The sequence below is a fragment of the Lissotriton vulgaris genome, chromosome 12 (assembly GCF_964263255.1).
Source record: "Lissotriton vulgaris chromosome 12, aLisVul1.2, whole genome shotgun sequence".
NCBI lineage: Eukaryota > Metazoa > Chordata > Amphibia > Caudata > Salamandridae > Lissotriton > Lissotriton vulgaris.
Window position 1 is genome coordinate 106,386,075 of NC_141700.1, and position 144,179 is coordinate 106,530,253.

Genomic DNA, 144,179 nt, shown 5'->3' on the forward strand with positions numbered 1-144,179 from the left:
CGGCTGCAAAGTCAACAACAGGGGGAGCCGGAAACCGGAAGTCACCGGTCCGGCCCTGCCTGCGGCCTTGAATCGGCCCGAAATCGCGGCGAATTTCGGATGGAGGCACCCGACTGCGATACCGGTAGCGCCTGGGTAGGGCGGATGCACCATCAATCGGGCCGCATATGGAATTGGCTGGCTGCAACCGGTGCTAACAAGGCTGGAAATACACGACGACCCCCCCAGAACACACAAGATCGCGCAGTGGAGGACATAGGCATGCAAGGCACCTGGGATTGTGGTGATGTAGCGGAGTGTGTATTGTGAAACACGCAGGAGGCGCACTGTTGGGGCTTGGGGGATCAGCTCCCTGCGAGAGACAATGACGGGATGGGCTGTGTGAAGAGCTGCACTATACTCACTGAGCAACCGGCAGGAGACAGTCAGGACCATTGAAGGCGGTGGGCCTGAAATGTTGGAGGGCTATAAGCTGCTTGAGTGTACTGCACCGATGATGAGAGTGTGGGGTAACTTTTGCGATGACTTGAGGTCCTGGCGGTGAATGGAGATCGGAGTGGTGTTGGTTCGCGTTCCTCGTCAGGTGATTTTGACTTTTGGAGATGGAAGGTGCCACAATATTCTGACTTGTTATTCCTGAGGGGGTGCCACACGTTCGCAAGTGGGAGAGATTGTGCGCATGGACTTAGTCACCCTCAGACATAAAAGTTTGCATACTACGTCTAATCGCGACAGCAGATAACTGATCCCCAAACGGAGACACGAGCTTGACGCCCCGGTTCCTTAGGGGTGAGAGACACTCACAGGGATGGCGACGAGACTTGACTCCGATAAGGCAGTAACCAGGACATCAAAGGGTGCAGGTGAAATCTAACAAACTCGACAGATACATAATGCCTAAAGGGTCACCGGTGGAGCTTAAGAAGGCTACTGGGTCGGGTGGAGGCGAGCTTGATGCCCTGAGCCAAAGCTGACCGATGTCATGGCTGCAATAAAAGGGGTTCAGGCTTCCCTCGGGGGAAAAATTGAATCTATGGACAATAAACTGGATGCGGTTACGATGGAAGTAAACCTGATACGTGCAGACCTTACCACGGCTAATGAGAAGGTGAAGTCGCTTGATATCAAAACCACTAGTTTGATAGAAGATGTGGCGGAACTGCAGCAGGAAGTGTGTGCTCTTAAGGCCTCTCGCGACTTCACAGACCGTAAACTCGACTAGTACGAGGGGAGAGCTCGGTGCAACAATGTGCGTATCCTTGGGGTTCCCGAAAGATAAGAAAATCCCGCGCCAGACTTGTTCATAGAGGACCTCATCATCAATCATCTCAAACCAAAGGGTCTTAGAAATTTCTTTACCATCGAGAGGGCCCATAAAGTACCAGGAGGGAAGCCTAGGCTGGGAGCACCACCTCGCCTGATAATCGCCAGAGTGCTTAATTTCCGTGACCGGGATGCTATCCTGCAAGCGGCGCGGATGGGGGCTCCACTGCGGTACGAGAACACAACTCTTTCCTTCTTCCCAGACTTCGCTCAGACAGTGCAGAAGTTAAGACAGTTTCCACCCAGTAAAGAAGAAGCTACGGGACAGGGGACTGCGATACGGTATGATGTATCCGGCTCGGCAGAGCGTAGATATTGATGGAAAGGCCTGGTTCGTCGACAATCCGAAGTGGCATCGGACTGGCTTGATAGTAGACCTGCCGCCGAGGCCGAGGGACAAGAACGCGACGAAGGAGAGGAGAGTAGGATTAAGGGCCTGGGTTTGGATACATCTGTGAGACACTTCGAACTATGTGAAGCATTTTGTTTGCCGTCTCTTACTGATCAGGAGAGCTTTTGTTGTTTTTGTATTGAAAGCAGGGCGAAGTAAGTCACTTTGGGGGCCTGGGGGTAGGGGCAGGGCATTGGTTTCCTCCTCACTACTACTTTTAGTTATCTAGTTGGGTGGATATGGGGCGACAGGCACACAGCGAGTTGGGGATGGGCATTCGCCTTATGCAGGGGTGCAGGGAGGGGGGATGGCAATTTGGGGAGGCGGAATGGGTGGGTTTTGCGATGTCATTCATTGTAGGATTTTTTGCATTGTTGGGTATATTTTTGGTTGTATTAGTTTTCTTTTTGCATCAGGTGACAGCATTGCAATTAGATGCTAGCAGTGTGGGGTAGATGTCACGTACTAGTCAGGGATCGGGGGATAAAGGTGTTGAGCTGGAATGTCAATGGTCTGGGTGACAAGATAAAGAGAGGGATGGTGAATCAGCTAATCAGAAGACATGCCCCGGATGTCGCATTGTTACAGGAGACACATCTTGTCAGGAATCGATGCATGGCCCTCCACAAGGGGAGTTATAAACTAGTGGCACATGCTGGGTTTACATCGGGGTCTAGGGGGGTATTGTAACAAAGCATTCCTTTCCGTTGACAGTACAGGCTACTTGTTCGGACCAGAGAGGCAGATATGTAGGTGTCTCGGGCAGCTGGGGGGGAAGAACAGTTACCTTCCTGTCAATATATGTACCATCAGGCCTTCAGTCAGAAACTTTCAAAGATTGGAGTGTCGTTTTTCTGACCGTGCCCCTGGGTCTCCTGGTGCTGGGGAAGATTTTAATGCAGTACTTGATGGGGGGGATAGATTTCCGACACGCATGCATACATCATCGCAAAGGTGGCTCCCGGATTTCCTTGAAACGATGGGGTTGGTTGATAGTTGGAGGGTACGTAACCCGACTCAGAGGCACTTTACTCATGTGTCCGCCGTACACCACAGCATGTCCAGATTGGACTACATATTGATACCGGCGGCTATGGCAGACACAGTTAGAGAAGCACGATACCTTGGCAGGGGCATCTCGGATCATTCCCCGATGTGGTTACAGGTCGAGTTCGGGCAGCCAGCGGTTGGCAGGGTTGCTCCGATTAATGCATGGCACCTGAAAGATCCGGCCACTAAAAAGTGGCCGGGCTTCGGAACGCTATTTTCAGGAGAATGTGGGCTCTGTCGACTCGGCGCAGACACTTAGGGAGGCATATAAAGTGGTGCTGAGGGGTGAGAACCTCTCCTTGGTTGCGGGTAGGAAGAAGCAGCCTCGGGCAGAGGTGACCAGGGTGGAGGCTGATGTGATAAGGTTGGAGGAATGGGTTGCGGAGTCTGCCGCTCAGGGGGACCTTCACCTACTGAAGTTAAAACAAGATGAATACAAGGGCCTCTCCAGGGAAAGAGCAATTCTTTATAACCATGCCACACAAAGTCGAATATACGAACATGGAGACAGGGCCGGTAAACTGATTGCTTGGTTAGAACATGGGGAGCGGGCCTCTAGGTTGGTGCCGGAGCTAGAGGGGTCGGGATCCGACAATCACAGACCCGCAGGCAGTGGCAGATGAATTCTCTGAGTATTTCAAAGACGTGTATGCCTCGATCGGTGGTTTTACAGAGGCCGAGAATGGCAAAATGATTAAAGATATTTGCATGCGGAGATTGTCTGAGGACAATAGAAATTATTTAGACTGCTCTTTCTTATGGAAGATGAAGTTGCGCAGGCGATTAGAGGCATAAAATCTGGGAAGGCAACGGGTCCAAACAGGATACCAACAGAACTGTATAAGTTGAATTCCCATAAAATCGCTCCACATATTCGTGCCATGTTCCTAGAGAGTAGGGAGTCGGGCCAACTCCCATACGATCAACGGGTGGCAAATATTGTGGTCATTCACAAGACAGGCAAGATTAAGACATCTCCTTCCTCGTATAGGCCCATCTGGCTTCTCAATGCCGAGCCCAAGATTTTGGCGAAATTGCTCGCCACCAGATTGGTCAAGGTTATTACAACTTTGATACACCACGATCAATCCGGCTTCATGCCACGTAGCAGCACAGCTCTGAACCTGCGGAGGCTCCACTGGATCCTGGGTGGTTCCCAAAAGATACTGGAGCCAGCAGTATTGGTATCCTTGGATGCAACTATGGCATTTGATAGGGTCGAATGGGCCTATTTATTTGCAGTCTTGGCTAAGTTGGGCTTTGGCCTGGAGTTTATCGGGTGGGTTCGACTGTTGTACGCCATTCCCTTGGCCAGAGTGGTCGTAAATAATTGTAAATCAGCCGATTTTTCCCTTGGGAGAGGCACGAGACAGGGATGCTCGCTGTCCCCACTTCTCTTCACTCTGGCGCTGGAGCCTTTGGCAGCATGGCTCAGGTGGGACCGGTCCCTGTTTTTAACTGAGAGAAAGTTTTCGACTGGAAATAACTTCTGGAGCCCGAGCTGCACATAGCGGCTATTCCGGAGCTGGAGCTGCCCGAGGAAGGTGAGCGCTCCGGGGGTGGCTGGCAGGACGGGCTGGGGCTGCAGAATTATTGAAAGAGCCAGGAAGGGGCACCGATTTTACAGAAGCCCCTCGTGCAGTGAGAGAGTGGGCGATGAACGTATACAACGGAGAAGAAGTGGCGAGAGTGTTGCCTGTGGGATCTGGTGGGTGAAATGCTTATTTTTGAACCCAGTGGCGCTAGTTCTAAGCCGGGCGTTACACAAACGTGTGATCCTGGACACATCGCCTTATCTCCATGTGCTTTAGTCCTCCTAAAGGATGTACTGGGCACAGTGACAGCGGTGTGCATTGCTGCAGAGTCGAGCACATGGGTAGCTGCAACAATGAAACTCTTATTCTAAGCCTCGCCCGGTGCCAGGGTGCCTGATCCAGCCTGAGGGGGGGTATGGGGGGTGAAGACGGATTCTCATCACTTAAAACCCCCACTCTTAAAGGGATTTAGGACTTGTGTAAAGTAAATGTAATGTCCCGTTTCTCACGTATAACATGTTCCATATTGAACCTGGGTCCGGTGCGCCGAGATGCCCTCGAGAGGCTGAGCTGTGATCTGTGAAAGCAGGGTCACGGTGAACACGAATGTCGGCGTCAGTACTGGCCAAATTGTGTGATCCTGTGCAAATCATCTTCATGGCACAGACCTTCAGTTCCTTTATCTGCCGAAATTGAGTGTACATTGCTTAAGGACACGCCAATGCCCAGTATACAGAAGTGCTATACAGTATTCGCAGGGCTATAAAACACTTGCATACATCTGTGCCTGTGGATTGGATGCAGGAGTTTGGGAGGGCTGAAGCTGGGCATCCCGTCCTCCCCCCTCTGACCTGTTTTTCCTTCGCCCTGCCCCATCTCCCAGGTTACAGACCGGCTGGACCACTGTCAGAGGAGGGAGAGGACCGACCCGAGCCATGACGCTGCTGCTGCTGGGAGGTGAGAGGCGCTTCTATTTTAACTCGAGGCGCTGCCGCAGGGCTGTGACACCCCCACCAAGAGGACGGTAATAGCCTGGTCTGGGGCGAGGGCGTAAGTGGGAGAGAGGGGGGCTTGACAAGTGTATGCAGTGCCAGGGTCTGTTCCTTACTTGCCAAGCACAGGCAATTCTTTAACAGTGTTGGGGGGGGGGTTTGGTTCGGTTTGGGACTCTCCAGGGTGATGTATCTGACATGTAGTTAAGATCACTGAAGTGTTTTTTAAGCATGGGGGTTGGTGTTTACTAACTCCTCTCGCTTTGTAATCAGAGAAAGAAAAGTAAAGTGAATAAAAATGTGACAATCTAGCTGGGCACAGGGAGAGTGAAAGGAAAGGCTGTGGGATGTAACTTTCTTTGTAACACACAAAATCATTTAAATACCTGTAACTCAAATGTACACATTCAGCAGTTACAAAAGCAAACATCAATCCCATGTGTTTTGTAAGTCTGAAGTGTGATGCAAAGAAAGTTCTAATAGGTTCTAAACAAATCACAACACTTTACTTGGTGGTGCACACATGATAGATATTCATTTAAACCCAATTTCCTCACATTATCATTTGTGTTCATTATAGTTGATCAGTAAAACTGTCTGTCTGTGCACATTTATTGAGCATTTCAATGGGAAATGTGCTGTTTGTAAATGGCAGTGCGCTACCACACGGCGCTTTAGTTACATTAAAAAAATCACCCCTCATGGCCATTAAAGGTTGGTGGCTTGCAAGAGTTTGTCAGTCTGAAAAGTGAGTCCTGCTTCTAAAAAGTTTGGGATCCACTGTCCTAGTGTCTACCCAAGTGACCTTTGATAATGTATGTAAACATTTAAAGTAGTTTTCACTTCGTAAAATGTTTTGTAATGTTGGAATCATTAGAGTTATTTTAGTTTAAAACAATTGTCTCATTGTTATTTTCAATATTCGCCATCATGGCTTTTTTAATAATAAGTACAACAGTAAAATATTTTCTGGCTTTTTTTACTATCATTCTTTATCCGAATCTAGAAGTAGTGCTGCACCCCCCACCCAATCAGTGATAGTCCGTTGATAAGATACCAGAGTGATATGCTTGCGTTCTTGCATCTGTACATGTACTGTGCACCAGGGCTTTAAGTGGGATTACAAAAAATGAGGGGTCTCTCAAAGGGGCGTGGCAGTGTAATTAGTGTAATGTAGTGTAATGCCGCTACAGGAGAGAGAAAACTGCACACTATTACCAAATCTACTTGAAATGCCTGTTGACTCAACCCCAGATGGATCTTTTCTTTGGGAGTCCGACCTCTCGCCCTGGACACTATTACCAAATCTACTTGAAATGCCTGTTGACTCAACCCCAGATGGATCTTTTCTTTGGGAGTCCGACCTCTCGCCCGTTTGTCCACCGCCGGCCTCTGCCGCAAATATTTGGCTGTTTTTCACTTTTCTCTGGCGCCAGTGAAGCCTGCGCCTATTGGTAGATTAATCAGTCTTTTCGAAGAAATTCGCCCCTGGGCGCATTTCTTAAATGTTTCCCAACCTCGGGGCGCACAGAGGCAGCCGGCTCACGAGCGTGCATGTGCGCAGGCCGCTCTCACAACAGGGTGTGCCAGTACTTGCCTGGATCGGGGGTACGAGATTGCGTGAAGATACAACCTGAGGTGAGCAGTAACCCCCCCCCCCCCCCCATGTCCCCTCCCCCACCCGTCGGAGCTGGGATCGAGAGCCTGCGGGCGTGCGGTCTAAGTGTGTAGTGGGCTAAGTAACTGCTTCTGGAGGCCACACGAGCGCCTCGTTGTGCAGTGAATAAATAGCATATAAAGAGCCCGGGCCTACGTGAGGTGCACTGGTCCTGCCAGCAGGGGGAGTCTGGAGCTGGTGACTGCGGCGGCTGCAGTGAAGGCGGGCCCCTGTGTACCCAGCGCCGGAGGTGGTGAATGCGGCGCGGCCTAGCACCAGTTAATGGTGGCAGAGGCGGATGCAGGCCGGGTGCGGGCGGCGTCCCGTGAGCTGCAGAAAGGTGAATGATATATGGTCAAGCACTCTGCTCAGAGTGTCCGACTATATGCGTATTTGTTATCCCGACATTTATTGGTGTCACGCTAGTGTGTGCAGAGGCCTAGGCCTGTCCTTCAGTGGACAAGGTCCAGGACCTGTACGAGCAGCTAAAAAACATACACCAAGTGTGCCCTCATAGTGGACAGACGGCTACTGCCCCTTTCCAGGGTTTAGCACATAAGTTGATGGTGGCATCATACCATGTTTTATGGCATTATATAGTGGACCAGACCTTTTAATCTGTGGTAAAGATACATGTTGCTTACTGGTCCTCTTATGTCACATTCCGCTGTCATGTGAAACCCAGACCCTTGCACTGACAGCAAGTGCATATGTTAAGTGCTTGTGTAGTATGCAATCAGTACTGCGGTTGGTAGTAGGCCTCGCTGTGTGTAGGAGTCTAAGTACTGAACCCAATGGGACCAGTTTTGGAAGCTCTGGTTTAGCATGGCATACAATGGAGGATAAGGACAGATTTCCAAGACAGTGGGAGTGTATTGTCTGCATTCTTGTGGCTGGAGGGTAGAAAACATGTCACTGAAGAAGGGAGAATGGAAATAAAGCTACTTTTACCAATGTCATCCTGACTTTGTTATCAAGAGACTGCCAATTAGATCTTCCTGAGCTCTACCATTTGGTAGGTGGTCGAGCTGAACCGTATTAGTGCAGTTTCTGTTGTTCAAGCGGAGGAAGTTTCTAGCTCAGGCCTGCAATTTTGTTAGTCCCAACTGCTAGTTCGAAAAGGTGGATAACAGCCAAATTCAGAAACCTCATACTTCATAGTGCCAATATTGTGGGTACCAGAGTTTGGACATATCCCTCATGCTACCCGCTATAAGAAGCACTGATTCTGGGAGGAGCCACGCGTGGAACCAAGATGGCCACGTGAGCTCGTTTCTCCTGGGACCCCAGCCGACTTCGGGTTAATCCTGCTCTCTATCCTGGGCCCTGTGCCACGTATCCTGTGGCGGAAGAGAAGCGACGTTCGGTGCCGCAACTCTCGTCGGAATCCGTGGTCGGGTTCCAGAGATAAGCCGCCCGCCAAAGTGTGGCCTGGTGGTCCCCTAAGCCGGGACCTGGAGTAGCCCCGGTCCCCGGCTGCAAAGTCAACAACAGGGGGAGCCGGAAACCGGAAGTCACCGGTCCGGCCCTGCCTGCGGCCTTGAATCGGCCCGAAATCGCGGCGAATTTCGGATGGAGGCACCCGACTGCGATACCGGTAGCGCCTGGGTAGGGCGGATGCACCATCAATCGGGCCGCATATGGAATTGGCTGGCTGCAACCGGTGCTAACAAGGCTGGAAATACACGACGACCCCCCCAGAACACACAAGATCGCGCAGTGGAGGACATAGGCATGCAAGGCACCTGGGATTGTGGTGATGTAGCGGAGTGTGTATTGTGAAACACGCAGGAGGCGCACTGTTGGGGCTTGGGGGATCAGCTCCCTGCGAGAGACAATGACGGGATGGGCTGTGTGAAGAGCTGCACTATACTCACTGAGCAACCGGCAGGAGACAGTCAGGACCATTGAAGGCGGTGGGCCTGAAATGTTGGAGGGCTATAAGCTGCTTGAGTGTACTGCACCGATGATGAGAGCGTGGGGTAACTTTTGCGATGACTTGAGGTCCTGGCGGTGAATGGAGATCGGAGTGGTGTTGGTTCGCGTTCCTCGTCAGGTGATTTTGACTTTTGGAGATGGAAGGTGCCACAATATTCTGACTTGTTATTCCTGAGGGGGTGCCACACGTTCGCAAGTGGGAGAGATTGTGCGCATGGACTTAGTCACCCTCAGACATAAAAGTTTGCATACTACGTCTAATCGCGACAGCAGATAACTGATCCCCAAACGGAGACACGAGCTTGACGCCCCGGTTCCTTAGGGGTGAGAGACACTCACAGGGATGGCGACGAGACTTGACTCCGATAAGGCAGTAACCAGGACATCAAAGGGTGCAGGTGAAATCTAACAAACTCGACAGATACATAATGCCTAAAGGGTCACCGGTGGAGCTTAAGAAGGCTACTGGGTCGGGTGGAGGCGAGCTTGATGCCCTGAGCCAAAGCTGACCGATGTCATGGCTGCAATAAAAGGGGTTCAGGCTTCCCTCGGGGGAAAAATTGAATCTATGGACAATAAACTGGATGCGGTTACGATGGAAGTAAACCTGATACGTGCAGACCTTACCACGGCTAATGAGAAGGTGAAGTCGCTTGATATCAAAACCACTAGTTTGATAGAAGATGTGGCGGAACTGCAGCAGGAAGTGTGTGCTCTTAAGGCCTCTCGCGACTTCACAGACCGTAAACTCGACTAGTACGAGGGGAGAGCTCGGTGCAACAATGTGCGTATCCTTGGGGTTCCCGAAAGATAAGAAAATCCCGCGCCAGACTTGTTCATAGAGGACCTCATCATCAATCATCTCAAACCAAAGGGTCTTAGAAATTTCTTTACCATCGAGAGGGCCCATAAAGTACCAGGAGGGAAGCCTAGGCTGGGAGCACCACCTCGCCTGATAATCGCCAGAGTGCTTAATTTCCGTGACCGGGATGCTATCCTGCAAGCGGCGCGGATGGGGGCTCCACTGCGGTACGAGAACCCAACTCTTTCCTTCTTCCCAGACTTCGCTCAGACAGTGCAGAAGTTAAGACAGTTTCCACCCAGTAAAGAAGAAGCTACGGGACAGGGGACTGCGATACGGTATGATGTATCCGGCTCGGCAGAGCGTAGATATTGATGGAAAGGCCTGGTTCGTCGACAATCCGAAGTGGCATCGGACTGGCTTGATAGTAGACCTGCCGCCGAGGCCGAGGGACAAGAACGCGACGAAGGAGAGGAGAGTAGGATTAAGGGCCTGGGTTTGGATACATCTGTGAGACACTTGGAACTATGTGATGCATTTTGTTTGCCGTCTCTTACTGATCAGGAGAGCTTTTGTTGTTTTTGTATTGAAAGCAGGGCGAAGTAAGTCACTTTGGGGGCCTGGGGGTAGGGGCAGGGCATTGGTTTCCTCCTCACTACTACTTTTAGTTATCTAGTTGGGTGGATATGGGGCGACAGGCACACAGCGAGTTGGGGATGGGCATTCGCCTTATGCAGGGGTGCAGGGAGGGGGGATGGCAATTTGGGGAGGCGGAATGGGTGGGTTTTGCGATGTCATTCATTGTAGGATTTTTTGCATTGTTGGGTATATTTTTGGTTGTATTAGTTTTCTTTTTGCATCAGGTGACAGCATTGCAATTAGATGCTAGCAGTGTGGGGTAGATGTCACGTACTAGTCAGGGATCGGGGGATAAAGGTGTTGAGCTGGAATGTCAATGGTCTGGGTGACAAGATAAAGAGAGGGATGGTGAATCAGCTAATCAGAAGACATGCCCCGGATGTCGCATTGTTACAGGAGACACATCTTGTCAGGAATCGATGCATGGCCCTCCACAAGGGGAGTTATAAACTAGTGGCACATGCTGGGTTTACATCGGGGTCTAGGGGGGTATTGTAACAAAGCATTCCTTTCCGTTGACAGTACAGGCTACTTGTTCGGACCAGAGAGGCAGATATGTAGGTGTCTCGGGCAGCTGGGGGGGAAGAACAGTTACCTTCCTGTCAATATATGTACCATCAGGCCTTCAGTCAGAAACTTTCAAAGATTGGAGTGTCGTTTTTCTGACCGTGCCCCTGGGTCTCCTGGTGCTGGGGAAGATTTTAATGCAGTACTTGATGGGGGGGATAGATTTCCGACACGCATGCATACATCATCGCAAAGGTGGCTCCCGGATTTCCTTGAAACGCTGGGGTTGGTTGATAGTTGGAGGGTACGTAACCCGACTCAGAGGCACTTTACTCATGTGTCCGCCGTACACCACAGCATGTCCAGATTGGACTACATATTGATACCGGCGGCTATGGCAGACACAGTTAGAGAAGCACGATACCTTGGCAGGGGCATCTCGGATCATTCCCCGATGTGGTTACAGGTCGAGTTCGGGCAGCCAGCGGTTGGCAGGGTTGCTCCGATTAATGCATGGCACCTGAAAGATCCGGCCACTAAAAAGTGGCCGGGCTTCGGAACGCTATTTTCAGGAGAATGTGGGCTCTGTCGACTCGGCGCAGACACTTAGGGAGGCATATAAAGTGGTGCTGAGGGGTGAGAACCTCTCCTTGGTTGCGGGTAGGAAGAAGCAGCCTCGGGCAGAGGTGACCAGGGTGGAGGCTGATGTGATAAGGTTGGAGGAATGGGTTGCGGAGTCTGCCGCTCAGGGGGACCTTCACCTACTGAAGTTAAAACAAGATGAATACAAGGGCCTCTCCAGGGAAAGAGCAATTCTTTATAACCATGCCACACAAAGTCGAATATACGAACATGGAGACAGGGCCGGTAAACTGATTGCTTGGTTAGAACATGGGGAGCGGGCCTCTAGGTTGGTGCCGGAGCTAGAGGGGTCGGGATCCGACAATCACAGACCCGCAGGCAGTGGCAGATGAATTCTCTGAGTATTTCAAAGACGTGTATGCCTCGATCGGTGGTTTTACAGAGGCCGAGAATGGCAAAATGATTAAAGATATTTGCATGCGGAGATTGTCTGAGGACAATAGAAATTATTTAGACTGCTCTTTCTTATGGAAGATGAAGTTGCGCAGGCGATTAGAGGCATAAAATCTGGGAAGGCAACGGGTCCAAACAGGATACCAACAGAACTGTATAAGTTGAATTCCCATAAAATCGCTCCACATATTCGTGCCATGTTCCTAGAGAGTAGGGAGTCGGGCCAACTCCCATACGATCAACGGGTGGCAAATATTGTGGTCATTCACAAGACAGGCAAGATTAAGACATCTCCTTCCTCGTATAGGCCCATCTGGCTTCTCAATGCCGAGCCCAAGATTTTGGCGAAATTGCTCGCCACCAGATTGGTCAAGGTTATTACAACTTTGATACACCACGATCAATCCGGCTTCATGCCACGTAGCAGCACAGCTCTGAACCTGCGGAGGCTCCACTGGATCCTGGGTGGTTCCCAAAAGATACTGGAGCCAGCAGTATTGGTATCCTTGGATGCAACTATGGCATTTGATAGGGTCGAATGGGCCTATTTATTTGCAGTCTTGGCTAAGTTGGGCTTTGGCCTGGAGTTTATCGGGTGGGTTCGACTGTTGTACGCCATTCCCTTGGCCAGAGTGGTCGTAAATAATTGTAAATCAGCCGATTTTTCCCTTGGGAGAGGCACGAGACAGGGATGCTCGCTGTCCCCACTTCTCTTCACTCTGGCGCTGGAGCCTTTGGCAGCATGGCTCAGGTGGGACCGGTCCCTGTTTTTAACTGAGAGAAAGTTTTCGACTGGAAATAACTTCTGGAGCCCGAGCTGCACATAGCGGCTATTCCGGAGCTGGAGCTGCCCGAGGAAGGTGAGCGCTCCGGGGGTGGCTGGCAGGACGGGCTGGGGCTGCAGAATTATTGAAAGAGCCAGGAAGGGGCACCGATTTTACAGAAGCCCCTCGTGCAGTGAGAGAGTGGGCGATGAACGTATACAACGGAGAAGAAGTGGCGAGAGTGTTGCCTGTGGGATCTGGTGGGTGAAATGCTTATTTTTGAACCCAGTGGCGCTAGTTCTAAGCCGGGCGTTACACAAACGTGTGATCCTGGACACATCGCCTTATCTCCATGTGCTTTAGTCCTCCTAAAGGATGTACTGGGCACAGTGACAGCGGTGTGCATTGCTGCAGAGTCGAGCACATGGGTAGCTGCAACAATGAAACTCTTATTCTAAGCCTCGCCCGGTGCCAGGGTGCCTGATCCAGCCTGAGGGGGGGTATGGGGGGTGAAGACGGATTCTCATCACTTAAAACCCCCACTCTTAAAGGGATTTAGGACTTGTGTAAAGTAAATGTAATGTCCCGTTTCTCACGTATAACATGTTCCATATTGAACCTGGGTCCGGTGCGCCGAGATGCCCTCGAGAGGCTGAGCTGTGATCTGTGAAAGCAGGGTCACGGTGAACACGAATGTCGGCGTCAGTACTGGCCAAATTGTGTGATCCTGTGCAAATCATCTTCATGGCACAGACCTTCAGTTCCTTTATCTGCCGAAATTGAGTGTACATTGCTTAAGGACACGCCAATGCCCAGTATACAGAAGTGCTATACAGTATTCGCAGGGCTATAAAACACTTGCATACATCTGTGCCTGTGGATTGGATGCAGGAGTTTGGGAGGGCTGAAGCTGGGCATCCCGTCCTCCCCCCTCTGACCTGTTTTTCCTTCGCCCTGCCCCATCTCCCAGGTTACAGACAGGCTGGACCACTGTCAGAGGAGGGAGAGGACCGACCCGAGCCATGACGCTGCTGCTGCTGGGAGGTGAGAGGCGCTTCTATTTTAACTCGAGGCGCTGCCGCAGGGCTGTGACACCCCCACCAAGAGGACGGTAATAGCCTGGTCTGGGGCGAGGGCGTAAGTGGGAGAGAGGGGGGCTTGACAAGTGTATGCAGTGCCAGGGTCTGTTCCTTACTTGCCAAGCACAGGCAATTCTTTAACAGTGTTGGGGGGGGGGTTTGGTTCGGTTTGGGACTCTCCAGGGTGATGTATCTGACATGTAGTTAAGATCACTGAAGTGTTTTTTAAGCATGGGGGTTGGTGTTTACTAACTCCTCTCGCTTTGTAATCAGAGAAAGAAAAGTAAAGTGAATAAAAATGTGACAATCTAGCTGGGCACAGGGAGAGTGAAAGGAAAGGCTGTGGGATGTAACTTTCTTTGTAACACACAAAATCATTTAAATACCTGTAACTCAAATGTACACATTCAGCAGTTACAAAAGCAAACATCAATCCCATGTGTTTTGTAAGTCTGAAGTGTGATGCAAAGAAAGTTCTAATAGGTTCTAAACAAATCACAACACTTTACTTGGTGGTGCACACATGATAGATATTCATTTAAACCCAATTTCCTCACATTATCATTTGTGTTCATTATAGTTGATCAGTAAAACTGTCTGTCTGTGCACATTTATTGAGCATTTCAATGGGAAATGTGCTGTTTGTAAATGGCAGTGCGCTACCACACGGCGCTTTAGTTACATTAAAAAATCACCCCTCATGGCCATTAAAGGTTGGTGGCTTGCAAGAGTTTGTCAGTCTGAAAAGTGAGTCCTGCTTCTAAAAAGTTTGGGATCCACTGTCCTAGTGTCTACCCAAGTGACCTTTGATAATGTATGTAAACATTTAAAGTAGTTTTCACTTCGTAAAATGTTTTGTAATGTTGGAATCATTAGAGTTATTTTAGTTTAAAACAATTGTCTCATTGTTATTTTCAATATTCGCCATCATGGCTTTTTTAATAATAAGTACAACAGTAAAATATTTTCTGGCTTTTTTTACTATCATTCTTTATCCGAATCTAGAAGTAGTGCTGCACCCCCCACCCAATCAGTGATAGTCCGTTGATAAGATACCAGAGTGATATGCTTGCGTTCTTGCATCTGTACATGTACTGTGCACCAGGGCTTTAAGTGGGATTACAAAAAATGAGGGGTCTCTCAAAGGGGCGTGGCAGTGTAATTAGTGTAATGTAGTGTAATGCCGCTACAGGAGAGAGAAAACTGCACACTATTACCAAATCTACTTGAAATGCCTGTTGACTCAACCCCAGATGGATCTTTTCTTTGGGAGTCCGACCTCTCGCCCTGGACACTATTACCAAATCTACTTGAAATGCCTGTTGACTCAACCCCAGATGGATCTTTTCTTTGGGAGTCCGACCTCTCGCCCGTTTGTCCACCGCCGGCCTCTGCCGCAAATATTTGGCTGTTTTTCACTTTTCTCTGGCGCCAGTGAAGCCTGCGCCTATTGGTAGATTAATCAGTCTTTTCGAAGAAATTCGCCCCTGGGCGCATTTCTTAAATGTTTCCCAACCTCGGGGCGCACAGAGGCAGCCGGCTCACGAGCGTGCATGTGCGCAGGCCGCTCTCACAACAGGGTGTGCCAGTACTTGCCTGGATCGGGGGTACGAGATTGCGTGAAGATACAACCTGAGGTGAGCAGTAACCCCCCCCCCCCCCATGTCCCCTCCCCCACCCGTCGGAGCTGGGATCGAGAGCCTGCGGGCGTGCGGTCTAAGTGTGTAGTGGGCTAAGTAACTGCTTCTGGAGGCCACACGAGCGCCTCGTTGTGCAGTGAATAAATAGCATATAAAGAGCCCGGGCCTACGTGAGGTGCACTGGTCCTGCCAGCAGGGGGAGTCTGGAGCTGGTGACTGCGGCGGCTGCAGTGAAGGCGGGCCCCTGTGTACCCAGCGCCGGAGGTGGTGAATGCGGCGCGGCCTAGCACCAGTTAATGGTGGCAGAGGCGGATGCAGGCCGGGTGCGGGCGGCGTCCCGTGAGCTGCAGAAAGGTGCTAGGGGGCGTGGGTGGCGCCGGAATTCACTGTGTGTGGCTCTTGGAATTATGCTCTGGGGCTCTGTGTGTGTGGGTGTCTGGCTCTCTGTGGGCGTCTGGCTCTGTGTGGGCGTCTGGCTCTGTGTGGGCGTCTGGCTCTGTGTGTGTGTCTGACTCTGTGTGTGTGTGTGTGTGTGTGTGTCTGGCTCTGTGTGTGTGTGTCTGACTGTGTGTGTGTGTCTGACTCTGTGTGCGTGTGTCTGACTCTGTGTGCGTGTGTCTGACTCTGTGTGCGTGTGTCTGACTCTGTGTGCGTGTGTCTGACTCTGTGTGTGTGTGTCTGACTCGGTGTGTGTGTGTCTGACTCTGTGTGTGTGTGTGTCTGACTGTGTGTGTGTGTCTGACTCTGTGTGTGTGTGTCTGACTCTGTGTGTGTGTGTCTGGCTCTGTGTGTGTGTGTGTGGCTCTGTGTGTGTGTCTGGCTCTGTGTGTGTGTCTGGCTCTGTGTATGTGTCTGGCTCTGTGTATGTGTCTGGCTCTGTGTATGTGTGTCCGGCTCTGTGTGTGTGTATTTGTGTGTGGGGCTCTGTGTGTGAGCAATGCCAATAGCTCTAACTTTTCCAAAGGCGAAACCATTGCATTGTAAATGCTTGTGTATATTGTATTATATGATTCTGTACGAATGACAAATCGAACCTCACAATGATGGCAATTCTTGTTCACCTGATGTTATTGTTTCTTTTTCAATAAACAGAATAAAAAATAAAAAAAAGCACTGATTCTGTGTCTGAATGGCAGTGTGAGCGGGACCCTTGAAAGAGAACAACCCCAAACCAGTTCTGATGTTTGAGAGATTTGGTCAACAACCCAAGTTTAGAGAATGAGAGTAAAAGCGTGACTTAAAAAACCCTACTTCGTTCTAATTTCAAGTTCTTCACAATCACAGAAAAGAGTGCTCCAGAGTACCTGAAGGACTGCTGAATGACTAGTGTTGGTGTCTGCCTGACAGCTAGTCTACCAGAGGAATTGGGACATCGCCTTAAATCTGCACTTTCTGCTGGAGGAGCGGAGGGCGTGACTAGTAGCCTGCCTGCCTGATGGGAAAGGGGGAGTCTGCCTGGATCGCTCGTTCAACAAAAGTTCAGGTAACTCATGATCTGAGGAACACCCAGAGAAATTGGACTACACGAGAGAGCAAAGCCAGAAATGCCCCATGACGCAGAGGGTCTGCCGTTCCTTCAAAGTCCAAGAGCGTTTAGTACTTTCCTTAAACTGGACAGACCCTTTTCAGACAAAACATAATACACTTACAAAGTAAAACAATAGCTAAACCTTTTCTTTTATTCTTTAAATAAAATGGGATTCGCATTTTGGCACAGCAAAAAAAGAAACAAATGCAAATGAAAAGGAGGGGTGGTGCCCAGTTAATTTTCAGCGAAGACACAGGAGCCACTAGTAAAATGTAACACGCCTGGATGGGTATGTAAATAAGATCATTCCCTTACCATCCACCCCACCCGCACCCACCAACAAACACAGACGGTCACTTGCCACAATGCCGGGTGCTCCTAAATAAAAGCAAAGATAAATAAATGTTCACATTTTCTCTGCTTCCGATTGCATTCAGTTTTTACTCTCGGAGCTGCTAGCATAGCAAAAATCAGGAAACATCATGTGGGAGAGCAGCAGTCAATAGTCAAGACATTTAAAATATATATATATATATATTTTCATAGGTTGTGAGGCAGTCCAAGGCATGCACAGTGAAGAGTCACACATTAGTAGCTGTCCATACACATCACTGACCAATAAGAAACATAATGGAAATGGCAGCAGGACATTCCAGGACCACTGGTGTACGGCAGCAGATCTCTCTTCAACTGGGTCATGTTCCCCTTAGAGTCCATTGAGGGGAGACTGACTGCATCAATGACCAAACACAGGAAACAACACAGGCAGGCCATGCAAATGAAACAGTGAAAGTGAGACTGAGGGACAGTGGAGAGAAAAGGGGTTCATTCAGAAATAAAGTATTGTTGTATGGAATATGGGAGCCAAGAAACAAGTCATTGAAGAACAGAAGGTGAGAAAGGGGATCTAAAGACTGAAGGAGAAGGGGTGGTATAGAAAGAGATGTAGACAATTAAAGAGAAATACAGGCCAAGAGCCAAACACGCAATAGCATGTAAGAGCAAAAACTAACCAATAGGGGATCTAGCTTATGCAGTGGGATACTCACAGCCACACCCTTCTTCTCTTGGACCCCAATGGTATTTACATCAATTTTGTTTCAGGTACTTGCCTTCGCTGGCAAGTCCTCTCGCTTGGGAAAAGTTGTGGAAATGCTGCGCCCATTAAGATGAGAGATTTGTTACAGATCACTCATGCTACCTCTTTTGCTGGATGGCTTGCACTGGTGTAATCTACGTGGTGAACAAGCACATTGAAGCTTGTTTACCCTAAAAATATAACAAATTAATTCCTGTGAAGCCACTAGACTCCCCCATAAGATTGACCTATGTTTACTTGACAAACTAGGAAATCCAAGACAGGCTTGCAAGACCGTCCTTTAAATGTTGAATGTGTTCAGGATGCACAGACTGGCACCTCTGCTCTCCTGAGAGCATTAGTCTTCACAGATCCGGGTGGACCATAAGTGCATTCCAATTTCCCAACCTTCAAAACGAGGATCGCTGACACAGGTAAGAGGATTTGTGAATCAGTGGACGATACTAGAAGGGTCAACTAACTATAGCAGTGACTCTTGGGGTTGGATCCGAAAGATCGAGACTTCATGGCCAGGCTGCAAAGATTTCTCGACATCACAACAGCCTAACACTATCATGTACAGAGATGAATAAGGCCACAGGCACATGACATGCAGACCCTCTAGCAGACGAGGCTCAGGAAAGTACTGGCAACTTGGTAAGATATGCGGTATAAATAGTATAAGACTCCAAGAAAGGGCTTCTCCTTTCGCAAATCAAGCTTAACTGTGCATTTTTTAATCTGCATCGCTTAAGCACTACGCCAGTGTTTATTGTAAGAGCTCCTTCCCGGCAGGACGAGCAAGCAGTGTCAAAGAAGGTAACATCCAACCGAGCTTTAGGGCCGAATCATTGAATCTTGCATGGTGCAGCAGGCAGTGCAAACACAAAAATCTCATAGGGTACATATTAATTCGGGAAATTAAATTAATCAATGTGCTCTTCTTACGTGAATAGCTTGCTAAGCTTTCTTTGAAGGTTCCCTTAAATGCATGCCGTGCCAAGGCGGCAAGCAGCACAGGAGTTTATGAAAATGTGAAATTGCGCAGGAATTAAGTACGTTCAAGGTTTCCTGAAACCTTACTCCATACAGTGTGGTAGTTTCTACCTTGGAAATAACTACAAATTCATCATCCAAATTTTCCTCTCTTCAACTGATGGTGGATTAAATGATATACAGTGGTACAGAGAGGCTGCCAGTTTCCCAACGCAGTTGGCTCCCTTACTGCTCCTGCACGGATCAGCGCAATCTTCTGCACAGTGGTCACAACATGCAAAGCATCTTTCCCTTCCCCACCCTCCAGACAGATCACATATATAGATAAAAAAAATGTAGATGCCAGCGTCTAATGCAAGTGTCTGAGGCTCACAATGTCAAATTTAATTCAATCCATTCTGGGGTCTTCAACGCCTTCTGAAACCCCAAATGTTCAGCCTTTTCCGAACGCGAGGCACAGAGATCTGGATTTCAAATGATGAATCGTTTGCTTGGAATTGGGGTGAGTGCCATTCCCCACCGTCTCTCTCTCATCCTCATTTTAAGGGTGTAGGAATGGGCCAGTCGATCACAGTGGTTCAAAGAGATTTTTCACAATCATGTAACAGATCTGTTCAGGAACAGTCGCTGCATCCTCTTAACACTTATTTAGCCAAGAGTGAAAAATATCTCCAACTTCTGATGTGCTAGTGAATAATTCCAGACATTAAAGTGCCACGTTTCAGTTTCCTTTCAAACGAAAAACCACGAGATTGGAACCTTACGATTACTGGTTATGCGATTAATATTCAACGTCGCCCATTTCTTTCTTATTGGGGGCGGAATGCGCTCTGTGCAGCTCCTGTGGCAGCATTGGCGGCAGCAGTGCGGACTGCTGGGTTGGAGAAGACCCCGGCTGCAAACTCCTCCTGCGCCTTCTGGAAACTTGCATCGGTCCGGCGGTACATTGAGTGGATCTAGGACAAGGAAATAAGGAAAGGTTTTCAATAAGGCCAGAATCTACTGTGTTAGCCAAGCGTTTTCATAGGCAGGACTCAACAAATAGGACACTGTAAAAAAATACCAGAAAATGGTCATGAGGCTGTCAGAAGAGCAGCGTTTTGTAGATATAAAAGCTTTCTGCAGTCAGAAGTCGTTTATGGGCCAGTGTATGAGATGTCCCCACTGGCGCTCCAGCCCCGCACCCCTTATTTACCTAAAACAAGCAAAGGGATTTACCCATCAGTCTTGAGACCGGCATGAGGCTGACACCAAGCAAGCCTGAATGTCCTTCTGTGGACATAAGCTGGTAGGGAGCATCTGGATGTGTGCCAGTTAGTACGGCTCTGCATGTCGAGCTGATCTGCATCTAGGTGGGCCAAGGAGCATGCATTTAAGGGGTTCATCTTTGATGTATGTTTGTAAGATGCATAGGTATTTTAGTAGCATGAAATTATTAAGAGGCAGTGGAAAGCAGACTAGGATCCAAGATTGTTTAGAAAAGGAAGAGAAGGAGCTACAGAGGTCCTAGAAGGGAAATACAGTGTTTAAAGTGTTGCGATGTAGGGAGACTTGGAAAAGGGGTCTTCAGCTCTTTCCTGAATTGGAAGAGAGTTCGGGGCAGTTCTGAAGTTATACGGTTTTCCAGGTCCTGTGGGCTGAGATGGAAAAGGCCGGTTTCCTTTTATTTATTTCTTACATTTATTTGCCTCCTGTCTGACAATTCCGTGGTTGTGGGGTTGACAAGATCATTACCCCCATTAATGGGATCCTAATCAATGAGTCAATTGGTCCTGAAGAAGAAGTGTGCATGGTGGCAGCGAGGGGAGGGGGTGGGGGGGTTGGTGCCATTAAGTGGTGTTCCATCAAGGTGACGAGGACCTGGCCGAATTCCTTCAGGCCCTTGAGGAGGTGGACTGCTCTTTGAAAGATGCCTTTAAGGGAACCAAGTGAGGTATCCCGCAGGCAGTCAAGCTATTACTGCCTTCTAGAGGTTAGACTACTAGGGCTTTGATGTCTGAAGTCACTCGAAGGAGGTACGGTTTCACTTTCTTTAAAGATTGAGCGGTGCCACCATGCATTGGCGTGGATGAGTCCTCAAGAGCGGGGCTGAGAGAGTATCAGTGATAGTTGTGGGTTAAAGTCATCCTGCTAAATGCTGAATTGGTGACCTGCTGACTCACATTAGGCTTTTGATGAGGTTGAAGAGGGTTTCTTCAGTTTTCGGTATAACAGAGGTGTCTAGAAGGTTGAAGGGTCCGAGGTGGTTGGTGTATGTGTGTTGGATGCATGAGGTGGTGAGGAGTACAGAGATTTCTTCCACGAAGTACGTTTTTTACTCAGGGTGCGGAAATACAAAATCAGGTCAGTGGATGGCTCTGAACGCTATGCACAATGATTTCAAGGCAGTCTTGGAATATAATGGGGAGCCAGACTAACATGTTTATCACAATGGTTGGAACTTTGGGTGGCAATGTAGCTGCGTCGATTTGAACTGCAGTCTGCACACTAGGTGGCTGGTATGCATAGGTTAAGTCGAATTGCATAATCGAGGCAGTACAGAAGAGTGACCATTATGGCTAGGACGTTTTCGGGGTAGGTTGGAAACAAAACTGGCTGAAAGACAGGTCTTAGCTGTGCTCACTGTAAAGCCTTGCTGGGCTAAGGACAGCATAAAGTGCAAGCCATCAGAAAGGCGCCCTGTTATGGGGGACCAATCTCCTACTGAATGTACCAAGCGAAGATCCAGGACCAGAATGTCCAGGGTTAAGCTTTGATTTCAGGAACACAAGAATAGCATCTGTTGCACCAACCTGACTCCTAAGGATATAACACATTTTGCTGATAAACAGGAAGCGGACACTTGAGGTATGCTGTCATTGAAAACTTTGGCCAAAGAGTGATGCCAACACGACCAATCGTATACTATCATCCGCGTGAAGAACATTGGATTGTCACCACCAAAACACATGAGGTAGGATTAAATGATTCTGTAGACGGGATTCAACTGACCAACCAATGATTAACCTCCTTTCTGACTACACCTTTCGATGCATTCTATCATATTAGGTCATGAGTAGGAATACACCTTCTGTGAGCTCAGGATAGAACTGTAAGAAAAAGTTCTCTCACTTTAAGACCAAGTCATTTAGGGATAACATTTTCTGTACACATGCTAGTCAACTCCCGATTGGTGTACTTACATGATGCCAAAGTCTGGTAGGGCACGTTCCCAAAGCACACGGCCAACAATCTATAACATGGGCTTCCTTCCTGTACACTTTTACAATAGTGAGATTCAAATATTTGGCTGCTTAGGAAGGTCACATAGTCCACATGAACTAGAACACACCACTAATTGTGACTATTTACACATGTTCACGTTACCTCTACTTCGTACATAATATGACTGGTATATTTTAAAGATGTGTCATTTACTTTGACGGGTTTCCAAACCACAAGTCCCACAGCCTGTAGCATTTTTTTGTTCACTGTACTTTTACATCAGCTGACAGTCACATGTTCTACCAGTTAGCCCATACTGCCTGCGGTCTCAACATACGCTACAGTACTTTTCTCCACAAACTTATTTTCCCATGCGTACAACGTACAACAAAAAAAAATCAGTTTGAAAAAAAGGATGTGAACATCAGAAGACTGTACTTTGGGTCACAGTTTAAACCAAGCCACCTGAGGCAAACACTGCCTGCCAGGTCTGCAATGCATTGTAAGCTCCAAAGGATGTGTTCAAAGTTCTTCAGATTTTATTTTGTATTTTTATTTTAAATGGAGCTAGCTCCCACAATTCTAAGCCATAAGGCAAGACGAGATGAGTCTTTGATTGAGCTTAGGTAAGCTGAGAACTTTGCGCACTGTCACCTAACAGTATTCCATTATAAACACTATTTGTGAATAGATTAGAGTCAGGATTTGCACTAGGCTCGGTTGACTGATTTGCAAAACCACATGACTTCATATGTTGCCGATATGACTTACAATTTTTGTTGCAAAATAGAATGTTAAATTAAATTATATAAACAAACATATGGAATTGAGTTTTTGTGTCTATATTTATAAGAGAAAATTTGAAACATACAAAACAGTGGTGACATTTGCTCTGATTGTATGTGGTGCATATATGAAAGCAATGATTTTCTTTAAGTAACTTGTTCATCTCTTGGGATGACAAAGGTGACATTGTGGAATTACCACTATTTTTCTTACAAGCTCAATCACTTGATTGCTAACTTTTTTTTTTTTTAAAGGTCACTCTCAACATATCATAGATTAGCTACCGCAAATGTGACCTGATTACAGGTGCTCTGTTTCCTAACCATTTTCTCCAGTGATTGTTCACACATTTTGTGAGTTTTATGGATTTCAGAGTATATGGGCACACACTTCTGCACAGTCGGTGCTTGGACTAACAATGTAAGGGAAAACGTTAGATATACAGGGGAATTTTATTAATCTGTTTTTTTATCCAAATTCTGCACTAGAAGATAAACTATTTTTTAAAAACATTCTGGACCATCAGTTTCTCATTCAGACTTTGGTTAAAGATTTTCTAATAATAAAAAAGTGGTAAATGTGTATCACTATATAATTTGATTGAGTTACTTTAGTCTTCCATCTTGAGTGGAATCTTCCACTAGATAGATGAAGCTGTGTTGGATAAAGTTGGTCCAACACTTTTGAGATGAGTTCACTACTACTGAGGTTATCATTATTCTGGGAGCATATGTCACTCCTCTCGATAAACTCTCACCCAAGCATCTCACCCCCTTATGTTTGATGAGAAATTACTGCATTGGTTACAGAGGCAAATACAGAAAAGAAAAAAGTGAAAAATAATGAGCACACTACAAGTCAGCAAGACAATACAAACCATAAGGAGAATATATATATATGTCAACTTAAATTTGCATACAAGGTTGTTCTTTTGTAATGCTGACCTGCCACCTCTAAGGCAATGCCATCGACCGATGCTCATGCAGTTGGGTTTGTGGGCCAGCTGTGTTCCGAGAGCGCAGGATTACACAGACCTATGTTCTCTTAGTATATCCGCTCTAGCTTTTGCCTCTCTGGAAGACAATCATACCATTTAGGAACCCTTTCTCAATTTTTAAGCCTTCCCCATGGCCGAGCCAAGTGTACCTCATGTGGGGCCCGCAGCACTGGCTTTGCCCCAATTTTCTTTTCAAATCTGTTTTCTAAAAGTTTTTAATCTTACATCGCAGTGTATAAGCATTAATCAAAGTTCAACATAAAATGCAGTTGGCTTCATAAGTTCACACATGTTCAGTACTGGTATCATCACTTTGCTTCATATTTCCCTAACGTTATGTGGTCAATTATGCCTCAATGCCAACCGTTCACTGTGATAATAGCTTCGCCCCAATTTTAAACAGGCTAACAGTCGAACCCCTCCTTGTGAAGCTTTCGATAATCAGCAGAAAGCGTGAGTCGTCATGTATGGAAAAGTACTCACCCGCTTCAGCATGATGATTCCCAGGACCGCAGTGGCAGTAAAGGACATGGCCACAAGGAGCATTATGACTGCAACCCCTGTGTTGGTTTTGAAGACACTGAGGGTCGCTATCCAGCCACTGCAACAGAAGAAAAGCACATTCAGAAAGAGGGTTTTCAAGGGGCTTTTCCCACCATGATGTCAGATTGAAATGCTCAAAGTGCTTTAACGGGGGTGGAAAGGGTGTGGGGGGCAACATTACGCGGAAGTTGTGCTGGTGGCGCCTAAACCAGTAAGCAGAGCCAGTTTTTTAAAATTATTAAAGTATTATCACTTAAAACAATTAGCAGATCAAGTGCTTACAAGGTACGTCATTTTGCATTACATCACCAATATTTCCAATCCAGTTCTCTATTGTCCCTTCCTCCTCGTTCCAATATGTTTTGATAAATTCCATTGTATGTATGGCAACTGTTAGGTAGTTGAGGTACTGCAAGGTTTACGGCCTACTTCAGCAATGGGCGATACCAGGCAGTTTGGCAAAAACTGGCAGAAGTTCCTTCACCAACCATGCACACTCCAGCCTCATTTAGAGGTAGGTCCGAGGGTGAGGCATCAAAGGCGCTCGTCCAACAATCATGTCTGCTGACTTTTCTCTCCTACTTATGTTATCCATGTACCATGGCGGTCCGAGACAGGAAAAGTGCAAACATATTTCCCATGCAATGCTACATGTATCTTCAACACATCAGGGACACTTTTTTTTGTTTTATTTGCTTTTGCTTGGGGCAGCTCTTGGAAGAACAAGGAAAGGGCTGGCAGGTTCAACTTGTTGCAGTGGACAAGGCCCCCTTTTTTTAACCAAAGCGGATTTCGCAACCTTTTTTGGAGAAAAAAACTTCTGCAGACAGTAGGAAACACGAGTGTTGGTTGGCTAGTTGTAGGTTACAGTACTGCTTCTAGGAAGTCTGCATCCTAGAGTAAATGTTGCCAGTTCTCCATACCTGGGGTACTTGCCTTTGCATGATTATACTTTGGTTTGGCAGGTTTTTAATCAGTGTCCTCACAGAGAAACAGTGTATGCACACACAAGATGGGGATTTCCTTGCAGGTTCTGTTTGTTTATGTGGATAAGACAATGTTAGGATCCTTTGTTCCTGACACTGCAGCTGCATTGTGAGTTGGTGGATGTCCAATCTTTCCCTGCACAGCCGGTTCCCATCCTCCTGTTCTACAGAACCCTCCTCCCTGAAATGCTGTGTTGTGAAGCTATCAACTAGCACTTTGGATGATTTGTAAAATAAATATTGTCCCCCTTGGTAGAAGGTTTTCGCACTTCATCTGTACACGTATATGTTGATTAAAGACCTGGTCTTGCAGGTGGCTGTATTCCCGAAGTGAATGGGCCTTGCGAGTAAATTTGCGTCTGTGACCTGCCCAGGGGAAGGTGGATATTGAAGTCACCAGTATGATCCTGCTGATTGAAGCACTGCATGCAATGCGCTCCTAAGGGACAATTTGTCAAGAAACCTAGACCTCTTTGCACTCCAGCTGATCAGAAGCATTGAGAGGACAAGGAACTGCAGAAATGTTTCTACAAAGACATCTGGCTATATCCATACCAAAAGTGACAAAGATCTTTGGTGTTCAACCAATGTCTCCAGTGTGGTGAGCACTCTTGTCTGCTGCTGGTTGCAATGGTTCCACAAAAATTTCAAACTTCTCTAGCCCTTGCGGTCCTGGAGGCAAACCAGATTTAAACCACAGGGGTATCCAAACCCTAAATCTCCGTTGGAAATAGTTGAACATGTGTGTTCATTAAGTGCCCCTCAAGTTTGGTAGCAATCTGAACCTCTGTAGATTACGGCATAGGTGTGGAATTGTAAGAGCACACAGAAATAACAGGAGAGTGTCCACTGCTCCCAGAGAGGAGGCATTCTGTGTCCGGATTAATTGTTCAATATCACAATGCTACCTTTTTGGAGGAAAATCTCAAGTCTAAGTGGCAGCTTTAGAATTGTTCTCCTGTTTGTGAACAGCTTGAAGAAACATGCTTAGAGTTCAGTACTCAAATCTACTGTCTGCTCCAGGTAGACAAGTCTGTAACGGCTACTTTGCCTCTAAAATTGCTATTTTTAACAACACCTATAACACGTAAAGACATATGTAACAGCCAATCTTTAAGATTTGATAATAGAAGGAAAAAGAATAGAACTGGGGTGAGCACAGCTGACCATACCATAAGGCTGGGTGTGCTGAGAACCTCTTGGCCAGAGCCCTACAGAAAAATGGTAAAGTGATTGCATCTTTTCGGATAGCTTTTTCCCATCTGCCCTGTGGTTGCAGGCGATCCTAACCAGTCAGAAAGGAAAGACAAAGAATGTAACAGAGTGTTCATGGGCATTTGTAATTAAAGACCTGTCATAAATGGGGCAGCACCAGCATTAACATGCTCCAAAAGTACATTTTTAACATTTCCTAGGAAACTAGAAAAATGGAATAGACAGTTGTGATCAAGTCACTGCAGGAGAGGGGGATTAATATATTTAACCCCCACTTTAGGGAAAAATAAACATTAATTGAAATTATAAGCTATCTCAAAGTGATGATTGGATTAAGGAACTCTAGATGTATGCATATAAGTAATATCTACCTAAATTTATGATTGTCACAACAAAAATACAAAAAAATTCCAAATCTACTGGTTCAAAGTTAAGATGTCCAAGTTGTTTTAAATATCAAACATAGGCTGGGCCAGTAACAAGGAAGATGGTACCATAGGCCATAACCCTACTACAGAAGTGAACATTTCTTTTCCTCAATTCAAATTGTTTCATCTGGCAATATTGACTAGTAAGGTAACTACATTTTATGCTGCAGAAGACAAATACTAAACTTATGTTCTAGAAACCATGTTGCTGATTTGTGTCTATTGAAAAGATGCTTTATGAGAGCGGTTTACCTTAAAAAAAAAATGTTTTAAAAATCTGCCAATTGCCCTGTAAAGAACTTTGTGTGCAAACTAATAGGGACACTTTATTTGTGGTTTACTGACCATGTTTCAATATATTGGTATATTTGGTTAGAGTGTTGCATCTCAATAGTGTACTAATTATTTTAATAATTCTGAAATTATAATGTTTGAGGTATTTTTGTGCAAACTGATTTTGGTTCCTTTGGGATAAAACAAAAAAAACCAAATGTGCCTAGCATTTCACTAAAATGAGAACGCCGTACTACAAATCATCAGTTTCGGTAAATATCAAGCTCCAGTCCAATATGGAAGGATCAGCACCAAGAAACATGGCAAACAACCAAGGCTCTTAAAGTAAAAAAGCAATGTTGTCAAGGCGAAATGTATGTTACCCAAAGTCTTCATTCTTTTGACTCTGCTTAATCTAGGACATACCTGAAGCCCCATCCTGGGATGCCAATTGCCTGCAAGACATATACAATGTCCTGCACGAAGAAGATGAAGAAGAAAACGAAGAAATTAAACGAACTGTCACTCCTAGGTAGAAAAAAAAAAAAAATAGAATATGTAGAATTTAATACTTTCAATGAACAATAAAGCACGCATATATTTAGCAGAGCAAAACGATGAGAATATCCCCATGCTTTACCACCTAACTTCTACATTGCATAGCATACCACTCGGCCACAGACATACTTAAAGGCACTGTTCTATGCATTTTTAAATCAGACTTTGAGATTAATCTCGGATCCCACATTTATTTAACATTTAAAGTAGAGACCACATGCATCCCTTTTATGTTTTTCCTTCTTTTATTACCCTATATCCTTTTCATTATCCAGTTTCCTTACCAATTTCTTCCTCTATAAAAAGATGCTCATAATTCCATTCCCTATCACTATCCTTTAAGTACATTTTTCTCATAAGTGACACCATTCTGTTAGTATTACCCTTACCATTATCTCTTTTTTCTTACCTGCACCTTATTTAAATAGTTTCCTGATTTCTTTAACCACCCAAAGAGCTTTTTACATATAGTGTAACTCAAGAGAGAAAACAACATGTCACACATAGAACACAGTCTCACATGGTGAAAGACCTGTACACAATCTTGCTACATTACTCAGGTTTTAACAAACCTATTAACCAGTTATCCTTAGGTATACTGATAGATACCCAATACCGTTATAAAACAAAAAGTAGAATGGATGGAAATACTTCACTGTACACATGAAATACTGCAGCGCCACTCTTCCCATAAGCAAAGAAACAGTGGGGGTATGTATTATTGCAAGCTAGTCCAACCACCCGGTAGGCAGATGGCTCTTTATATAGTGGACCAAAACGAAATACATGGTGTAAAGAGTACAGACAAACCTAATTGGTTTACAGAAGCAAAAATGAGCACACTAAATGCTTCCTTTTGTGGTAGTGTGGGCGAACAGTTTAGGCTTATTAGAGGGTAGTGCTAAGTATTTGTTGTACTCCGAGGCAATAAGTGAGACACACTGAAAAATAAATCCAGGACCAATTTAGAAAAATAAGCTGCATTTTTATACACATTTTGATACAAGAACTTAGCTATCATATAAATACTTTTTTTTATAAATCTTTTTATTAATTTTAAAAAGGTAATAACAATAAGAACGTATCAGATGCAATGCAATTATATACATACAAGCATCATATCGTGGAAAAGTCAGGATAGGAGTGACATAAGACACAGTATACCTGGACTCAACACTCCTAAACAATCAGGATTATGAAATGAACAGGGTTCACTCTATCGAAGGGTGCTGGCCCTCGGTCCCGCTGGTCACAAAATCACTTTATACTTAGATCATGAACAGGATACATTGCAGCCCTTGTATGTAGAAGATACACCAGATCAAACAATAACGCTCGCATTAGCACCATAATACTGAAAAAGGGGGTCAGGATGATTAAAAATATAAGAAAATAAAAATAAAATAAACAAAAAAAACGCAAAGCGCGAAACACCCCACCCTGCACCCCTGCATGCAGCTAACGCCAAATCCCAACTAGCAGTGTGCCTGTCGCCCCATCTAAACTATAACCCATAAAAGGAATGGAGGAGGGCCTTCGTACAGGCTCCTGGCCTCTCCCCTCCCGCTAACTCTAAGCCTCCCCAAGTAAGGATATTCAACGGTTCCACAATCAAGCTAAGATCGGGGGATTCATTACTCGCCTACTTCGCCTCCCGGTATCAACATTATATAGTGAGTCCCACACAGCCACAACTCGAACTAAAGTCTTGAAGGATAAGCCAGTTTCAGCCCAGGCCAGTTCGATCAGGTACACGAGTGTTCTCCACCCAAACAGTCGCCATCTTGGAAGAGTGCTGAACACAGGAGCGAGCCGGAAACATCACGGACATTCAATCACATTGTCACTGGGTCCCATTCGCTCTGTCAAGAACTCCAAACATTGTTTCCAGTCACGTTTAACTGAGTTCGAAAAAAGCAAGAGGGGTACCTTGTCAAACCATTCCAGAGTCCTTACATGAGCCCTCCGATGTATTTTACAGCGCGATTTTCTCTCCGTCAATGTCAATACTGAACATGCAAACACAACAGGGACGCCCGACACATAGCCATTAGCTGATTTGCGGATCAGAGTCTCTCTCCCCTCTCGCTGCACAGGATTGTTGGCGTCGATTAAACCAGTTGCTGTGGACGCCGCCACTTTTACACTGTCATGAAAGTGAACACAAGCCTCTTTCATATGCCCCATATCGAAAATAACAGCATCCAATTTAAGTTCCAGTGCTTGGGCTCTCTGGTTCAGGGAAAGGTGAAGACCACCGACAGACGCCATTAGAGCTGCGAGCGTGGGTTCAATCCTGGCCAACACTGAGTGTTTCCCCTCGTTGGTGGCATACTGGTCTGATATCGAAAACCCCTTGGGTAGGATATGTCGTCCCAAGATATCCGTATGACTTTCCCTGGACCCCTTGGAGGGTTGGGTTCGAATCCTATGCAGTTCGATACTGGGTGTCATGTCATACATTTCCACCATGGTCAGTCCCTCGGGCCTTTAGGGATAGACCAACTAGAGTTAAAGATGAGGACATCCGCTCAAATCACGTACAGGATAGTTCAGGGTCGTCGTCAGGATGTGGCCGCAGCCGCCGGGTCACCTTCCCGACTATTTCCAAGGCGTTCACGGCGCTGGCTCCGTTAATTAATATCCAACTGGCATCCGCAGTGTCTGTGGGGTGTTCCTTCACAGCGCCAATCTGTTCGAACGTTCAATGCAAAGATCGGACAAAAACTTCACTTCCGTTCCGGAAGACCGGCCCCTCCCAAACTCCTGTGTCCGATGTTGTTCAACTAGGTGCCGGCTAGATTTCTACTCGAGGCCCCGGCTTCAGGGCTGATGTAGGCCGCAAACTTCAAGACGATGTTTCTCCGTTCTCGAAGCTGACAGAACTTTCGGGAGCTCACGGTGCGGCGCACTTTTGATTCGTCTACACGGGAGCGTTGCATAGGCACAGGATATCTAGCAGGATCTTGTAGCAGGATGAGGAGGTCTAGGGAGCCGGGAGCCTAAGCGGCCATCTTGGTCGCCAGCTTGGCTCCTCGCCCTATAAATACTTTTTTAAATATTGATTTTTTACAGGTAAGTAAAATGTTCACTTAAAAGCATCTTTATGCAGCAATGCTTTCCTATTGGGAAAAAAGGCATAATTTGAATACAGTTATTTACAGTTGGTTTCTTGGGGAATGAATGAATGAATGAATGAATGAATGAATGAATGAATGAATGTGGAATTTGTATTGCGCGACTTTGCCCGGAGGCATCAAGGCGCATAGGATGGAAAACAGCTGAGTGAGATGTGAACACAGATGAAGGGTTACAGGTAGGCTTCTGCGAAGAGCTAAGTTTTTAGACCTTTACAGAACAAGTCTAGGGACGCCAGGCCCTTGAGTTCTGCAGGAAGCAAGTTCCAGAGTTTCGGGGCCAGGGAAGAAAAAGCCTTACCTCCCCATCTGGCCCTGGTGGTTCGAGGAACAGACAGAAGGTTTTTATTGGCGGAGCGCAGGGCCCTGCCCGGGGTGTAGAAGGACACAAGAGACCTGATGTCTTCTGCACCAGATCCGTGAAGAGCACAGAAAGTAAGAACTAGAACCTTGAAATTAATCCTGGACTGCACAGGAAGCCAGTGAAGGTTCTTTCTAATCAAGGATCCTGAGGACCGCCTGGGAGCATCAACAACAAACCTTGCTGCTGCATTCAGGAAAACTTGTAAGCGATGGACCAGTCTTATGCTAATGCCCAGATATAGGGCGTTACAATAGTCCAGACGAGGGGAGATGAGAGCCACCGAGACTTGTTTACGTGCTTTCGGGGAGAGATAGTGTGTACGTTTTCTCAGAATCCTTAGGACACCACAGCAAGTAGAAACAGTCCTGTTAACTTGCTTATCGAAGGAGAGTGTGGTATCGAGAAGAACACCCAGATTACGGGCAACAGGGGAGGGCTTGGGGCATGTTCCAAGGGCAGTGGGCCACCAGTCGGCCGACCAGACATCTTGTTTACCTCCAAAGATGAGGACCTCAGTCTTTTCCCCATTTAATTTGAGGATATTAGATGTCATCCAGCCTGCCACTGCTTGCATACAGTTCCTGAAATTAGAGGCCATGTTCACCACAGATTGCGAGAGGGAGACCATGATCTGGGTGTCGTCAGCGTACGACAAAACTTCCAATTCAAAGGATCTTACAAGCCTAGCAAGTGGGGCCACATATATGTTGAAAAGGATAGGGCTCAAAGATGAGCCCTGAGGGACCCCACATTGCAGAGGCTTGGCAGAGGAGAGGAAGTCGCCCAGTTTTACCCTTTGTTCACGCTGACTAAGAAAGGAAGTTAAAAGGCTCAGAGCGGACCCATCCACTCCCATCTCACTAAGACGTGTGGCCAGAATGGTGGGAGACAGGGTGTCAAAGGCAGCTGTAAGGTCGAGCAGGATCAGAAGAGTCGTCTGACCACTGTCGACCTTAGCGCGGATGTTATTGACTACCACTGTGAGCGCTGATTCTGTGCTGTGTGCCTTCCGAAAGCCATGCTGAGAAGGATCTAGCAGGTTGGAATTATCAAGGAAGGCACTGAGATGGTGATTGAGATGGGCCTCGAGCATCTTAGCAGGAGCAGGGAGAAGGGAAATAGGGCGGAAGTTCTTTAATATCCCAGGGTCCATGGTGGCCTTCTTCAAGAGGAGCTTGACAATGGCCATTTTCCAGGGTGCGGGGAAAGCACCATTGGAGATTGCCAGATTCATTACTTCAAGAAGCGGGGGAAGCAAGACCTCTCTGCAGTTTTTCAGAATTTTTAAAGGGCAGGGGTCCAGGGGGGATTCAGATTTAAGTCTGTCGAGGAGCTTATTAAGAGCTTCGAAGGTGAGGGGAGGAAAATTGGATAGGTTTCCGCGAGGAACAGAAGTTGGCTCCTGCCAGAGGGATAGAGCGGGGGTACGATTGAGGGCTTCTAAGGTAGTATAGATGTCCACAATTTTGGTATGAAAAAATGTGGGAATCTGATCGCAGAGCTCTTGAAATGCAACAATGGGATCAGGGTATTGAGCAGAGGATAAAGAGTCTACAATTTTAAATAATTCGCTGGGAGAGCTGAGGGAGGTAGTAAGTTTAGTAAAATATGACTGTTTTTCGGCCAGGACTGCGGTCTTATATTCTTTAATAAGGTCTTTGTGTTTAGTCCTTTCGTCGGGGTCAAGATGGGTTCTCCAGGCCCTTTCTTGCCTTCTACACCCCTGCCTGAGCAGTCTGAGCGAGTGTGAGTACCAGGGGGCCGACGGTCGTTTCCTGGCGCAATAGTAATGCTTAGCCGGGGTGAAGATGTTAACAGCCTTCGAGATGGTAGTGGCAAGCTCAGAGGCAGCAACATGAATATCAGAATTGGAAGAGAACTTAAAGTTGGGGATAAGAGGACCAAGGGAATCGTTATTCATGCCTCTATAGTTCCTTTTCGAAGCCCAGTTATTCTTGTCCTTTAGAGGTACATGGGGTAGACAAAATGTAAAATCTATAGGGACTGCCATATGATCTGACCAGGAGAGAGGAAGGGGAAGGTCTGCTTTCAACCTAGAATCATTGGTAAATACTCCATCCAAAGTGTGGCCGGCAGAATGGGTAGGACTTCCCACTATTTGTAGGAGCCCACAGGAGGCCAGCGGGTACACCAAGGATGTAGTGTCGGCCGAGATGGAGTTTTCCAGATGGAAATTAAAATCACAAAGAATGGTGAAATCAGGCATCAATGAAGGGTTCCAGTATTTCCAGGAGCTCGGCTGTGAAAGCTGACCTGGAACCGGGGGGCCTATAGATAAGGATGCCTGCAAAGGATACCGTAGGAGAGGGGCTAAGAGAGAAATGTAAAGCCTGGAAGGAATTCTGAGGAGATGGAAGACACTCGATGTGGCAGTTTACTGAGGTTTTGTGTAGAATGCCAATTCCCCCCCCTTACGTCCCTCTCTGTCCAGTCTCGCTAAGGCATATCCATCAGGGATGGCATTGACCAGTTCGGGTCCAGAGGATTCGGAACCCCAAGTTTCGGTGACAAAGGCCCATAAGGGCTTCCTCTCCGAAATGAAGTCTCGGAAAGCAATGTTGTTTTTGACAAGGGAACGAGCATTAATTAGAAAACCCGTCTCCCTAGAGGAAACGGGCGGGTGTTGCTCCTTTGTCACAGTCGGGGCGCATAGGGGTGTGAGTGGGGGAGTGGTTCTCGTATCCCTAAAGCACCAGCACCCGAGACCGTCCTGAAGTCTCTCAGGCACATGCTTATGATGACAGGATTGCCAGGATGGCTTGAGTGCTTTGAGAGTGCATAGGGAATAGATAGGGCTTACTGCGAGAGGGGTGTTCACTAGGTCAGCCTCCCTAGCCCCTGGCACCTCCTTGACACTGACGGGCGCAGACAGGCAGGACTATGGAACGACTCCCGCACAGGTCCGGCACATCCGCTGATCGCGTCCGCTGCGCGGAGACATGTCCGTCTCCTTCTATGCGCAACTTGAGCGCGTCAAAGCGCTTGCACACACTCAATATGGCCGCCGTGAATCTTTACCCGGGACCAACTCCTCAGCGTCAATACTCGGCTGAGAGTGGCCCAGGCAGCGAAGAGGGGGGAGAGGTATGAGCAGTTAAAAGCTTTTTAAATCAAGCAGATTAACAAGTGAGTTAAAAATCACGAAAATAACAGGACAGCAAGACCTCCCGGCTTCCGCCTCGGGAGGGACACGAACACACAGACTAATCGAGCGCAGGGCTCAGAAGTGCCCCTTTTATGCGCAACTAGAGCGCGTCAAAGTGCTTGCACACACTCAATATGGCCGCCGTGAATCTTTACCCAGGACCAACTCCTCAGCGTCAATACTCGGCTGAGAGTGGCCCAGGCAGCGAAGAGGAGGGAGAGGTATTGAGCAGTTAAAAGCTTTTTAAATCAAGCAGATTAACAAGTGAGTTAAAATTCACGAAAATAACAGGACAGCAAAACCTCCCGGCTTCCGCCTCAGGAGGGACACGAACACACAGCCTACTGCTCGAGACTTAGGGTGGTAGGGGGCTAAGGTCCAAAATACCACCAGAAGTTACTCATTACCTGCAGTGGGATGTCTGAGTGTAGAGGTGCTGGTCTGGTTGGAAGCTTTGCGCGCTACACCGGTGGAAAGAAGGGGCCAACTAGACACAGGCTGCAGAGGTCAGACTTGGGTACAAGTCCAGAAGCTCCCCACCGGGTTCTCGGGTCACAGAAGTCCTGGGAGCACGGAGGCACAGCCAGTTTGTCAGTACCCAGCCTGGGGAGCTCAGGAGCAGAGTAGATAGGTTGGCTGGGCTCTGTGCATCCAAAGTCCTCGCGGTTGTTGGTCTTGCTGGTTGCAGGTGCAGAAATCAGGATAGCCGGGCTACTCCGAAAATGGGTCTCTGTGGTGCAGACGCCCCTACACAGCTGCTCGGTCTCGGTGCTGTTAGAGTTCAGACTAGACTTAAAGAGGTCTTGGTTGATGCAAGGGGTCCAGTAACCCAGGTATTGGAGCTGTGCAGCTCCTGTCAATCCTGGTGTCCTCTCACTCAGTGGGGGCACAGATCTGACCTTCAGGAGCACAGGTGCCTCTTCCTGGGGAGATGCTGCGTTGGAGTGGCTGGGAAGCGGCAACATGGTAAACTGGACTCCGTTTCTTCGGTGCCTACGTACTGCAGGGGAGTAGCTCCTCTACCCCAAGGGAGATTGCTGGCAATTTGCGATGGGTTGGCAGTCTGCTGGGGTTCTTGGTAGTTGCTCCGCTTCAAGACAAGTCACTTGGTCATGATTTTCAAGACTGGCGGAGGCAGGCAGAATTTGGCACTAAAAGCCCACAGTAGTCTTAAGTTCATGTTGACTCGCAGCTCGTTGTCCTCTTCTTCTGGATCAGTCGAATCGGAGTTCCTGGCATCAGGGGTGCCTCCTAAATACTCAATTTAGATGCATTAGGGGAGAGTGACATGCAGTATCCAATGGGCTACTTACCTTTACGGCGACTACACACCGTATAAGACCACTTCCTGTGGGAAGTGGGCATAACCCTGACACAATGAGCCTAATTCCACCAAAAACCAAGATGGTGAAATTCTCGTTTTTGTGTTCACATCAAGTAGCCCACCTTAGGGATGTGAACTAGCCTGATGGGAGCACACCTCCTGATGAACGAATTATCCCGCCTGTCCTATGTCAAATGGACCTGGGGCAGGGGGTGGCATTTCCGTAGACGGGGGAAGTCTTGGTCGCATATGAAAGGTGGCAGAGGCCTTTTGAAGCCTTCTGCCTCGATATGCTGATAAATTAGCCATCCCGCTTGGAGGAGATAGCAACACCTCTGGCCGGAGCAGGCATTATTTCTGCACTCAGAGTGTGAGCTTTCACCTGTAGGCGGTCAGAAACCAGTCTGTGGGGGCAGGCTGGTCAACACTAATCAGCAGCCAGTACACTAGTAGTTGGTAGGTTTTTAGGGGCACCTCTACTGTGCCCTTTAGGTGCATGTATTAATAAATCCATCACTGGAATCGGTGTGGGCTTATTAATATGATATGTTTGATACCAAACATCTTTGGTTTCTGTCAAGTCATCATGTAGCTGAGGAGCATGTACAGGCGTATCATCAGCTCAAATACCAGTTCCGAGCACATCTCTGAAGCTCATGCAGAGGTTCTCACAGGCACTACATTACAAATGTGCACTCCAACTAACCAGGCCCACAATATACATACATTGAAATACCTGGATGTATGCAATAAGACGTTAACACCTACATGTCTGGTCATTTCTCAAAAGGGTAATCTCAGGATAAGCGTATTCGTTCACAACTTCTATGTTTCACGGCTGTTTATCCTTCAAACTCCCTTTCGAAAATTAACCTTTTTAGGGGTTGAACTTATTTATCCTGAGGTTATTCTGGCAACGTATAGGTATACTTGTGTTAAATGATTATCTAGACTTTCTGACGGAATCAGATGTACGAGTATCATAAGTTAACTTGATGCTAACCGTTTTTTTTGTCCTGAATCTTCTTTTGCCTCCTCCCATACCCCGTCTAGTTATCTGTTTAACTTGTATCTTGACACTGAATGCCATGAGCAAGGTGCGCAAGGGTCTGTGGTGGGCATGAAACACACAATGACAGGAGGAATGCTTGCAAATAGACTAACCATTGGCACTTTGGGGTGGATTGTTCCCATGAGGAGTAGACACTGTACTGATTTGAATAAGGCAGATCTTTGTCATGAGTGGCACCATGGGTGAAAAACAATGAGTTGGAATGCTGGCGGGTGCGGGTGCCAGTGCTTAGACTTTTTGCAAGCATTTCTCCGTCCCCTTTTGTGTGTATTATGTGCGAGTTGGATATTTAACAAGAAGGTGCATGAATGGTACCAGCCAACGCATTTTTAATCTGAATACATTGAATGCAGTCACTATCTGCGAAACTGTGGGGCCTGGGAAACTTGGCAATGACAGAAAATAACCTGTTGGATTGTAAGAACGAATTCATGTCCCTGGTATGCCAAACGTGTATTTCCCAATATTAAGGAGTTACTTAAAAAGGAATGCACCCACCCTCACCCACACTTTAGAAAGCATACTTCATCATCGGATTTGCTTCCTCGTCAGCATGAATGATGCTAAGTGGACTCATCCTTTAGCTCTTGCAGTCTTTGGAGAGCTTTTGGTAAAGTTAATACAGGGGTATTTTAATTCTGTAAATGGTTGCTGTCTGTGCAACTGTTAAAGTTGTATTCAGGTAGATTAAATTGATATACTTTTATTCATGGCCAGACTGGACTTTTATTAAAGATTTCTCCTAACCTTTACAAAATTAAAACCAAAAACTAGAAGCGGAAGTAACTTAGTGCACATTACCTGACTCGGCATCTAAAAATAGTTAACGTCTCAGTCCTCACAAGTGTGCAGACACATTAATGGGCTTTCATTAGGACTAATGGCACCCTAAATACTTGCACTAACACCACTAATACTTATTCCCATGTTTAGTTTTTCATGGTAGTTACATGCTCACGTGTTCTTTTTGTGTGCCTATGACCTCGACAGAGAGGGGATACATTAATTCCTCTATATCCCCAGTTAGTTAATATGTACAGCATTTGAAAAGATACAAAATACATGTCAAGGAAGTCTACAATAAGACACCCAGGTGGAAGTACAAAAACGGGTTATACAGACATGTACGTTCTCTAGCTTATGTGGGGAGAAGTGGCTAATCTTGACAGTAATCATACGAACAGGTGGTCCCTGAAAAATCACTAAGGGCATGATTACGATGTCAGTTGGAGTTGTCTCTGACCGACACCTTTGCGGTTTCGGGACCCACCAACCTCCGGTCGGCGGTTCTGATGCCGCAATTACAATGCGACCAAACATGGTGCAGTTGCATACTCATTTTTTAATGGGAGCTTGTGCTGCAGCCATAAACCGGCCAGAGAACAAGCTCCCATAGAGAAATGGGAGATTCTGTTCATTACTGCACCTCAAAGAGGCCGCAAGGAGAAGGGGGCCCTGCTAGGGGCCAACAAACTCGCTTTCAGACAGGCTTTCCATGTCAAAAAGCCTGGCATGGAGAGCCTGTTGGAAACCGAGCATCGTAATCCCGATGGCGGAAATGCAGTCATATGGGATTACGTTGTAGTCTCCGACTGGCCGACAGGCTGCTGGAATCCAGCTGGAATGACCGACCAGTTTCACTTTCAACCACCTAGATTGCTATTAGGAGGTCGTAAGTGAGGTCGGACAGGTAAAAAATGCTGGATATATAGGTTACAAGAAAATCCCAAATATCTGTGTAAAGAAAGAAAAGAGGTGAATACATGTGTCACTAGCCACTCCAAGACCTCAGTGGCTAGGTGGAGGATGGAAGTGAGTGCCCTCTTGTAGTTTCAGGTGGAACACTGAAGAAGTGTCCTTGTGAAGGACCATGAGGAACAATCTCATTCACCAGGAAGAGGCATTTGAGCTCTGTAGAGATGAAGTACAATTTCTTACACCAGAAACTGCGTTCTGGTGAGCGAAAAAGGAATCTCCACCAAAATAGCAAATGGTGAAGGTAGTCCGATGGCTGAAATTGCAAAAGACGTTCCAAGATGCAGGTGGGCCTAGAATAGTGTCCAATAAATTAGAAGTACTTGGAGGTTATTTTGTCTGAAGGTCTCTTCTTTTACCCCACAGAAGCTCGAGTTGGCTATGTTCTTCTTTCTTTCCCTGCCTACCACGAGTTTCTACATCACTGCCAGATACCATTATGCATAAGACCAGCTAACGGGCGTCTTGCCTTATGCTTCATAATGAACAATAATGGGGGTTCAGCGTGAGACCGTCAGACACGTCTGCAGAGAAGCTTTCCCTATACGCAGATGATGTTCTGCTATTTGTTACACAACCGGCGACCACCATACCGGCATTATTCTCGGAACTAGAGCGATAAGGATATCACGCGGGCTACCAGATGAACTGGCATAAATCCATCTTATACGATCCCCAACGAAGGGAGGGGGGACCAAGACGTCAGAGGGGTTTACTTATCTCGGGGTATTCATCACGACGGATAGGGTGCTCTCATTTGAGAGGAACATTCAGCATATACTACGAAACATTAGCGATGATGCAGCACGATGGAAACTGCTTCCCCTCACGCTCCTCGGTCGGGCGGCAATGTTTAAAATGATTACGCTGCCCAGGTTTCTGTATGAATTCCAGAATGAATACTTTCCCTTACAGAGCGGGGTGTTCAAGACCATACATGCGGAACTCCGATCGTTTCCCTGGTTGGGAAAGCAGCCTAGAGTGGCGCTCTCGACGCTGCAAAGGCATCAGTATAATGGGGGGGGGATCTCCCTGCCCGACTTGGAGGCCTACTACTGGGCAAAGCACTTGATAGCCATTAATGAGTGGATGCATCCCCCGGCCATCCACCCCACCTTTGCACTAGAAAGGCACACATTGGATACACACACGTACTTACATTATCTATACGGAGGCAAGGGGAGGGCAAAACTACTGCCCACAACGAGGCTTACAGTAGAGATATGGCTGAGGGCGACGAAAGCGATAGGGTGGTAACGGAAACCGACAAAACAAACCCCACTGTGGAAGTGCGCCTGGCTACGGGAACTCAATAAGTTAAAGGGATTCAGAGGCTGGGATGATATAGGCCTGTCGACTCTGGGGGATGCCATGAAGATGGGAGTGCTACAGTTGTTTCCCTCACTGCGCAAGGAATATGGACTACACCACACACAATACTTTAAATACATGCAATTCAGACACGCGTGGAGGGCAGAGGGGGCATTGACAGAGGCACTTCCAGATTCGACCGCTGCTGATCTTTCTGGTGCTGGCCTTAGTTGTGGCCAAGACATGTGGCCAGGAAGTGGGGGGCACCAGACACACCACGAATAGAGGAGTGGAGGAGAGGGATGGACTTTTACATGGCTGCCGAAAGAGTTACGTACAGGGCAAGGGGGTGCCCCAAGAAATTTGGCAGGGTATGGGGCAAATGGAGACGCTAATACGGGCTAGATGGAGGATTATGAGTCACAAAGGGGCGTGAGCCCTCTTGTTCCAAAGGTGCAGATCGAGATGTGGGGACTGAGGATGATCTATAGTAGGGCATGGACTGAAGTCTCTCCTGAACCATTGAACTTTGTGGCATATGTATTGGATCTAAAGAAGGGAAGAGAGGATGAGGGGGCGGGGGGGATGGGCGTGTAGATCGACATTGACATGCTTGATGTTTGTAATTATGATGCAAAAGCCAATAAAAATGTTTAAAAAAAAATAATGAACAATAATCTCCAAGTATTTGAAGCTCCTGGGAAAATAGGAAAACTGTGATAAGCACAACAGCTTACAGAACAGAAGAGGAAACATCCTTGAGTCCTGTTGATTATGATCAAATGTATAATTACCTGAAAAGTACGGAACGCTTGCAACTGAGAAGTAGTCACAATGGGCCGGTTATTCGGGCACAGATTAAGAAGCATATGCTAAACAGATATAATGGCCAAGTCTACAATAAACAGGTAAGCACTTACTCAGTGCTGTTCACACCCTAAGAGTCACAATGCTGTCCGAGTATTGATGAACCATCCACAATTCCCTGAGCACAAGTCTTTGCTCCTTCTGGCATTAATCTTCATTGAGATGCATCAGAAAGTCTTATGGGTCCAATGAGCAAAATCAAGCTACAGGCTGTGCACTTCCAAGATGTGGGTGCCTTCGAGATAAGGGACGGGGTTACCCTATTGAACCTGATAAATGACACTGCGAAGCAGCATGTGGTTCAGAGTGCTGAAAGATACACAGGAAAATAGTAGACAAGAGAAGCATGTTGATGCAGATGTATGTACATCCGCAGGTACTGATTGCGCACACTTTGTTTATTGATTATTGCTAAATGGTAGTCTAAAGGGCTGCGACAATGTGGCAGACATTTATTGGTCACTTGAGTCAAATGTATGCATAAATCATCTTTATGCATTGGCAGAGCTGTGAGAACTAATTCAAACTGCTGGCAGTCAGGATTAAGTGGTAGAAAAGTGAGTCTGGGTACAGGATTACCAGGTTCTGTGCGTCAGCAATGAGGTGAACTGGCAGCAGTCTCTAATATCACAGAAGCAATCTGCCAACACACAAGAGGCAGTACCAGATAGACATCAGCACACATATGTATGAATGCACATTTCGACACAGCCAGGCCAATGCACCCCTGTCCTGCAGCACCCATGCTTTTCATGCAGTCGGATCCATACATTCTCAAAGCACCATATTCTAGCCATGCGTCACTGTTCGGCCATTCCAATACAAGGGATAGCACACCTAAATAGTAACGGGTCACAGTCCTTTCTCAGCTAGTACAGAGAAGCTAATAAAAATGGACCTTAAACAGGAAACCCATATTAAAATGCTAGACATAAACTTGTGTCCAAGTCTAGATAATTTGAGGGCAAAGGGGTTAGTTTAACGCAGTCTCTGATGTTTGGGGATACTTACCGGATGGCCTTGTACAATGGTCTGTACCAGCAAAGAAAGGAGCAAGGCGTGAACAGGAGAGCCCAGAGGATAGAAAGGCCAAAGTCTGATCCAACAGAAGATTCCACGCAGAACCACGCCATAGTGGCTATGAAATTCATCAGCAGTGTTCCTGTGCTAACTGCAGGGGTACAAAAAGAAGAGCAGTTTGTTAGAGAGAAAGAAAACGTCAAAGAGAATTCCAGTATCTGTTGCTTTGAAGGCTATGGGTGACGTGTCGCGGGCCATACTCACAAAGCCAGAGGTAGTACATGGTATTCATAGTCTTCTGACACTCTAATGGAATCTCCAGTGGGATGTCCTGATAGAAGCAAGGCTGCATTGGACAGAAGGACGGCAATGGGGGCCAGTTGTTCTGCCTCGCTGCAAATCAGAAGGAACGCTTAACATGAAAATCATGGCTTAGTCGTCATTCTACCATTAACTATTATTAAAATACACATCCAGACACTTCCAGTATTACTACTGTGGCAGGAGACACTTCAAATTACTACTGGGAAACTACCATGAGCCTATTTTCTCTCTCTCTCTCTCTCTCTTTCTCTATTGCCCTGAGGAAGCCTTTTTATGGTGAAATGTGTTGGCTTTGTGTTTGTATTGTAGATGAAAACCCTAAATAAAAGAAAAACTACCATTTTGACAAGGACCCAAGATTCATGATTTGTGCCGATTGTTAATTTATACTCCGATGTGTTTGTTACCTTCCTTTTCTGTGTGTTCTCTCTCTCTCTCCTCTCCTCTCTTGCACCCACCCACCTTGTCAGCAGTAGATTGCCAACCTTATCAATGTGGGCACAGATTGGAGATGAGGTGGTGAATACCCTTAAACATATCCTTTTGTGGGAGGCACAGACTCACAAGACATTCCAGCCATGAAACTACAGTTTCACACCTTCATTTAGCCCCTTTATGTAGGATTTGCAAAAGGTGGCAAAATTAGTCGTGCTAGAACCCAAAACCTGATGTAACAAGATCCCGAACAGTCAGACAGACTATTACAAGTGTTCTGATACAATTGAGAATGTTGTCATAGACCCCCACTATGCAGTATTTAGTCTGCATGCGTTTTAGTCAATGAAATACTAAATTATGGTTGTCATTTAGTTCCATGTCATAAAGACCCCTTATTTCTAGTCTTACAGTTTAACTTCACAGCTTAAAGCACTTGGGAAACAAATCGGTTGTTTCCACAGAACCAACTGTGAACATGAATTTTAATGGAAAAGCCCAGGACTCTCTAAACATATGGAGGTAAGTGCAACCCTAGCCGATACCCAGGCCAGGGTATCTTGGGCTGCCGCTGTAGGGCACATACATAGCTCTAAGTTACCCTGGTTAACGAAAGTGGGTACTGTGCACAAGTTAACTGCCTATTAATTCACCTTTGCCTAAAAGCCAACTGATAAAATGCCCTATACCTGAGAACAAGGCTATTCTACAGGTATGCTCATAGGGACTGGCTTGTGAAGTTGTCCACCGCATTAAACATCAGTCATTTTTATCCCGGTAGCAGACAGCACTGCCAGTGGTAGTTCGGGTGAAAGCAGAACCACCTTCCTGAGACTGGGACACATATGGACTTTTGTCCGGTCGGATAGAAGTCCAGCAAAAAATTATACAAGTGGATGGCTAGGACACAGGACGACCTGTCAGCGCAGAGCTATTACGAGGACCAGTGATATGTACAAAATGGGTATCATAGACACACACTTGTTCCCATTGTTTTTAGAATGAAAACAAAGAAATTGATGCAACTACAATATTGTTATTGTAAAGGCAGAATCTACTTGCATGTGTTTTAAAATGGAAAGATTTGCTTTAAAATAAGACTTTTATAATGTAACATGTGTAAGTTGTTCAATGAAGCAACGTTAGAAAATAAATGTAAGCTCTGACAAAGGCATTTCCCCAAATGCTGATTCAGGATATTATGCCTAAACAGTGACCTTCTTTACTTATCTAAAATCTCTCAATCTCACCTTAGGACACTTGTGTGTTATTTTTCCTTTACATTAAATGTTAGGCCCGGACTTCTTTCATTTCTATGGAGCAAAAAGTCTCTACATTTTTTTATATCCAATCAAAAAGCAGTTGTAGGTAGATTTTTTAGTACCCATATTTTTGCAGTTTGGAATATAACAAGTGTTACTGCTAGAAAAACAATACCCTCAAATTTCAGTGGAACGGATTCAGATGATCCCAGCAATACCAGAACATACCTTGCCAATACGCTTCAACTGGTTGGCAAGTTACAATAATAAACGGCGAGATCAGACCACAGGAGTATACTTGTATGCCCAATTGAGACCTGGGTAGTGAATATGTGTAAAAGAAGCAATGTCTCAACAGGTAATAGTTATTAGATTAATAAGCAAACAAGCACATTTAGTTGCAAAAAAGAAAGGAACAGGGAGACTCCAAGGTAAAAGTATGTGCCAGGGGCACTATATATTCAAAAAAACATGTAATGGGACAAACAGAAGAAACAATAGTATCAGCATGTGTGCACGACTTCTAGGTGCAGATTCCTTACCTTTGAATAGATGCCCAAGCAATACCTCTGTGGAGGTGGGTCTGCAAATGCAAATAAACAAAAAGGTCCTGCAGGACTGAATGAGCAAAATGCCCAACATGAAGGACCTGACAAAGTTTTATGAATGTGTGCAATGATGCCCACGTCGCTGCCTGGCAGCAGTCCAGGAGACGCAGTGGTCCCAGCTTGGTCTCTGGTAGAGTTAGCCTGCAAGCCCTAAGGGGGCTGTTCCTTGGCCAATATGTAGCAGATCGTAATGCACAGGACAATCCATCGTGAGATGATCTTCTTATGTACAGCTTTCCTTTTTTTGCTCCCACATAGCCCACAAATAGCTGATCGTCCATTCTGAACTATCTTCTGTGGTCAAGGTAGAACAACGCTCTGTATGGGTCCAGGCAATGAAGTCTCTCCTCTTCTCTGGAGGGTTGAGGTGTAGCAAAGAAAGTAGGCAGGGTGATGTTCTGGCCTACATGGAATGGAGTCACAACCTTTGGAAGAAAGGAGACATGCGTTCGGAAAACCAGCTTGTTAGGGGCACAGGAGTGTGCACATAGAGCGTTTGCAGTTCGTTGACCCTCTTAGCCAATGTTATGGCCACTAAAAAGGCAGTTGTGATGCCAAAAGCCTATGAGGGCAATTGTGCAGAGGCTCAAATGGTGCACACACGAGAAAGGTAAGGACTAGGTTGAGCTCCCACTGAGGCATGATAAAGGGTGCAGGTGGAAACATATGCTACAGACATATGCTACAGTCCTTTAAGGAGCCTAGCCACAGCAGGTGACAGAGGGAAGGCTGATCTGCCAACCGCAAGAATGCTGAGATGGCAGACAGAAAACCATAACTGTGTCCAAAGCAGAGCCCTGCTGGGCCAAACAATTCAAAGAAGAGAACTCGTGAGAGAGGTACAGATTGGGGGTCAACATTGTGGGAAGCCCATCATGACACAAATTTCTCCTAACGGCTGGCAGATACCGACTTGGTGGAGGGATGCCTGTCTGCCAGAATAACATTGCAGACTTCATGAGGAATGTCGAAAGCTGTCAACTGTCACCTCTCAATCTCAACGCAGGCAGGTGTAGGGTGCGTAGCTTAGAGTGTAGAACCCTGCCCTGTTGCGGAGATGGAAGATCCTCCCAAACAAGCAACCTGACTGCAGGTCGTATGGTCATGCTCAACAGCTCAGGATACCAGTCTCTCTGTGCCCAATTCAGGGACACAAGAATGACTTGGACCCTGTCATTCCCGATCTTCTTGAGAACTCTGGGCAGGAGTGGTATTGGAGGAAAACATCCAGGAGGCTGGAGCTCCAATTGAAACGAAAAGAGTCTCCAAGCGAGAGATGTACTGGAAACTCCAGCACACAGAACTGCTGACATTGTGCATTCTCAGCAGTGGCAAACAGATCTATCCATGGCTCGCCCCACTGCTAAAAGAGGCCTTGCACCACAGCAAAGCCTCTTGACAAAGGGCCCACGACCCCACTGACCTTTTTGTTGCAGTACCATATGGCGGTGATGATGTCTGAACACGTGCACCGGCCTTCCCTTGATCGAAAGAAAAAAGGCCTTTAAAGACAGCGAATCGTGGGGCGTGGCCAAGATGGCGGGGTGAGCGGACGCTTCTTCCAGCAGCTCCTCCGGCCCGACTAGGCCCGAGCCCTTTATAGACAGCTTCTCTCCCCCCGCTGGAGCTCAGCGGCCGAGAGAAGGGTGGTGGAGACCTTGGTGCATGCACAGGTGTTAAAATTTGGTCCCGAGCGCCTTTGCAGGAGCCTACTCGGACGATGGCGATTTGACTGCGGAGCACCACCGAGCCGAGGCGAAGCGGATCGCCAGATGAAAGGCCTGGACGGGCCCCGGCACTAGAGCTCTGGTTGATTAGTGTGGCGTCTGCTTGCCTACTCGCACCGGCTCTGTGCCTTTGAAGCTCGTGTGCCGGATGACCAGCCCGAGAGGGATGCCGCGAGGAGAGTCGGTTGCTGCCTGAGCATAGTGACACTCGAGACCGCGGCTGTGGCCTGGTACGCTGCGTGCTTCCCGGCCCCGTATCAAGTTTGGAAAGGAGCACGGAACAGAGAGGCAAGGCACTCGGCCCTCCTACGGCTCGAAGGGGTCCGGAGGGGATTCATTGTTGTGGCCTTGAATCTGTGCGCGATCCGGGCAGTGACCATCGGAATCGGAGGGTCTGCTTGGCTACGCCCAGCCGCCATTTTGTCCCCATAGAGGCGATGGCGAGGACTTCCTAAAAGTAGCGACCTGGATTACTTCACGCACCCCCGGCCCCGAGCAGAGCGCCCGGCACCGGTGTGGTTCCGTTGGAGGTGCCGCGGACCGGGAGGTCCTTGGATTGGTCAGCGTTTTGGACATTGGTTGGAGGTGTAGGACGGTCGACACAGTGGCGCCCGGCCGCCATTTTGTTCTCGGAAGCACGGAACGCATAGCGGCCCTGCTACATCGGACTCTCCCCTCGCTGATGCCTTGCCCATAGGTGGGGATTCAGCGACACCGGGACCTGCTGTCTGTGGCCCGGCATCGCCTCTTCCGTTGAGTGGCGTGCTGTGACCCACGGTGTGCAAATGTCGGGGAACCGGGGAGCGAAGAAAGGTGACCGCACGCTCAGCAGGGCCAAGCAGCAACGTGATAGGGCTCAACCGTCCCCGAGCTCTTCCAGAAACTCAGGAGAACCGGCTGGGGGAGAGCCCCCAGTCACGAGATCCTTCATGGAGGCCCTGTTTAGCTCACTCAAAGCGGACTTTCAGACGCTAAAGCAAGAAGTGGCCAGCGAGGTGCGCGAGGTTCGCAAAGAGGTGGAGGGCCTTGGTGAGCGGATGGAAACGGTGGAGGCAGCGGCTCAACGGAGGAATGAGGAGATTGTTCACCTACAGCAGGATGTACTCCGCCTCAGGGAACAGCATGTGGACCTCCAAGCGCACAATGAAGACTTGGAGAACAGGTCGAGACGAAATAACATTCGGGTCCGGGGGGTTCCGTCCGCTGAAGAGGGAACTGATGTTACTCGCTACCTGAGAGACATGTTCAGAGAGATCCTGGGTGAGCCCGCGGACTTCCCGATCCGGATTGATAGGGCCCATAGGGTCGGCCGTCAGCGACAATCGACGGCGCCTCCTACGGATATTCTGGCCTACCTTCCGGATTTCCTAGTGAAGGAACGTATAATGGCGGAGACCCGCAAGAAGCAGCCGCTGACCTTCCGTGAACGGCCCGTTTCAAGACCTGTCTGCCATCACGCTGCAAAAACGCAGAGCCTTCAAGATCGCAACGGACTTTCTAAGGGAGAATGAAACACCGTACTCTTGGGGACATCCCTTTCGCCTTATCTTTCGCTGGAATGGCGTACTGCACCAATTGCGCTCCTTGCAGGACGTCTGTGGGGTCCTGGGTCTCACAGCTACGGAGGAGGGTGAAGCAACACCGGGCCGGAGACGCCCTGAGCGAGGAGGACGACGGCGGACGGCGAGGCGGAGGTCGGCGGCAAGCGCCGGGAGACCGGACTCACCCACCATCAGAGCGGAAATGGCCAACGCGTTGAGAGAAGCAGCCAGGGACTCTGCTGCCACGAACGGTGTGGCCTTGATGGCGTAGAAACGCTGCGGGGGGAGATGGACACAGCTTCTGAGATGACAGGTTTGGGGCTGGAGGGGGGTTGAGGGGGAGGCGGGAAGAACGAGTGGCCGGACGTCCACTTTTTGTACTTTCCAAGGACTTGTCCGTTTTGGGACATGACTGGGACAATGGGTTGTTCGGGTTTGAGTAAGGGGTTGGCCAGTTGCCACGGGGTTGGTTCGAGGGAAGTTGGGAACAGTTGGGGGGTGGAGGGGACATCGTCCAGTGTCTTATATGTTATTGCATTGTCTTACTTTACCTCTTCTGCGCTGCCGTAACGTTCCCCACCCCCCCCGATTGGGCGCCCACGGCCCAGCACACACTGCCCTTCAGGAATATGACGACACTGAAAGTAGTAACCCTTAATGTTAAGGGATTGAACAATCCGGTTAAACGGAGGGCAATCTTGTCACTGTTGGAGGGGACACATGCAGACATAGGTCTCCTGCAGGAGACCCACTTGTTAGCACAGGATTGTCATAGGATGCGCTCTCGCAAGTTTCCCACACAGTTTTTCTCCTCTACTGCATCTAAGAAAGCGGGGGTGGCCATATTGATAGCAAGTTCCTTCAGGGGAGAGGTGCTGTACAAATTCGCAGAACAAAAGGGAAGGCTGCTGGCGTACCGCCTTAAGCTGGGAGATGTGACGTTCACTACTGGCTCTTTGTATGGCCCGAACGACCACCAGGAGAGCTTTCTAGACTCAGCGCTGGTGGACGTAACTGCCTCCCCAGACAGACATGTCATTCTAGGGGGTGATTTCAACATAGTTTTTGATTCCACACTTGATAGATCCACGCAGAGATACCCGCAAACTGGGGAACTTTCACAGGCAGGAAAGGCTCGACTCGCTGATCTGAACCTACATGACCTTTGGCGCACACTACACCCCACGAGTAGGGACTATTCTTACTATTCACATGCACACCGGACGTATGCACGGTTGGACCACTTGTTGGTCAGCAGACCGATGTGTGCCGCCGCTACGGCGGCGGACATTGGGGTCCTCTCATTATCTGATCACGCACCGGTCGTGGGCACTTTTGCGCTTCCACCGGCCCCCCCCCTCTTGCGGTGTTTGGCGACTTAGGGACACCCTCTTACATAAAAAAACTGTTGTGAAACACATTGAGGAGTCGATCCGGGAGTATCAAACACATAACGATAACTCAGACACCTCGCTAGCGACACAGTGGGCGGCGTTGAAGGCGGTCCTAAGGGGAGAGTTCATTTCTATCTCCTCGGCGGAGAACAGGGAGAGACAGCGCAAGAGGGAGGAACTGACTTCCAAAGTCAGAGAACTGGAGCATGTACATCGCCGTACGGGGGCTCCTAGGGTATGGAAACAATTGAAGGCTGCTAGGAAACTCTTATCGGCGTTAGACATGGACAGGGCAGAATACGCGGCGCTGCGCCTGAAACACGCGTTTTACACGGGGGGATAGATGTGGCAAACTCTTGGCGAATAGACTTCGTATGGCGCACCAGCGTAACCTGGTTAAGGAACTGCTCGATTCTGATGGGGTGGCAGTCTCTGACGACGCGGCCGTGGCGGAGGTGTTCCGTAGGTTCTATGAAGACCTTTATACAGGGGAGCCCCCTCTGTCGCAAGATACTGCAGACTATCTGGAGTCAGTGGCCCTTCCGGCCCTGGACCCTGCACAGGCGGAGCACTTGGAACGCAGTATTCATGTAGAGGAAGTGATATCCGCTATATCTAGGCTCAAACATGGGAAGGCCCCGGGCCCGGACGGTTATACGTCCTTGTTTTATAAAACCTTTTGCCCGGTTGTGGCTCCTATCCTTACCCGCCTATTCAACTCCTTCTCTACACCGGGAGCCATACCGCCGGACCTATTAAGAGCAACGGTCTCAGTGATTCCGAAACCAGGGAAGGACCGGACCCTCTGCGGCTCGTACAGGCCTATATCCCTCCTGAATGTGGACCTAAAACTGTATACAGGGATTCTGGCGTCTAGACTGGCCTTGCATCTGCCGGGCCTAGTTGAGGCTGATCAGGCTGGATTTGTCCCAGGCCGACAAACAGTCGATAACACTAAGAGAGTGGTGCACGTCTTGGAAAAGGCCTCACGGATTCAGGGTGAGAGAATGTTGCTGGCGGTGGACGCTGAGAAAGCATTTGATCGCGTTCATTGGCCCTATCTTGAACAGGTACTCCGGAAAATGGGTATTGGAGAGAAATTCTGCTCGATGGTTTTTAATTGTTACAAGTCCCCTTCGGCTACAGTTAGAGTTAATGGTTGCAGCTCACGCAGCTTTGAGATAGAAAGGGGTACTAGACAGGGGTGTCCGCTTTCCCCCCTCCTCTTCGCTCTTTATATGGAGCCGTTTGCCCAGAGGATTCGCCAGAACCCGGATGCGATTGGGGTTAAGATGGGACGGTATGTCCATACGATAAGTCTCTATGCAGACGACGTCCTATTGACCTTGGATGACCCGAGGCGGGCCCTCCCGGCATGCGTTCAGGAACTGGATGCTTTTTCGAAAGTGGCGGGCTTTAAGATTAACATGGGCAAGTCAGCGGCCCTAGATGTGTCCCTGACTGCGGATACGAGATGAGATCTGCAAAGGCTTTTTCCCATACAGTGGTCGTCATCCCTGGTGCCTTACCTGGGGATTCTGTTGGCACCGACGTTGCCGGCGATGGTAGCGGCCAATTATGCCTCTCTAGGCAGGAAAATCAGGGAGGAGCTGGCCCGCTGGGGTAAAGGAGTGTTGTCCTGGCTCGGCAGGATAGCTGCGGTCAAGAGGACGGTCCTGCCCCAGATCTTGTATCTCTTTCGAGCCTTACCGCTCCAACCACCTACGGGATGGATCAGGCAGACGCAAGCAGATGTTGCACGTTTCATCTGGCAGGGTCGCAAGCCGAGAATGAAGAGGGTTCTCTCCACACTGGCCCCGGAGGCGGGAGGCCTTGGCGTCCCAGATCTCCGGAAATACTTTCAGGCAGCGCAGTTGCGCTACTTGGTGGAATGGAGCAAATGGGAATCTGACAAGCACTGGCTCTTTCAGGACCAGGCGGTGGCGGGGCGTCCCCTACAGAAAGTTCCATTCTTGCGACGGATTCATCGCCCTCCCAACTTGTATGCTTCCTATGTCACACGAGTCCCCTTGAGGGTGTGGGACACTGTTAGTGAAGTTCACGATCTCACCACATTCCCCTCGCCTTTCACGCCGATACTGGCGAACCCTGATTTCTCCCCAGGTCTAGAACCGGGCGCTTTTTCGCACTGGAGGGCAGCGGGTTGCCGCGCGCTCTTCCAGATGTATGACTCGGAGGGGGTGGTCTTTTTTCAGCATTTAAAGCAGGAATTCCAATTGACTGAGACAGATAGGTTGAGATACATGCAGGTCAGGCATTGGGCGCTTCAACCGCAGGTGCGAGACACTGCAGATCGTCAGATGAAGCCGTACGAGCGGTGGTTAATAACTCGCACCTCTGATGCTAAGCTGATCACGGACCTCTATAAATTCCTGCAACCCCCCCCCCCCCATTTCATTTTTATAACCCGGGTAGGGAACGCTGGAATAAGGAGCTGGGAAGGACGCTCAGCCACAAGGAGTGGGATCAGATTGCATACCGTGCGATACACTCTGCATACCACACAGGACTCACAGAAACACTCACAAAGGTGACCACGTATTGGTATTATACCCCGGAGCGGCTACATGAAATGAATAGGAATATTGGGAAAGAATGTTGGAGGGAATGTGGACACACAGGGACTCTCACGCATGTGCTCTGGGACTGCCCCCTGTTGAAAGAGTACTGGAAGGAGATCATTGATGAGATAGATACTCACTTTGAGATAGAATTGCCACGCTTCCCGGCGTATGTTCTGTTGGGCCTCCCGAATGGGCTAATTTACCCGCTGAAGTCCCGCAGAGGCCGGCAAATAGCAATAGCACTGGGATCGGCGATTCAGAACATATTGATTCATTGGCGCACTACCACGGTCCCCTCCACCACGGGCTGGCTACACAGACTCTGGCATGTTCTAGGCATGGAAAAACTCTCGCTTATGGTGGCGGGGGACGTTGAGCAATTTGATGAATTGTGGCAACCCTTTCATGCGCTCTGGACCACGGAATTCAGAGAACTTACCTGTCCGAGGTACCTTAGACTCCTGAGACTTACACCTCCTATGGACCCGACCAACTAAGTAGACATGGGATGGGGGCTCATGGGGTGGGGGGGTGGGGTGGGGCAGCAGGATGCATCATTGCTTAGCGCTGGACGGGGGGAGGTTGGGAGGGAGTTGGGGGGAGTTGGGGTGTTTGGGGGGAGGGTTCTTTGCTTTTCTTCCTTTAACTTTCCAGCCTTCCTGACAGTGGCAAACATGTTTAGCTTTCTCTCAACGAAACCTCATTTGCAATAGCCACCGTCCATCATCATGCTTTAATTACTTTCACCTTGATATTTGATTTGTAATGTGTGTACCCCTCCCTCCCTTGTTCCCTTTCCTCCTATGTTTTTGCCTTAATAAAATGCTTTAAACCTAAAGAAAGCGAATCGCTTGACGCTTTAACAGGTTTATGTGAAGCTCAAACTCCAGTGGAGACCAGAGTCATTTAATCTTCACCTGTCCAGATTGCCACCACAGTCCAGAAGTGACACATCTGTCACTACAGTCCGCTATGGTTGGAGAGGGGTCTGCCATTGACCCACTTGTGGTTTGTTAGCCACCACTGCAGGTCTTTTGCAGTCCCTCTGAGATCTGGACAATGTTGCAGAGATTTCCCGGATGCTGAGCCCCCTGGGCCTTCAGGTTTCACTGCAGAACCGACATATGCCAGCGGGCACGTGTCACAAGCAGGATGCAGGAGGCCACGAGCCCAACAGCCACAGTGCCAGTGTGAGTCTCAACCAAAATCCAGAATAGATACTGAAACATCTGTCTCATAGCCTCAATAGCCTGGATTCACTGATCGGGAGAACATGCCCAAAACTGCACTGTATCCAAAACAGTTCCTATTAAAGGGAGCGTCCAAGTGAAACAGATGTGACTTTGGCATGTTGATAATTAAACCTGAGTACAGGAGGTTCACGGTAGTGTGAAGGTGGGTGGCATATGTTTGCGGTGAGCCCGCCTTCAACAACCAGTAGTCTAGGTAGGGGAAGACTGAAATCCCAGACCTCCACAGATGAGCTGCGACCACTGCCACTACCTTGGTGAACACCTGAGGGGCTCTGGTAAGGCTGAAAGGTTCGCACATCAAACTGAAACTGCTCTTGGCCCACCGTGAACAGCAGATGGCATCTGTGGGACGACAAAATGAGGATGTGGAAATAAGCGTCCTGCGAGTCCAACTCTACCATCCAGTCTCCCGGATCTAGGGCAGACAAAACTCAAGCGAGCATGAGCAGTTAAAATTTTTCCTTCAAGAAGAGGTTGAGAAGGCGCAGAGCTAGGATAGGATTAAGTCCTCTGTCCTTCTGTGGAACGAGGAAGTATCGCAAATACCAACTACGACCTACCTTTTGATGCAGGCACCCTCTCCATGGCTCTCTTCACCAAGAAAGCCTGCACTTCTCGCAAAGCAAAGAAGAGATGGTACTCTGTCAGCCAAACATAAGTGGGTGGCATGGGCGATTGGTGTTCACAAAGGGAAGGTAGTAGTCAATTTGGACCGTCTGTAGTACCCAATGGTCTGATGTTATTGACCGCCACTGTGGGAGGAGATGGCATATCTTGTTTGCCACTTGGTGCTCATGATGGGCAGACTAAAGACGCTTGGAGTTAGTGGCGGATAGTGGGAGGGGGGTGTGGACTGACATGACTGCTGGCAGCCTGTCCCTCGTGGTCTCTGTGAACCACGCCATCGGCCCCGAAAAGGCTGGAAAGTCGGTTGGCCGCAGTTGTTTGGAAGGGTATGGACTTGGTTGGAGATCCCTTCGGTATCCACGAAAGGTGGATTGAGGTTAACAAGGGGCCACAGACCAGTCCAAGGACCTGGCTGTAGCTCTGCAGTCTTTGAAGTTCTCTAGCACTGTATCTGCCTTGTCTCCAAAGAGCAAGAGCAATCAAATGGTATGCCAATGAGGGAAGCCCGGACATGCCCTGAAAAAACAGATGTTCTCAGCCAGGCATGGAATCTTAAGGCCACAGACTATTAAATCAATCTACCTAGCGAGTCGGTCATGTCAAGTCCACATCTGATGGGGAACTTTGCTGCATATCTCTTCCTTCTGCAAAAGTCTGAGAGAGTATGGTCAGGGCCTCCTCAGGGACTATAGGCAGCACTTATGCAACCAAATCCCCTAGTGTATGGGAATAACGGCCCAATAGGCATGCAGTGTTCACCGACCACAGTGCCAGGCTGGTGAAAGAACATTCTGCCTGAAGGTGTCCAGCCTCTTGGATTCCCTGCCCAGTGGGGTGGTAGGGATGATACTCCGAAACAGGTCCCAGGATGCTCGTTTCAGGTTCAGGGAGGACCAGGCATGGCAGTTTGGGCTGGACTGTCCCATGAGGAGCAGGGTCAAGACTGATTTGCATATGGCTGAGTCCAGACTGGGGTGGCATGGTGAGCAAAAGAACGATAGATTCAACACAGATTGCTTGACTGGGGGTGAGTGGTTAAAAAGTTTCAGCACTCCGTTCATCATCTTCTTGTGTTTGCCGTGGTAGGGAATGCGCCAGGGTGAACGTGGGATGAGGAGGCTTGAACCATCAAGCTTTCCAGGGAAAGAAGCTTGGATACCCAAGAGCAGGGCGATGGCGGCAGGCAATTGTCCTATTCACAGGAGCCCCTTTGCAGGGCTTGGGCCAGACACAATGTAGGACGTCCGTAAGGGCTTCATTCAATGGGAGAAGGGGTGACTCCCGGCAGAAGCACCTCTGACAAGACGTTAGTCTTGACTGCCACGGGGGGGGGTAGATTAAGGGGTAGGACCTCAACTGCACTGCCTACCACCATAACAAACAGTAGCCAAAGTAGGAGGGGAGACCAGGCCAGTGTCAGGTGAGGTAATCAATCCACTGGCCTCACCCAGTTATTCATACCAGTTGTCCTCATTAATTGGATCTTCTCCAAAGGAGCCATAAACCACTCCCAAATGTCTCCCTCACCAGGCATATCCATCAAATAAGGCACTGGCTCCACTCTGGAAAGGATGTATTCAGCCGGCGCTGGATGTGGCGCCAGACGAAGCCCACCCGGCTCTGTTTCCGAGTCAGAGACGATGATGGGGATGGCGGCACCTCAGGTGTTGGCACTGGAGCCGGCGCCAAGGAAGGCTTGTGGGTCTTCCCCGATGCCTTAGAGTACGACGAGGAACGTCAGGAGGCTACGAGAGGAACAGGATATCGAGCTTTTGGTGTTGACAGACATTGGGCGGCGAGAAGCTTGAGGGATCGCTTCCTCTGTGCCTTCAGGTGTATAGCAAGCCAGTTTTCAAAGTTGTTTCCTTGCTCCAGGCACCAGAAACACACCAAGTGAGGGTCTGTCACCGACATTTGCCGGTGACAGGCCCCACATGGTTTTAAACTACCCGGTTTCTCGGGTGGCATCCTCACACCTAGAAATGAAATCTCACAAAAAAAGTTCAACAAAAAGTTTTTAAAAAGCCAGTAAAAAAAATTGAGGGGTAACTCAATTCGGATCAGTACTATCTGGTATGGAAAGGAAAAAACTGATGTCAGCATGTCGAGGTGGCGTCTATATAGGTACAACCCCCGTCACTTCCGGTGCGGATGACGACGTGGAGTTGAACAACGTTACCTAACGGTATGCAGGAGGTCTGGTCAAAAATCTTTCTCATCCAGTCGGACGCCTGGATATGTTCAAAGGTAAGGAATCTGCAGCTAGAAGTCTCTATCTGGATTTTATTTACTAGCTCTCAGCTCCTGCACTTACTTAAAGGCAGAATGTTGTGCTTTTATCCCAGTGGTAAGCTAAGATGGGAATCCCGTCTGAAATACCTTTGTTCTCACACTCACAAAAACATGCAGATGTCTTGAATATGTAGGAAACTGAAGCAGTGTGAAGCAAACCAAAAAGAAACACCATCAGACATGTTCATGTCCGACAATGCAATCTCAAAGGATCTGTGGCACAGTAATAACAGACCATTGTAATGCCCATCTTGATGATACTCAATTCATAAAGAGTTAAAACTCTCCAATCCACAAACCTGTGATGTGAAAGATGCATAGAGATCACTTTACCGTAATGTACTGACTGAAAAATGAAATTTCCCATGTGCCTCCTAGTTGAGCAGCACCCAGCATATTCAACAGGGACTTTTGCTCTCTCGTATTCATGCTACGCAGCATAGCAACCATCTTTTTACAAGCTACTCCAGGCAGAGAACAAGAGTGCTAAATATATCAGGCAACATAAGACTCAGTATTGCAACTAGCTGATCATTCGTCCAGCATCTGCGCCGGCTATCACAAGCAGTTGGCACAGTCTAACAATTAAGCTATGTGCATATCACACTCAATACTGATGATCCACCAAAAACATTTAGAATTCACACCTCAGTCTGCGATAGAGTCCTTGTAACGGGCCGTTAGTATACCTCAAGTCGGACAGCACAGCAAGGCCACACTTTGGGCACAGCATGTGCTACAGAACTCTCTACAACATTTATATAACTAAGCTGACTCCCTCTCGGGACGCCCGTTACCACACAATGGAATATCAATGTTAGTTGACAGAAGATGGCATCATACTTGCTGTATTTCCAAGGCTCGCGTTTCGCAGCTCCCGCTCCCGTCGGTCGAGCTCTTCCGCTTTCCGGTTCAACTCTTCCTGCTGTCGCAGAAGATCAGCAGTAGCTGCTGCTGCTGTCTCCTAAGCGATAAGAAAACAGGGACAATGGAGGAAAAAATCAAAAGAAGCTTCTACAATTCAAGAGAGCCCAGTGATACAAGTAGAGGTCTGCTACATCAGATATGAATCACCCCATTTGCCCCAGCAATGCATACGTTAGAGAGTACCCTTATTAAACATCAGTTGCACATGCCTCATTCATGCCACAATGCCAGGTTTTTAGAAGATCAGTATATACAATTCAACAACGCATTGCCCATATTCTGCCCACAGATGGCTAACTCACCAAAAAGCAAATATGCAGCACAAAAGTGACCCCTATGCGAACTAGCCAGCAAATGGGACAATTGGATGGTGTGCACCCGATGCTGCATAATTGACCTCTATAAATCCCACTGATGACTAACTCACAGAAAGGGAGTATGCAGGATCTGACACCGACCACATTCACCCAATGATGGCTAGCTCCCAGAAGACCTGCTCCACTGATGTATGGTTCACACAAGACAAGTATATAGCATTGATGCAGTTCGCACAATCACTTTGCTGATTGCCAGCTCGCAGAAGCCAAGCACTAATGATGGATAGGTCACAGAAGGAAAGCAGGCAGCATTAGCTGCATGACCACTTTGATGTCACCCACAACTGTAAGCCAGACGGATATAGGTATACAAGACATGGTAGGACCACATCTATTTGGAGTATGCTTCTATCCCCTTGCCTCTCCAGACACTTAACAGCAGAACTGCACACCGTCTAACACAAGTGAAATTAAAATGGCGGGCTGATTCAGTGTTCAATAGCGAGATCATAAGCGCTTCACAACAATGCCGCCTCATGAGCTCAGAATGCAGGGCTTTACAAAAGCCTTTATCTCATTCTTTTGCTTCATATATAAATGACGTGGGAAATTAAGGGAGCTAGGAAGGCTCAGAGAAATTGCCTGGAACTCCCCTTTAGTGGAACACAACAGCATCAATTAAAGAGCACAGGTAGTGAAAACATCACTCTGCTGTAAGTATCTTGGGACATCGGACATGCAGAAGAACTTCAGATTACGAGCCCACTCAAGTGTTGGCCTCTACCCACCAGAACACCAATGAGTACTTAACATTCACCCAGCTTTCTCGTTTTATCCATATAAATGTACCACTCTCCGTGTCCTTTGTTGTCAACCAAGTTCCCACTTCATCCGCCCCACACATTTTTTTCATAGCAATTCCCATCCATCCCTACTTTCAGATCCATCCACTCTACAACCTCTTATCTTCTTGTTCCCTATGCTCAGTGTCAGTCATGACCATCTTGCACTTTCCTGATCACTCGGCCAGAACGCACTCCACCTCAACAGTTAACCGACCACAAGAGCAACGTAATTGCTGGACTTTCTGCAACCACATGCACACATATACCTGAGAACCATAAGACCCATAGTTCTTGGGTTCTGTAGGGCTGGTCTTCTTAGGTGGCAGTGCGGCTGGAGGTGCAGGCTGCGGCACGCCAGCTGCTGGGAATGGTGGATTCATCACTGGTTGTGCTGGTGGCACCCCTGTGGATGGATGGTACGGGGGAGGCATCTGCAAAGAGAAGCGACATGATGTGGTTGTGAAAGAGATACTCCAATTTCCTCTGTCCAGGCAGCAGATCACACACTTTGAAGTGGATAAGGGGCTACCTATGAAAAGTGAAAATTCGGTTGTCACACTACAGCATAGAAGCAGCCCCCAATTCTAAGACAGCCCTTAAAACTATCTAGGCCCTTACGAGAGTTCATCAAGCTTTGGTTCAACTATAAATGCTCAGACCCTCTAGGCTTTTCTCAATTTTGAGAAGGCCACAAAAAGGCACTATTTGGCAATTTCAATTGTTCTGTTCATTTTCTGAAATAGTATTAATATGTTTTGAGTCTTAAGTTTGTGAACAAACCCCTTTTTAGGTTTCGCCTAGCGGAAGCTGCGCTCTGCGCAGCTTTTCCGCGCAGGCGAAATCCTGTTGAGAACCGTAGGGTGCTTTGGTTCGGCCCTCGTCGTTGATTGGCTGGCTCCGTAAACGGAGCCTTGCCATTGGACGAGGGGCCTGTCCGTCAATGCCGGACCAGACACGGGGGCGTTCCCGACATTCTTTGGCTTTTGCCGACGTCACGGGACGCCGGGAACGCCCCCGTGTCTGGTCCGGCATTGCCGGCACCTCCCTTGCTCCCCCTCCCGCTTGTTTTCCCTGGGCTCTGCGCTGATCCGGTGCCGTTGTGCGTCTTCCCGTTTCCTGCGGTCGTCGTGTGTTCTGTGGCGGTGAGTCGTTCCTTCTCGTGGCAGGCGGGCCTCGGGTCTAGCGATGGTTCGGTTTGGGGCACGTTTGCCACTTGGCGCGTGGTCGCGCGATTGCATTGCCCTTTGTGTTGGTGCACAGGGTCAGGGGAGGCAGCGGCGCTGTGTAGAGGGAATTCCGCCGATTGAGGTCGTTGCCGATGGGAGCGAGGAGAGCGGGCCGGGACTGGGGTGTGGGATGCAAAGACGCTGCGGTTCCTTGCACAGTGGTCTCTCCGGTCAGGGTGCGCTGTTTGGAGGGCTGTTTTGGATCGTGGATTGTTGTGAGGGCATGCTGGGTGGAGTTGGGGAGGCCTGCCGGGCGTGTATAGTGTGCAGTCCTTTCCAGTCAGCAGGTATATGATTGGGACAACATGGGTGGAATGAGCATCATGACGCGGTCTCAGATGCCCGCCCTTTGTTTAATGAATTCCTTATACTGTCTTAGATGAGTTACTCCATGGATACTTAATGCATGCAAGTGTTTCTGAATTAAACAGATATGGGTAAATTAGAGATACGAGTCTTTATTCAAATCAGTTTTTGTGTATCTTTTCCTTCTTTATCCTGGTCATGGAGCCGCAGCTTCTTTACTCTAGTAACAGGGCCATTGCCCCGGGCCTGATTACAAATATATGTAAACCTACTACAGTAGTTGTAAAAGAAAATTTAAAGTAAATTAACAATTTTTAGGGAGAACTCAAAATATTCCCGGAGTACATGGTGTACATCCACGCAAGTGTAAATGCTTAGAAAGGATGCAGTTTTACGTTTTTGTCCTCTAGGAGTAACCGTTTTTCTTGCATCCCAACCAATTTTGTGTATTTTACACCCCTTTCCAACTCTAGGTTTACTTCTACTCTTGTGAGGGAGCGTCCCTTTCTCAAGTATGTGAATGCTAACAAAGCCGTACGGTTGGAACGCCCACTTCCTTCCCCGGAAAGCAGAATAACCCTTCCTGAAATCGTACTTTTTAGGTGTAACATTAGATGTGGTAAAACGGTGGATGAGTGCAAATTCTTGTTTTGTGAACTAAAAATGCTACTGTGCACATTGCACATCAAACCGTTGGAATAAATACACAGAGCCATGTGGTTTCTTTGTTCACAGCCTGACGTGCCTTGTATGTGAACGTTCCCCCGTGTGCTCGGCAGCAAAAACAATCTGTATCAGGTGTTCCAAAGCGCAGGCTGATTGTTTAAAGTCGAATTCGAATGCACTTGTTCTATGAGGTAACAAATGTATTGAAAAATAGGAACCCTCGTTTGTTCCTTATGAGTCTGCACATTTTTGCCGTCAGTTCTGAGTAGTTTTGTTTTTGAAAGGCCAGCAGCTGCTGCAGCAGTTGTTGTTCTGTTCTTGTGGTTGCTCCTCAGAGTTATGAAATGTTTCATTTCCCATCAGAGGAGAGTTTATATATTTTCAGCAGAGAAGCAGGCCAGCATGAAAGGGCACCGCCAGCAGATAAGGTAGTGCAAGCACTACCAATAGAAAGTGAGGTGACTGTGCACGCGGTGTCTGTGCACTGTCTGTTTTGGGAAATTCATCTGGTGTTTTTGTGAAGGTCATTGTGCGCTACATCCTGGCCCTCATCGAGGTTGGATACAAACGTCTACTTCAAATTTATTTCAAGCTCGTGCTTATTTTATTATGCTCGTATATTTTAGTTTACATAGACGTCTGTGGTGAATTGTTACTCGGCCACGTGCATTGTTTTTGAAGTTGGTTTATGCCATTGCGTGTAAATTCACAAAAGTCTCTTCATACTTTGTATACCAAGTGACTCAATTTTACCTATAACAGATTCATATTCATTAAAAAATTAATTAAAGTGCTTAGTGTCCATATTTCTTAACTGCCCTACTAAAGTGCGAAGTGATGATAAAGTGCTCACTGCATATTAAAGTACAGCTATTTCTAATTATCACCAGCTGCTGAAGCCTCATAACAGCAACATTTCATGCTGAAAAAATGTGTAAAGTCACATAAATCAAATATAATCGCCACGCCCTTTACACGGGACTTGATGCTTTCTTGCTGTATTCCCCGTTTGCACCGCATGTGCAGGACTATTTCTGCTGTCGGCCTTCGTGAGTCGAGTCGCCCCCAAATTCACTCGGCTGGTTCCGTCGGTTTGTTTTGCTTGCTGGACTGGTGTTCCTTTCTGAAGTGGCGTTGTTTATGTGCTGTGCCTGTGTCCGAGGAGGTGGCGTGACCAGGAATGGGTTGGACAGAGAAGTGCTGTCACACGAGAGTGATTAGGCCTTCTTTTTTGGAGGGAAGTGATCTGTGAAAACCTTAGAGTTCGTTTTCTTGAGGGATGAGTGGTCGAGGGCTGGGCGGGCTGCTGCATTCCTCGGCTTTGTCAACTCTGGAACAGGCAAACAATTCTCGTGCAGCTTGAGGAGGTGGAGCCGCACTTGTCACTCTGGGTAGTAGTGGGGCGCATACTGTTGAGTTTGTCCTGGATGTGGCGAACAGCCTGCAGATGTCTCTGACCCCGGAGCGGACTGCGGAGGAGCGGAGGCTCCGGGTCCCCGAGGTGCCACCTTGTGGGCAGAGCGTGGCAGGGTGGGTATGGGGAGAGCTCCTGCACGTGTGGTGTGCATACAGGGTTGTTTTGAGTGCACTTTCTCTTTTGGCAGCTGGCCACAACTGAGTGGGCTCTCGTGTTTTTTGACCTGTCTCAATCAAACATGCAGCCTTCATCGTTCGTGCCCATTATTTATCATGCATATTAAATCACTGTACTTAGAGTTAAGAAAAATATGTGATCTCAGACAAGTATGAGTTATGATAGACAGTTCAGATGCTGGCGCAGCTCTTTACATTTATTAACCCTTGTACAATCGAAGCCCTAATGGAGAGGCATTTTTTGTGAGCGGAATTTAAGCGTTGTGGGCCTCCACTTTTTAGGCAAGTTGGTGCATATATCTTTGGAAACTATTATTCGATGACACAACACAGCTATCTGTGCTTATACAAAGTGTTCTTTGGCGACTAAACAAAGTGCTTGCTCTGCGCATTCAGTATCCTGCAGGCACAATTGTTTGTGGGCACAGCTCCATGCGGCTGTATCCCCGTGAAGACACAGTTTACTGCCATATAACTCTATACAGGCTCGAGTTCTTGCCAATAGATTTCCACGTGAACACTTGAACACAAACTCCACGTGTAATCAAACCTATAGTTTGGCAAACATACATGCACAATAAACTCTCTTCAGACACACCTCCCTGCTAGACGGGCATTTGCGGTGCGGTGGGTCTCGCGGTTGTGAGGGTTTGAGCTGTTGGCATTGAGGGTGGCGGTGCCTTTATTAGCTAGCCTTCGCCAGTCACTCTCCTTGTCCCTCAGTGTGCCCCTGTTGCCTGCTTGTGCCATGTGGGTGTGTGTGGAGGGCTCTGTGTGGCTGTGTGTGTGGGGAGGTTTGTGTGGCTGTGTGTGTGGGGAGCTTTGTGTGGCTGTGTGTGTGGGGAGCTTTGTGTGGCTGTGTGTGTGGGGAGCTTTGTGCGGCTGTGTGTGTGGGGAGCTTTGTGCGGCTGTGTGTGTGGGGAGCTTTGTGTGGCTGTGTGTGTGGGGGGGGCTCTGTGTGTGTCATTTGCGAGAGATAAAGCTAGTGGCATTGTAAATGACAATGCCATGTATTTATGTTAAAAAATACATAAATAAAAATAATGTCAAGAGCAATGCCAATAGCTCTAACTTTAACAAAGGCGAAACCATTGCATTGTAAATGCTTGTTTAGACATGTTAAGCAAAAAACAAATGGAAAGTTTATTATTTGAGCTTTTGCAGCTCCTGTGCCTAGTGCATGAAGGGCAAGGAGCTGAGGTTGGACGGACCTGCTGAGGGAGTGTGTATTGCTGATCATTTACACACAAGGTGACGCCCTCCTCCAACCACGCCCCTAAACGATAACCACTTCCTTGTTTGAACAGTCAAGGTGCTTGCCGATTGGACCACACAAGGTCAAGTTGCCTAGATTATTAGGCACTGCTCTGTTCCCTACGCCGATGGGCCTACAAAGACACCTTGCCTCAATTTATAACATACCGATATAGCTTAAAAAAAAAATTTAAAAAAAATAAATAAATAAATAAATAAATGATAGCCCAGTGCCCTCCGATTTAAAACCCAGTGACAGGAAAAAAAAACTCAGATTACTTTTATGGCTGGTTTATTCGCCCTGTACAAACAAAGTCAAATGAAAGACTCATGACTGAGGTTGGTGGCAGACATTGAAACTGTTCACAGTGCATGTACATAGGAAAGAACTAAAGAGAGAAAGAAGGTCAATGAAAAAGGAGTAAACATCAATCTCTAAAGCATATGTATATCATTTGATATTGTAAGTACAAAGGCAGAAAAGTCGGATATTGGCTTCCACAACTGTCCCAGTTTTCAGGATCTGTTCACCACCGAAAGTATACACTTCCTGGTGGGAAAAGGAGCCAGATGTTTACCCATGAGAATGCCAACTCTCCTTGGCTTTTCTTATTTCAATAATGATGCCTCTCCGTGATCGCTGCATCAGTTAATTTCGGACACTCATTGTAGAATTGCCAATACACATTAAAAAAGTCAAGTAGAAAATCGGTTTTCCATCAAACGTATGCTTTTCAAGCTGCGCCCTAAATCTTCGCTCTGGCTTCAGCCTTTTAAATAGGCATTTCTTGTACAGGTTGACGATCAGCTCGCTCTCCTATGGTCATCGCAAGGGAATCTGGATGCATTCTCAGGTGACAAGGTTCATGCAGTATGTTCAACCCACTCTGTTAACAGATTATATTTTGGTAACCAAAGTGCTGTGGAGGTCTCAAAACAGGTATGAAACTTACAGAAATGGGTGGGTACTTCCTCAAAGTATCATACAGAATACAGCTGGATATTTAAGGGCCTAGTCCTACGTCAGTCATTTATTGTCTTATTGTCATTGCCAGATATCAGAACATCTCTGGAATCAGGAAATTGCTCCAATAATGGGTGAGAGGCGAGGAGCGATGCCATGTTTCTTCCCACTCTTCCGGATTGAAGAGTCCATGTAGCTTTGAGAGTCTTTAGTCCGAACCTGGTGAAGACGGACGAAGCTGCCAAAAATCATGCTGCTTGTGCTACGCCTTTCGCTTTACAGCAGGAGGATATGTGATTGTGCATTAACAAACCACTACAGCTCCTTCTGGCTTTCCTACCAATAGTGTGGAGGCCACAGAATGACTGGAGAGTGCTATGCACTCAATAGTTAGCTTGTGCCAACACCAGCCGCTTTTGGTGACACAAAGCAGGCTTATGCAGGTTAATGGATGCCCTTGGGCGGCATCACCACAACCAAAAGAGAGCTATGGTGAAGGCGAGTGCCGGAGGCTTCTATTGTTTCGGATCGCCAGAACAAGATATTCAAGGTCTTCAGCAGGTGAATAACAGGGAGCATAAGCGCTCACCGCTAGGATTAATTTCTCGCTTGTCACCTGAGCCAGGCTAGTGAGGAGTGGAGCATCCACCCTACCACCAAATTCCTGGGCAGATTTGGTGTTTGGGGCACAACGTATCCCATAGTATAGGATTTCTTCTCCTTGACCCTGAAATTGCTTTGACGCCATCACTTCTATGAGCGCATCTTCTACCGTTAACTGCTCAAGAGAAAACTGCAGTGATAGAACATGTTAAAAAACACAGTACAATACAAAACCCCTGCAAAACAAAAGTCATGTTCCAACCAAACCGTTCTCTGGATCGTCCAAAAAAAATTATTTATCTACCCTTCAGCGTGGACATCTCTCTCTAGAGGACATGAAAGTGATTAACAAAAGCCTCAGCGCGTAGCGCTAAATACAAAGATAACATCAAAACAAAAAGAAAACTGCTTTATGTATTTGCCTTAACTGAATCCGAGGAGTTCGGGCTTGCCACAAAGGATAAAATGGAAAATAATTAACATAAGTATTTTCCCAACTACTAAAACAGACGTCCCATTCATAATTCATTAAAAACATTGTCTACTTGAACACAAAAGAGGCACTCACGGCAGAAATATCCTCCTCAGGCAATTTTAAGTACATGCACCAGGTTTGCATTTTATTTCAAGACACAAACCTCATCTTTATGGGTTTTTGCAAGCCCCCATAAGGTTGGAGGCTCTTTTCCTGAAGGTGCACCAGTCTGCAGAGGAGGTATTATCCGACCTAGATTCATTCAACCATTGCCGTGTGCAGGACACAAGGAGCGCCCTTATAGAAGCAAGCCTCGAAAAATCTACTCGCCCACTTGCTACGGCGAGTCATTTGGGCCTATTGGTCTGTTCGGGTGAGGGAACTTTAGCTGGAAAGGAACAGATGTTCTATTCATTCAGAAAGTTAATGAGCATTAAAGATGCCTCTAAATCTTGTTTTTATCTTGACACATTTGATGACCGTTTAAAGAGAGAAGTCAAAAGTTAGCTTGTGTCTTTTTACAAATTGCTGCTTATCTTATCCTGGAGATTGGTGTTTACTTTTCTTTCTCTGACTGCAGTTAGAGGATTTTGTCATGTGAACGGTCTGAAATTCACTGGGAAGCAAAAGGCTGTAGGATGTCAGTTTTTTTCTAACAAACATTTAAATGTATTTTTCTAGTTGGATACCAGAGCGTTTTACAGAGAATACAAAACAACATATACAAGGAATAAACATATATATATATATATATATATATATATACATACATACATATACATACACAAACACACAATAGCTGGTGTAGTAGATGGACGATATACTTCGGGGATAGCGATGGAATAATTTTCAAATGAACAGTACAAATATAAAAAAATATATCAGGAACTAAGAAAGCAATTTTTTTGTAAATCCGAAGAGTGATGGAAACAAAATTGTAAATAGGAGCAAAACAATTCATAACGCTTTCTTTGGTGATGTGCAAATGATAAATATTTGCAGAAACTCAATTTCGAAACATTGTGCGCTATATAGTTTTATCAATAAAACTGCACGTCGGTGGCAAATTCTGTGGCCATTTTATTGGAAAATGTGCGGACTGCAAATTACTTTGTGCTCCAACTTCATGCTTTAGTTATATATTTATTCAAAGTGAAAGTTTTCAAACATGAACTGAGAAACTTTCCTGCCCCCGTCCTTATGAAAATGGGGTTAGTGAACTAAGAGGCAAGTCAGGGGTCATGCGCATCATATATGTGGCTAGATTTGTATTAAATATGCACATGTGCGGCAGACATGCTTAACTTACATATTTGAAGGTGTTCTCATATGTGATAACGAAGAAAAAGGTGACTCTGTGAAATAAAATGTTCGCCCAGGATCACACAATTTGAGACCAGTTTATGGGTCAAGAGCATTACACTTAGGTCAAGTAGATTCTTTAAGTCAGTAGATATGCAGGTCTGACAACATGTTTATAAGTGTTCGAGGCCTGAGAAGTATTCCTCTTGTAAATTTTGACCATTCATCGAAACGCTAATCTAAACGTAATAAACACTTTAACTTCAATCTTCATGACTAAGGCAAATCCAAGGTAGCTCCTTCAAAAGGGACTCTCCATCAAGGGCTAATGTTGGGCTCCTGTGAAGGATGCTAGAATGGCATGTTCAAACCAGCATTTGTATTTACACCACTTTGATCCCGAACAACACATTACTATTTTGGTTTGATATTTGTAGAGTTCTTAAGCAATAAGGAATACCAATACTTTTTACAAAGATTATTATTTTAAGGAGCACTTCATTTTATTCATGAATAACTCACTCGTCTACGCAAATTCTCTTAGCAGAGTTTTGTTATTACAGTATTACATAGAGAGGGGTCTCTTGTCATGCTGCTATCCTCAGTGAGTAACAAAGGACTCCTGGCTAGGAGCAGTCAGGATTTGGCAACGGCAGCTTGGAGAGTTAGGACTCTAGTGAGAAAGCCTCCAGTTGGGCAGAGAAACAGTCTTCTATGACAATAGATTCCCTATAATGAACACAGGATGGAATGACAAATGCAAAATGAAGAAAATTTATATTTTCTTTGCTATATATACGCACATTATTGATGAATAGGCAATGTGAGATTAACTTAAGGGCAGTGGGAGTTAAAATTAGGAAAATGTAAGGTAAGGGTTAGACAGGTAGTTTTATAAGTCCAGACCATGCTATTGCCACTGTATTAGTGAGTCTTCGGAATAAAGCTGGAACCAGTGATGGGAATAGGTGTGATGCAGTGTATCATCTTCACAGTTGGGTCATTGCTGTATTCAAAGTAAAGCTCATCGAAAAGTTTGTCGGCATGCAGTCTTCCTTTTTGGTGCATTTGTCTGTTTTTTCATTTTTTGTTCTCATATAGATTCAGTTGAAATCGAGGCATAAGTAGCATAAATGTCAGCCATAATGCATAAGAGGGAAGAAACTAACCCACCAGTGCAGAATAAGAACAATCGAGGTAAGGTAGAGGAGTGCAATGAATAGATAGAAATGAAGATTGTGCCTACCTCAAACCAACCCGACTAACTCTCAAAGTTTAACGCGCATTGCAAAATGGATGAAGAGGCAGTCAGTGGGCAGGCGACAGAGAAAAGGAGTGATAGGGCAAATGTGTGCAAAAGCCAGAGGGAAGGAGAGAAAAAAGGAAAGATAAGACACAAGAATTGTTACAGCAATAGGTAAATGACAGAGCCAACATGGGAAGCGACCGGTCATCAATAGAAAGGAGAAAGAAAGACTTGTGACCAGTAAAGTATAAAAGGGTGGCTACAGTGGAGTATAAAGGGGGAAGGAAGAAGAGTTCTCTGTGGTGTAGTAGCCAGATAAAGTGAGGGTTAAGGGTCTAAACGAATTCTAAAGGGAAACGTTTTGAAGGGGAAGAAAAGGGACATGGGTGCAGTGCTGGAGAACAATGAGTGAGCAACAGTGGTGGGGGAAAAAGTCACTGGGCTCCAACATACATTTTCTGGAGGGGTTACTCATCGGGGTAGCCACTGCATTGGTTAAATCATTTCAGACTTTGAGGGATGAAAGAATGTGGGTGTTATCCACCTACTACAACGCATGTCTATCACTTGATCCATAGTGCAAGTACAGAACCAGCACAGAACCAGCAGGGGAATATTCAAAGCTCCAGGGAGAAGTGGTCTTGGAACCCCTGCAATTGAACATAAATTCCTTCAGAAAGTTTGTTCAGGGTTATTGGATAGAGATTGCTGATGCACTCTTGTTTTTTAACATTAATCCTCTCAGAAACCGATCTTGTGCAGAAAAGTCCTCCTTCCTGAACACCTTTGGGCTTGCATGGTTCTGTGCTCCCAGATGGACCGAACAGCCCTGGCCCGGGATAAGTATGAAGAGTGTATTCAGGACAGGTAGAGAGGCTGAGAGGGAGAGCATTATCGGCTTGTCAAAGATGATACCACTACCTTTTTTGGTTGGGGATTTTCCAAAGGCGGCCATAGACTGATGGGCTAGATGTACAAAGCAAATACCAGAAAAGTAGGAATGGGTAGTGGTCGAAGAACCAACAACTCTGCAGCTCACTGAGTGGTGCTGGAGGATATGAATGGGTTCCTGGTCATTGGCATGCGCTGTATTTTCATCCTAAAGCTTTTTGGAGCAAAGTAGATTGCTGCATTGCTGGGTCTGCTCAGAATCAGTGAGCCACCAGTACCCGCAATAAAAAGGAACGTCAACGCCAGCGAGGTGAATATTGCTAAGTGAAAGAAGACAGGTGGGGTTTCAGGACCTTGAAGGTTCAAAATAGAGCAGACAAGAAAGGGCAAATGAGTGACTCTGGAATCTAATCTAGGGCAATATGGAGACACCCCAGCAAATGTAGGGTGAGAGAACACGGGGTCAAGGGCTGACCATAAAGAAGGAATTAGTCTCACCGGTTCAGGATAGTCATGAAGATGCCACTGTGCAAATGTCGATTTACAAAAGGGGGGTGGTGATGAACAGAGTGTCTGAATTGAGCAGACCACTCTTACCCAGTCCAAAGATCAGGGCTTGATCCATCACCGTTATTTATCTCACTGCCCCATCCCAGCTCAGAACCTGGCTATATGCAAATCAGTCTGTCCCTGGCCCAGTGCATCATGGGAACAGGGCAGACTAAACTACCAAGCTAATTCTTTACCAGAAAGGAGACAAGCTACCGGGGACCGGTTTCTGGCATTTCAGCCTCTTCGGCCCGGCTTGCTTGAATCCTGATGGAGCAGTGAGAAAGGGACTCATGTCTGAGTATACCCTGCCACACCTATAGTGGCCAAAATCGATTTACAAAAGGGGGTGGTGATGAACAGAGTGTCTGAATTGAGCAGACCACTCTTACCCAGTCCAAAGATCAGGGCTTGATCCATCACCGTTATTTATCTCACTGCCCCATCCCAGCTCAGAACCTGGCTATATGCAAATCAGTCTGTCCCTGGCCCAGTGCATCATGGGAACAGGGCAGACTAAACTACCAAGCCAATTCTTTACCAGAAAGGAGACAAGCTACCGGGTGAGAGCTTTCTGCTTAATTCAGAGACTCTGTCCCTCACCACCCCTTGTTGTAAATATTTTTGTCCACCTTAAGCGTGGAAGGGTATTCTCAGATGTGAGACCCTTGCTCATTGCACCATCAGGATTCAAGCAAACCGGACCGAAGACGGCTGTAATGCCAGAAACCGGTCCCCGGGAGCTTGTTTCCTTCCCAGTGTAAGAATTGGCTTTTGTAGTTTGGTTTGCCCTGTTCCCATCATGCACTGGGACAGGACCAGACTAATTTGCATACAGCCAGGTTCTGAAACTGGGAGGGTGCAGTGAGCTAAAAAACGGTGTTGGATCTAGCCCTGATCTCTTGACTGGGTGAGAGCTTTCTGCTTAATTCAGAGACTCTGTCCCTCACCACCCCTTGTTGTAAATATTTTTGTCCACCCTAAGCGTAGAAGGGTATTCTCAGATGTGAGACCCTTGCTCATTGCACCATCAGGATTCAAGCAAACCGGGCCGAAGACGGCTGTAATGCCAGAAACCGGTCCCCGGGAGCTTGTTTCCTTTCCAGTGTAAGAATTGGCTTTTATAGTTTGGTTTGCCCTGTTCCCATCATGCACTGGGACAGGAACAGACTAATTTGCATACAGCCAGGTTCTGAAACTGGGATGGTGCAGTGAGCTAAAAAACGGTGTTGGATCTAGCCCTGATCTCTTGACTGGGTGAGAGCTTTCTGCTTAATTCAGAGACTCTGTCCCTCACCACCCCTTGTTGTAAATATTTTTGTCCACCCTAAGCGTGGAAGGGTATTCTCAGATGTGAGACCCTTGCTCATTGCACCATCAGGATTCAAGCAAACCGGACCGAAGACGGCTGTAATGCCAGAAACCGGTCCCCGGGAGCTTGTTTCCTTCCCAGTCTAAGAATTGGCTTTTGTAGTTTGGTTTGCCCTGTTCCCATCATGCACTGGGACAGGAACAGACTAATTTGCATACAGCCAGGTTCTGAAACTGGGAGGGTGCAGTGAGCTAAAAAACGGTGTTGGATCTAGCCCTGATCTCTTGACTGGGTGAGAGCTTTCTGCTTAATTTAGAGACTCTGTCCCTCACCACCCCTTGTTGTAAATATTTTTGTCCACCCTAAGCGTGGAAGGGTATTCTCAGATGTGAGACCCTTGCTCATTGCACCATCAGGATTCAAGCAAACCGGGCCGAAGACGGCTGTAATGCCAGAAACCGGTCCCCGGGAGCTTGTTTCCTTCCCAGTGTAAGAATTGGCTTCTGTAGTTTGGTTTGCCCTGTTCCCATCATGCACTGGGACAGGAACAGACTAATTTGCATACAGCCAGGTTCTGAAACTGGGATGGTGCAGTGAGCTAAAAAACGGTGTTGGATCTAGCCCTGATCTCTTGACTGGGTGAGAGCTTTCTGCTTAATTCAGAGACTCTGTCCCTCACCACCCCTTGTTGTAAATACTGTGCAAATGTGGCAGGGGATATCAACAGTTTGGAACTCATTCTTTTAGGTGCAGGACAGAGTAAGACGGGCAGCATTAGAGTTGTCTAATAAAACAGGTTATGAAGAGTAGACGGCACAGTATCAGTGGTCACAAATTGTAGGTTTGGATGATCCATTGTGCATCACAGAAGCAGGAAGACTGGACTAAAGCAGGCCTAATGTTGGCCCTGGACTGAGCTTAACCACATGGCTGCTAGGCGTTTTCCCGTCCTGTGCTGCACATTATTGTTTTACATTGTTTTATGACGAGCTGGCCTTGTCATCAGCGCACGGCAGGTAAGCGCCATGACGAGCCCAGCTCGTCATTAGCTTCGAAGGGGTTAATGCAGTGGCATTGTTGCAATAAGATCTCAATAATGAGAGCAAAGATTAATCTGCCATTGGATGCGGATGGTCGGTAAAAAGGCACGAGCTGGCTCAATTATGGAGACCAGGATGAATACTTTAATATAGAAGCTTATTTAAGGCTGGCCAGAATAGAATATATGAAAGGTACAGGAAGGGTGACAGAAATCTAGGTTAGGGTGTTTATGTTACATACCAAAATCTGGTTGAACAAGGTGCTGTCCTGAAAAAGAGGTTAACAGGGGAAGTTCTGTATTTGCAGGTGCACAAGGATTGTCATCTCAGTCTTAATGGATCACCATTAGGGCTCTGGGGGAAATTTGTTACATAGCTCTGCTATCCCTGTAGCTTTAAAAGACACAAGATATGTGAGCCATTAGTGCAGATTCAGGACAGGTTACTCACCTCGTCGTCTCTCTCTTCTGGTAAGGAAATTATTATTGGTGGCTGCTTAGCCAATCATGAACGCCATTGGCACTGAGGGTGAAATGGTACTAGTTCATCATCCACTGGCATCAAAAACTATGTGGAGGACTGTGTGAGGACTATGAAAAGACAAATCAAGTTTAAGGGAGGGGGACACAGCAACAGCCTTATGACTGCTTCATGTGGTCAAACTGCTTAATAAGGCGCTGATTTTGTTCCTTGCGGCAACTGGATTCTGTTAAATAAGTTAAACCCATATTTCAGCGTCAGAACACCTTAGGGTAGCCTCTGTGCTCTATAAATCCAATTAACATAACATAACATTTAAGCACAATAAGCTTAAAATGTGAATGATAGGTGCCCACTCTGAAAATTCCTAGAACTAACAAACGCAAGATGATTGCAGCAAAGTTAACAGCAGCTTTGTTACACATACACGAAAATTAAGAGGGACTGTTTGATTTTGTTGGCTGTGTTGTTTTTTGGTGGGTCAGGCATGATAGCGTGGAGGTTGCAGAGGCCTGCATTTCGCCTCGACAGCCCACAATTACCATTACAATATAATGAACTGGCAGCAGGAGACTTGAATTAACAAAGGTGTTTCTTACCCCTCTGTCGTCGAAAGGGTTGTAAACATCCAGGGTCGCATACTGGTTGCTGGGCTTGTGCTCCGTCACGGCTGGATCCTAAGAAAGTCAAAAGGAATCCATGTCAATACATACAGAAAGCACAGTGTGCACATAAACCTTCCTCGGGAGTGAATACTGTTTCCCTAAGAAAAGAAAGACAATACACCCAACCCAATAAAGTGCAGCTACACAAGACACCTATTCTATACTTCAATGTCCTCTATGTAGGACTGGTTTAAAATAGAATTATTTTAATAAACTGCAGTTTGTCAGAGAATTACGAAGCCTCTGAAGGTGGTGGCCATTTAACAGGTCAGCAGCCTTACCTAGGTAGGCTTTTGTCCTCTCAAGATAGCTCCCCACTCAGATATCGGATGACTTTCCTTATTTGGAGAATAGGAATACCTTTTTAGGTTTCTCCTGCACAGGGCTTGCACCGTGCTTGTGAAATCTATTATTTTTAATATAAACATAAAATGGGATTACATCCCGCTACCTGGCTTTTCATTGGTTCCTGTGAGTGCCACTTACTTTTCCTACATTTATATTGGCTGTAGCTTATTTCCTGCACTTACTGATGCTTGTTCCTCGTCTGCTTTGGTGAACTATTTTTTTCATAAAGTTTTGCCTCTTTTTGCTTTTTCGTCACATTGCATGCATGAAGCACATTTATATAGCAACTTATCACCCGGAAGATTAAGTGATTTGCCCAGAATCATAAGATGTTGAGCCGTAGAGACTTGAACTGGGATCCCCAGCTCTTAAGTCAGCAGCTCTGCCCGCTGCACCACATCCTCTCCACTCCCTTGTTACTTGTCAGGAAGATCCTTCCTTCTTTGGAAAATGATTGATAAAAACAGCTTTTTATTCATCACACAGGTAAAACCAATGCATTACCAATGCTCGTTACTTTGAAGCGTAACTTGAGGATATTCAGGATTCACAAGGTCTGACAGAACACCATTCCTGTTGAAAACGAATACGGAGATCTATGCCCACAGGATACTGGTAATCTTTTTAGGGGAAGAGCATACATTTTTCTTTCCATCTCACTGGGTTTTGAAATGCATAGCTGCCAAGTTGGCCGTACAATTCACAACATCTTCAGCCCACCCCATCCCCTTAGCCGAATGCATAGCTGCCAAGTTGGCCGTACAATGCACAACCTCTTCCCTTAGCCAAAAGGTCTGTCTGCATGCCAAAAAAGCCCTGGAACCCTTCATAAATGCAAAAAGAGAAACTTCATGCCACAGAAGAAAGAAGCCAGAGTAGGCTGAATGAGACATATGACCGTAGACCACTGAGCCACAATGGCCAAGAGCCGACAAGCTGGTTTTCACGCCTGAAGCGATATCCATGCAGCAGTAAATTCAAAGCATGTAGTATCACAGTTGGCCAGCGGACAGTCTCTCTTTCAGGAAGCCTCCCTCGAGTGTGCAGACGCTTGATGAATAAATTATGGAGCAGGACTGAGAAGGGAGTACAGGGATCAATTTGGTAATTAGCAGGCTGCACTTCAGATACAAACTGCATGAGGCTGACTCAGGCAATGCAGGAAGAAAGGACTTGGTGGAGGCAGGAGGGACGGGAAGCAATTCCTTGCAGGTTTGCTTCGCAGACTGGGCAAATCGACAGGATGCGAAGGGCTTGGGAGGGAATATTTTGCTAAAAACGCGGCGCCATCAAACGGTTATGTCCAGCGTTTGCAGGAGAAAGCATTAGCGAGAAGGCACCATATTCAGGGTACAACCCCCGGTATGAAGTGCAGCAGAAACCCATCACTAGAAGGGGCTACAGAGATCTCTGGGTAAGCGCTTCGGGCTGCCCAACACCAGTACTACAGAGACATTAAGCCAACACCCTTACTCCAGGATAAGAAAGGATTGATGGTCTATCCAAACATTAAAATCTGCCATTTTGTAGGGGCAACCCTTGCCATTCCTGAACGATGATACATTTAGATATTTTTCCACCGCCTCTCCGATGTCACCCACCTCTAGCTCTGTTGACAACTAAATAAAACCAGACTCAGACAGGCAAGAGCCGGAGCATGGTGCACAGGGGTTCTGGATGCAAATAATCTCTTAAAAGAGGAGCGAGGGAAAAGTCCTGTAACTCGGTGCCCCTAAGTCTAGCCACATTACAATCAGGGCCACTGGAATTATGAGATTGTGCTGCTGCAGCGGTTTTCGCATAATTGTATATTTGCCGCATAACCCATCATTTGCCACATAATCTTCAGATTTTAACAAAAAAATGTATTTCTAGCTCCAATTGTTCAAAAAGTTAGCATAACACAGTGACACATGTTTTCGAACAGTGAAAGAACCCTTGCAAAGGTTGACTGGTCACCTTTCTATAGCCTGTTGCTATATTTGGGTGTTAAACTGGTACTAATGAGGTTCAACTAATGCCCAGACAGAGTTAACAAGTTTCAAAATGACAGAATCATGAAATAATACTATCACAAGATGCACCGCACAATGCCACATAATGTGCAGTTTCTTTCCGCATGATTTGCCCCTCTCCCGCTGCATGATTCCAGTGGCCCTGATCATGATGCATGAGGCGAATCACACCTTCAGCTGACGCAGCGCCAGCACTGCAGTGCCTCCTATTGCATCACCCCTGGCAAAGACCCAGTGAGCCTGCAAGAAAAGAAACACCGTGCACATCTCCGGATACTTATGCAGACGTCATCAAAGTGCATTTAAATACATTCAGCCATGGGGGAGGTGGGGCAGCACTTATCCCTTCCAGCCTAACTCTGTAGCTATCCGGTGGTCATTTCAGTGTGCACGGTAGCCATCTCCGCCTTTCTCCAGGCCTTTCACTAAAACCAAAAAAACACAGCCTCAGTGAAGTGTTCTCTTGAACATGCCCAGCTGATGAGCCTATCAAACCTAGAAATGGGGACTGGGATGTTGGTGGCATGGGCACTACTTTGTACTGGCCCCAATAGTTCATATTTAAGGGTTAAACTGGCAGGATAGCATTAACAAATGTGCAGGTTGACCCACTTTATTAAGCCTGTCTGGCTCCCTCTGATGTCCAGGCAGAGTTGCTTAAACATATGTTGCTCTCTTTCTTCCTATAAAGACCAGTCTCATCAAATTCACTACAAAGAAGTCAATGCGACTTTCTAGGCGCAAGACACACACACTTAAATCACTTCTTGTTCGATTAAATCGGTCTCAGAAAGTTGAATGGATCAGTTAATACTATTATTTATTGAATTGCTACAATGTTCACACACCTGCCCAGGTATAATTTTAGTAGCAAAAAAACAAAAACACAATTAAAATGATTGGTTTGTACTAAATTTCCTTTCTGCTTTTTAAATCTTTAGCTAACCATAAACTCAATATAAATAAATGGCCAGTTCGAGAAGTTATGGGATCAATATGTGCACATTCTTGCAGCTATATGTGTGCTCAATCCTGTATGTTGAAGTACAAACCGCTACCACAGTACAACAGGATGACTGGTAATATAGTGAAAAGCGTCCCAAATACAAGCGCCCAGGTACAGACTGTGAACAGTTTTTCCTCTTGCGCCAAGTCTATTTTTTGTGACTCGGAAAGCAAAATGGTCTAATTCCCACGTCAGATAGGCTTAACGACTTGAAAGGTCATCATGGAGTTCATTTTGGATTAAATGATTTAGATTACAAGAACCCTTTAGGTCCAATGTCGAAACAATATCCCCTACAATATTAACATAAATGTCCAGCGAAAATGCATCCTTTTTGGGCCATACTCATTATTGGGCTCAATGGCGGCATCCAGGGTGGCTGGTGCAGTTTCCAAGGGCTTGGAGTATTTTGTCATTTCCGGTCATCCCTTCAGTTGTTCCGCGCATCGGCCACACTGTTCCAGCAGGGTAGAGCTGCACGTGTGAAATGGCTCCAGCCGCTACAGTTTAAGATGGCTCCCATGGGCAGAAGCGTAGCATCCACTCCAGGGGATGCTAGGGCGAGCTACATTTGTAGACACTGTTCTTTAACACACTGTAAGATACAGTAGGTAAAATACTATTTCCTCAGTGGCTCTGTGCCTACAATAACTTAACTATATAGGTTTTGAGCTTGGAACATGACTCTGGAGGAAGGGAAGAGGCATACCATAAGTACCATGACATTTACATTTACATTTGACATACTGTACCGAGCACTAAGCCTACGACCAACTGCCTTGGTCAGTATTCAATAAAAAAGTAACATTTTAAAAAAGAAAGTGGGAGTTTTAGTTCGATTGAGTTTCAGTGTGTCTGATTTTAGGGACAGTATTTGTTCATTTCCACTCTAGTACACATGCTTCAATGACAGGTCAGGGCATTTAATTTGTCGCCGATCTCCGTAAATACCCAACAGGCGCCAACTCTAGTTTCAGCAGAGCTGGAAGATGCCAGATTTTCACACATCAAATATGTTAATCTAAGTTGAAATTCTTCACATCATCAGTGGATATTCCCAAAATTTTTGGTGGAGCTGCCCCTTCAGCACATACGCCGCATGGAGCTGCCATCAATCCTAGTTTAATGACAAGCACCAGTATGGAGAAGGCTTTCTCTGGGCGAAGCACTGCTGAGCAAGGTAGAGGGTTGGACAAATATTTACCTTGCCAAAGTGATGGTCCACAAGTGGAAAACCTTTCCAGCAGCCACTGATAGCTATTCTGTGATAGTTAGCCCATGTGCTACATGGACCACTGGAGGACACCATCCTTTCCATCGCTTGACAGATCTTATTCAACTTCTCCGCAATAATACTCTTTATTTACTTACAGTGCCACACGCAGACCTAAAATGGTTGGGTTGCAACCCTGCCCCGGTGCTCCAAAGGCTGTCTAGAGAGGCAGTCCTTTCCCGTCTTATTTTGGTGTGGTCACTGGATGTCGATAAGACACATCTACAATATCTCCTCTAGAAAGTAATTTAAAGTAGTATTTGACACACACATACGAATCGTTGGAATCCAAATTTTTGCAAAAATATAGAAGGCCAGTAAAAAAAAAAAAAAAAAAAGATTCCTTTTGGAAAAGGGGGGGGGGGATATCCCAGTGTCAAGGTTTTCCTCAATGTATAGTTCATATATTTTTGTTCTTGACCCAAACAATATGTTGGGAGACAAGAATTCCACATCCTTATACATTATGGTTAGGACGCCCAGTTTTCTGTTTTGAAGATTTTTAAATATACATAAGGACAGAATGCACCAGCTCCCAGTGTATATATATATTTTTTTTATTGAAAAATACAGAAATGTTGACTTTATTTGAATGTCTTTCCATGCTCTCAGCCATGACTACCCAGACAATAGTTGGGGATTTTATGCACACGGACGAAAACCTGACGTTTCTGTTACCCCTACTTTGTTTCAGGTTGGTTCCATTCTAACCCTACTTGCAACATAGGGCGTGCAGCAATGGTTCTCCTGAATGAGACTCTAAACAATTGTAATATTTGAGTTTCTGTTGTATGGAGAATGAGTAATGTACATTTGCCAAGATTATATAGAAAGGGTCTGGTCCAGTTAGGATGCACCATTTAAGCCAGCACCCAACACACCCCTCCACACTAATGAGAGTGACAGATGCAAGCCATCCCCCCTCCTCCCCCGCACACCTCCACAAATTTGATCTTTCCTCCTTACAAACACATTCTCTGACCATCTGGATGCTTATGATAAAAACAAACGGTACAAGGTAATTCTCTATCACCAATCCCAGAATGCATCTCCGAAATGTCACAAAAATAGTTTTAGGACTTTTGGTTTTTGTAGACCCTCCTAGCCCCCTTCCTTTGTAGGATACCAAAGAGATTTAAACAAAGAATAAGGCTTAAGGAGCTGAATTTGTACACAGGTGACAATCCTAAAATGCTACATTTTCAGGTACTTTTGATGTTTTTGTATACTGCTACTTAGAATTGTAGACTATACTAATTCCAACCTTTTATCTACAATAAAAAATTATTAAATACAATACGATCAAAAAAGATTTTTAAAAAGTCAAAAATATGAATACCATAATAAAATCTGGAAGACTATAGATAAAGAGAACCCACTGGAATTCAATATAACAGATTATAAACAACTAGAAAGACATCGGACATTCTTGTTCAATTCAGAAACTTTTTTTAAAAAATTGAGGCAAACTATCAGAGTCTGACTTTGCCAGAAGCTGTGGTCCAAATCTCTTATCCTTCTCCGGACTAGAAGCGGAGAAAATTAATCACAGGATCACATCACAAAAGAGAGAGAAAATAAATACACACTACTTACACATGATTAGGCAGCTCGTCCTCCCTGCCTCTGCAGTACTAGTTTCTCCTCAATCATATCAGTTGACCCTCACACGCCTGTCCTGAAATGGACACGTCCAATCCTCCCCCTCCACTATTTATGGTTCAAGCACAGCAGCTCACATTTTACAAGTATAAGGATCCTCCCTTCTCTCATATGAAGACTTTAGGGCCAGAGGGCCACAAGAAAAACTGAAATTGGCAAACCTAAAATCTAGATTTGTTATGACTTGTAGTGAAAAGCTAACTATATAAAACAAATTTGTCCTGCCTGAGCCAAAACTGCGTACAACCAGTTTTGCATTCATCTCATCTCCGGAGGCCCAATACGCATTCCTCACTAAAATTACCCACCCTGTTGGCCACAGGACAATAGCCCATCCTCCAGGCCAAGGAAAGAAGGGAGTGCTGCGGTCACCGACTCGCTGTTTAGCCAAGAATAGTCACTTGGGTGGGGCGGAGGCAGCCATCATGACAAAGGACAGCCTTCATACTATCTCATGACTTGGAAATGTGAAAGGGGTCTGACAAGATTTGCTCCCATTTATCCACAGGGCTGTCCTCAACCCTCTGGCTCAAGTCCTAGCAGGATGGAAACTGGTCTTAAACATGATCTATGCAAACACAGAAGTGGTTTAGGGACAATCAGAACCCCTTCAAATGGAACAATAGGTTAGCCCTTTTGGATTTAGATCTTCTGGGAACATTTACAGAAAAGAAAAGAGGAGGTGCTGCAAAATGATTTGGGCACAGGGTAATATTTGTAGACACTGGATAGTATACAATCCTAGTACTTTGCCACACCCTCTGCAGAACATTCCTGATCCTGGGAAGACTACATCTGAAGAAGGCCTCCCCAGAAGACTCAAGGACGCCCAACTCCTGCTGGCACCCGGGGACTAAAATGCTGTCCAATGGAAGATTTCCTGCTTGCCTTCTTCAGTGACATAAATGGCAGAGGGACTCCTAACACCAAGAGGGCACACCTGACCACAGAGTACTGGACCCTGCAGGAACCTTTGTTGCAGAGAGACAGGTTTCTCAGAACCCTATCCCGAGGACCCTGTTGCCACAAGAATGACAAGGAGGGATTTTCCCCACAATAGAGAGAAAAGTGAGACTAAGTCCACCTATCCAGCAACGAAGCAACCTAGTCAGCGAGGAAGTCCAGTGTTGCCCTACTTGGAGGTCTTGGAACCAAAACCAACTGTTTCATCAGGAGCTCAACAGCAACATATCAGCCTCGAGGGACATTCACATGCATCTGCTTTTGACCTTGCTCTGTTGGAGGATTCGGACTTCCAAAAAGTAACCAAGATCAGAAGGTAAGAACTTTGATAAGAATTACACCTTTGGTGTATCCGAATTCCTTTTCATCGTGGTCTGCTTGAAATATCACCTATGCCACAATCAAATGCAAACTGATATTTTTAAATGACAATTTACCTTTTCTCATCGCCAGTTCCCCTTCTCCTATTTTAGCCACATTGATTAAAATATTATTTTTTTCTAAATTGCTTTAGGAATTTCATTGTGTTTTTCCCCACATTAAAAATTGTTGATAGAGCTGCAAACATTGCCTGCTACTGGTGGCATAGTTATCAAGGACTAGGAAGAGTTTCACGGAGACTTATATTGATACCGAAACAGAGTGTGTTCATTAAGTCCGAAGGATTTCCCTTTCCCAAAATAATAGAGCACTTTCTGACACCGACTTTTTGCCTCAAGGGTTTGCAGCCAAGTTACCCAGATGATATTATGAACGTTTCAGGTGGGGGTATTGGGCACAAGGGCCCACTTCCGGTACTTTTATCTGTAGTAACAGGTGTGATGACTGGGAACTGAATGTGGCAGCATTCAGTTGTAATGTTTGAGAGTTGTGTGTGTGTCTGCTCTTTGTGATTACTGTAACAAAAGATGGAAACAAGTCAAGGGTAAGTCAAGTCAAAAGGTAAGTGTAATGTTCTCTCTTGCCACAAAACATTCCCAATAACTCCAATATATTGCTGAATGTAATCCATCATTCCATGTACATCAGCATAATATGCTATTGCCACTTACGAAAGAACCAAAGTTCCGAACAAGGCAAGCAAGTTAAAAAAAAAAAAAATCATCTACATTGATAAATATATTTTAGTTCCTCATCTTGGATCCCCTTGATTGCAAAAGAGCGAATTATGCATTTGCAATGATAAACGTAATAAAAATTCTGAATGGCTGAATCGTTCCATTAAAAACAAGTTTAAACAAGAGTCAGTCATAAGCTTTGCAGTACTCCTATACAATCCTTAAATGTTCGCTAGCCAGCAGACTGACTTCAAAATCACCCAAAAAAAATCTGAACGCATTATGCATTTGATAATCTCGTGTCCCATGACTGCTCGCATCCTGCTTGAGTAGCCAGCGATCTGCAGAAAGAATAAAGCTATTCAGCCACGTCAGACAGATAGTAATGGAGATTTGCACTCTCATTGCTTTCTTCCTCATTTCATAACGCAAGCAAAACACAAAAATCTTGCCACACAAAAACTCTAAATACTATAAATGCCTACGCAGCAGGATTAGATTTGGAGTACGTAATACAGATATCTTCTGCTTGATTTACAAGCTCCTGGATGCGACAAAGATTTCCTCAAGGAAATATTCCACCTCTGCGCAAACATTGACAATTCTATTTATAACTCCACCATGATTCCGCGAGACATCGATCTTCCTGGTCAGACCGCCTTCATTCATCACATGCCACCTCTTGAACGCACAATACCTGAACTAGAAAAAAGCAAAAAACTTCAACCTTTCCAAAAATCAGATTATGGGTTTGGAGAAGCAAGGTCTCACTACACTAGCAACTTTGATCTAACCAACAGTTAACATCAGCGCCGCACTTCTCATCTCTCTGCACTCCACCCTCAGAAACAACAAATGTTGATACAATGGCCCAATAAAGACCCATGAAACCACGCATGTGTTTTTGGCGAGTTCTTTTTCTGTCAATCAAGCATACAAACATTCCATAAAACGAATAACCCATCACAAACTTTTACACTCCACTTCTTAGATGCCACAAACATGACATACAAACCTACCTACTACAACACTATTAAAAAATAAAAAATAAAATCAGTACCATCACTAAAGTGTTAAAATACTGCACCAACAGAGATTAAGAACAAACACATGCACCACTAAAGGATATTTAATTGGCAAGCAAAATAGCCAAATTCAGACTTCATGCCGAAAGCAAAGCACGAGCTTGCCACCAAATCGCTTCATGGAACATCCTCAAGCAGACCTGTTTAAAATTACTCGCCTTCGGATATGTCACTGATATTCCGGCAACTCTCAAAGCCACCAAGAAAGAAGACCACATTGTACTCAACTGTTTGAAATACCGCACCAGAGAACCAGTGAGAGCCCCCTGTCACCCAAGGCATCTTCCATAGAAGAGCAAAACTCAAAGAGATTCTACCACCAGTGACAAAAACAGATCCTGGACCCCAGCGACCTCTGGCATAAAAATCCAAACATCTACCCATCTTCGGCAAAGTACCACAGGGACCAATCTCTTTCTGGTAAGCTTCGAACTGTGTACGGAGGGTTTTTGGGTCTTACTGGCTGATAACAGCATGGATATTCATCAGTATGATGTCAATTACTGAATTAAACAGCTACCTCATTCTCATACAGAAGTGGATGTCAAGTGTTTTCCTAAAATGGAACCTACCAAAAACGGAATTACAAACAGAAACTGACAGGCTCAAACCCAAAAATATTTATCCAACATGAAATTTAGCAGATTCAAACCTCAACTTTAGTGAATGCCAAAAAGACTGGATTCACACTGGACACAAACTTTACTCCACCTAAAACACTCTGCCAAGAAAATCTAGACCGCATAAGACCAACCTGTTCCAGAAACCAAATCATTACTTCTCGGATGCACACTTGAGACTTATTGGGCATGCCCTGGTCTTCTCCCACCTGGATGGTGCAATGTCCTTTCTAACAGTATTGTTAGCTGCAGAATGTTCCTTTGAAATGTAAAGTACCTGCCACCATGAAACTCAATGAAACGCGAAAACTGATCGCGTCATAAACCTACCATGAAAAGTCGGGGCTGGTTGACCGCTACATTCCTTCATCTTCAAAACTAGATGCACCACCATACAAAGTTATATAAATTAACACCCAAACACATCTGGTTGAGAAACAAGAGACTTTTGGTGGCCAAGACAAGGAGTCAAGAACTGCTTGTGACACGAAATGCAATCAGGCAGAAAAAAAACACAGAAGTCAAACCATATCCCACTATGTATCACAGATTTAGAATAACATCTTGCTGTGCATGAATCCTCACCCCAACAGTCCAAACAAATCTCACGAGTCACCCCTTCAAGGAGCACTTCAACTTCCAGCAATACAGACGGAACCAGCTCTACCAACGCTGGGCCTGAAAAGACGGCTCCTTACTCACCTTCCACTTACTATTGGACGTGATTACAAACAATTTCCTCACCTGGACCCATTTCCATGAGAAGTAGTTCTGCTGATTCCCAACTAGGTTTGTGTAACAGAAATACCAATAAATACCCACATATGTACCACAGAAAAAGCCAGTGTACCCTCAAAAAGCCAGTGTACCCCGTTTAGTGTGTTGTCAGATTATCTGGAAAAAGAAAGTCCACAACTAAGTTAAAGCCTGATGTTGCGTAAAAATGCTCAGAGAATATTATTTACAATAAAGGACTCCCACCTCTTATCTCTGGGCTATGCTGCCACTGAATATACCCCTATAAGCCAATACACTATCCTGCTTAAGACAAGCTCAAATTTACTTTGTACAAAATAGAGACCTTAAAGGAACTGTGGTAGTCCTTTCATTATAAAGGCAAGGTCTGGTCTAGAAGAGATCAACTAATTGTGGCGTTTGATCTATGTCACTGTGGATCAGTATACTTTTCACACTCAAGTTGCGCCTTTCAAAATGGCAGTAAGAGGGAGCAGTGGATCCGCGCAAGGCATCTTCTTTCAGAACAATGCACCACTGTAAGATGATCACTGACGATTATGAACTTTATGTCCCACTGTGGCCATGCTGGATTCTCGCCAAGACATTCAGACTACAAAATGTGACCACTCACAAGCAGACATGCAAAAGAAACAAGCCTCCTATATTGTCGTGGGGGAGAGCTCTCTATTGAGTCCATTTACTTGAATTAGGTTTCCAACATCGGCTGAATTTCTCAATTTATCGTGAAATTCCTAGCTCCAGATCACCATTCGAGATATCATTTGATTTCACGAACAAGGGATCTCAAACCATATAGTCTCATGAAACTGACAAACAAAACTAAATAGGAAGAACACATTGCAGATGACAGACTCAGTTTATACCAGTAAGAAAAGGACATGCTCTCTTTGGCTACCCCTTGTGGAGGCTAGGTTTGTTACAGCAACACATCATTCTTAAATATGTATACAATTTAAAAAAAATCAATGTTCCTCTTACAGTGATAGAGGGAGTATTTTTCCAGAAACGTTCCTGAATACCACTTATCGACCAGATGGAAATGTGCAAGAGAGAAATAAAATGCTTGCAAGCCTCCGCCCTCCGAGGATCACAAGGATACACTTGTGATTATGCTGTCCATTCTGGTGTGGGCAAGCCATCATGACACATCCAAAATAAACTTTAATCATTGCCTTGAGAAAATATTCCCCAAAGTGCTGGGCATTCTGGGCATTGATGTCATATGAAGACATAACTGATAGTATAAAACGGTGCAAAGGTTTGATTGGCCTGTATGCAGTATCTCACTACACAACTTCTCATTACTGGTCATTCCACAAACTCAGTTTCCACTTTCTCTCCCTTCCAGATTTTTACCTACTGTTCATGGGAGTATATCTAAAATATGTAAAGATGGATCATTTCATCCACTAACAAACATGAGCTAAAAACTAGCCGTCAGGCAAACCAGGAAAGCATAAATAATGACCAAGGCCTTAAAGTTTTGATGTCTTTGATGGTGATGGGCCATCGCCACTTCACAGAAGAAAGACCCTTACAAACTGGGTGAGGAATTCTCCTAACCCAAGAGCTACAAAGCTTTCAAGAAGGCTACATAGAAATGTGAAGAGTGGACAGGCCTAGAGCAGAAGCATGGACTTAGAAGACTTTATTAGTTGAACAGTCGGTATCTGCAGTAAACCCAGGCCTTCTGGTGCTTTTCTTCATGGAAGGGATAGAACATGGTGCCTGTGGTTCTCCATCAGCCATCCACATTTATGTTACGGTTTGGCCCTGGGTAATAAATATTCACGTAGTCCCGCTACGTTTACAGGAGAGGGTCTGATCCTTTCAAATACCAGCCTCTTACGAGGGCACAGTCACACCCCTTTATTTTCTTCGCAGGCAGTGCTTTGAGGGCCTCTTCATCCTTTATAGGTCCTGGAGCTGAAGGATGAGATTCAGGAACCCTCAATCCCCAAGCACATCTGTGATGATGCTATAAAATGGAAAGAGTTATTAATCCGGTCTGTGACCAGACTGCTGACTTCTCCTAGAAGTCATGTTGGAATAGATATACATTTTACTTTATCAGAACAAATTGTTTATTAGAGGAAGGTGCTTGTACGCCTCCTTTCAATGACGAGCAATGGTATCTTCCACTGAGTGAGGTGCAAAGGAGGAGGGCCAACTGCAGATGTGTTCTTCCGCTGGGCACACAAGACTCCAATTTCATAGCGGTGTTCGTTTGACTGCTACGTGCCACTTAGTAAACGGATCTACGCAACTGTTCTGCCAGGGACAGTAATCCCATTCAGTGCAGCAGGTTTTAATCAGCACTTAACTGGTTTTCAGATGGAAACAATTCTGTTTCAATGTTTAATCAGGAACAGAGCAGTATCATTGAACTCAGGCGAGCACTAGTGTCGCTGAGAAGAAACTGTCAAACAAAGAAAAGATCTTAAGATTTTTTTTTTTTAAAAGCTCTTTAGCACAAGTAATGGACAGCAATTCACAGTAATTGGTAATTATTGTTTCCCAAAAGGGCACTTATGTGTGCACAGCATAGAGGCATAGAGTAAGCGTTATCAGAACAAGTTGTATCCTCTCCAAGATGAACATGTGCTATCCTTTCCAAGAACTGCTGTGGTGGTGGTGCTGCCAACTTACCGATGCTTCAAGCCTGGAGGTTTTCACTATCCAGGTCTTGATTTCATCCTCAACCAACGACCATAATCGCTGGGCGTCCAATGACCTCCAAGAGCTGGAGCCCAGCCATGGACACGCCTGCTTGCCTTCATGGACTAGTGTGACAGGGAGAAGATGCCCATGGCTGTGAAAACCCAAATGACTGTTTCCAGACTTTAGCCAAGCTATTCCAAAGGACGTCACATCTACGATAACATGAAGGTAGAACTCTCAAAGCTCAATCTTCGATATGGGCGGTGCATGATGTGAGCCAGTGGTTACAGATGAGGCCTACCTGCACTTATTTTTGGAGACCGGCCCTTCTTTTTGGGGACCGGCACTTATTTTTGGGGACCGGCACTTATTTTGCTTCTTCAGACTTTCACCTTTGGAGAGTGAAAAAACACACGCGGGGGAAAGGAGGGACAGGAAGACTGAATAGCAGTGGACTAGGAAGCAAGCAGGAGCCTGGAAGAGGGAGATAAAGTGCTAAAGTGTTTGGTGGTGGATTATAAAGACATGAGGTTGAATCAAGACTACGCAGTCACGGTACTAAACATGCCAACATTCAATAGTGTCGGCTGCGGGCTTCTGAGCAAAACTAAATTCCAACAGTTATTTTTCTACAAATTAAGCACTGTATAAGAGATGGTTTTTCTGCTGCTCGCAGTTCAAGGCTGGTATTGAAATAGACCTAGTGAGGCCCTCTCCTTCACTGAAGACATTGCATACATGGATTTCACTTCTCCTGGCCCTTCCACAACCTTATTTCATCCTACGCTACTGACATTTTCCGAGGTTTATGTAACTTTGGTTTACTCTGCCACATCGGACTATGATTGCTTGAAGCCTGGGAAGAAGAGATCCAGGGTGAGCAGTACAGAATGGGTGGGTAGAGTGGAGCCACCATTAGTAGTAGCCGGACACAGGCAAGTGGCAGTGGTCGCGGATGAACTATCAAAATCCTTCCTGCACGCATTTTTTGAACGACTGAAAATACAATTTAAAAAAATACTTATATCTTGTTATATCTATTCTGGGGTTTAACAGGGGAGAGCCCAGGGGTCAGCTGTCCTCACTCTCTCATTGCATAAGAAAGCCCGAAAGAACCAGAGCTGGCGAATATATCAACGGGCTATTTCTCGCCTTGTGAGACACAGGTGGTGGAGAGACAGGGACATTGTACACAATGAGGGGGAAAAATGAGGAACAGGGTAAGAACAGCAGAGGGACGAAGTGAGAATGGTGGAACAAAATGGAAACGCAATAAGTGAAGATGGGAGAAGAGACTAGAAAACTTTAAAGGGTAAAAGCCTGAGAGAGAAGCTAGCAGTGATCATTTTATAGAAAGAAGATGAAATACAGGAAGATAAAGCGAAAGGTGGAGAAGCAGAAAGTAAGAAGGGCAATGTCTGATGCTGGAGAGGGAAGACAAAGTAGCAGACATGGAATAAGGCCAAACATTAAGCACTGAGGATAAAAGACTGAAGAGAGAGGAACATATGGTGGTGAGCTGGGGTTTGCAGAGTAGATAAGGAGGGTTGGATGGTGAGGTCAAAAAGTGGAAGCGAGTGAGAGCAATAAAGAGAATTAAGAGATAGAAAAAGACTTGTGAATGAGCCGAATGAGACAGCGAAAAGAGAGTGAGAGTGAGAGAAATAGGAACAAGGAGAAAGCCTCATTATAAGTCTCCTGGTAGAATGATGGTGTAATACTGCAACCGGTAAAGCATTATTGCTGGTTTCAATTATTACAGTAATCACCATTAGAGGTTTTACCGCATCCTGAAAGTTTTCTTTTTCCAGCTCAGAAGGAGACAAAATGTGGAATTACGAATTTGCGCACACATTTCTGAATGTTTCACCGCTTTCTCCGAGTGAGACACTGAACTAGAGAAGTACACATAGACAGAGCGACGTAGGCATGGAGATATATCAATACAGATCACGCAGTCAGACAAGAAATATGTCTCGGTGGCAAGTGAAATATTACATTCGGTGAAGGGTGCATGCTTTCTTAGGTAACCACTGCTCTCCGCAGGACCTCTATGCATCAATGTGATAGCACATCGCCCATAATGCGCACTTTTAGGGATGTGAAGAGCTCCTTTAGTAAGTAAGCAACCATAATATTTATGAACGAAACATTTTGCCCCTTCACGTCATCTCTGCCACATTTTTCTTTTTTTTCTTTTACTTTGTTAATTGGAAAGGTTTCTTTTTTTTTTTTACTTTGTTAATTGGAACCGTTACAGAATGAAGAAGGGTACTAAATGTGTTTATTTTTTATGCGAGAATGAAGCCTTTTCTCCATATGAAGTAGAAATACTGATAAGTTTTGAGCAACATTGATCATGTCTACTGAGTCACTTAAATCGATGTACAGGGAAACGTGTAGTGGCAACTCTACATTCCTCGGTCTAGCTAGGTACACTAAGTAAAGCCAGACCTATAGACATTGCCAATGCTTGTTTAAGTATTTATTTTAAGTCCTAGTTCACGTGAGGCCTTTGCACTAACTGTTCTCAGGCTGTAGCATCAGGACAACGCCCTCTTCACTTGCAAAGCTTTATGCAGCCACTTAAGCAGCTTGTCTCGGTTTTCAAACCGCTGCCAGTGACTTTCATTTTCATGTAATCACTTCGGGATCGGTTGCGCCAATCAGAGTCCGGATTGGCAGCGCGTGCTCTGGCCCGGCCGCAAAGCATTGTGGGAAATGCGGCCTCTGATTAGGGCTATTGACTCAAGCTCGGATAGGTGTGGCCGTGGGGATCCCTAACATGTACCACGTTTGTGACACATTCCCATAACTGGCAAAGCCTCGACACGGGCCCCTGATATCAGATTCCGAGCCCGGCTGCTAAAAATCAAGGGCGTCTTTCTTCTTTTCAGCTTCCGACTCTCAGACTTTAGCCCCTCTCAATCTAAGACAAACAATGACGATTTTTTATTTATTTAATTTAACGGCCGCTGAGCACGAATGGGTCTTTGCGCAGCAAAAGCCGGAAGAAAGGCTCTTCCTAACGTAATTAGCGCTTAGGAATGGAAGAGTCAATTAAGAGGTCGTTCTACCTATAAGCAGGGCCACTAGAATTATGCGGCAAGTGGGCCGAATTATGCGGCAGAGTTGATTAAGTTATGCAGCAAACAAATGAAAATTGAGGCCTAATGGGGCACATGTGATAGTAATACTTCATTATTTTAACACTGGGAGAAGATATAACCGCCTTAAAAGCAAGCAAATGAAAGGTGACAGACAACTTTTGCGGAGGGCCATCTACTGCACGGGAACAAGTGTCACCATATTTTTAGCAGATATGAGCCATTTGAGTTCAAAACAAAAAATATATTTTCTGGTAAAATCTGCAGATTATTCAGCAAATGATAGATTATATGGCAAATCCATAATTATGTGGAAAACGCTGCTGCTGAAGAATAACATAATTCCAGTTGCCTTGCCTGTTAGACTTTTTGTGAGCTGTGCTGCCAGGACTCAGTTAAAATGCATCTCAACTTTTTAAGCACCTATGAATTCCTGTTATTGCACCTTGGGAGTAGGAGCAAAGCCAGTCCCATGGACAGAGACACAACTGGCACTAGTGACTGGGGGGAAGTTCAAATCCAAACTCTTCTCCAGTATTCTAACGAGGAGGGAGGAGCATATAAGCAACATTCCAAACGGTTAACAAGCAACCATCTCTACACACACCTTCCTCCCCTTAACGACACCCCCCAAAAATACTTACAATAACAAAAAAAAGAATGGCTAACTACTATAGAATGTGTTATAGGTCTAACCTAAACCACTACACAAGCCTTCATCTTCTGTGATGCCTTCACAAGACGTCGCACTCTACAGTTTTCCAAATTCTTCCTCTTGGACCTTGGCGAACCACCCATCGGAGCATTTAAAGCTTCAGTGCCAACGTCAGTCAAGATCCTTTCTCTTTCCGATTCACACTCTTATTTACTGACCGCCACCATAACTGAGTCAATGGCTGCCTCTCTAACCACTAAAGAAAAGGTCACTTGGCCAACCTACTCACATGCCACAATTTTCCACCACTACGTTTGGTAGGGTTGATTAGAAAGTACTTTCTATCTCATTTACGAACTGTCACTGCCAAGTTAACACTCACCCAATCCCTCATCTGAAGATGTCATTTTCTCGCTCTGTGCTAACAATAGTAATACTGCACTTTTAGTATATTTTCTCTGATCACTATCTGGCTAAAGATACAGCTGATTTCCAACACAAATTGCTTTCTATAAAGGCTACTCTCATGCTCTTGATTACAAAGAGGTTGCACCTAGTTAGTGTAAGTGCGACCTGATGAGCACAAATCATTTTCTTAATCTCTTCCTCCTAACCCTACTTACCAATGTTGGCTAGTTGTAACACAACCATGAATCCCTAAGAAATCTCCCAACCGTACCGTTACCTAAGGTATGGTAAAGAGAAGTGATGGAATGAGACATCTCATTGTGTGTGAAATAGTTTCCACAGGACCAGACTTGAGGTGGGGACCACTGTTGCTAAAGAAGCATTTAGGGAGAACTTCTTCAATTATCCCTTTACTGAAGAATCCCAAGTCATGGAATTCTGAGGCTTTTTGACATGTAAGGTTTGCTGTGAGCCACCTGCCACTGCTCAGCTAAAATGTACCTCAACTGTAAACTCCTAACACTATCTCCTGCGAATTGTCAAAACATGAGGCTAAGTCAAGAGTGATACATTCAATCAATCTTGCTTTTTAGCCACCAGCAAGCAGCATGCTGGGTTTTGAAGTTTGCTTTTAACATTGTAAAGGTTAAATTCTCATCACAAGCAAAGTGCTAATAGCTAATAAAACAAAAATATTAGAAGGCATAACATGTCATGGGGCCACGTTGCAGGGTTAAAGGCACTCATACCCAGGTTATGTGTTTCCCACTGTCTCATATCAAAAGGAAATCCATAATGCCTGCACTGCAAAGGCTCCGGAATATTAATGACCAACATATGTGTAGCATTTATTCTCCTGCAATCCCCTTGCCATCCTGGCTTTCTTTCCAGCATTGGAGTGGCTCTAATTACCACCTGACCAGGGCACTGACTAGGGCCTTCCCTGAGCTGGGATCTGTGTTTCTGACTTACCTGCATGGTAGGTTTCCTGCTGCCTCCTGAATAAGGTTGTATGTGTTCTTGCCTGAACTGTAGGGTCTCCCATTACTGACTGACCAGACCAAGGACCCCACTTCAGTTAAAATATTAGGATCTGGTACCAATGGTCCAAAATTGCATCTGCTCTGCAGTATCTTCTATTACTCGCTCCACCTGAATCATCACTGTAGATCTTACAGTACAGAAGGCACGACAACAGGAAGCAGGGGTTAAAGAAGGCACCTAAGCATGTTGTGCCTGCAGTAAAAGATAATGAATTAAGAAAATTGTGCTCGCAGACTAAATAACACGCACCGTGTAACAACCGAAGTAAAGGGGACAGTCACCATGGGAGGTGATAAATGAAGAGGAGGCAGTACTAAGGGGGGACTAGCAAGCCTATTTACGAATCAGAAGCCAGCATTTAGGACAGAAAATGACACAAGTCAATGGCAATTATGGGCGGAGTGGGAGGGACTTCTATTCGCTACTCAACTACAAGTCTGGCTCTAGGCTCGACCTAAAAAGAAAATTTAAAAAATTTAAAGCATGGTAGTGTTGTCATGAGGCAGGAGTCACAGACTCAATCTCATTGAAGCCACGTCTAATTACACAAACGCTTTACCATTCAGTAGCCTTCTGATCTGTTCAGGTCCAGTTGAATACCATAACGCTAAGAGTAGTGACTGGGGAATATGGCATCAGCTAGCTAGCTCTTATCTGATTGGAATCTAAAATGTCCACAAACGTTGTTCATCATACAGTCTGCGGTATAAACAAGCACTGCAAAGATTCTGAAAGCGACGTAGTGCACTCCAAAACTCCTAAATAGAACAGCAAAGTAGCACTATGGGGTCTTCTAAAGTTTCTTCACCGCAACTACATTATGAATTGTCTTTTTGCTTCCTGACCAGTGCTTGTGCCAGCTGAATTGCTCAAATCTGCTAGTGATCATAGGCCCACCTTATTGCCTCTGCTGGGGCTCCTTCTACCTCCTGTCCAAGTATCATACTCACATAAACTACACAGTACAAACTTTGTATCTACTAGAGCCCAATTCATAAAGCAGTTATCTGTGAGTAGGTGTGATCCAACCGATCACACAGAACCAGCTCACCAACAAAAGAATTGCATGTTCTAACAAAAAACATCAAAGAACTACTACCAGGCTTGGAATAGCCACCTAAGTGACGCCGGTAGCCTTTATCTGGAACATGCACATTCCAAATTATATCATATTGATACCAAACAACCCATAAGCGATTTCTACGAGTTCTTGCCCAGGGATCAAGCCCCGTTTATAAACAGTAAAAGATCAGGGCCAAGGAATTACTACATCTACCGCAATTCACTAACTAGGACTGACTTTTTCACTTGTTCTATAGAGTCTCCCCTACAGCAATGTCTTTAGTTTCTAACCTCATCAGTAACTTGCAATCTCAAACTGAGTGAGAAAAAGTATTTTTCTCACTCAAGGCTGTCAGCATTAGAGCTCTTTGAACGTTAACCAAAGAACTTCTGAGCCTCCCTGTTTGCTAAAAAAACTCAAAACTCACTTTTCAAGGAGGCCTAATGCACACAACTACACCATACCAGCACCATCTTCTCTGTGTTGTGTTAAATATTAAGGTTGAAATCCACGGTCTGACCAGGTTGATGAAGGACGCTGAAGATTGCCACCGAACTGATAGTCGCCCACGATCTTGTTGATTAACAAAACATCCAAATTCACCTCCGTAATATGCCTTTGGCAGTCAGCATGAGAAACTGGTTGCTAAGTGACATACTAGCACAAAACAACACAGTTATTTATAAATAATAAACCCAACATTTACTGGCAGCTCTAGACTCATGCTTACGTCATACTCTTGTTTCCAGTTGCCCTTAGTAGTGTGGGATGTCTCTTCGCAAGTCTGACATAACAATGGTATACAAGCCACATTTCATTGCCAAACTAACAAAGGACACTTCACACAGTTATACCACAGTCTAACCTCTCATCCTGCTTGGTACCTCATACATTGATTTATTGAACTGTTTCACTCATCCTGTTCTACCGCGATCACAGAACCTTAAGTGTGTCTGAGCGTCCACATTGTGATTTGTCACCCTGCACGACCCGCACCATTTGACCCCACACAGTAGCAGACCACTTCGCCGTGAACAGCCATGCTGCCTGATCCTTACCCTGTCTGCCTCTACCCTACCATCTATCACACTTCTGGTCTTCAATTTTTAGGCACTGACTTTTCGACCAGCCCCTCCACCCCAATCTCCATTCAACATCACATCTACTGTTTTCCAGTGTAAAATAGCATCCATTTAATCCATTATCCAGTTAGACATCAAATATTTGACCTAATTGCCCTATGCAGGGTTCTCCAACATTTTCTATAACAAGAGCTACTTATATTCTGGACACTGGAGGACGGACTAACAAGATAGCCGCACTATGGTGAGGCTCCGTCAGCCCTGGAGAAACTATTAAAAAATCCTGAACCCGTGAGGGACTCTCGCTGTACTCTGCCCCACAACATGGTGGAGGGTAGGTGGGAGCGGTGTTACCCTTCAGTAACGATCCGGAGACAGCAGCGGACCAGCTGGGCGCCCTGCAAATTTGTGGCCTGTGCGGAGCGGCGCTGCTGGCCGAGCCGAGAGCAGGGAGAGTCCGCCGACGACTACGGAGATCGAGGGGCCGCACAAGTGGACTTGTTGTGGCGACCCCAGCACATACCTGCAGGCGACCGAGAGAGGTGACGGAGCCACTATGGGGATCGCGCGACTGAGGGCATCTGCAGGCTGCGTGCAGCCTGGGGAGCCCTTCTGAGAGACGCTGCGCGCGGCCGGAGCCCCTGACCCTCTACGATAACTACGCCATCCTGATGAGCCCTGGCTTGCATCTTATCCCCGAAGTTTACAAGGGAGCCAGGTACTGTGTGAACCCGGTGGGTCTGGGAGACACATGCGGGCTCCGCTGACCTACAAGCAAACGACAGCACGGGGAGCCGCGCAAGCCTGGAAGCGAGCTGAATTCACGCCAGGCCAGGGATCACGGCCTACAGTGACGAACGCTGTGGTGGATCGCACAAGTGCCCCTAACCGCGGCCTGCTAGGGCGAGAGGACGTCCTGCGTGCCCCGTGGGGCTGAAGACTGCAGAGATACGTGGTGATGATGACCTGCAAGGAGGTAGCACCCACCCCGCGTCGCAGAGCTGTGAGCCGGCGGCCCAACATCACGCCTCACCTGGTGCAATGCGGTGAGCCTCACCCGAACAGGGCTCCCCCGGGGCGAACCCGGCTTCCCGGGTGGGGTGTCCCTGAGCGCTTTGTGGATGGTGAGGAGCGCAGCCCAGCCCCAGATTCAAACCCCATCTCGCTCTGCGCTCCACCTGCCTGGCAGGAATTGCAACGCTATACGCAATTAGCGGCCGGGCATCACAGGCGAATAAAAAGCTATTTTGTCTGCATTCCTGGGTCCCCTTCTGCACGCCACTACCGTGCAGAAGCAGCTGCCACGCCCACTAGGACACACACTTCCAAGGGAGTTCCCTTTTCCTCCTATGGTGGGGAATATTTTTCTTACAGAGTTACCTTTCTTCCTCTGTTGTGGGAATGTTAAAGCTGTTGCTTACTGGCAGCCAAGTGACCCACACTAGATTCGTTGCTGCACAGAAAGCCACACAGGTTCTTTTCGTTTTACCGGGAGGGTTTAAGAGGGTGGGGTCTGTACACAGCAAGTTGGGGTCGCCATTGTGGGGGGCTAGTTGGGGTTTCATAGAGGCCATTGCTCGGATTTCAATGGGTATTAGACTACTCATGTACAGACAACACCAAGACATAGAAGCAAGTCTTCTGGACATCTGCCTCTTCTGGACACTTGCAGATGGCAGGTGACAATCGCCGAACTAACACTACTACGCAAGTGGGACTCGTAATTTGGGATGTCAGCTGGCTGGGGGAGCCCAGAAAAAAACTACACCTATTGGCCTACCTGGATAGGCATCATGTAGGCATAGCTATGTTGCAGGAAACTCATACCCTCCCTACACAACAGCCTCAGTTTGCGGCTAGGTGGGCCTCCCAAAGATACTTTTCTTCCTATTCCGCCTACTCGAGAGGCACAGCTATTTTAATTAAATGTACGGTGCCTTACAACGAAGAGAACTCCATACTTGACCCGCAAGGGGGGTTCTGTGGGACCTGGGGCAGGATGACATCAGCATCAGTCACACTAGTATGCAGCTATGGGCCCAATGTGGACGATAAAGATTATTTTATTAAACTTAGGGCTCATATAGTGAGCATAGACTAGACCCACCTCCTATGTGGGGAGATTTTAACCCAACACTACTCCCATCATGCCCTGAACGCTGAGATAGTAAAGTTCAGGATCAGGTGCTTCAAACCCACCCTGGGCAAACAGCACTATAAGGGTGCTCCACTTTATCTGTGGCTATTTCCCACCCCATGCCAAATGGATGAGCGGACTCTTAAGTCTTGTGAAAAAGGGGAGGCTGGGTTGAAGGGGATGATCATGAACAGGTCTAAAAATGTGGGCATGATAACCATTTTCATTACGGCTAATTGGCCCGCTAGGGAAAGCATCAAGGCTATCCACCTAGTGATCAAGTTTATTTTTAATTTTAATTTATTTGAGTTCTATATAGGGCTGGCTAGACCCGGAAGTATCAGAGCGCTTTACAAAGGGTTCCACAAAGTTACAAAATTACATCAGTTACCAGTTACATCAGTTTCTATAAAAACGTTTCAAGGGCGTAAAGACAAGATAAATGGAGCTTAGAAGAGAGGTGGTAGGGTATAGGGGTAGGAGGGAAATAGGGTGGAGGGACGAGGTAGAGTCTGCCCAAAGACCGGCTGGGTAGGTGCCCGCCGAGGGGGAAGTCCACAGCCCATCTCCTTTATAGCTATCAGGTAGCTCCACCGGGCATCGGCCAAATAGCTAGGTCTCAACGGAAAAACATTTAAAAAGCATAGGGGACGAAAAATGGACCATAGAAGGAGAAAGGGGGTAGGGTAAAGGGGTGGGAGGGAGAAAGCGAAGGCAAGACGAAGAATGTCTGCTCAAAGTCCGGCTGGGTAGCTGACGGCCAAGGGGGCCATCTCCTCTATAGCTATTAGGTAGCTCCATCGGGCATCGGCCAAAATACTAGGTCTAGCGCTTAACATAAGGAAACATTGTGTTACAAATTACAAAATTGATCACATTAATTACAAAGTGTTTACAAATTCAATACAGGAGTTATTAGCGACCATGAAAAACAAGATCCACAGAAAAGAGAGGGGGAAAAAAGAAAAAGGCCTGGGAGAGCAGGGAGTCCACGGGAGGGAGTCAGCAGTGGAGAAAGATACGAGACATACGTCCGAGGTCCGTCTGGGTAGGTGTTGGTCATAGCGGTGTGCCAGAGCCTGCCTCCCCTATAGCTGTCTGGGCAGCTCCACCGGGAATCGGTCATACATTTTGGACTCCGCCGTATAAAGGTGAGAATCAGGAAGGGACCAAAAGTCTAGAGTCCAGAGACAGACTGGTGGAGCTGGCGAGGGTGGTAGGATAGGAAGGGGAGTGTAGCTTGGCAGCCATCTTAAGGTCAGGCAAAACGAGTCTGTTGATCTCCAAGACTCTGTGGGTGGTTTGTCTCTAGATCTTAGGATTGTTTCCTCAGCTAAGCCCATCGGACCCCCTTGTCAGATGGGCCATCTTCCCATACCGGTGAAAATACATTGGAGGGCGCCATTTTAGAGTCAGGCTCCAAGTGTTCTGCTTAGAAAGTAAGTGCCACATTTACTGGGGGTTAAATTAGTCGCCAGCAAGATCTCAAACCAGAGTTAAGGTCGTGAAAGGCTGTTTTATGATTGTGATTGCAGAGAAGTTAGACAGGACTTCCTCACAAAGGGTTAAGGCACCATGAGTAGTCCTACTTTACTTTCCATGATCAGGTTCACTTCTGAAAAACAGTTGCAAGGCTGGTCTTACCTCTTCTTTTTGGACTTCATATTATACACTAAAATTCCAGGCCTGTGTGAGAGATAGAATCTTAGTGGGGGAACACAACGCAGCCCACAAAAAGCAGCAATCCCGTAGTTTACTCGTATTAGTCCCTCCTTATCTTTGACTATGGTTATGCCAAGATACCGGACCTTGTCCTCGCACCACTGTAGCGGGTAGTCCATCGGAAAGGAAGTGGTGCACCGAGTGAGAGGCATCACCTGTGACTTGCCCCAGTTTATGGTAATTACCGCGAAGGCCCCAAATGTTGTTCTTTCGCGGATCATGGCGTTCAATCCTTCTTCAGGATTACGCACATAGAGAGTGATGTCATCCGTGTACAGCGAAATTAAGACTGGCCTTGTGGGGTAGTCCAGCGCGTATCTCGTGTGGTGCTGCCAGAGCATGGTGGCCAGGGGCTCCTTTGCTATTGTAAATAGCAGGGGTGATGGGGGACACCCCTACCGCGTGCCTCTGGAAATGCCAAAGGCCGGGGAATGCTCTCCATTCAGGAGCAGGGTGGCACAGGGGCGATGGTACAGCAACTTGATCCACAAAAGGAACCAGGGAAGGAACCCCATAAGCGTCAATACTGCGGATAGATAATCCCATTCCAGGGAATCGGACGCCTTGGTGGCGTCAAGAAATACCGTCGCTGCCTGATCTTCCTGGCCAATCTAATACATAATAGCGAACAGTATCCGAATGTTTTGCGAGGTGGATCGAGCAGGTATGAAGCCCGCTTGGTCTGGCCTGATTAGATTGCCCATCAATAGCGTAAGCCTGTTGGCCAACACCTTTGCCAATATCTTGACATCGCAGTTTATTAGGGACAGCGGCCTATTAGAGTCTGTAGAGATGGGGGTGTTCCCCGGCTTCAACAGCGAAACCAACATCGCCTCTCGCATGGAGGGTGGAAGTGTCCCCGCTAGGCGGCCTCTTCATATACCCATTTGAGGAAGGGGGCAAGCGTATCTATGTAGGTCTTATAAAATTCTGTAGTTAGGCCATCCTTCTCGGCACCTTCCCGCTCCTTATCTGCATGATGGCCCCTCGTATTTCCTCTACCTCAATGTCGGCCGCTAGGAATTCCAGCTGACCCTTACTGAGCCAGGCGGGTTCTATCTGCTGTAAATATTGCACTGTCTCGCCTTGCCCAGTCGCACAAGACGTGTACAGCGATTTGGTAGGGAGTCATAAAAACAGCCATTATGGCCAGAGTATCCGTGTGTACCTCACTCTTCCCATCGCGGATGGCTAAGACATGGTTCGCAGCTTTTGGCGGTCTAATCGTTTCTGCAGGCGCTTTGCTGGGGCGTTCCCCTTCACCATACCGACATGCTATTTGCTGCGAAACAGGCACTCCCTTTCTGCTTTGGCTTGATAGTCCGTAAGTAACTCACGGACCTTGGCCAGTGTGGGGCCCTCGTATGTTGCGTGTGTTTGTTTCCTGCTGCTGAATCTGGCATTCTAGTGTAGCGAGAGTTGCACGGATGTCTTTAAGAATGCCCCCCGTTTTGGCTATACAAAGTCCCCGTCCAGTAACCTTTGGCGCCTCCCAAACGGTGACCAGGGTTGAGCCCCACTCTTTTTAATCTATATGTGGCTCCCCTTGCACAAACAATAAGGAACTGTGGTTTCACCCCAATATCCTACGCCGACGATACCCAAATCGTGGTGTCAATTAGTAGGGATGTTGAAGACACAGCAGAAAAATTTCAACACTGCATGGTACAGATCAGCCAATAGATGAGAATGAACTGCCTAAAACTTAACGGGGACAAGAGTGGGGTTATGATACTTGGAGGGGACACAAATATATGGTCCCCCTCATGGTGGCCAAAAGATCTGGGAAGGTGCCCCGAATCATCAGAAAAGGTGAAAAACCTGGGAATCACTCTAGACACCAATCTCTCATTCGATGCCCAAGCCAGTAAGCTGGCATCATCACTTTGGTACATCCTAAAAATGATCAAAAAAATTCTACCTTACCTACCGCATGATTCGCGCAAGACAGTGGTGACAGCATTGGCCTTATCCAGACTGGACTACGGGAACGGCCTATATGCCGGAGCCAGGAAGAAAATCCTACTCAAACTTCAACGCCTGCAGAATGCAGCAGCGAGGTTGATACTTGGAATACCAAAGTTTGACACAGTCAGCCACAAACTAAAAAACCTGCATTGGCTACCAATTACAAAAAGGATACAATTTAAATCACTATGCCTAGCATACAAGGCAATCAACGGAACCGGATCACAATTTCTAAAATCCCATCTAAAACACTATGAGCCAAATAGACTTCTCAGATCCGGCCAAAAGAAACTCATCAAGGTCCCGAGATTCAGGAGAGCCAACTGGGGCGGAAGAAGCTTCTTGGTACACACAGCAAGAATCTGGAACCAACTACCACTAGACATAAACATCAGCCCATCCTTGAAATCCTTTAGAAAGGAAGTTAAAACTTGGCTTTTCTCTGCACAGCTCTAATCAACATCTTCAAGAGCCAGTGGTACATCTCAGCGCCAAGACGCCTTCGGGCACTCGCGTGCTCTACAAATAGATGAATCAAATCTAAACATTTACATTCACCAGTTGCGAGGCCCAGTAGTAACCATGAATGTCGGGCACCGCTAGGCCTCCCTCGAAGACCCCCTTTTGGAGCTTACACAGAGTGATCTGTGGGCCAGCTCCACTCTATAGTAGGGCACGGAGTTCTGAGTCCCGCTTTCGGAATAAGTAGGTAGGCACCTTGTACGGTGAGTTTGTAACATGTATAGTAGATGTGAAAGAGCCATCATTTTGAACAATGCTGCAACGTCAGAGGAAGGGTGGGCCAGTGTTCTGCATCAGTTATGAGTCTATCTAACTGCCGCCCTAAATTCTGGTTGTAGTACTCGCCTGGGTCTCAGGTGATGTATATCCCTAAGTATTTGAAACCTCTCTCCTGCATGGGTACTGTACACCTCTTTGACATATATTAAACCTCCAGCCAGAACCTCACTATAATGCCCTCTTGTGGTATAGGTTCATTTTTGTTTTGGACCTTTCCCACTATCAATAAATCCACATTTAGACAGGCGTCATTCCTGACAATCATCTGACCCATGACTATGCCAATCTCTGCTATTACCCCCTCCCCTCCATGGAAGGAGCATACACAAAATTATTATTTAGGCCATGGTCACAAGACCAATTTTGAATATAAATTAGGATGAAACGTAGGTTGGAGGGAGTGGGGTGAACTTATCCACTTGTGAGATGTATGCAATTCAATAATTTTCAAGATTAGACCACACTACTAATGTCATTATCAAATCTCTGGTGTTTTGTCTGGAAGAGCCATGTCTTGAGGTTCCTTAGGAAGTCCATGAGGGAGTGGAAGGTTCTGGGGTGTTTGGGAGGTGCCCCAGGTCTTGGCTGCGACTGGTCTTCTACCCCAACTCTCTACACTACCCTGTCTACCCACACCGAAAGGAAAGGGTTGTACATTTGTCATGCTCTCTTAAATCTCCACTGACATGCATGGTTTCTCCACCTCCGATCCCCGGGCCAATTTAAAACTCATAATCGTGAAAAGGATTGGCCTGTTCTCGTTCCCCTTTGCATCCCATTCCCGTCCATCCCTCACGCTGCCACCGCCTCTCACCTGAAAAGGGTTATCCAGCTCACTGGGATCGCTGAAGGGGTTCATGTCTCTCTGAGCCATGGTGGCCCCTGTCACCAGCTCCCCTGGTTTTGCCCCAGGCGCTTTTCGCTTTCCGCTGTCCTAAGCTCCCCCTGCTTGTCTCCCGGCTCTCCCTGACTCCACTCCCCCTCCGCCCCAGTCACGAGGGTCCATTAGGACCCGCCCGCCCATGCCAATCACACCTGCCAAATGGACATCCAATCATAACGCAGAGTATCCCAAGCGAAGGGCGGGGTTGCTATCTAGACCGAGGCTTGTAACGCAGGCAAGCAGAGGTGAAAGCTGTTCTGCGCATGCTCTATTCAAGGATGCCGGAAGTACAGGACTTTTTTTTAATACCGTATTTTGACAGCGGCTCTGCGCTAATAATTGAAATAGAAGAGAGGCTAGGTGTTGGTCACGTGATTAGCGTTTGAGTGGGTAATGCTTGATAAATAACATTTATTACTGGTCTGAAAAATTAATCGTTAGCGGCTGTTCAACTGAGCAAATTTTAAACGATTCAATTATGTTTTTCAGGGCTTGTTTGTGGTCCAGCAACACACTGCAAGAACGTAACTTGATGCCACTAGGAGCTCAAGCCAAGCTACTTCTAACCCCACTTACCATTCTAACCCCCTTATTTATTTATGCGTTTTTATATAGCGCAAAGTTTACCTGATGGTGTCAGTGCGTTTTACAGTAGAACCAATTACATTACATTTGGGAATTTCTTGGCCCTTTGCCTCATAATTTACCCCGTCATCATGTTTTTTTTTAATTTGTAGATTTATATAGCGCAAACTGGTCCCGAAGGTATTGGAGCGCTTTACATGAGCACCAGTTATGCAACACAAGGACACATTCATTTTTAGCTCGAGCCTAGAGCAACGCATGCACTGTTTGCTCGACTTTTAGTATGGGGGTTTTCAAAGTGCTACCCCATGCTTTGGCTGGCATAGCGCTTGCGTTCACGCAAGCGTTCACGCACGCAGCCGCCACCTGTCTTTCACGGGTCATTAAGCGTGTGGACGCTGCAGCTGCTTTCACTTTTGCAGCTGGGCGCCCACTCGCTCCGCCCTGTCCGTGTCCATGTTGAAGACCGCTTGTTTCATTAGCACTGAACCTTTTTGTTTCACCCTTGGTCAGCCAGCGTGTGCTTATTGATTCACTTCAACAATTGAATCTGTCTTTCAGGTATTCACTTTCCACATTTAGACTTCACAGCTGAGATAAAGTCAGATGTACAGTGTTCAATCTGTGCCCATGTCTCTGTGTGAGAGTAGAGTGTGGAGGGCTGTCTTTGTTTAAAAACGCCATTTGTATGTCTACTCTCTTTAGATTTATTTATGTGCAGAATACGAACATACTAGGTCACATAATAAAAATTTATATTATAGGGAGGGAGGAGCTTCGCCGGCGATCAAGATGGCCGCGTGAGCTCGGAGCTCCGAAGACCTCCCGGTCCTCCGTAATAATCCTGCTATCTATCCTGTCCCACGTTGGTGGGAATCGACTGCTGAGTGGGTCCTGATGCGGCGCCCGCTTTCGGAATGAAAATCAGACATTCCTGGACTTAGTTAGCTCGACGAGGCCCGGAGGCTCCTCCCGTGTCATTGCACATCATTGAGGGGTACAGCGGTGCTTCTGCACGGGCGCTTCTTTGTCTGAGCTTAGTTCCACCGGGGAGCAACTCTGATATCTGCATGCCCCGCTACTCGGCCAACGTAACGGACCCTGGTTTTATCATCGTGTGTGTGGCGCGCCTACCAAGAGGATTCTTACCCCTGCTGGCCGTCTGACCCGAGGTACCAACATGGCGGGCAAAGGAGACCTGGACAGAGGCAAGTCCCAGCGGGTCACCAAAAAACCGTCCCAGTCCCAGTCTACTATCCCGGAACGCTTTTCCCAGTCAAGAAGCTCGCCGGCGCAGGCGGGCTGCACTACTGACTCGAAACGGGATGGATCACCGGACGATTCTGCCATAACGCTTCGGGACGTTCTGGGTGCGATCACGGGAGTGCAGACGGAGATGCATGCACTCCGGGAGGAACTGTCCAGTAAGGTCGACTCCCTGAAGATCGATATGAACCTCATCAGGACGGACCTCGGGAAAACCAATGACCGGGTGAAGTCGTTGGATCTCAAGACGACTAGCCTGGTCACTGATGTGTCCGATATCCAGACGGAGGTACGTGGCCTGAAATTGGCGAACGGAATGCTGGCGCGCCGACTGGACGAGTTCGAAGGCCGTGCGCGGCGCCAGAACATCCGCATTACTGGGGTACCGGAGAAGGCCGAGGAGGACTCGGCTGAACTTTTCGTGGAGGAGCTGGTGCTTAAGAACTTAGCGCCGGGGGGCCTGAGTAAGTTCTTCTCGGTGGAACGGGCACACAGGATACCGGGGGGACCACCCAAGTCTGGCACTTTCCCTCGCCCTATCATCGCACGGCTCTTTAACTTCAGGGACAGAGACGCTATCCTGCAGGCGTCAAGAGCCGCGGGTCCTTTGCGATTCCAGAACTCAGACGTGAACTTTTTTCCGGATTTCACCCAGGCGGTACAAAAACAGCGTCAGAGCTTTACCGGGGTGAAACGAAGACTGAGAGAACTGGGCCTGCGGTACTCCATGCTCTACCCTGCCAAGCTCCGCATCGAGCGGGACCACCGGACTTTGTTTTTTGACTATCCAGACGAGGTGGGGCACTGGCTGGATACCCTGCCACAGGAGCGACGCGAACCGGCTGACCAGACGGAGGATTCCACCGGGGGCGCGGAAGCGCAGGAATGAATATTTGTTGTTTGACGTTCTGTGAGCTGGATAGCCGTATGGGACTTTCACTTCAGACACTGCTGCTATGGTTTGACTCGTTTTGTCAATAATATGGGGGATGACGGGGGGTGATAGGATGTCTCCTTTCTCCTCTGTGGGCTTTTTGTAGGTTAGTTAAGGGGCGACAGGCACACTGCTAGTTGGGGTGGATTTTAGTCTTATGCAGGGGTGCAGGGTGGTGGGTAGTTGGGGTGTGTTTTTTCTACTTCTTTTCTTGTCTTATTCCTTGTCCTGGCTGAGGTCTTATTGTACTACTATGTTATTGCTGTGGGCGCCATTGCGGGCATGGGTGGGGGGGAGGGGGCGGAACGTCCCTGATGATGGGGGGTAGAACTCTTAACTTGTTAAGCTGGAATGTAAACGGGTTGGGGGACCGTATTAAAAGGGGTGTGGTGTTGCAAATGCTCAAACGTTGTTCACCAGATGTGGTTTTCCTGCAGGAGACCCACCTAGTGGGGCACACTTGTAAAGCTCTGACCAGACGTGGTTTCAAAATGGTGGCACACTCAGGGTTCTCTTCGGGATCACGAGGGGTGGGCATCATGGTGCGCATGTCCCTCCCGCTGGAGGTGGAGTCGGTGCTTGCGGATGAGAGGGGCAGATATGTTGCTGTGGTGGGCAAATGGGAGGGCTGCACGCTAGTTTTAGTTTCGGTTTATGTTCCCCGGGGCTACAAGAGACTACTTTCAGGGATCTAGCTGGCGCCATTTTGGGTCTCCCTGAGGGGCTGCTGCTTGTGGGTGGTGACTTTAATTTTGTCATTTCCGGGGACCTGGACCGCTTCCCATCCAGAGATCTGCGTCCTTCCCAGTCCTGGCTGTCTGACTTCTTAGATTCCATGGGGATGGTTGACTGCTGGCGTCTGTTGCACCCCTCCCAGAGACAGTACACGTTCCTCTCCGGCGCCCATGGTAGCCTTTCTAGACTGGATTACGTCCTCACTCCGGCTGCCCAGGCGCAGTCCGTGTCCACTGCGCGTCTCCTGGCTAGGGGCATTTCGGATCACTCCCCGGTTTGGGTCTCCTTTGACTTTCGAACCCCCGTGTCCTCGCGGGTGGCTCCCATCAACCCTTGGTATTTTCGCGACCCGAAGACCAGGTCGCTCCTGGCTAAAGCTATGGATCGGTACTTCGTCGAGAATACAGGATCGGTTGCCTCGTCTGTTTCCCTTTGGGAGGCCTTCAAAACTGTGCTTCGCGGCGAGGCCTTCTCCCTGATTGCGGAGGTCCGCCGGCGGCGGGACGAGGACGTAGTTCGATTGGAATCTGACATTGCTGCACTAAACTCCCAGCTGGAGCTGGGCCCGTCTCCCGAGCTACTCCACGCTCTCTCCCTCAAACAGTCTGAGCTTCGGGCGACCGCCACTGACGCGGCGAAAGCCCTGAGCAGGGAACAGCAAGGCAGAATTTATGACGCGGGTGACAAGGCTGGCAAGCTCCTGGCGTGGCTAGATAGAAGGGAACTCGCGTCTCGGGTGGTCCCGGAGCTGACCAGTGCGGAGGGCCTGTCCCTCACGGACCCGGCGGCTATAGTTGGGTCCTTCGCGGACTACTTTGGGGAGGTTTACGCCTCGGCGGACCCTCTCCCGGAGTCTGCGTCGGCATCCTTCCTGGAGGACATTGAGCTTCCCTGCCTCTCGGACCTCGAGCGCGACGATATGGATAGGGACCTAACGGTGGATGAGACGGCCTTGGCTATTAAATCATTACGCTCGGGCAAAGCGCCGGGGCCAAACGGCATCCCGGTTGAGCTCTACAAACTCAGGGCCGACGCACTTGCGACACCTCTGTTAAACATGTTCCTTGAGGCCCGCGAGGTGGGAGAACTCCCCCCCGACCAGCGGCTGGCCACCATTGTGGTGATACATAAGGAGGGGAAGCCTCGCGATCTTTGTCGATCCTACCGACCTATCTCCCTCTTAAACGCCGAACCCAAAATTCTGGCCAAACTATTGGCTAATCGGTTGGTGGGAGTGATCTCGGACCTGGTACACCCGGACCAGTCCGGTTTCATCCCGCATCGGAATACGGCGCTCAATCTGAGACGGCTTCACGCAGTAATGGCGCGTGTCCATCTGCTCCGAGAACCCGCTGTCCTCGCCTCCCTCGACGCCACTATGGCATTTGACTCGTTGGAGTGGAACTACCTGTGGGCAGTTCTGGCCAAGTTGGGGTTTGGCCCCGCTTTCATCGGCTGGGTCCGGCTGCTGTACTCCGCTCCAATGGCCAATGTGACGGTCAATGGTCGGTTGTCTGCCTCCTTTGCGCTGCACAGGGGCACTAGGCAAGGCTGCCCGCTTTCCCCGCTCCTATTTGCCTTAGCGCTTGAGCCACTGGCGGCCTGGATTAGAACGCACCCCGATATCTCTGGGATACCGTGGTCCCCGGGTTTCGAGGACCGGATATCGCTCTATGCGGACGACATCCTTCTGTACCTCTCCTCTCCATGCCACTCGCTCATAATGGCCTTTGAACTCTTGCGGACCTTCGGGACCCACTCGGGCCTGGCGATCAATTGGTCTAAATCCTCATTGTACGTACTGTCCGGAGACACGCCGCGCCTCCCCCGTGGGTGCTCAATTCAGGTGGCCCAGCAGGGCTTTCGGTACTTGGGCATCTACGTGTCGCGGGACTCCCGAGCCCGGTACTCGCACAACCTCCTCCCGCCATTGGAGCGATTGCGCCGGGACGTCGAAGGCTGGAAGAAGTTGCCGATCTCCCTGATGGGTAGAGCCGCGCTTTTTAAGATGATGGCGCTGCCTCGCTTCTTATATGCCCTGCAGAATACACAGGATCCCGTACCGGCGAAATACTTTACTGATATCGAATCACTGCAGCGGGCGTTGCTGTGGGATGGTAGGCCGAGAATCTCGTTGGCTAAGTTGACTATACCAAGTTATGACGGGGGCATTGCCCTACCTGACGTGAGGCGCTACTATTGGGCGTCCCAGCTGGCGGCAATCAATCATGGCCTCTATGGCCCGGCGGTCAACCCGGGCTATGCTATGGATCGGTGGCTAGTGGGAGATGGGAATTATTATAGAGCGTTGTACTCCGGGTCCCTGGATCGGAAACTGACAGGTCCCACTATGACGATGGTGCGTATATGGCGCACAATTACTAAAACTCTGGGCTGGCATAATAAGGTTACTATGGCCACCCCGCTGTTTGATTCGGATATACTGGGGAAGCTGTGGCATACTAAGGGCTTCGACAGGTGGGACACCATCGGGATTTCCAAGGTGGGGGACATGGTGGCCAGAGGACGGGTCAAGTCGTTTGAAGTGCTGCAGTCTGAACACCAACTGGCGGCGACGGAATTCTTCCGACACGCCCAGCTTAGTCATGCCCTCTCTCCCTATGTAGTGGAAGGGGAGCCTATCCCTGAATCATCCCCCCTGGAGGATCGGGTGCTGGACGGCCATATGCCGGACAGCGCTATCTCCCTAACGTATAAAAAACTTATTAATGTACGAGTGGACTTGCTGGTGCGACTGAGAGAGCTGTGGGTGCATGACGGTATAGAGGTGGATGACGAGGAGTGGCAATCGGCGATCTCCTCCCCTAGGGAGGTGGCAATATCTGCACGGCTCCGCCTGGTGCAGCTGAAGATACTGCACAGAGTGTATGTCACCGGCCCAAGACTTCTACGTATGGGGCTTTCTATGGACGGCATGTGCCGGCGGGGGTGTGGTATGCTTGGGACCTTCCTGCACATCATATGGGAGTGTCCGGATGTGGCCCGTTATTGGAAACGTGTGCATGAGGTTATGGAAGAAGTGACTGGTGTGGCCCTGCCGGCAGAGGCCCGGAGATGCCTCCTTAACATCTGGGGCCCGACCGACTACAATGTCGCACAGACCCGCTGGGTCACCCTGGGCAATATGGTGGCTAAGAGAGACATTGCCCAGAAAAGGGGTGTGCCTGCCCCTCCCTCGCTCAGCCTATGGGAAACTAACATGGACTGGTGCATGCTGCGTGAAAAGACGGTGTATGTAGCCAGGGGTAAACCTAAAATGTGGAGATCTGTTTGGGGTGCCTGGAACACTCATAGAGGTGATATTTGCGACCCCCCCGTTGAACTTGATCCCGAGATCCAGCTTTCCCCGTAGCGCCCCCTGCCTGTGGCTCCAGATTGTATATCCTGCGGTACTACTTCCCGCATGCCTCATTGTTGTCATTGTCAGTGTGTTACCTTGGGTGTGCAGCCCCCGACCTCCTGCCGCCACGCAAGTCCGCTGAATCTGTATTGTCCTCAGCCTACCCTCTCTTCCCCTCTTTTTCTCCTGTGCCTCTTGCACACTTTTTTTTCTTGGCCTTCTGGCCCCCCTTTTATCTTATGGTTTATTAGTTTCAGCTTTGATGTTATTTTAAAAATTAAACCTGATTGCTCCTGCTTCCGATATGGTACATGACCTATCCTATTGCATTAATGCTGCCTGGCCTCCGGGATGTATGGCTGAATAGCGGTGTACTTTTTTCCTATAAATAAAGGTTTTCCCAAAAAAAAAAAAAAAAAAAAAAATTTATATTATAGCTTCTAATATGCCTCCGCATGAATGTGGGTTGAGAGAAAGCAGGGATTTCTTAAGACTTTATTTAGAATTTATGGCAAGTAGAGCTATTTATACTTGTAAATTCTGATTGTGAATGTTAACACACGAGTGTTTTGTGCGTAAGTTTCCATACATGGGAATTTCTATGAATAAATCAGAATGCCCATCAGTGCCCATATACGGTAAAGCACAGTGGCAAACTAGAAAAGTCTGCTTACAAAAAAAAATGACTGCACGGTACAGATTTTGCACATTGGTCGCAATGGCGAAAAATCACAGACCTGAAAGCAGTCACCCGTGGAACATAAGTAGTCATAACCCACAGCCAGGGGTTGTTCCTCTGTAAATGCAGCTAACAAGCTAGCATGGCCCAGAGGCATAGTCCCCTGACATGTGCCACGACCTGAACAGGAAGTGTGGGTGGAAATAAACCATAGTATCAAACGTGGTGGAACATTACGAACAGCAGAACAATGGCTCCACCTTATAACTCATCTTGCTGGGCATGGAGCTGCAAGCAGTGGCTGAGGTGCAAATGTAGTAGGATGAGAAAATATGTATGATGGAGTCCAAGATCACAAGGGTGCACATGGCAGCTCCATCGTCCGTGTTAGGTCTTGGCACACATTTTCAACAAGGTCTTGAGCAAGCTAGGCCACATCATGTCACCCCAGATGCTACATGGATCGGCATCGCTTTATCTACAGCCAAGCTGGCCAAAAATCATTCAGTTCAAAGTCTCTGTGCCCTGTCTCTCTCTCCGTATGTTCTTGTTTTTATGTCTGAGTACCACTATTCTGGTCTTCCCATTCATGTGACCCCATGATGTTACCTGCATCTACGTATGCCTGTCTTTCTGTATCCATAACTCCTGTTTTCCTGTCCGGTGTCCATGTCTCGGTCTACCCACCCTGCCTCTATGTCCATGTCCCCCTGAATCCTTGGCTCATGTTCCCTTTCTTGCCCCGTATTGTACCACCTCATTGAGCATCGTGTATACCAGTAGCAGACCCACTTGGACCAAGGATATTTTTCACAGGTTTGGTTGCAAACCAAGTAAGCCTAATTTGCATGTTATTTGCACACACATGCAGGGCCAAACAGTGCCTTTGCACATGAATACGATCAATGTGTGTGTTACGAATATGTAAAAACATGTTACTGTGCTTGGTTTTAATTTTCCTATTATCCTTCTCAAGACAGTCATTGTATAGTTCTGATTCCCTTTTCTAGGTGTCCAATTCCTTGGTGTAAATACATTCTAGACGATTTGTTTTCATTATTTTGAAGCTTTTTATTACACAGTTATTCACAAATAACATATCTGCAAGACATCCTTTCCATTATACGGGTAATAAAAACCTTTTTAATTGAAGTCCAACACCTGTTACTCCCCACATAAGGCCTGCCAGACAGGGGCTTTATCCAAGGATAAAAATGTGCATATGCTTTATGAAGTTTTACATTCTTCACAGACTATTTCACCTCTTGTGAGACTTGGTGCTCTTGAAAGAAATGTAGATTTTAGAGATGCCCTTTAGTCCCTTTTAAAAACAATGTATTATTTTAGTGTGTTAAAAATAAAAATAAACAAGCATTGGCATAGCCAATAGGTCTCGTTTTTGGGACCTTATAAGTATTTAGTTATGCAGCACAAAATCCTTGGTGCAACAACATTAACTGGTGCATGGCTAAACACGTATAAGGTCCGAAAGGCGAGACCTATTGGCTATGCCAATGCTTGTTTTGGAAGGCACGGGGAGATTACGTGATTTGCCCAGAATCACAGGATGTGGAGTTGACCCCGAGGCTTGAACCTTGGTTTCCCAGCTCCAAAGTCGGCAGTCTGGCTGTAAAACCACATCCTCTCCCCGAGAGTGGTGTTTTTGTTCCAAGTAGGCACTACAACATCCTGTTCTTTTCAATAAATATGTTGAACGAATATATTGGATTAAATGTCTTGGGTATGGAGTACCATTTTGTCAAGGTGACCCCACATAGCACTCGACATGGGGTAGGTACTAACATAAATATCTTTATTATTCTGAGCTGCAGCATGGCATCTGCGTACATAATGTAGTTATGGAAACAATTCATCCAATTGTTCCAGTTTTATGCAAAAACGCTACATGCACGAAATAAGGAAAAATGGGCCATTATTGTAATTGTTATAACATTTTTATAGTACTTACTACCCCTGACGAGGCAGTCAAAATGCTTTTCAGCAAGTAGCACTCTACTCCCGAAACCAAAAAGGAGTAGTGGTGACTTAGTATTGGGGTATATGAAATAGATTTGAGCGGTGGACTTGAGTTTGTTATTTGGATTGAAAAATGATAACGTAGGGATAGAAGAGAGAAGGGTTTGCATTTATATAGCGCTTGCTATCCCTGATGAGGCGTTGAAGCACTTTTCAGCGAGTAGCATCCTACTCTGGAACCCAAAAAGGATTAGAGGTGAATTAGTATAGGAAAATAGGACATTGATTTGAGTGATGGGCATGTAAGTGTTATTTGGATTGAAAAAGGATAGTGGAGGGGTAGAAGGGTTTGCATTAATATAGTGCTTGTTACCCATGATGAGGCATCAAACTGGTTTTTGGTGAGTGGCACGCTACTCTGGAATCTAAAAACAGCACTAGGGGTAAATTTACATAGGAAAAATATGAAATTAATTTGAGCTGTGGACATTTGAGTCTGTTAGTTGGAGTGACAAGGATATTGTGGGGATAGAAGAGGAAAGGGTCTTGAAAGTGTTTATTTGGAGATCATAGCAGTAGGAGGAGGTTTAGGATGAGTAAAGGGAAGGTGGAGGGGAGATCTGAATAGTAAAAGCGGTTTGAGATGATGCAAGGAGGGGTAGAAAAGGGGCGAGTCTAGAAAGGGTTATTTTTGGGGTCATAGTAGAAGAATGGGGTTTGGGATGAGTCAGAGAGTGTAGGTAGAGGATATATTGAGAGAGGTATAGGGTGAGAAAAAGGGTAGTACATTGGAGAGAGTAGTAGAATGAGGTTTGGGATGAGTCGGAGAATGGAGGTATAGGATATATTGAGAGAGGTTTAGGGTGATATCTAGGGTAGTGCATGTCATCTCTGAAAGTAGAAACACCCCTCAAACTCCTGCCCCACCCCCAGTAAGGTAAGAGCAATGTTCAAGGCTGAGAGCCCTCACTTTCAACATTAGGAAGGTAGAAAAAACAACACAATTGACAGTAGACAGGTTAATCTCTGTTCAGTAAAATGAATTACACAGAGTGTATTTTTCTGCTGTGCAGGTGGGTTCATATTAGATTTTAATAAGAAGCAATGTAAAAACAGCATTAGAAAGTTGATCAGTTGGCATTGAGGGAGAGCTTTGGAGATATTGAACATTGATCCTTACCAGCTGTGTAATTCTCACTTAAAACCATGCAGACAATCTCCAGAGCCACTGGCTGTCACCAGAAAAGGAGACTTTTCTTCTTCAAGACTGGAATTATGCCAGGGTTTGTCGTTTGTCGTAGTATTGGATTCACAATTTTGAATGTGTTACTGAAAGTGTGAGGAAGTAATTTTGGCTGTAAGGGTGGCCGGTGGTCTTGATGTATGTGGTTACATGGTCAAGAAGATTCAGTTTCATGATAGAGTGTTGGCTAGGTGTACATTGCAAAACAGAGTGATAACCTAGCGTCAGCCTGAGCAGATGGGAATTATGATGAATTACAACTCGCAAGAACACGTCCTTCTAGTGTCTAACTGTGATGAGGAAATAGACATAGTCCGTGATATCTAAGATGTTTTTAGAATAAAACTAGGATTACTAAAGTGGTTTGGGCACAAAGTATTCCTTAAGAAGAGTGCTCTGCAAAGTGTGCACAGGGTTGGAAAAGTCCCTAACACGATGATCCACTCAAGGATGAGTTACAGAAGCTGCTAAAACAGGGTGTTAGGGAGGAAATTGCGTCCTTTGAGTGGGTCGCTCCAGTTGTATCAGAACCTAAGGAAGGAGGGAAAAAAAGAAGTATGTGTGTTGACCTTCAAGACTCGAACAAACACCTTTGAGTGGACGATCAGGTACGCACTAATATATCACAGGTTCTGAAGGGGGAACGTCCTTTACAAATGAACTTTTACAACTAAGCACCGTTACGAAGCAGGTTTAACAACGAAAGTCATTACAACAACTTTCGCTGGAGGGCGCTCTAGGATAGGTAATAGTTTAATTTACTATCCAACACCTTCCCTACTATCCACGGGGACTGGAGTTGGAATAGTAAATTAAACTATTCACTATCCAGCGCCCCCCAACGCAAGTCATTGTAACGACTTGCGTTGTAAAACCTGCGTCGTAACGGTACGCGTTGTAAAAGCACGCGTTGTACTGTCATACATCCCATGTTACCTCCTTTGTCATGTCCCCAGGAGCATACAGGGTAATTCGTATGCTCTTTGGTTTATCATCTGCTGCTACATGTTTCCAAAAGGTGATAAGATGGTGTTTGAGGCAATACCTCATGTCTTCTTTTTTCAAGGCCATATCCTGGTGCCAGGAAAAACAGGGACGATCAAGATAGGATTTTGTGATTTGTTATGCAAAGACTACAGCATTTTGGCATTGGGCAAAACATGAAAAATGGAGTTCAGAGTAACCTCTTTGATTCATTTGGGCCACACCATATCTGGTGACGGGATTAGTCCAAAATGAGAATTGGAAAAGGCATTGTGGGATGCACCCGCAAATGAGAATCAGGATCAAGTATGATCGTTCCTTGGTTTAGTAGAATTGTGCTCGAAATTTAATGGCAACTTTGTGAGTGTGATACAGCCATTAAGACTATTGCTCAAAGGAGTCAAATTCAAGTGGTTAGAGGGGTGTGGGAAAGCCTTCAAGTCTGTCAAAGTCTGCATCGGTGCTCCAACTACTCTTGGGCACTTTGATATGTGTAAGAAGAACATTGTGTCTACTGAATCCAGGCATTATGGTTGTGATTTCATGCTTTCACAGATAGTAGATGGGGAAGATATAGGGGTAGCATTCACTTCAAGTTCAGTTATAGGGGCTGAAGAATACTACTCTGAAAATTGAACAAGAGGCAGTGGCAGTAGCGTGGGCAATTCACCACTTCAAATCTTTCTTTTCATTAGAGGTTTACCGTCTACAGTGAGATCAGACCATCAGTCTCTTGTTCATATATATTCTTGTAAGAGTAGTAAAAATTCAACCCTGAGGATGAGATGGTGTTTGGAGGGTTTGTTAGATAGAAAATGTATGTAGATAACATATCAGGATGTAACAATCACGCTGCTGACTTTCTGGCATGCTTGCTAATTGAGAATATTGAGTAGGTTGTAGAATCTTTGGTAGTTAACTAGGTGAGAGAAAATACTGTAAACACAGAGAAGTGACTACAAGACAGGGGCAGTGATGAGGTATTCAAGGTGATCAGTGAGTTTGTTATCAAGGGGTGGGATGAAATTGTAAGCCTTCCTAGTTTCCTGAAAGGATACTGGAATGTACTTGAAGAACTGTGCCTCTTTGATGGGAAGCTCTTAAAAGGCATTCATTGAGAGAATGGGTAATGTCTGGCCCATGACGGACACTTGGGACTGAGCCTAATGAAGGCCAGGGTGCGAGAACTTTACCAGGATGTCTCCGGGCACAAGATTTGTGCTTAATAAATTCCTCATTCATTCATACAGGCAGTCTGTTCAGGATTGACAAACCAAAGAGGTTGTGAAAGACTGATGACTGTTTGCTGAAAGCAACAACTGCAAGACAACTCATTTTGCTGCTCTGGCTCCAGTTGAAGTTCCCCTTGAACCCAGTACAACATTGGATTGTGAGATTATTGGTCCATTCAAGCTCTTAATTCAAAGGGAACTTTATGTGATAATTCTTGTTGATTATACCTCTCGATGGGTGGTGACATTGTGCGAGCAATTGAGGTTTTGAAGAATTCATTTGCTTCTGAAGGAATTCCTAAATTAATTGTCACTGACAATGGTGTCCAGTTGGTTTCTCAAGAGATATGAGAGTTTCTGAGTTGGATGTCCCTTGAGCACCTTAAAACAGCTCTTTCCTCCCATCAAGCTAATGGTTTAGTGGAGTGTATGAGCTTGGTGGTTCAGACAGCAGTTGACACCAAGATTCCTCTCAAAGATGTGTTGCATGAAACGTGGAAGGCTCATTGCAAATCCCCCAATGGAGTGGCCTTAAAATCTCCTTTCTTCACCTTGAAAGGTAGCATGCCTTATTCCAAATGTAATTCTGCTTGGTTAGCAACATGGAAAAGAAATGGGGGGCGTTGGTTTAGATGGGAGCGTTATCACTGCTAAAAGGACGGAACACAAGAAGCGATACAGGGCTAGATTTGATGTTAAGTATTGTGTGAAGCGTGTGTTGTGGAACATGGATGATTCTGCTGCTTTTGAAAAGATCAAAGGTTCATTATGAAGAGTGAGATTAATTTCAAGGGTCCATTTTCCATTAGTTAAGTGAAAAGGAATGTTTTGGATTCCTGGGATGTGTGGAACATGTCCAGATTGGTCAGATCGAAATCAATTCTGTGTTCCAATTTTGGCACTGAGGAAGTCACACATTCTCATGTTGCTAAAGAAGGTCTCCACACTGACCTTTCTATGTTAAATGCCTCTGCACTGAGGAGTGCTTCCTTTGTTTTCCTGCCTATTGTTTCTTGCTCTGTGTTGGGTGGCGGGTGTTATGACCAATCTCCCAGCAAGCTTCAAGCGTGATCTTTCTTTATCACCTAGTTAGCACAAAACCTGTGCATACCACACTTTACTGGACTGTTGCGAATTGGTGGTTTCTTCTGTTGCATCATAAAAGACAATAAATGTCTGAGCTGCGACCGACTTGTGATTGGGGCACAGTCCCATCACAAGACCTAGTGGCCCTGGTTATTTGAAGTGACATTTTTAGTGTGGGCATGAAAATCAACAATGCCCTTAGCCTGAGTTCAAAACCAAAATGGGCTACAAATTCACAAACTTGTTCTCCATTGGATTGGGGGAGGATGTGACCTAATGGTTAGAGCGCTAGACCTCTAAGCTGGGGAACTAGGTTTGAGTCTCGGCATGGATGCTCAACATCCTGTGATTCTGCGCAAATCACTAAATCGCCCGTGCCTAACAAAAATTAATCTGTTGCTCTGTAATGCAACTGGTGCTCATGTAAAGTGCTCTTATACCTTCTGGTCTTAGTCACACTATATAAATCTCCCAAAAATAAAATAAATTCAAAAATGGGGACCCATTGTCTGTTTTGACCACAGAGGATATGCCAAAGGTGTCAAAGATCTTATCCAGCGTTACTATGACAATGGCAACTTAGGTGCTAGGAAAGGCCATCCTCTAGGGAAAAGGTGAGCATTCATCAATTACAACCAATAGATGTTGTCAGGTGGCAATGAATCAAACAATCAAGTGCAACATCTTCCCAAGTATTGAGAGGCAGGTTTGATAATAGCGGAAGCTCCAGAGCTTTGTCTTTTTTTCCTAATGCCTGACAGACATGGCGCTCCCCCATCAACCTTTCCACAAAGTTGTAAAGTTAAGGAAGTTAGACATTCTGAGGTAATAGGAGCTTCATGGCAAAGATACCTTTTTGTCCCTTGCGTGCCACATGACTTTGTAACGAATAAGGGCGAGCAACTAAATACATCGACATATGAGTCTGGTACGTTTTTCACCTGTTCACTGTCAATATGTCTGAAATCGTTGAGGTTTTTGGCCGGCTGCCTATGTGCAGCCAGTATGCGTAGTCCAGATATCTCCATCTCTGTGTTTCAAAGAGGTCAGATATTGGCTACAATACAGGATCATTTGTTATGCTTGTATATTGGTTATCTTGCACAAAGCACAAGGGAATGCTTTTTTGATGATGTAGCAAAGCTACTCTTCAGCCACAGATGGTTTTGTTTCACAGGAGCAAGTCGAACCCTTAGCACACAATTACTTGTGTTCCTGTCTTTGCCCGGCTGATGTACGATTTGAAACATATAATCTTTCAGTCGGAGTCCTCTGTCAATTGTTTGGGACATTGTTACTTTGGGTTTTCTGAACATAGTGAGCAATGCTTGATGCTCATTTATGACATTGAATGTTTTGCTGAAGTCAAAGAGATGAAAGTGTTCATGTGCCTTCTTTCTCTGCTTCAGAGCGGGCTTATTCAGAACTTGTGAGACTTTGGCTAGTGTATGTTATGATGCGACACAGGGCCTCAGGTTCAGTGCCCCCTGGAACTACAATGGCGCCTAAGTCAACGTGACACATCTACCAAAATATCTTTGCTAAGACCCGGCTCAAATTATGCAAGATCATCAGCAGCAGTGTTTCTGTTGTGAATTTGTTAAAGTGCTTTTTGACAGACCACTTAAGAGGTTCTCCTTTCATTGTGAAGTCTATCAGAGGGGTGCTAGCTGGGGCAAAGTCAAAGTCGCATTGAGAACAGCCGCTATCCAAGCAGAGGAAGGAGCAAAGAGCAGGGTTTGAGTTGGATTTTGTAAGGATCTGGCCACATGATATCCCATGATTAGATGTGACCAGAGAATTTGAGAGATGTTTTTCCTTTGTCTTTGTACAGTGTCAGATTTGCTTCGTGTAGCGCCTGGCATACTTTAACAAGTGTCTCCTCATGTTCCTTCTGGGATGCTCTAAAAGCAAGGATGCCATCCCTATAATTTAGCCAATTTGGAATGCCCTGCATGCCATGGGAAATGTCCTCTTTAAATAATTCAGTGGCAGAGGAAATAATGAAACTGTGCTGTTTGTGTCTGAAAAGGTTACCATAACTTTCATGGTGAAGTTATAGCATGTCCTGAACGTGACAAGTCACGCGCCTCTCATGCTGGATGACCAGATCTTGCAGCACATTTCACATAGATGCTTATTTGGCCCGCAGCATGGCTTTTGGTGACAGGAAGAGTAGGGAATACTAATGGTGAAGGCATGGGGCCATCCATGGTTCAGTAATGTCTTGTTTCAGCAGGTTGTATATTTCATCTTTCACTTGTTTTTTAATGTTGAAATGTATGCAGCAAAAATACTGTGCAACATGTAATCATTTTTCAGTCGAGCCTAGAGGCAGCGCACATGCACTGCTCGCTCTGCGGGGCATGCAGTAGTCGAGTATGCTGTGTAAGCCTCGCCTTCTCTCCGCCCATATTTTTGATTGGCTAGTGTCATTGTCCTTGATAAATGCTGGCTTCTGATTCATTATGAGGCTTCTTAGTCCCCCCTTGTAACTGCCCTGTCTCCACTTGTGACCGCCCATGACGACTGAATCTTTTTCTTGGCTCTGTACATGGTCGGCTTTATCTAGGGGGTGAGCACTATTTTGTTTATGGGCACTTATGGAGACAATTGCGGCTGCTATTTTTTTTGTATTTGAATCATGAGGGCGGTGCCCGCCTTAGGGATACCGCGCTCAGTTTATTTATTTTAATTTATTACTGAGCGCGGCGTCCACTTCTGTTTAATTTTTTGTTTTACTTTTATAGTGAGCATGGTGCCCGCTTCAGGGACACCACTCTGTGTTTGTTAGGTTTTTTTAAACTGTAAAACTGAGCGCGGCGCCGCTTCAAGGACAACGCGCTCAGTTTCTTTCTTTCTTTTTTTAGTTTACCACTGAGCGGCGGCGCCCGCTTTAAGGACACCGCTGTCAGTGTTAAAGTTATAAAAAATGAAACCGAGCGTGTTGTCCTTGAAGCGGCGCCACACTCAGTTTTAAACCTAAACAAGTATTTGCAATGTATTAGGTCTCGAATTTACGCGAGTTTAAGGTATTGGCATGGTAAATGACAATCCCTTTTATTTAAGTTTTAAAAAACAAAAATAATTGGCATTGCCATTTACAATGTCAATAGCTTAAACTTGCGTAAATGCGAGACCTATTGCATTGAAAATGCTTGTTTCGATGTGCAGATAGATCAGTCAATCTTGGCGCTTGCCAATGGCTTAGAGGAGGTCCTGGAATATTGTTACAATATCATTGCTGTCAATTACTTCAGTTACTCTGGCAACGAGTTGACAAAGGACGCGTGGAATGCGCATTTTGCCAGCAGACTGGAAGCTTATAAGGCATTCTTTGCCAGCTGTTGCTTTAGTGACGTAAATGTCTCTGTTAATAAAATGAACTTGTTGAGCGGGCTTTGAGCTAAACCGTCCTTGGCGTTCGAGAGTTTTTTCGAGCCATACACAAATATGCAGACGTTGGAGTGTATCAGCAGAGGTTCGTTTTGCAGCATGGTGAAAGCAGCTTCCATCATGACATTGAACCAGTGTCCATAAGGAAAGGTATTGGTGCTCCTTTTATGTTGATGTACACAACCCGTTCTGACACTACTTCATCATCATCGATACTTCCTTGGATTGAGAAAACCTTAGCTACGTCTAACAATTGTCTGTCAGCCAATGACGATTCAGATAATGGACCGGGGCGAACAGCCACCTCCCTTATCCAATGACCGGTTCTTGCTGTGTGCTTCAGTTTGTCATTAAGATGCTTTGTAGATTTTGGTTATGGCAAGGCCTTCCTCAGTGTTAAAGAGCCCGTCTGACTTCTGCACACACTCTGGAAATTACCTAGTTTCCCACAACCAGACAGTCACACGAATGAGGCATGAAGAAACAGCATCAGTTACAGAAAAGTCTGGATTCATTTTCTTTCAGATGTAAGTCTTTGATCTTATTCACCAAATCCTTGTTGGTATGGAGGCGTTTATGGAGATTCATGGTTTTAGCTTGACATTCATCTATGACCGAGTCATGGGTGATGTTAAACCTGGCACATTTTGGGGGCGTGGCTTGGGCGCCGATGGCGATGGTCGCCTGAGAGCTCGGCTCCGGGACTGAGCCCGGATTTATCCTGTAAATCGGAGGCTGCGGGGCACCCCAGACCCCGCATTTGATTGAGCGGACCGACGAAGACCTGCCGGGACCCTTGGTGGGGCTCGGACGGGGGTTGCTCCGGAGTGCAACCGAAGTTTGCGGAGTCGCGGAGTGCGACCCAACATGGCGCCCGGACTTCTTTGTCCCCCTGGTCGGACCCACTGACTTGGAAGAGCGTCGCAGGCAGCGACAGGCGCCCGTCCTCGCCATCCCCGACTGCTCTCTGCACTGGCTGTCTATTGGATTGGATTTCTCACGACGAGTTCGCACTCGGTTGGGTGGCCGGGCGGATGCCCACGTTATAGGGGACCCCGGGAGCGGACGCCCTGCGATCCAGGCGGTGGCCCGTCTCGCGACTCCGCACCTAGCTGCGTCCTCCCGGCCAGCCCACTTCCATGGGAGGCGCGACACCTTGGCGCTACACATCGTCCGGTGGAGTTGGAAACCCTCGCCCTGGATCTCTAGCGGGTGAGCGGGCCTGCCCGGCACGGCGACGGTTATCTCCGCCCCCTCATCGGTGCCCTCGGACGCCGTGGCAGTGGCGTGAGTCGAAGCGGAGAAGTCTCCACAGGCCTTGGAGACGGAGGTCTCCCATACGCGATCTGAGGACCAGTAGCCGGGAGAGTCGTGATCGACGTCTACACCCGGAGACACCTACTCCGGGACCTTCACGGAGTGCCCCCGGCGACATGGGGAAACCTAGAGGAGCCAAGGGGCCTACCCCGACCGCCTCGGACTCGGAAGCCCAGGACAAAGAAGAGCTTGGGGACCCACAGAGTTCTGATGGCGCGTCGATGCAACGGCAGTTCGACCGCGTCCTGGAAGCGATAACGACCACGAGATCGGCCCTACAACAGGACATTGCCCAGGTGGCGACGAGCCTAGGTCTCCTCAGGGCGGACCATGGCAAACTTTCGGACCGGGTCAAAGAAGTGGAGAGCTCGGTGAAAACCTTGGAGCCGGCGCAGCGAACCTTGGCTGCGACGATGAAGGACGCCCTGTCCCGAATTGCGACCCTGGAGCAGAGGGCGGAGGATGCGGAAGGCCGCAACCGCCGGAACAACATTCGTGTAGTGGGCCTCCCGGAAAACATCGAGGATGGCGACATGGTGACATACTTGGAGTCCTGGCTCCGCGACACGGTGGCCCCGGAGGGGTTATCCTCCTTCTACACTCTGGAGCGTGCCCACAGAGTTCCGGCGCGGCCGCCGCAACAAGGACGCACCCCGAGGCCGGTGGTGGCGCGATTATTGCATTTTGGAGACAGGGATCTGATCCTCAACGCCGCCAGGCATAATGGTCCATTCAAAGTAGCGAACAGTCAGGTGAACATCTTTCCGGATTACACCTACGAGACTCAACGCAAGCGCTTCTCCTTCCTGGCGGTCAAGCGCGAGCTCAGGAGCGAGGGCATCCAGTACTCGCTTCTCTATCCTGCGAGGCTCCGCATTATAGTTGACGACAAAACTCAGTTCTTCAACACCCCGGAGGATGTCTGTGCCTGGCTCGAGCTTTACAGGACAGGGAAAGATGGCTTCGGCTCCTCATCCCAACAGGCAGATGAGCCGGAACAGAGACGGCGATCCAGGAGGATCAGGAATCGCCGCGGCCGCACGGGAGGGCCCTCCACTGCAGAGGCGTCGTCGGAGCGGAGGGGAGTGCTGGAAGTGTTGTCGGAGTTGTCGGGTGCACGGGACGAGGCCGTCGAGGAGGAGGAAACCCTGGGCGAAGAGGTGGCACCGTCGGACTCGGAGGACTCAGTGACTGATAGTGCCCATACACCGGTGATCACACCGAAATCGGTGGAGGACCTCTTGGATGGACAAGGGTAACGGGGTGTGCTGCTTTATTTTGGGTGGGGGCCCGGCAGGGGGGAGGCGGTTGCCGTCCATGAGCTGCTGACAAAGAAGGAGGGGGGGGTGACCCTGTTTCTGCCCCGGGAGAGGTTGTCGACACTGTTTAGGGCTTGCTATGGTCCTGGTGGCCTAGGCCTCGAAGGCCCACTGCCTCCGCCCGGCCCGCACCTGGCCCTTAAGGCCTTCCCACGGTGGCGACCGTGGGATTAGTAGGGGTTATTGGGATGGTGGAAGGCGAGGTTTGGATGGGATCTAGATGGTATAGTTTGGGTCCTGTTCTGGGGGGGGTGGGTGAGGGTTTGGTTTGTTCTTGGGTGGTTTGGTTTTGGTTGGGGAAAATGGCCGCCATCAGTGCTGGGAGGAATGATGTCTTTTCTTTGTGGGGACCCGGATGGGGAGATTGTGCGAGAACATTATGGGACAATGGCTGATGTTGCTAACTTGAAATGTGTCACTTGGAACGTAAGGGGGCTTCATACTATGTCCAGGCACCACAAGGTCCACGCTTATTTAGTGCGTAGGGGAGTGCAGATGGCGCTGCTGCAGGAAACTCATCTGAACAAGGCGGAAGGGGCGGCGCTACAGCGTAGATGGCGGGGGCAGGTCTTTTCCACCTCGTACTCCGCTTATGCCAGAGGGGCGCTAATATGGATCAGGGCGGGGGTCCCCTTCCAGGTCACGAGAACAGTGATAGATCCAGAGGGGCGTTATGTGGCCATCTCGGGAACTCTGGGAGGGAGGGACTTGAACGTTTGTTGTGTGTACGCTCCTAATATGGACCAGACTGCCTTCCTTTCCAGGTTATCGGGCTCGTTGGCCCACTTCTTCTCCGGGCCCCTTCTGCTTGGCGGAGACTTCAATTCCGTAGTGGACGTAGACATTGATCGCTCGCATCCACCGCTTCCCGATTCTCCGGTTCGTCGCACAGCTAAGGGTCGTCAGGATTGGCAGACTCGCTGGGGTTTGACGGACATCTGGAGGGCACATCACCCCGCGGCTCGGGACTATTCGTATTTTTCGAGCCTTCATGAGTTACACGTCAGACTAGATGGCTTTCTTGGGTCGCCCGCACTGGTCTCGGCGGCGATCAGGTCCGAGTACTTATCCAGGACCATTTCGGACCATAACCCCCTCCTGCTGGACCTTCGCTGGTTCCCCGGGAGGCCGACGGTGCCCACCTGGAAGCTGCAACCCGAGACCCTTGAGGACAGTGCTTTCAGGGCGGACCTGGGGGACAAGGTGTTGGAATTCTTTGCATCCAACGGCGGCACCGCGAGTACCAGAGCGTTAGAGTGGGATGCTTTTAAGGTGGTGGTGAGGGGCTACTGTATTTCTAAGAAGGTGGGCATGAGGCGTGTTATCCTAGCTGACTTAGATGCAGCGGATCGGAAACTCCGCGAGCTTGAACTTCGGCGCCCCGGACGCCCGGAATTGCAAATACGAACGGCGGAGGCGAGGGAGAAGGTGGCGGCTGAGGTCGAACGGCTCCGCTGTTTTGACTATAAGGCCTACACGGTCCGCTCCATCGCAGAGGGGGACAGATCGAGCGCGTTGTTGGCGTGGTTGGCAAACCCTACGCGCCAATCCCAATCGATGACAAGTATGCGACAGGCGGATGGCACCGAGGTACACACCCAACCGGAGATTCTTGGCTGCTTCCGGCATTATTACGAATGTTTATACCGTAGTCGCTCCGCACGAGACCCTGACCGACTTGAGGATTATTTACGTCCACTGGAGCTCCGCACGGTGGAGCAGGACCTGGGATCCGACATTGAGCTGGGGGAGATCCGCGGGGCCATTAAACGGATGGCGAGAAACAAGACCCCGGGCCTTGATGGCCTGCCGGTGGAGTTTTATGCAGCTTACGCTGACCTCCTAGCCCCTCGACTATTGGTGGTCTACAGGGAGGCGAAGAGGCTGGGGCGACTCCCGAGCTCGTTGTGTGAGGCGTTGGTGGTTCCTCTCCTTAAACCAGGCCGAGACTCGTCCGACCCGGGGTCCTACCGTCCCCTATCGATGCTGACGGTGGACTATAAAATATTGAGCAGCATCTTGGCCTCGAGGCTGCTGGGACACATGAGTTCTCTGGTGCATGTAGACCAAGCTGGTTTCATCCCACGGCGGAACACGACTATGAATATCCGCAGGTTGTTCCGTTTGCTAGGGGAACCATTTGTGGATGCCCCGTCCCCGGTCGTTCTGTCGGTGGACTTAGAGAAGGCTTTTGATAGCCTGGAGTGGGACTACCTCTGCACGGTGCTGCGGAGATTCGGCCTCGGGGAGGGCTTTATCAGGTGGACCACGGTTCTGTATACCTCTGCATCGGCCAGGGTCCGGGCGGGTCCACTGATTTCCTCGCGGTATCCGGTGGAACGAGGCACGCGGCAGGGGTGTTCATTGTCCCCACTTCTCTTTGCGCTGGCGGTGGAGCCACTCGCGCTGCACCTTCGATCGGGAGCCCATTATACGGGCTTGTGGACGCCTGCGGGCCCGCATTATGTTTCACTATATGCAGACGACCTGTTGCTCTTCCTGGAGGACCCGCTCGACGCTTTACGTGGAGCGGCGGCGGCGCTCACGGAGTTCGGGGAGGTCTCGGGTCTCCGCTTGAATTGGCCCAAGACCTGTCTTTTCCGATACGCAGGGGTACCCCTGCCCCTGCCCTCAGTAGGGAGATTAGGTGGGAACCCGACTGCTTTAAGTACCTCGGGGTATTTGTTTATCACGAACACCCTGACCTACTAGACGGGAACGTTGCCCGCAGCATTCGGGCACTCCGGGGCTGCATGGCCTTCTGGGCCACGCTGCCGCTTTCGGTGGCGGGTCGGATCGCCCTGCTTAAAATGGTGGCGCTTCCCCGGTTATTATACTATTTCCGGACTCTACCGATTTGGGTCCCACCGGCCACGTTTCGACTGTTACGCTCTATGGTGGTCGGATTCCTCTGGGGATCGGGCCGCCGGCGGGTTGCCCTCAAAACCCTGATGAGGCCGAAAGACGAGGGGGGGCTTGCGGTGCCGGACTTTGAAAAGTACTATCTGGCGGCGCAGCTCCAGACCTTCACCCAGGAGGTCGCCAGGGAATTCCGGGGCCCGGAAGACGGAAGGGGAACGGGCATGGCCAGGCATGTTCTATCCTTTATAGCGCTGTGCCAGCGATTGGCCCTTCGAGACTTGTCGATGGAGGAGCGGACTATCCGCCTGTGTTGGAACCGGGCCCACGCCCGGGGCCAACTGAGGATCCCGTATGCACCTGAAATACCGTTGGGGATGTTGACGGCCCTCCCCCATGGAGGGGATTGGTCACGCTTGGCGGCCTGGGAGGATGCCGGCCTGCAGCTGGTCGGGGATCTATACGAGGACGGAGCGCTCTTGTCCTTCCAAGATCTTATTGACCGCTTTGAGATCCCCCGCGGTGACTTTCTGCTACACTCGGCCATTATGAGAGCGATCCAGGCACACTGGAAGAGCGGGCAGGAGGAACCCCCCCTTATCTCAGGTGTGCCAGTACGTGATGATGTCGGCGGGCACGGTGAAGGCGGTCACTTGCCTCTACGGCAGGTTGATTAACGAAGGGTTAGCTCCTCTCACCACTCTCAGAAACCGTTGGGAGGAGGACATTGGTAGGGAGATCCCGGAGACGACTTGGTCCCAGTTGGTGAGACGAGCCTGGAAGGGCACACGCAACGCCCGTTTTCAGCTGGTACACTATTACGTTCTCCATAGAGCATACCTAACCCCGGTGAAAATCAGGCGATATTTTGCCACGAATTCGGCAGCATGCCCTAGGTGTCCGGCTCCGGAAGCGGACCTCCTACAAATGTTATGGGCCTGTCCAAGTCTGTCATCTTACTGGCGGGAAGTAGAGACGACCCTGGAGGAGGTGACGGGGAGAGCCCTATCATTCGATGCGGCGGTGGGGCTCCTGCACTGGTTCCCCCATACCCCCAGAAATAAAATCACTAGTAAATTTATCGACCTAGGGCTCCTCCTGGCTAAACGAGAGGTGACCAGGAACTGGAAGGCACGGGTTGGTCCGACAGGCAGCAGATGGCACAATGAGCTTTTGAAATGGGCGGCGGGGGAGAGCGCGCTGAGATATCAACTAGCTTGGAGGCAGCGTAATGAGAAGGCGCAGGAGGCCGCGTTGGAATGGGAAACGTTGGTGCAGGCCCTCAGGGATTATTGTGCCCCCAGCGACTCTGAGAGTGAAGAAGCGACTCGCCCCGAGTCCCGGTAAACGTTTGAACTGATGGTCCTATTGCTTTCCCCGTGGGTCCCAAGGCAGATCCTGTGTAGGTGGCTCCCTGACGCTGGTGGTGGGGTTGGGTGGGTTTTCTTTTGATTAGTAGTTCTTTGTGGGTGGGGGTTCTCTTTTCTTTTGGGTTTATAGGCTTGTTTAGAAAAGCAGATGACGGACAGTGAATCATCCGGACCAGCTCAAACATCCAACTGATCCCCCTTTGCATTTCGCCGCCCGACCCCAGGGTTGTGGGCCGGATGGCTGTGTTCGGGACTGAAGGTGGGGGGCCAGTGGGTCTTGTTCAGTTGATATTGTTTATGATACAAAGCTGGTCGATACTGTAACGATTTACTAATTCCTGCAATAAAAATATATTTAAAACAAAAAAAAAAAATTAAACCTGGCACATTTTGGCAGGATTTCCCCCGTCTTTTTGCTGCTGACCTGTTTTTTAGACTATGTGCTGCATTTTATTTTTGCTGATTTTAGAACTCTGGGCACTATACCACTGCTGACTAGTGCTAAAGTGCAAGCGCTCCCTGTGTAAATTGTATGTGTGATTGGCTTATCCATGATTGGCAGATTTTATTTACTAGTAGGTTCCTATAGTGGAGTGCACCAGGTGTGCCAAGGGCCTGTAAATCAAATGCTACTAGTGGGCTTTCGGAACTGATTGTGCCAACCACATGGGTAGTCTTGCAAAAATGTCTCAGACCTGCCACCGCAGTGCCTGTGTGTGCAGTTTTAAACTGCCATGTCCACCCAAACGTTCCCATTTATTATATGTAAGGCACGCCCAAGGTAGAAGCACGGTAGCCCCATGGGCAGGATGCAGTGTATTTAAAAGGCAGGACATGTGCTGTTGTGTTTTACATGTCTTAATAGTGAAATACTGCTAATTTCATTTTTAACTATTGCAAGGATAGGGTAACATGGGGATTGCGTTCCCATTGGGAGCTGATAAAGATTTGGAGTTTGTGGTCTCTGAACTCATAATTTGAAAATACATCTTTTAGTGAAGTTGGTTTTTAAATTGCATGTTTGAAAATGCCACTTTAGAAAGTGGGAATTTTCGTGCTTAATGATTCTATGTCTCTGCGTGGCTGTAAAATCAATGTCTGGGTTGGCTGATAGTTGAGCTCTTGTGCATTTACTCTACTCTGTCACAAAGGGAGCCGAGGTGTGCCTTGCATATCCTGATGGGCAATCACCAGGCTGATGGGCCTTCCTGAGCTAGAGTGGTGGGAGGGGTTGTCACTGACACCTGAATGGGCTGTGCCTGTCCTCACACAAAGCTGTGTTCACCCCCGGTATTGTGTCTAGAGCCAGGGAAGGAAAGGCAGGTCTTGTACACTACAAAGTCTTTCTTTTGACGTTTGCCTACTCTAAGGCAGAAAGGGTTATAAGTATTGGACGTCTGACATCCCAAAACTAGAACACTTCTGGACTAAGGACTTCTACTAGGAAGAAGAGCTGGATGCTGTAGAGGGGACTGCACTCTGCCTCTTGCTTTGCTGTGCTGGCCTGCTGCTTGCTGCTTCCGTCCTGGGAGTGAAAAGTCTGGGCGCAGCTTTCTGTATCCGCTTCCAAGGTTCTCCAGGGCTTGTGCGTGCTTGCCTCCTGTTCTGAAGTCTCAGGGCCATCAAAGACTTCCCCTACCAGTGCCTTGTCTCTTCTACGGAGAGCCCTGACTTGCAAAGTGGTGCCAAATCCAGTTCTGGACCCATGGAAGTGCAGCCTGGTGAGAAAATTCACGCATCGACTCTTAGTGCCCGTTTTCTTGACGTAGGATCGCTGTGCGGCTAAAGAATCGACGAAGCACCTGCTGTGCAGCTGAAAATTCACGGCAGCTGAGTCCCGAGCACTGTGTCACCGATGCAGCCTCTGTTTCGCCACTGAAGAATCAATACATCACCTGCTTCGCAGCTGTAAAATCGACGCATTGCATGCTTCGCTGCTGTCACATCGACGCAGCGCGTCTGGATTTTCGACACTGTCTCTTCATCAATGTCGGCCCTCAGTAAGAAACCGAGGCCGCATGTCTGAAGATCAATGCATCACCTCCCCTTCCAGTAAGAACCGACGCATCCCCTCCCCTGACAGTAAGGAACTAGCGCATCATCTCCCCTGCCTGGCAGTAAGGAACCGACGCACCATCTCTTCTGGAAGTAAAGAACCAATGCATCGCTATGGTTTTCTTGAGCCTCAACTCCCCAGCGCCTGTTCCTCCTTCACTTTCTTCAAATTCAAAGTTAATGTTACTTGTGTCAAGATCAACACTTTTTTTGTTTAAGTGGTAGTGTTTCAGAACATAGGAGGGAGACTGCTACTCTATCAATGGATTTTCCCAACACCCTACAGTAGTGCTGCTGGAATTCGAATGGGCTTCACTGGAAATTTGCAGAATGAATGCTACACTTGAAATTGGCAGTAGCAGAGCTTCTCAGCATGAATACTTTGAAGCTGACAGTGCCATCGACTCTCAGCAGAGATGATGTGTCCTTAATGGAAGAGTACTACAGAGATTCAGCTCTTTTATTTCAAACATATCAGAGCCTTTGAGAAGAGTTTTTGTACTTCTAGTAGTGCATTACTCAGAGCTAAGATCCTGGAATACCCGTTGGAGCCCTAGTCCTTCCCTCCGCTTACTCTCTTAACACCTTGGCTGCTAGGTGTTTTCCCCTCCTGTGCTGGAGATCCTTGATATTCATTATTCATGACGAGCTGAGCTCGTCATGAGCATCGAAAGGGTTAATCACCAGTTATGGGGGAGAACACCTAACCTCGAAGCTATACAAAGCATGTATGTCATTAGTCCCTAGCAGGGATGCTAAAATACGGGAGGCATGGGATCGGGACTCACACTGGTCCTTTTGTTGTGCACAAACTAAAGAGGTCCCCTTCAACAGCAGACATAAGCTTATACACTTCAAATATTTGTGGAGGGTCTACATGACCCCGGAGAGTGTTCACTTCATTGATCCCAATCGACTACACTCCTTTCCTAAGGGCACCGGCCCGCAAGCCGATTTTGCCCACCTAACTTGGAACTGCGCTACGATTGAGGACTTCTGGAGATCCATTTCAGATTAATAACACAAATGACACACCTTGCGATGGACCCTACGCCTGAGGTAGCCTTGTTGGGATATGTGGGGGGTCTCCTGAAGAAGTTGCCCAAATTCACGGCCATTGCCCTTTTGCTCGCAAATAGGGAAATAGCTCTCAAATGGGACAGTAGGGCCAGCCCCACAGTGAAAGATTGGCTCAATAGACTCACATACTGTAATACTAATTGTGAACTTTATGTTACAACACCCCCCCCCCCCCCCCGGCGTCCCGACCAAAAGACATCTGGGAGCTGCCTATAAATGACTTACTGGAGATTAGTGCCACCCCTATTTCACTACAGCCTACTGGGATAGTCCCCACTGGGGTAGGGTAATTCATGATTCATTCAACGTGCTCAACTGTTGTGCTTATTATGTCAAGGAAAGTGCGGGCCAGACAGTCGGGGAGAGCCCGCTGGTCCAGGTTGGTCAGATGTTGATATCACAATGTATGATATATGTGCTACCCTGAGGCACTGGCGTGCACGCTTGTGTACACATGTTTTGCAAATGTTGCTTGTCTTTATTTTTACTAGATTTGTATGATCGCAGTGAATGACCATGCAATGTGGTGAGCAATATGAAAATGAAAAATAAAGTTATTTAAAAAAAAGTAGTGCATTACTGATAGCTCACGAAAGACACCAATATTTGACAGGGCATGGAGTGAGGACTCCTCTTGAACAGTCCTACGCAGATTACGTGGATTATGTTTGAGCAGAATTACGTGCAAGCCTTTTTCACACAAAAAAGAACAATTACAGCAGCAGGTCAAATTTAAGTCATTACCAGAGCACTACAGCACAGTCAGCAGCAGTGCAAGCTTCTCTTTGCAACCAGGGTAGTTACAATACATGGAGTAGCACCTCTTTATTCAGACGCAGCAAGTACAGAAAAGGTGACGCCGGAGAATCTTAATCCCGCGTTTATGAGTAGTTTGTCTTTATTGTTTCATTTCTTTTCACTTACCTTAAACCTCCATTTTAGTTAAATCCTTAAATTGCACAACAACATATCCCAGAATGCATGGTAAAACAACGACTAGAGGAGTTCTGGTGATTAATATGAGGTGTCTTTTGGTCTCTGTAGCACTTGAAAGCCATTGTTACCTCATGTCAGGGATTCTTGGCTCATTTGCCATCTAATTTCTTGGTTTTCTGGTACTTGCAGATGTATTACTTTTCCTTCACAGATTCAGAAGTATATGCATTGTATTTACCAATGCAGAAGTACACACATCAAAATGCAAAGCAGTAATTTAATACCATAACCCTTTTGGGCATAGCCAAACATAATAGTATTGCCAAGGCCTAATTGTGTATTGTATTCCTTCCACATGCCTGTGTTTTTGTCACGTACACAGCTTCATAAAGATTCAAAAGAAAACAAACAGCATCACTCAGTACTTCTGTTTTGTATTTTTTGGACTCTCACCATTATAAAGATAAATAAAGCAGCACTGCTTAGTGGTTTAGTTCAGTTTTGTCTCTCTGGGGACCAGTCAACTGCAAACCTTTGCACATTTGGCAACAATATGCATATTGCTCTCATGAAGGTAACAAATACTCAAACGTTAACACAATTAACTGACCCTGCGCTCCATTACCAAAACTACTCACACCATCACTATGCAAAACAAAGAGAATGAAAAGTGTAATTGGCCTGTTCCATCTTGACAAAACTTTTGGAACAGCAAAAAAAATTGTGCAAAGGAAAATTGCGACTGCGCTTCCGCCACAAGAGGTCAAAGAAAAAGAAAAGCAGTTCTTTCTTACATCAGGTGATTGTTTTGTTTGAGGTGCTGGTGCCCCTATATTATCACGTATCCCCAGTGGCTGCCCAGTTCACCCATGAAAATGATGCCCTTTAGAAGATGTGCTACGTGGCCAATTAGCAACTTTGCCAATGGCTGAAACATAGTCTTTGTAATTTGGGATTTTATAGATGGCTCACAATGGCAGAGGAGTTGTAGCAACATTTGTCTCTGAGTACATTAAACAAACACATACTTAATTATTCAACCTTTCTGGACACTTCAAATATTAATTCATTATTTGCAAGCCAAGTCATTTGCTATCATCTTGACTATAAGCACACACATATTCATCTTATAGAAAGGCTGTTATACTTTCAAATATCCGTTAAACAACAGTGTTTAGGGGTGCTTGGAGGGCCGGCCTGGCAGTTCGGGTTTGGCTATCGTATTGTAAGAGGGTCAAGACTGATTTGCATATGGCTGGGTCCAAACTGAGGTGGCGTGGTGAGCAAAGGAACAATGGGTTGGAAAGCTACCCAAGCGATTGGCAGTGGTTAGACTTGTTGCAAGCAGCCTCCCATCATTTTTTGTGTGTTTGATGTACTGCCCTAAGTGGCAAGAGTTTGCCCAGACGTAGGCGCCTTGCTCACTGTGCACTGGATCTAAGGTACACATGACTGAACAGCCCCAATCATGGGGAAATTGGTCTTTGGTTGCTTGTGTTCTGGTTCAGGAAGGACCTGGCCTGGCAGTTCAGGCTGGACTATTGCTATTGGTGCAAGGTTACGACTAATTTCCATATGTGTGGGTCCAGGATAGTGTGCAAAAGAACAGCGGTTTGGAATGCTACCCAAGTGATACCAGTGTTAGACCTATTACAAGCATTCCTCCTATTACCTTTTGTGTTGGCCACGTCAAAGGCTTTTTTTTTACTTTAGCTTTGCTACTAGGCCAATAGGTCACAAAGGCAAGACTTGTTGGGTATGCCAATGTTTGTTTGCTTGAAGCATTTAGGCCAAGGCAACGCCCGATGTCATGGAGTTGGAACATTTCGAAATGACTGAGTGGTGCGATGGAAGCAGTGCAGACGCTCACCTTTACTTTTAATCATTTTAGAGCTCCTGAGACTGGCACACTGCTGCCGTGCATTACTAAGAGCATTGCCCCAGAGGGAATACATTACGTCAGTCTGCGAGTTAGTGAAAAGAGATGAGGGACTATTCCTGTCTGAGTTCCATGCCTCATTCTGAGCCAAGAGGCACAGAGCCTTTATAAAGAAAACCAGGCAACCTGAGTGTAGTGAGCGCGCCAACGTTGTACGTCACGTAGCCACGTGACGTACGGTGACGTAGGGGCGCGTGTGCGCAGCGCGGCATTCAGAACGCGAGCAGGCTGGGCGTAGGACATGCTTTGCGCTCCTTGTATGTGATAGCTTGAATAAAGTGGTTGACACAGTCACCCGACTCCGAGAGTTATTGGGGGAAGAAAGTGCATCATTACAGTGGCGACGAGGGTGGGATAGCGACCCACGACCCCCACCACGCAGACGACGTGAAGTAAGGCGGAACGGAGCGGAGTAGCAGAAGCGAGCAAGGAAGGCCCGAGGGAACGCACAGCGACCACACCCTGTCAGAGTACCACAAGGAGCGCGACGCAGCCAACAGCACGGGGAACAGAGCACCGTGAGAGCACAGTGATTAACCGGTCGGAGAACTGCGACACATCCAAAGCAGGAGGCCAGTCACGGTCAAGGCCCACCGGCAACCGCACTGGCTACCCCACCCGAGCAGGAAAGGGCTGAAAGGAGCAGCCCTCCACCCTTACTCAAGAAGGAAGAACAAAACGGTGCGCCAAGGAGCCCGAGAAGCCTGGAAAGTACGCTGCCCGCATCCCGGGGCGAGAAGATGAACGCACAAGCGGGTTACGCGATAGCGCCAGTCCAGTTCCTTCCCAGACCTGGGGAGCCACTCATGAAATGGGAGGACTGGAAGGAATACATAGATAATTTCATAGAAGTGATGGAAGACGAGAGTGAGGAAACATTCAAACCGCCGAGAAAGAAACGCATTCTGCTGCTAAACCTGGGCCCAGAAGGCCTGAGGATCTACAAAAGCTTGGTGCCTAAGAAGAGAGAGACTGATGACGACGATGTATACGCCCACGCGATGGAAGACCTGGAAGAACATTTCAAACCCTCAGTATGCGTCTCAGTGGACAGGTTTAACTTCCAACAAAGGAAACAATTACCAGGGGAAACGGTGGAAGAGTATGTGGCGGCGTTGAGGAAACTGGCGGTCTCGTGCAAGTATGCCAACTGGGAGAGTGAATTCATAAAAGACCAAGTGGTGATGCACACCACGTGCTCGAGCGTACAGGACAAGCTATGGGCCGCAGGAGACACCTCGCTCAAGGACGTGCTGGTGATAGTCAAGAGAGCTGAACTGGCGCGAAGGTGTGCAGCGGCCACGAAGAAAGAGAGCGCGCCCAGTGGGGTGGTGAACAAAGTGGACAATGAGGACCTCCACAAAGATCACCTGGCGCGGAAACAGCCAGAAAAGGGCCCTCACAAATGGCAAAGCAGCTCAGGCAACCCCGGTAAACCGGCCGGAAGTAACAAACAGCCTTGCTACAGATGCGGCAGTTGGACGCACGAGGCGCACGACCGGAAGTGCCCCGCGCTTCGCGCCAAATGCACGTTTTGCGGAATCGTCGGCCATTATGAAAAAGTGTGCAGGAAGAAGGCATCCAAGAACGCAGTGAAGTACGTGGCCCAAGAAGTGGAGGAGCCGGAAGAGGTGGCCGAGGAAGAGGTGGTCACAGTCCTCTGCATCTACGACGAAATCCTGAGCGTAAACGACCGAGGCCGAGGCCCCGACGGAAGAAGAACGATGAAGCCAATCTTGGAAATGACGATAGGAGGTGTAGAAATCCAAGTGGTGGCAGACACAGGGTCACCTTACACCATAATCCCAAGAAACGTGTGGGAGGAGAAGTTTGCTCCACAACTGGGCCCCGAGCTGGATAAACTGGACATACGTCCAGTCACCTACAATGGAGACAGAATCCCCATGGCCGGATGCAGAAAGCTGAACTTCGAGTTCAGGGGCAGAGCGGCCAGGTGCAAACTGTACGTCTCCGAGAAAGGCCCTTCTGTCCTGGGGTGGCTCGACCAAGGAGACCTGGGGATCAAGTTGGATCCGGGTGGCAAGGAGCAGATATTGCTGACGGAGCCGGAGGAAGGGCTGGACACGAACAAATGGAGGAAGGAGTTCCCAACAGTTTTTGGGGGTTCAGTTGGAAGGCTCGACAAATTCGCGCACAAGATCATACTCAGAAAGGGAGCAGTACCGGTAGCACACAAGGTGAGAAACATCCCGTTGGCAGTAAGGGACGACGTGAAGGAGGAGCTACAACAGCTAGAGAAAAGAGGGATCATCGAGCCGATTGCCTGTGCCGAATGGCTATCGCCGTTGGTGGTGGTGAAGAAACCCAATGGCAAGGTCCGTCTATGCGTGGACCTACGTGAGTTGAACAAAAACATAGTGGTAGAGAAGTTCCCCCTTCCCCGGATAGAGGAGATGCTGGCCAGCACGAGGGGTGTTCAGTGGTACTCCACCATAGACTTGACATCAGCGTATCACCAGATAGCATTACATCCGGAGAGCCGCAGTTTGACATCCTTCATAACTCCCTTCGGATGCTATCAATTCCGCCGCATGCCGTTCGGGCTAGCCTCGGCGGCTGCGGTGTTCCAAAAACTAATGCACCAGCTGTTTCGGGACATCCGGGGGGTGCAATACTTCCAGGACGATATCTTGGTGATGGGTCGCGACAGAGTTGACCATGACAAGAAACTGGAGGTGGTATTGGATATCCTGGAAAGGAAAGGCCTCACAGCAGAGTGGGCTAAGTGCCGCATAGGAATGGAAAAGGTGACGTACTTGGGCCACGAGATAAGTGCACGAGGAGTGACTCCCAAGAGAGAAAATGTGAAGGCGATCTGCGACGCACCATCACCAGCCAACAAGGAGGAAGTCAGATCTTTCCTGGGTATGGCGGAATATTACGGAAAGTTCATAGAACATTTCGCCTCGAAAACCCATCACATGAGGCTACTAACCAGAGAGAGCAGCGAGTTCCAGTGGTCAGAGGACGCTCAGCGAGAATTTGGGGTAATTAAGAGAGAAGTGGCAGGGGCGATTCCTCTGAAAGGATTTGACCCCCAAGGAAGCACAATACTCACGACGGATGCCAGTGATAAAGGACTGGGTGCAGTCCTCATGCAAGACCGAGGCCAGGGGAGAGTAGAAACAATATGCTTTGCGTCCCGCACCCTCAATGACACTGAAAAAAGATACAGTGTGATCGAAAAAGAAATGTTGGCAGTGGTGTGGGCCATGTCCCGGTTTCGGCAATTCCTGTGGGGCATCAGGTTCCGTTTGAGGACCGACCACAAGCCCCTGCTCAAGGTGCTCACATCAAGCGGGCACGCAGAGGCAACGCCGAGGATCTCGAAAATGTCGCTCAAATTAATGGAGTTCCGATATGACGTGGAACACATTCCAGGGAATAGGAACAAAGTGGCGGACTACCTGAGTCGGGCGGCAGCGATGGAGCCCAGTACAGAATGTAGTGAGGCGGCGGAAGAGTGGGTCGCACTCACCGAGGACTTAGAAATGTCCATAAGTAAGCAGGTATGGAAGACAGCATATGAAGAGGATCCTGTCCTGGAAAAAGTGAAGGCCCATATAGTAAGGGGTTGGCCAGACAAAAGCAAGACGGAGCGTGGCCTCGTCCCCTACTTCGAAGTGAGAGAGGAACTGTCTATGGATGACCAGGGCATATTCGTATATAGAGGGGAGAGAGTCATACCCCCGGCAACGTTGATCTCCCGGTTGATGGACATGTTACATGAAGGCCACCTGGGAGCGGGAAAGTTGAAACTAAGGGCCAAGCAGAATTATTGGTGGCCAGGAATGGACATAAGAGCGGAAAGACACGTTAGAGAATGCCCGAGGTGCCAGGGCGCGGACAAAACACTAAAACCGTTACGCCCTGCCCTAGGAAAAATTGATCCTCCACAAAATCCGTGGGAGGAACTGTCCATAGATATTCTAGGTCCAGTACTGAATGCACAAGGAATACAGAAGTACATATGTGTAATGGTGGATCGCTACTCCAAATGGCCGGAATTGAGAATCGAAGAAACCATGGACACGGAGAGGATAGTGAGCTTCATGGCGGAAACTTTTGTGAGAGAGGGCATCCCAAAGTGTGTCCTCAGTGACAACGGACCCCAATTCCGTTCTGAAAAATGGTCTCAGTTCATGCGGAGAAACGGAATAGTGACAAAACACACGTCCATATACCATCCAGCGGGAAATGGCTTGGTGGAGCGTTTCAATAGAGTGGTGATGGGCTCGATACAAGCAGCTATTTCAGATAACAAAGACTGGGAAGCAGAGATTTGGCACATGGTGTGGGCATACCGGATAACGCCCACGAACACTGGCTATAGTCCCTTCCAGATTCTCAGAGGCCGGGAGCCTTTCACTCAGGACAACAGAATATGGAAAGAAAAAGTGATTAAGAGCGAATGGTCACCGGCAGTGGTGCAAGCCAATCTAGAGAGAGCACAAGCGGTGTACACCAAACACTACGATGCGAGGAGGAATGTAAAGGACACGGCTCTGGAAAAAGGAGAATGGGTGAGAGTAAGACTGCCCACATTGCAGAAAAAGGGTGAAAGCAAGTACAGCAAGCCCCTACGAGTAGTGGAAGTCAAAGGCAGGGCGGCCTTGCTGAGCGATGGCAATGTGTGGTCGCAGGACCGCATGGCCAGGTGCAACAAAATACTCAGCTGGAGAAGCAGTGGAAATGTAGAAGAAAGTGAGAGCAGCAGTGACCACCCCTGTGAATATGGGGGAGATGACCTAGACATTGGAGAGAGAAGGCATGAGGATCAAGAGGCGAGTGGAGAGCAGCAGAGTGAAGAAGACAGAAGCCAGAATGAGCCTAGCGCGGCTGCGCTAGGGAGCGGACAAGGAGAAGAAGCAACAACTGCCACGTCCCCGGTAAGACTGACGAGAAGGGGCAGGGCGGTGGTCCCACCAGCAAGGTTCAGAGACTATGACATGAGTCAGGACTTGTACATATAGTTCGTTGGAAAAAGGGGAGATATGTAGTGAGCGCGCCAACGTTGTACGTCACGTAGCCACGTGACGTACGGTGACGTAGGGGCGCGGTGTGCGCAGCGCGGCATTCAGAGCGCGAGCAGGCTGGGCGTAGGACATGCTTTGCGCTCCTTGTATGTGATAGCTTGAATAAAGTGGTTGACACAGTCACCCGACTCCGAGAGTTATTGGGGGAAGAAAGTGCATCATTACACTGAGCAGCTGGAATAGATTATTTGTTGGTATTTTCATTTGGAGCAGACTATGGCAGCGTCACTGTGTCGTTAAAGAAAGCAACAGAGATAGAGTTTAAATCTGAACACTGTCGTTTGATGGTGAGACATTATATTTCTGTGTTTCCTTATTCCTTTAGCTAGTCTATGAGCTACAGCTTTAAATTAATTAGAGTTGCATGTTACCAATGTAGTTTGCAACGGCGGCTGGCAACTAAGACAGTGGGGGGGGCATGCAAATGGGTGGTAGGGCAGACAAATGGGTGGCGGGTGGGTACAATCACATGTGGTCAATCATTCAATGAGCATTTGTATAACGCAGCGCTGTCACCCTGCGGGTATCTGGATGCTGTGGATGCGACATCTCCATCGAGGAGCCAAGACAGGAAGGATCAGAATGAAGAAAAATAAAGGTCAGTAATGAGCAGAAAGAGGAAAGATAAAGGGCAGAAACTAGCAAAAAAAGGAAAAATGAAGGCAGAAACAAGCAGAAAAAGGACAAAAATGGACAGAAAGAGACAAAATAAAGGCCCGAGACGAGCAGAGAGAGGAAAAATAAAGGTCAGAAACTAGAAGAAAAAAGGCAAAATAAAGCTCAGAAATGAGAAGAAAGTGGCAAAATAAAGTTCAGAAACTAGCAGAAAGAGGCAAAATAACCGTCAGAATGAGAAGAGAGAGTGATTACCCACTCCGCTGGCTCACCTCCTCAGGTCCTCTGGTTCGGTCCCTCGGCGCTGGAAGCTTGAAGCAGTTGAATTCTCTGCTGGTAATGTTTAGCAATGCCAGGATTGGCTGGAGCGTTCTGCTAAACACTCCTACGTGCCTGCTCTCCACCCAGCTGTCTCAGACAGCTGGGTGGAGAGGCTTACACTGTGCATGACTGCGCATGACAGCCAGCAAAAGTGAGATGTCCTGTGTTAACGATTGGAGTGCTTCCAGTCAGCAGCAGTGGCCCGCCCCAAACACTGTCTCTGCTGGGGTAAGCGGAAAATAAAATGGAAATAAATTCAATGTATTACCATTTTATTTTTCACCTTTGCGATTCTGGCTGTGGGTGGCGGCACTGCTCTCCCCTAAAAGAGGGGCTGCCGCTGGTAGTGCGTAGGAAGGGATATTAAAGTGTGATGCTGGAGCTGGGCACTTTTCATTGTGGGAGGTCAGGTGATTTGTCGCTCAGCAGTGATCAGGTACATTGTAATTTTTTACTGACACTAACAGAAGTGCACACGTATTCCATTCAATCCTTTTCCTAGGGTTGCCACTGTCCCCTGAGAAAAATATCAGAAATTTGTTCACGTTTTAAAATTCTGCAAAGCCTGGACATGAGGCTTAAATAGAACTTTATATAAAATTGTCTGTATTCATTCTTAACATGGCTTTTCAGTCTGTGTTTATTTCAAGTGTCAGCCATGGATCATGAAGGCACCTGTGGAACACATTTTAAAGTGATTTTTGTCTTATATTTACTGTTTGAAGTATGTACTGATAAGGGGAACAACTAAAGGATTTAGGTGATTTTTTGTACTGACTGGAACACAAACAAATATATTAACGCCAGTTGAAGAAATATGCAAAAACAACAGTTGATGGACAGAATGCATAACAATGTCATACATTCACCCCAGTACAGAGATCTGGGCCTAAATCCATCGTTTTTTTGCACTCCACCCCACCCCAGTTCAGACATGGCCATATGCAAATCAGCCTTGACCCTGTGCCTCATGGGAACAGTCCAGCCCGAACTGCCAAGCCATGTCTTCCCTGGACCGGAATCAAGCATCCTGGGACCGGTTTCTGGCTATCAGCCGTCATCAGCCAGTGGTGTGGAGAGCACAGGACTCAGGTGGGTCCTGTGCTCACTACGCCACTTGAGTCAAGCTATCCTGGCTGAAGACGGCTGATAGCCAGAAACCGGTCCTCGGAAGCTTGTTTCCGGTCCAGGGAAGGCATGGCTTGGCAGTTCGGGCTGGACTGTTCCCATGAGGCACAGGGTCAAGGCTGATTTGCATATGGCCATGTCTGAACTGGGGTGGTGTGGAGTGCAAAAAAACGATTGATTTAGGCCCAGATCTCTGTACTGAATGTATGAAATTGTTCTGCATCAACTGTTTTTGCAGTAAAAAAAATATGCCAGTTAAAAAAAACATCCTGGTGGCAGGCATAACTATTCACAATAGTCCCTTGCTGTTGTGATGACAAAATATCCCTTTACGGGCCAGTGGCCCTGACATATAACATGTAGCTGCTGTTGACACATGAGAGCACACCCACTAATGCGCTATCACAGAGCGAGTATGAGACAGGTTCATGCTGGTTGGAAGGGACTGAAGGGGGAGGGAGCAGGTATTAGTGACCAATTGGAGAATTTGGAGGTGGCCAACCTTTAGAAATAGATGGATGCTGTTGATTTGATACAAGTTTGTAAAGTGCCTGAAAAGTGGTCTTTTTGGTGTTAAATTGCGAAATAGGTTGGGATTGGTTGCCAAATATCAGGAGTGTAGTAGCTGTACATAATACCTGAAAATAAGCTTCAAAGAACGAAGACTTTCAACTTCCTCCTGAAAATCAAATGATCCCCAACCTCTCCAATGTATTGAACAAAGGCGTTCCAAAGATGAGATCAAAAACGAAGAAAGTACTGGCAAAGCGAATGCATTTGTGACTTGTATGGTGTGAAAATAGGGCGAATGCACACTATACAGACGTCAAACCTCTTGGCTTTGCCGATATTTGTGACTCAACAGCACTCTGGAGAGAATGCTGACAAAGGTATCATAAAATGGATGCTAGAGAAAGTAAACTAACTCTTTTTAGGTCTTCCCCAAATACAGCTTTAACTGTCTGTAGGCAAACACATCTATTGAATCGAATATTGCCCGAAAGTGGGCTTTGGGTATGCCCTTGGCTAATGAACAAGTAGTTTTCTATTTCCATTTCAGTACTGTATTCCTGATTTGGTGGATTTTCTCCCTATTCTTGCATGTATTCTGTCCATGAAGCATTTCAGTCTCATCATGTTTTTGTGGATGAGTTGTATCCTTCCACTGCTGATGTTATAATAACATTGCAGTGCCTTAGGGACTATTTGCTCTACTTCTGTGTGTCACTTTGCTCTTTTTCCATGCGTTGCCTCCCACCGTATCATTTATGTATACAGTGGCAATCTTTGTTTTTTTCTCATAACAAAAGAAGGAACATTCCAAGTGGCCGCCCTATATGTACCCAAGGCATATGCACAGCGGTCATCCAGATAAAGCAAGCATTGCCAAAGTCAATATGCGTATTTTGTGTATTTTTCAAATACGAGTCACAAATCTTTATCTTAGGCTACCAAGCCAGACATCCACTGATCTGAGATGTAAAATAGTATCTCATGTATTCCAGTAGTGTCAGAAGGACACAAACAAAGAGCCAACAGAAGAGCAGTGAGATAAAATACCCCTGTGGGCTGATCCCAGGAATGATTGACAGTGACTGGAGCCAATAGCTGAAAGTTACGGAACCAAAGAAGCTAATGCATGAATGGGGCTAACCCAAAGTCCTGTGAAGTAAGTATAGAAAACAATATGTTTACCTTTTGCCATTCACATAAAAAGAAGAGCCTCCACGACTGAACTTCATAAACGTAGGAATAACCATAGAGGATTTTCTTGCCGTCTTAACTACCTCAGTGGCTTATATTCAGTTAAATGATGCATTAGAAAGTTGGGCCCTTACTTGGCAATGCAGCAATCTGCAGGCTACAGTGAAATTCCCACACAACCAAAGTTACAACAGGGTGCAAGCTGCTAGTTTTTAGATGTGCCTAGCTACAGACGTTTTGCCTGGTCTATTCTCGAGAATGCCCTGACCTCTCTGAGGAAACTTCAAAAGCCCAAGTATCTTGATCTGGAAGTCTATGATGGGAGTAAAGAAGATTTAAGGGACTATGTTGTGTCTATTGACACGATTTCTTTAAATGCAATTTTCACCTGAGGAGTATAGTGCTTCCCTTACAATGTCTGTGAATAGAGCGCTTAGAGGTGAAGTGGATCCGTGTAAATTGCTACAGAGGAATTGGCAATCTTTAAATAAATGCGGAAGTTATGTCATCCTTAGCTGCCACGGGACTTGTGAATTTCATTTCATGTCGCTCGTGCTGGTTTGTCACGAGACTTGGTTCACACGAGGCAGTGAGTCACTTTTCTTGGCTCAATTTCAACACGTACACACCCACCCAAAATCAACACCTCAGATAACCGGAGAATCGGGTGTTCGGGGTGCAGCGACCTCCATACATTTTCTTTGTTTTGAACAGTGTAGTGCATTCCCGAAAGGCGTACAGAGCGTACTATATCTGCCTCTAGGCGCTCTTGACGAATCCGATTGTAATTCTCTTCACTGAGGTAAAGATTAATGATCATGTACAGGATAACGTATGGAGCGTCAATACTTCGAATGATGTGTTCGTTTCCTAAATTCGGCCCAGCTGATGATAAAGCGCCTCAGCTGAAATAAAACTATACAATTGCCCCCTGCTGGTTCTCCCTCTCGGGTAACCACAAACACGAGGTAACCTACAGGGACAAAGCTAGACAGTGCAAAGGGTGCATCTGCACCAAGAGCCAGTGGTCAGCGGGTGCAGTGGCACCAGGGACCTGACCTCTGATGAGCCTAATGCACGTCATTACTCTGAGGAGCCCCAGTGGACGTCATTAGAGCTGTTTTGGTTGCTACAGAATCAAGGGCTGAGGCGGCCATTTTCCTTGGCTGCATTGGGGCCTCGTGTCCCGTTGCTGCGTCACTGGGGAGCCGTTGAACGGAGGCTGCAGCGGCGCCGCCTCGCGCTGCCTCCCTCAGGTCTATGCACCCAGGGGAAGCAGAGGTTACGTCAGCCGCGCGCGACAGCGCCAGGGCCAGTCTTGAAGGAGTTACCGGGCGGGGGCTGCTCTGGAGAAGTGAGAGTGGGCCCCAGGGGAAGTAAGGTCGCAGACCAGTTTTCCCTGGGGAATTTGCGCATGGACCGGAAGGACAAGGTGTGGGGGTGGGATTAGAGGAGCAAGGGGAAGGGGCGGGATCTGGGAGAGTTTAAAAGGTGTTAGTAGAGGAGAAAACAGTCCTTCTGAACACCTAAGCACCACCGGGATGACATAAGAAAACTTTGTCCACCCAACCACCCTACAGGTCTTAAGCGATGGGCTTGGGGTGGTATTCAGGTCTGAGTGTGCCAGTTTAGGGCGGGTTGCATGACAGAGGCATCGCTATACTTTGGAGGGGTGATGAGTCACATACGCGCGATCCGCCCCTCGAGGGGGAGAACGGTACATGGGTGACTGATAGCGGGGCGCGGGAGGCAATGAAGGACATTCAACAGAGGATGCTCGGAGGGCAAGTGAAGGTGAGAATGGGGAGAGGAAGGAGGTCACCGAGTGAATGGGAAAGAGTCAAATAGGTGAGATGGTTTTGAGAAGGAGGAATGGAGAATGAGTCGGTACGGGGTGGGGAAAGTATATTTATTGCATTTATGTACTATGTAATAAAGTCTAAAGGAGTGCAACCTTGTCCTAATAAAATGGCCTTTTACGCTTCAAGTAATAGCGTGGAGTGTGGTTCTTGCGCGAAGCGGGGGACCGACCAGTGCTTCATTTGCAGAGGCCACGAGCACTCATTTTTTGAGGACAGGCACTTATTTTCCTCTTATTCATGTTCAAGTGAGAGAAAAATTCAAAAAGGGGAAAGAAGGAGAAGAGAAGGATGGAAAAACAGTGACAGAGAGAAAGCAAGGATGAAACAAGCATTGCCAAAGCCAATAGGTCTTGTGTGTGAGAGCTGTTGGCTTTGGCAATGTTTTGGTTGCAGTGCCCTGCAGCAGCGTGGATGCTTTGCAATGTGGCCAAAATTAATTTTAAAAAGTGATATGACACATCCAGGGCTAATGCGCTTTTCATAAAATGTACTTTAGTGCTGGGTGCATCACAGTCCTTTTTCATTGTTACTTTTAGACAAGTTACTGAGCATTCACGCTGCTATGCAGCATGGCTACAAATCACTGCCAAAGTCAGCAATGCTTGTGCTATACAGCATGAACAAAAGGCAACAGTAGAGTCAATAGTCTCGAAGGGAAACCCTATTGGCTTTGCCAATGCTTGTTTGGTCTCAGCACAACCCCCCTGCGATTCTGAACAAATCAGTTAATCTCCCCATGCTTGAAAAAGAAAACAAATATGACACATAGCAAAAAATCCCATCACATAAAGAAAGCAATTGCACCCATGCCCACGTCTTAGTGAAAATACATTTGGAAGCAGATAACGTCTGTTGTCCGAATAAAAAACAGATAACAGCTGAGAAAAGGGCTTCTTTGAATTGCGCGTAACACAGTATTAACAGTTACAAAAGACAAGAGGTTCAACAAGGATGACAAGTTAAAATAAAAAATAAAAGTAGTGCCTCAATCATAGTGAGATCACCTTAAGAATAGCAGGCAAGCTGAAGCAACCAGTACTTGGTCCATGCTCCAGCTGAAATAAGAGGAAGTGAAGCAAGCACATGCTGGCAATTAGAAGGCAGCAACAGGATACCTCTCGCCGTCCGAGTCTCGGAGGGGTTACTAAACACGCAAAGGGTGATAGTAGCCATAAACAAAGGACTAAAGGATGATGTAAAAACCAGCACCATCTTGGAAAGGAGTAGAGCAGTGTAAAAGCCACGAAACAAACTAACAAGGGGCATGATAAAACTATAAACAGAAACGACATCATGTTAAACAGAAAATTAATCCCACACATGAAAAACCACCATACAGTGTGCAACTCATCGTGTTAAAAAACAGGTTATTGAGCATATACACATGATATAAATGGCACAAGTAAAACAATTACATGACATAAGATGCATGAATTAAAGGTAACACAGAAATTCCATCCTGTCATTTAATCCGTGTGGCTGCATCGTCGCCATGCAGCGGATCCACAAGGTGTTTTTGTTGTTATGCGTGGGTGTTATTTGCTCCAATATGAGATATTTTAATTGGGCTACTGTATGTTTTTGCTCAGCAAAGTGTGCAGCTACTGTAGATTTTATGTTACCAGTTCTTATGTTGCTTTTGTGTTCCAGTAACCGCGTTCTTATTTTTCTTTCCGTGTGGCCAACGTAGCACTTCCTGCAGGGACATTTCAACATGTAAATTACATTGGCCGAATTGCAGGTGGCATTGACTCGCAATTTGATAGGATGACCCTTCATGGGATGGTTGGTGATATTCCCCTGTATGCAGTTGTTACAATTGCTACAATTGTAACAGGGTCTGAGTCCCTTAAATGATTCAGGTTTACTTTGCTCCCTGGGTTTAGACAAAATCTCTTTTAAATTGCGTCCCCTGGTATAGGCGAACAGCGGTGGTCGTGTGAAGGCTCCCTGAAAATCAGGTTCCAAGCTGAGTAGAGACCAATGATTGGAAATGATATTTCTGAATTGATTGCTCATAACAGAATACTTGGAAACGACTACCATCCGGGTGTTTTCAGTTTTAGGCCGGACTTGCAAGAGGTCATCACGGTTCATATTTCTACATCGGGTAACTGCCTTGGCCAATGTCTGTTGAGGGTAGCCACGAG

At 47.2% G+C, this 144,179-nt stretch overlaps 1 protein-coding gene across 2 annotated transcripts; it reads right to left on the reverse strand.

Moving 5' to 3' along the window:
- Positions 1-17,008: 17,008 nt before the first annotated feature.
- Positions 17,009-101,141, reverse strand: SCAMP3 (secretory carrier membrane protein 3). Of its 2 annotated transcripts, none has more exons than XM_086947394.1 (9): positions 100,921-101,141; positions 72,604-72,681; positions 58,364-58,528; positions 56,852-56,972; positions 42,225-42,353; positions 41,952-42,111; positions 27,813-27,914; positions 24,425-24,542; positions 17,009-19,910 (listed from the first exon to the last, which is right to left on the reverse strand). In XM_086947394.1, exons 1-9 carry the CDS (start codon positions 100,978-100,980, stop codon positions 19,764-19,766), a joined length of 1,080 nt encoding a protein of 359 aa, XP_086803520.1. In that variant the 5' UTR covers positions 100,981-101,141; the 3' UTR covers positions 17,009-19,763. The 2 variants fall into 2 exon arrangements, with proteins under 2 accessions (XP_086803520.1, XP_086803521.1); XM_086947395.1 differs by lacking the exon at positions 100,921-101,141 and adding an exon at positions 78,908-79,013.
- Positions 101,142-144,179: the final 43,038 nt, after the last annotated feature.

What these genes read in the sequence shown, in the direction of transcription:
- SCAMP3 (XM_086947394.1), bottom strand. Translation starts at nt 100,980, where the DNA reads ATGGCTCAGAGAGACATGAACCCCTTCAGCGATCCCAGTGAGCTGGAT. An exon ending in ATGGGTCTTATGGTTCTCAG is followed by an intron (nt 56,973 to 58,363) that starts GTATATGTGTGC and finishes CTTATCGCTTAG; the next exon opens with GAGACAGCAGCAGCAGCTAC. An exon ending in GAATCATCATGCTGAAGCGG is followed by an intron (nt 19,911 to 24,424) that starts GTGAGTACTTTT and finishes TCCTTGTCCTAG; the next exon opens with ATCCACTCAATGTACCGCCG.